A 118,368-nucleotide genomic window follows, 5' to 3' on the forward strand; every position below is an offset into this window, starting at 1 on the left:
TGTACAGAGACCATTTATCCAAAACTCCGAGCACAAACCCCACATCGAGAAATCTTCCGCAGCAGAACTTAACTTCTAGCCAGTCAAACAATTTACAGGCAATGTATTAAAATTTACTGAAACTTAAGAGATACAGAATCATCTTAGATGGAGAATTTCTGATTGTCATTTTCCTCAACTACAATACGACATTATTTTATGACTTCAGCTTTAAACATGCAGCTGACAAGAATTTGTCAGTCTGTCCAAGAATTCAGCCATTAGGCCATGATGGAAATCTATGAGAAAATCGGGAAATTGTGTTCAGTCCAAAGTAAACAATGTCAGTAGAACTATGCTACATATCCAGAAGATAAATGCTTCTTGGGGAAAACTAAACTTTATCAGAATTTAGATAAGGCAGAAATTGAGGGAATCTTGGCAGTAAGTCAAGGATCTACCACTGAGTCGTCCATATTACACCGATGATATAAAACCAATAAGCTGACAGTGATGGCATTCTAAAATAGACATATTTTGTTTGTATGTTATAGCGAATTTCTTTAAAACCACTTTTCGTACCTTTAAGGAAGCACAACTCCACTAACCAATATTAAAACAAGATGTAACGGTGGTGTTTCAGATAGGCTACTTACAGGCAAGGGGTTAGTGAGGAACCGAAATAGTAGCATTTGGGCTAAAAAACCACTTTGTGGTTGGCTTTGGAAGCCCTTAGTCATAAGAATTGCCAGAATCAACTCATCTAACCCCTTTGTCACTGCAGCCCAATTAAGGCTTCTGGATTTAGCGGTCTACAACCCTAGACCCAGAATATTTCAGGCGCTTCCCCTCCCCAGCACCACTCCAGAGACTTTACAGAGACCACTGCTAGCATGACTCAAACGGAAGTGGTGGGAAACTGACAAGGTCAAATGTACTTCTCACAAAAGTGATGCAGGCAGCGTCCGTTTACAAGCATAGCAAAAATGAAAACGACACAATACACTTACCAATTTATTAGAAACATAGCAAAAATGAAAACGACACAATACACTTCCCAATTCTTTATATTTATACCAACAGCCCTCCCCCATGAGGGTGTCTTTCAAATATATTTGAATTTATCTTTATTCAGATAAAAAAAAAAAAAGCCCGTAGCTTCATATACTTGTTTAAGACGGTTCTGATTTGTTGAATTCAATGACCTCAGGTATGATCTTATTTTTTTTAAATACTAACGGTGACTGAAAATAAAAAACGGGACAGCGTTAGCCTGGCCCGCTCTCCCCCATCTGCCAGTGTACGGTCAAACATCCTTTAACTTTCAGGGTCTGAGCCACACTTCCCTAATCCTCTCTTCCTGCGTGGTCGGGAAGAACAGGGGGGCATTACTACCAGTTTTGGGGGGACAAGGGAGCAGGACGCGCCCCAGGGACTTCACTGCAGGGACACCCGCCCCAGCGCGGACACCTGCCCTGCGAAGACGGGGACCGACAGGCCGAGTCCGCGGGAGCCCACGGACCGGGCGGCAGGCTGCGGGGCGCCTCCCCGCGTCCCAGAGCCGTTATCTATGAGTGGGGTGCGGGCGGAAGGAGCCACGCCGAGATCCCAGACCGCAGCGCCGGACGCGGAGGGAGACGAGGCGGCGCGCCCCAAGGGTCGCTCTCGCTCGACCCCGCAGTCCCGCGCGACTTCTCGCGAGGCTTCGGCGGCCCCTCCCCCGCCCCGCGCGCCCGGCGCCCGCGGCTCCCGCTATGGCTGCGCTGCGGAGGCTCCTGTGGCCGCCGCCCCGGCTCCCGCCTCCGCTGTCCCCTCAGCGGCCCCTTCCCGGGCCTTGGGGGTGGCCTGCGGGGGTGGCCTCGAGCCCCGCGGGCCGGCCCTTCTCCTGCCGGGAGGAGGGCGAGGGCGCCGTGGCGGCGGCGGCGTGGAGGCGGCGGCGGCGCTGGGGCGAGCTGAGCATCGCGGCGGCGGCCGGCGGGGGGCTGGTGGGCCTCGTGTGCTACCAGCTCTACGGGGACCCCCGGGCCGCGCCCCCGCCGGCGCCCGGACGCCCCTCCGACAGCCCGACGGGAGAGCCCGAGGCCGCGCCCCGCGCCCGGGGGCTGCTCCCCATCCCGGTCGCCGCTGCCAAGGAGACGGTATGTGCGTGAGCGCGCCGGCCGGCCGCAGGGGCCGCCGAGGGGCCGGCGCCAGGTGCCCCGCTCCAGGTGCCCCACCTGCGCGGGGAGGGGTGGCGGACGTGTGACCCCCGCGCGGGCTCACCGTGCCACCCGGGCTCACCGTGCCACCCGCGCGGGCTCCCCGTGCCACCCGCGCGGGCTCCCCGTGCCACCCGCGCGGGCTCCCCGTGCCACCCGGGCTCCCCGTCCACCCGCGCGGGCTCCCAGTGCCACCCGGGGTCACCGTGCCGCCCGGGGTCACCGTCCACCCGGGGTCACCGTGCCACCCGCGCGGGCTCCCCGTGCCACCGGACGTTGTCGCAGTGTGCGCTCTGTGGCTGCGGGCGGGGAGCCCCTGTGAGCGAGCGGGACCTTGTCGGCCTGGCAGCTCAGGGTTCGTGTACCCAGGTGCTGGGGAGGCTGTGGGTGATGTTGCTGCCATGGATGCGTCAGGACGTTGAAGGTCGTTGCAGGCATCACCTTTAAACCAAACCCCCAGCAACAAAAACCTAAACCAACAAAAATCTGACTCTCAAAAGAATGTCCAGGGCTTGGTGAGCAGAAAGTGGAAGAGGGCTGCAGAAGCCAGAGAAAGAAACCCCCAGGCCGAGCCCATACTAGTAGAGTTGATTCCTACTCATAGCGACCCTACAGGACAGAGTAGAACTGTCCCATAAAGTTTCCAAGGAGCGCCTAGTGGATTTGAATTGCTGACCTTTGGTTAGCAGTGCAGCCCTTAACCGCTGTGCCACCAGGGTTTCCCCAGGCTGAGTAGGGGGCAGCGAGTAGTCTAGGCGGCCCAGTGCAGAAGAATGAGTTTGGAAACGGTGATTTTAGGTTGCAAAAGCCACTACACTGTGTCCCAAGACAGGAAATGCCAAAACTCTGTCGCCTCCTTGTCATAGGTCAGAAGAATTGAAGATGTCACTTGGAAAAGAGAAAGAAAATTTGCTGAAAACAGATCTCTGCTTCCTGCTCCTTTGAGAGACTAGACGACTGTGAAAAATTGAGATGACAGTAATTTATAAAAGAGAGACAGCTATTCTGTTTTGAAATGTTAATGAAGCTTATTTAGCCTGTGTTCTTTGCCCGGAGACATAGTGGTGATCTGATCTAAGTGCCTAAGTTCTTCAGGTTGAGGTCGTCAATGCATTTAGGTCAGAGAATCTGCATTATGGACCTTCTAGCTGCAAATCACAAGCACAGAGCATAAAGCACTTTTACACCAAACCAAACCTGTTGCTGACAGGTCAGTTTCAACTCATAGTTGCCCTACTGGACAGAGTGGAACTGCCCCATGGGGTTTCCAAGGAGCAGCTGTTGAATTCAAACTGCCAGCATTGTGGTTAGCAGCCTGAGCTCTTAACCACTGTGCCCCCAGGGCTCCACTTTTTTTACAGTGAATACTTCAAATACTTCCTAGCGCCCCTAACCTTTATCCTCTCCACCCTACCTTCCCCCCATACACACACACTTTGTGGCTTAAAACCCATTGCTGTCAAGTGGATTTTGTTTCATGGCAACCCCATGTGTGTCAGAGTAGAACTGTGTGCTCCGTAGGGTTTTTAGTGGCTAGTTTTTCAGAAGTAGATCTCCAGACCTTCTTCCCTAGGTGCCCCTGGGTGGACTTGAAGTCCAGCGTGTTAACCATTTGCACGGCTTTGGGAGAAGAATAGCATTAAACACGGGTCCAGATCAACTATAGTTGTTGCAGCGTGCGCTCTGTGGCGGCCGCTGGGAAGCCCCTGTGAGCGGGACCTTGTAGGCCTGGCAGCTCCGGGTTCGTGTACCCAGGTGATGGGGAAGCTGTGGGTGACGCTGCTGCCATTGGTGCATCAGGACTTCAAAGGTCGCTGCAGGCATCACCTTTAAACCAAACCCGAGCAACAAAATCCTGAACCAACGAACAAACAAAAACCTGAGTCTCAGAAGAATGTCCAGGGCTTGGTGAGCAGAAAGTGGAGGAGGGCTGCAGAAGCCAGAGAAAGAACCCCCGGCTGAGCCCGTACCTGTCCAGTTGATTCCGACCGAGCCACCCTGTTGGACAGAGTAGAACTGCCCCGTAAAGTTTCCAAGGAGCGCCTTTCAACTGTAGTTGATCTGGGTGCAGATGAGCAAGATAGGAAACATTAAAGGAGTATTTTATTTTCTTCTTTAAAATTAATTTTATTTTTACAGATGAGAGACAGCATCTTGAGCATTTCATGCACCCTCTCAATGCCTGTTTCCTCATCTGTAAAGTGGGCCCGTGATGCCTTCCTCATAGGGCGTTCTGAAATTTAAGGGAGTTAGTTAATGCATTTAAAACAGAATAGCAGCCGGATTAACTTCTTAGGGCTGGCGTAACAAAATGCCACAAAGTGGGTGGCTTTAAACAATATAAATTTATTGGCTAGTAGTCAAAATTCAGGGTGTTGGCAGGGCCACTTCCTCTCCGAAAGGTCTAGGGGGAATCCCTTCCTTCCTTACCTCTTCCAGCTTCTGGTATCCCCATGTGCTCCTTGGCTTGGAGCCGCAACCTAAGTCTTTTCTCTCATGGCCTTTTTTCTCCTTTGTGTGTCTCTTCTCTTTTATAGGGACATCGCTCAGATTAGATTAGGACCCATTCTACTTCAGTATGACCTCATGTTAACTGCTCACATCTCCAGAGACCCTGTTTCAGCAAGGTCATGTTCACAGGGGTTAGGACTTCAACATATGTTTTTTTGGGAACACAGTTCAGGACATTACTCCTGAAATGTAGTTAGCATTCAGTAAATTGTAGGTTTCTTTTATGCCTTTATTTTACTTATTTATCACCTATTATTTAAACCTGTTGTTGTTGAGTCGATTGTGACACTATGGTACAGAGTAGAACCGCCCCACGGGGTTTCCAAGGCTGTAAGTCCTAAATGTGAAGCAGACTGCCACATCTTTCTCCCAGGGAGCGGCTTGTGGGTTCACGCCACCAGCCTCTCAGTTAGCAGCTGATGACTTAACCACTGTGCCACCAGAGCTCCTTAGTAAATTATTTATTTGCTTAGATTATTATTGCTTTTTTTTTTTTATAAAAATCATTGTCATCTGACTAAAGTCTCTGTCTCATCCTTCCAGAGTCTCAGTTTTACATTCTGATTGTTACTCCTTTTGTGTACAATCTTTTTTTCCCCTTCTGAAAGCTTTTATGAGCTCTTTATCCTTGGTGGTTGAAAATTTCACAATAATGAGCCTTGGTGTCAGCATTTTTTCATTTCTCATATTAGGCACTTGTGGGCCCTTTCAATACGGAAATTCACATCAAAACGTGCTGTGTAATTTTTTATATTGTTCCTTCGAAGATTTCCTCATCTCCATTTTCTCTCTTCTCTTTTTCTGGAACTTACCAGTTTGAAATTAAACCTCTTGGCAGATCCTGTCATATTCTAATCTTTCTGATACTCCAGTTCTTTTGTCTTTTGTTCCTTCCTTTGTTTTTATGGGCAATAATCTCTTTATTTTGCAGCTCTCCTGATTTTTAATTTCAGCTATCTTGGTGCTTTGAACAACTGTCTTTCATCCTCTGACATGCATGTGTTTTAAACATTCTGTTTTGTTTCATGGCTGCTGTGTATACGGGGCAATTCTAGTCTGTCCTATGGGGTTGCTATAAGTTGGAATTGGCTTGACGGCAGTGGTTTTTTTTTTTTTTTTTAATGTATTCTTTTGGAGTTGCTGAGTTTGGATTTAGTTTATCCATATTTGAGAGAAGAGCCCTGGTGGCCCAATGGTTAAGTGCTTAGCTGCTAACTGAAATTACAGCCTGAGAGGCCCTAGGGGCAGGCCTCCTCTGTCCTGTAGGGTAGCTGTGAGTCAGCATCGACTGTGTGGCACACACACTACCATATTTGAGAGCCACTGAGAAGCTCTTTGTACGTGAGCATGGCTTAATGTTCATTTGGTGATTGGGCTTTTCATCGGAATGGCATCTGAAGGTCAGTATTTTATAGTCTTTTTCTCTGGTGCCATTGGGCTTCTCCCAAGAATGGGAGAGGTGGAAGGAACAGTAATCTTTTGGATGCAGGTGCCCAAGTATGACAGCTTGTGTGCTGGGGGGCAGCTGATGACGTACATACATATGGCTGACTAATCCTCTCTTCAGCGCCAGCCTCTGCTCTGCCTCCATAGCACCTGCCTTTTCAAGTTCTTAGCCTTTCTGGGGTTCCGTTCAGCAAATTAGCTTACTTTTGTAGGGTCTCCTCCCCCGCCACAGTGCCCAGGTAGTGCCTCTGCTTCCCTAACTCAGTTACTACTCTTCCGTCTCTTCAATTTTGTAAAAATTTGATAAATTCTCTTGTGTGTTTTTGTCTCTCCTCCTTTTCTTTTTCTTAAGCCTTGTGTGTTTATACCTTTTTTATTTTTTTACCGGGATTTTAATGTAGTTAGGGGAGGAAGGAAGGAGCCCTGGTGCACAGTGGTTAAGGGCTCGGCTGCTAACTGAAAGGTCAGTGGTTTGAACCCACTGGCAACTCCTGGGGAGAAAGATGTGGCAGTCTGCTTCCGTAAACATTACAGCTAGGAAACCCTGTGGGGCAGTTCTGCTCTGTCTCATAGGGTTGCTGTGAGTTGGAATCGATGGGTTTTGTTTTTTTGTTTTTTTTTTTTGGTTAGAGGAGGAAGAGGTTGAGAGACACTCCCGGGGTCGGTCTGCCATATTTCAGAGGTACGGTTTCAAACCCATGCTACTGCTGCATTTATCATGGTTACTGGTTTCCCAGAAGTCGTGTCAGTGATTACTTCTGACGTTTAAAATTACAGCTGAGTTTTTGATTTATAAAGTCTCTCTAGATAGCATATTATCCTGAACATAAGCCTGGCATATAAATTAGCCTATAGGTGCTGTAAGAATAATTTGGGAGTGATAAGCAATACCCTAGATAAATATATTTCTGTTATCATAGCCTTGAAGTTTCTTGTTCTTGTAAAGATGTTGGCTCTCAATTTTCTCCAGAAGGCCATCCCACCTCCATAGGTTTGTTAAAATGCCTCTGCTTACGCTGTACCCCGAGATAATGGCTTTTTTTTAAATAAATATTTGTTAGCTGTCTTCTCTGCTTGTGTTAGCCCTTTAAGGAGAGGCAATGTGTTGGTTAGTTTTGGTCACTTTTGCATCTTCATTGCATGGTATAGGGCCTAGCCCTCGTAAAAAAACAAAACCTTGCCATCAAGTCGATTCTGACTCATAGTGCCCCTGTAGGACAGAGTAGGACTGCCCCATAGGGTTTCCAAGGTGCAGTTGGTAGATGTGAACTGCTGACCTTTTTGGTTAGCAGCTGAACTCCTCACCATTACACCACCAGGACTGCAGACACCCATTGCCATCGAGTTGGTTCCGACTCATAGTAGCAATCCTATAGGACAGAGTAGAGTATTTGTTTAATGAGTAAGCCTGTCCTTATTGCATGGGGTATACACATTGAAATGGCACAGCCACATTCTGTGAGAATTTGTGGTGTAATATTTTGTTCAGTTAAAGTAGTTATTTATAGCATTAGAATTGGGAAAATTTCAGTCAGGGTCAAAATTCCAGGGAGGCCAAGTCGTGTGACACTGCATTTATTTTAATTGTGCAAATTTGCTTGCCAAAATTTTCAGTAAATCATTGCCTTGAACTTTATGGGTATTATAAGGAGATGTTGACAGGGTTCTCTTTAGAACCTTACAGTTTTGGCTTTAAAGCAGTATTTTAATTTCTGGAAAAACTTTTTGTTCTAGAAATGCCTTTCTGTTTCAGGTCCAGAAAAAAAAAAAATTAGATTGCTTAACAAACTTTAACCCAGAATATTATTTATTATTTAGAACATGTCATCTAATTATGAGTTACTCATTTTAAGAAGCTTCAAGCAAGTTAAAGCAACTTAGTTCAGAGTAGAAAATAAATTAGAACAATATTTGTATCTGTTTTGTATCTTCATAGACATTTTTAAGTTTCTTTTACTCTGTCTTTTTCCAACCTTATTTTCCTACACCCCTTTTTAAGGCAGCCTGTCTTGAGATGTGAGGTTAGACTTAACTCTTTTCCAGAATATTGAAGAATTTGCCAGATCTGTAAATGGGTAAAGTCCTACTTTTTTAAATGGTGAGGGAAGTCACGTAGATGTGAAATAGAAGATAGCTTAATTCTTTGTACATAAAATTGGTAGTAAGTTAACCTAGGCAGTACCCTCTTTTGGGCTCTTGCATTACGCTGTGACAGATATGTCTACCAGATTTTATCCACATGGCCTGACCCTCTTTAGAAATAGAGTCACATAAAACAATTTGAGTGTATAGTTTTTTTTCCTAAGTAAATCAGAGTAAAATCTGGGTGAATTTGGAAAACAAGTATTTCCTTTTTTTGGTTACATCAAACCTGGGGTTGTGAAAATGCGTGCACCTTTTGTTGGGGTTGAAATGAAAGCTAGTTACAACACTTTGTGGATGTCCTTTTATTCAAATTCACACTGGGCATCAGGACATGAAACTGTCACAATCTTGAACTTGAAAAGAAATCTTTGTCTGTAATTCTCTTCCACGACTTGGAAATTGTCAAACACTGCACAGCAGCCAATTTGAGTACATGTGTATAACGTTTTTATTCTGTTTTATTTTCTTGGTCTATGTAATCTCACCTTAAAAAATAACATAAAAGACATCGAGTTGTATTTTGAATTGGAATTCAGGTGGATAGTCTTTGGGTTTAATGTGACTTCCTAATTGGTTCTCACATGTAAATTTGTTCATACATTTTGATGTAAACTGTTTATGAGTACTAAGTACAATGTAGCTGCCTTCTTATATATTGAATATATAATTTATCCGTAATAGTTTCTGAGAAATGGTTGCAGTATTCTACCCAAAGGTTTAAAGAGATATTTGAGGTCATTTACATGGTTATATTAACTTTAGACTTTTTAAGCTTCTTTGAAGGTTTTTTCACCCTGCACATTATAGCACATAAAACTTTGTATCTCATGAGATTTTTATAAATTCTTACCGAATGACCAATGAATGAATTCTAAATCTAGAAATAAATTACAATTATTTTTAATATTGTATGCCTTCAGAAATCTTGCTTTCACAAAATTATCCACACAAATTTTACATGACTTTATAGAGATCAGCCCATTGGCTTCTCTTTTCTGTGAAACAGGAAGTGACATCATGATCTAAGAGCAAGATGATAAAAATTTATGGATTCTCTCTGAAAGATTTGTGGAGAATGGAGGATTGAAATAGCTGCTATAAAAAACTAGAAAACCGTGAGATTTTTGAAGTCAGCAATGTTTTATGTTTGCAAGGTTAAATATGAGTTTTTGAATGATAAAATGAATTTTTAACTTGCACATGAAATGCAGTTTTTCAACAAATATTTTTACATGGGTACAACTTTTGCCATTCGAATATTTAAATTATTTACGGATTCCTTTTTTTAGAGATGTATAAACCTTAGCAATCTGATCTAATTAGTACTTTTTTACTCATGATGTAATATTTAACTTAAAAAGGAAATATGCCAAACTCATAATAAAAAAAAAAAGACACATATTTTACTCTCTTTATTTAAACTTGATGAGCAAGTTAAAGTGGAGAATATCATTTCTCACTCATCTTCTGTTACTGTTGTGCCAAACAGAATTGGGGTAACTTTATTTTGTGCAATTCAAACACTCTTGTGATGGACAAAATGTGTTTTAAAAAATCAGACACGCTCTATTTATAGCATTATCTATTTAACATCAAAGAAAACAGCCATTTGTGTAGTACACAGGATTTCTTAGATATATTATTTTCTTCCCCTTTTTTAAGTAAACCATTACCCCTTTATTTTCTTATGTATTGACATGTAAGTTAAGTAGAACGTGAAACTAGTGCTATGTCATTTAATTGGGTAGCATAGAAAATATTTGCTCATTAAAGGGTTATTTTTCCAAATTAAAAAATTGTCTTCTGCTTTTTTCCTCATTTACTAAATTGCCTTTTAACCATTTTATTATTCAACTCTATGTACAATTTAGGATAAAGAAGTATATATAAAAGGAATTTCAAATTCTTCCATTTTTCTTGTGTTCCATTAAGGATGATATCTATCAAGTTGATACTTTTAGGGATTGACTAAGTGAGGTATTTGGACCAGCCCTCCCCCTGGAAGAAATATATTTGATGGTTCAAACTATTTGCAACAATTCAAAGTGAATTTGTTGTAACTGGCTTCTCTTCAGGTCAGAAAACTGCAGAGAGCTACAACTGGTCCTTGTAGATTATGTCCAATTTAAGCTAATTTCCAGGCTGTTGTGTTCAAATAGGATTGTCTGAACTTCTTCCAACCACTTTAAACTTACTCATCTGAGATGGGATGTGATTTGTAATTCTCCACACGCATGTGTGTGCATTCATTCATTGCCCCAGGAGATTCAGAAAGATTCTGAGATACGAACACCAAGCTTAATGACAGGTCATAAGGACAGTAATAGGCAGATTCTGGACTAGGGTTTGTGGTAAATGGAGATCCATGTGAGCTGAAATTTTCCTGCTTTCCTGATTCACTGTTGTTACATGGGTGCCTACAGACTGCTTTCTATTCAAATAGGGGTCACACTGGGACTGTATGTTCTCATTGCAAAAAATACAGCCTTAGTGAACTTTTGGTCCAGTCCTGAGTAGATACACAATCACATATTCTGCCATGTTCTCCTCTGATCTTCCAGCCCTGGTGACTAAAACCAGAACCCACTGCTGTCAAGTCAATTCCGAGTCATACTGAGTGACCCTATAGGGTTTCCAAGGCTGTAAATCTTTGTGGAAGCAGACTGCCACGTCTTTATCCTGTGGAGTGGCTAGTGGATTCAAAGTGCTGACCTTCTGGTTAGCAGCTGAGTTCTTTAACCACTGCGCCACCAGGGCTCCCAACCATTTAAGTCTTTTGTAACACAGACTTACCCAGTGCCATTGAGTCGATTCCGACTCATAGCGACCCTATAGGGCAGAGTAGAACTGCCCGATAGAGTTTCCATGGAGCGCCTGGCAGATTCGAACTGCCAACCCTTTGGTTAGCAGTCGTAGCACTTAACTACTACGCCACCAGGGTTTCCAACACAGACTTAAAAAATAAAAATCAAAACATCCTATTTGGGAAGTAAGTTTAAAATCTATACTGCATACTTTGTGAGTCAAAGGTACAAATACTGGATGCTCCTGTAAACTAAACAGAATACTATCAAAAAGAGTATAAATCACCAAATAATTTAAAACTAGAGTTTTATTCGGAAGTATTATAGTAGTCATTTTAAAATTTTTATATAACCTTAGGCAAATAGGGGCATTTGTCAAGATTCCTGCCATTTGCTAGCAGATTACAGAAGGGCAGCACTTTGTGTCTTTGTCTTCTGCCCACACCCTCACCTAGCAGAATTTTGAACACTGATCTTCAGTAGAATGGTGAAACTTGGAAGATCACCCAGCAGAATTTTGAACACTGATCTTCAGTAGAATGGTGAAACTTGGAAGATCACCCAGCAGAGTTTTGAACACTGATCTTCAGTAGAATGGTGAAAGTTGGAAGAACATGAAGAAGTGAACGCTAGCGAGGGATTATCTAAATACCAGGCATCATCTGATTAAAGAAAAGTAGAAGTTACTCAAGTGGTAGGGGTGTGTTGTTCGACTCTAGGCTGGTAGAGGGGCTCTAGAAATATGTCTCCACCATATTTTGGTAATATGTCTTATTTAAGAACAATTATCTTTGCATCTATAGGAAAAAAGCTGTTCTTTAACAGTACTGTGTAATTTAAGTAGGACTCCCTGGGTAGCCCAAACGGTTTAGCAGTGGACTGCTAGCTGAAAGGTTGGTGGCTCAAACCCACCCAGAGGCACCTTGGAGGACAGCCCTGGCAATCGGCTTCCTGAAGGTCACAGCCTGCAAACACGTGGAATGGACTAGACAGCAACTAACAACACAATTCAAGTATCAACAGCTGTGTTTTCTTAACTGTAGGCCAGTAGAGTGGCTCCCTTGAGAGTTTTTTTTCTTTGAAAGAACAAGGCACCAGGGGACAGAAAGAGAGGTCATGGGTATCTAACCTAGAAAAATTGAAGCGACTATGGTATAACCACTGAGCCACTCACAACACTGCATCCTAGTCCCAAAGTGATCTTGTTCTTCACATAATTGTTTAGTTTATACTTGGGAAAATGAGAGCCTTCCTCGCTTCCCTTTCTCTGATCTACTGCCTCTGCAGCAGCTCCTTGTCCATTTCTGTTTATGACTACCCTCTGCCACAGCTTTAATCTCAGAAATTAAAGAGATTATGGAAATAGTGTGGGTTGAAATAAGTGAAAGCCAGGTGCAGTTGACTTGGAGCCAGGAAATCCAAGTCAAGATAATGATACTGCCTTTATTTACCAGTGCTCATTTTGTTGAGCATTTATGATATATTGGACACCAAAATAAGTGTTGAGCCTACGTAGTTGAAATGAGACATGATCCCTGTCCTCAGGGAGTTTGCATTCTATGATCTTGGACACATTATTTTATCTCTGGACCTCAGAAAAAGTTGAACTAGATGACTCCCAAAATCATCTCAGCTAAATTAAAAATGACTTAAACATGAGACATTTGAGGGGTTGGTTCTTTCACTGGTGTGGTGATGAACTCTAGGAACCGGACGCTTTCCATCTTTCTGCTCTGCCTTGTCAGCAGGGTCTGCCCCTGTGTTTATGAGGTGCTTGCAGCAGTTCCAGATGTCACCTACAAATACAGTGATATTCAGCAAAAAAGAAGGGCGTTTTATCCCAGATGGCACCTTTTATTTGGCTGGTAAACCTTTCCCATAACTTCCACACCAGTGGGGTGCTCTTTGATACCACTGGCCAGTATTGGGTCATATGCCTGTTCGTGAACGGTTTATTTCAGGGGGAATGAGACCACCATGATTGGCCTACTCCCTAGAACTTGGATGGAGGTAACTGAGCACATGGGAGGGCAAAGTCATAAAGAAAATAGGGGAGAAACATCATAACATGGATGAATCTGGAAGGCATTATGCTGAGTGAAATTAGTCACAAAATGACAAATATTGTAGGAAACCACTATTACAAGAACTCAAGAAAAGGTTTAAACATGGAAGAAAAACATTGTTTGATGGTTACGAGGGTGAGGAGGGAGGGAGAGGGGAATTCACTAACTAGATAGTAGACAAGAATTATTTTAGGGGAAGCAAAGGACAACACATAGTACAGGGAAAGTCAGCACAGCTGGACTAAAGCAATAGCTAAGAAGTTTCCTGAACACGGCCAAACACTTTGAGGGACAGTGTAGCAGAGACAGGGGTCTAGGGACCATGGTTTCAAGGGACATCTAGGTCAACTGGCATAACAGTTTATTAAGAAAATGTTCTGCATCCCACTTTGGTGAGTGGTGTCTGGGGTCTTAAAAGGTAGTGAGCGGCTATCTGAGATGCATCAATTGGTCCCATTCCACCTGGGGCAAAGGAGAATTGAAGAACACCAGACGCACAAGGAAAATATTAGTCCAAGAGACAAAAAGAGCCACATAAACCAGAGACTCCATCAGCCTGAGACCAGAAGAACTAGATGGTGCCCAGCTACCACCAATGACCGCCCTGACAGGGAACACAACAGAGAGTTCCTGATGGAGCAGCAGAAAAGTGGGGTGCAGAACTCAAATTCTAGTAAAAAGACCAGACTTAATGGTCTAAGTGAGACTGTAGGAACCCCAGAAGACATGGCCCCCAGACTGTTAACCCAGAACTAAAACCATTCCTAAAGCCATCTCTTCAGACAAAGAAAAGACTAGACTATAAGACAAAATGACACTGGTGAAGCATGTGCTTCTTAGTTCAAGTGGACACACGAGACTAAATGGTCAGCTCCTGTCCAGAGGCGAGATAAGAAGGCAGAAAGGGGCGGGAGCTGGTAAAGTGGACGCGGGAAATCCAGGGTGGAAAGGAGGAATGTGCAGTCACATTATAGGGAGAGCAACTAGGGTCACATAACCACGTTGGTGTAAATTTTTGTATGAGAAACTAACTTGAGCTGTAAACTTTCACCTAAAGTACAATTAAAAAAAAAAACTGGGGCTCTGCTGCTAAGAAAGGAAAAGCAGGTGTAATAACAGCTTGGGTGAGTTGTCTGATCTCTTCCAGCCCCACAATAGTGGAGGAGAACCAAGATCAACAGCCCAAGGCTGATTCCTATGAGGTGGAGGTCTGACACGCCTCCTCTCTCACCATCTCTACTGGTTTTGACACCAGCTGCCCCTCCCACACTACTGGGTTCAATAATTCATTGCAGTGGCCACACAGAACTCAGACCATACTCACAATTATGGGGTTTATTAGGGAAGTAAGAGTTACGATTCAGGCTCAAGAACACTCAGGATACAATTCTTCCATTAGGATAGCCCCTCCTCAGCTGTGCTCACAGGCAGGCCTCTCACTGGCCCTCAGTCTCTGCCCAAAGGCACTCAGCTTTCTCTCTCCATGGGCCAGGAAGCCCAATGAGCTGTCTCCTGCTGCCAGGTCTCCTTCCTTGGTGGTGGTAGGCTCCTCCTCTCTGCTCTGGGATTGGCTCTCTTACAAAGCAAAACCGACCAATCCCCTTGGTAGGCCACAATTACCCTATCACACAATCACCTGGGCAGGAGTTACAAGCCCAAGGCTAGAAAGGCCACACACAAAAGTAATTTGTGGCATTGCAGCAGGGAAGGTCACTGGATAGCAACCAAAAGTGAATCACACCCTCTCCCCCCAAATTTTGTAGATTCCCTTCTTACAGTAAATATACTTTGAGCATCTGCCGATTGTGACAGTACATATTAGAAAAAGCATTGTATAAATGAATTGTTTTTATGCTTAGGCTGATTAGAAAGCCACATATAAAAATCTCTTCCACTGGGACTCACTTGTGCTGTTTCTCCCTCAGTTCGTTCCAGATAGAGTCGTATCAAATCAGTGAGATGAAACATCTTTTTCCGCATAGAGAGCCCCATCACTTCTCCTGAGCAAAGAGTGACTGTTTACCAGGTTCAAATATAGTTGATCTGATAATGATGTATTCAATAGGTAAGTCAGACAGGGTTTTATGAGCAGAGTGGACAGAACTTTTTTTTTTCTTGATATAATACTGTGTTTTTAGTGAAGGTTTACACAGCAGTTTAGGTTCCCATTCACCAATTTCTACACAAGTTGTTCAGTGATGTTAGTTACATGCTTCACAATGAGTACTATTTTATGTTTTATTAATAAAGAAATGAAAAAATACAAACCTAAAGAGTAGGGTATAAAAAGTAATATTCAGCTGCAGCTAGTAAAGGCCTGGGATACGCTAGGGTTTAAACGTAAAAGAAGTCTCAAGATAGAACATCTAGAACTGGATCATCAAATTAGGGATTCAGACGCCGTTTATCTCACTGCTCCACCGTTCTCGTGCCTGGCTTCCTTCTCAGGAACGTTTTATGGTCCATCCATTAGAACTTAAGCCATTACATCTTCCTTACGGGGTGGAAGAGATACGATGGCGAAAAGGCTGTCCCTTATAGCTGAGTCAGCAGCTCTTACATCGTCTCCCAGGAAGTCTCATAAAAGATTTCTGTTTACATTTCACCACTCAAAACTAGTCAAAAATGGCCCCAATCTAACTACAGGGAAGCCTGAGAAATGTCATCTTTATTTTGTGTGGCAAGGTGCCTAGCTAAAAATCAGGATTTTGTTTCTAAGGTAAATGGTGAATGAATAATAAGAGCCATTGATCAGTCTCTGTTAGGTGAAGTATATTGTTTGGGAAAATGGTTTTTAATTGAAAATACTGTACTCAAATTATGGGATAGCCATTCAGTAAGATAAATAGCTTAGACTTCAGGCTGTAATAGTGCAGCATACTACATTATATGTTATAAAAATCTTTTTAAAGTTCTTTTAAATATCACACTTAACAAGAAATTGTTAGCAGGCAAGAATAAAGAAGGAACTAATGGCCAGACCAGTGTGAGAGTTGCAGCTTACTTGGGGAAGGGGCAGGGTTATTATTCGTGGAATTCTAGGGTCTTGGATTTTAATGCTCATGTGGGAACAGGAAACAAAACCTTGAGAAGTTGAAACTGAGGCACCACCTGTCTTAAGCTGGAATCCTCATCAAAAAAATGCATTAGAAAAAAATCCCCCATCGTCACAGGGTTGATGACAAGGATACTTGAAGATCTCTTCTTGGGCTCTAGGTGGAAAAATGACTCTACTGCGAGTGAATAAACATGGTCTCACACCACCTCATGTGGATTCAGAGTTAGACTTCATATTACCCAAGCAGAGAAATAGCCTGAGGTACCCGACAGGAAGAAATGTAAAATTTCCCTAGAGGGAAATGCCGATAACATTGACCATTTGTGATTCTTATAGGTAAGATCTAGCTGAGGATGCCAAAATTTAAAGAAAATACATGAAATTCTATGAACAAGAGTCAGCAAACTAAATGATTAGACTCCTAACAAGTTTGATAATAGGACAGTATAATGGTGACACAGTGGTTAAGAACTTGGCTGCTAACCAAAAGGTTGGCAGTTTGAATCCACAAGCCGCTCCTTGGAAATCCTGTGGGGCAGTTCTACTCTGTCCTGTAGAGTCACTATGAGTTGGAATCAACTCTATGGAAGTGGATTTATAAATTGAGTATATTCAAAATTATTAAAGACATAATGGAAACTCAGTATGAAAAACAGGCACATTTCAATAAAGAATCAAATAGAACTTCTAGAAGTATAAAATAGTTGGGGGAAAAACTTAGTGGATAGATTAAATAGTATATGTGTGATACAGTAAATTACCTAATATGGCCCTTCTAGCTGTAGTCTTTGTAACTCACACCAAATGACTGGATGGGACTATGCAAGTGAGGTGATTGTGGCCCACCAAGGCGATTTGATAGCTTGCTAATAATGTAAGTGAGGTCCATGGCACTCGTGCAGGTGGGACCATGGAAATAAGATGTATGGCACCCTAACGAGGGGATTGGATAGATTTACTATCTTGCTAGGCTTAAAGGGAGACACGGAGAGAAAAAGGGAGGAGCTGTAACACGGAAGACAGTGAGAGACGGCGGTGCAGTAGTAACAAGAGTGACAGCACAAGATGGCAGGAACCAGGAGATTGGCACGAGGTGGCAGCAAGGCTGCAGCAGGGCCCAGTGGCAGAGGGCAAGAAGAAGTTGTCCTGATGAGTAACTGTGTCCTGAGTTGTTCCTGTTACTTCCAAGTTGATACCAATTCCGAGTTGTACCCTTTTACTTCCCTAATAAACTACTTAACTGTAGGTACAATTCATGAGCTCTATGAGATGTTGCTGTGGATTACCAAACCCAAAGAGGAGAGGAAGTACTTGATGATGAAATGGTAAAGCAGTTTGGAAAAGTTGGACATTTGGGACATCTCTAACCTCCTCCTCATAGGAATCAGCTTTGTGCTGATCCTTGTAAAAGAAATTATTCATTTAGTTGGTGTAAGAATTGTGGGGTTTTCTGCAACAGCCCAGACTCATTGGAATATATGGTTTTGGAAAAAGGGATAAACGGGAGAATGAAAAACCTTTGATTTCTGGATGGGATAAAAAACACCCGTGGATTGAAGCAGCTGTTGTGTTGCAATCAGTTACCCAAGGCAAGAGCTATTCGTGGGAAGTAGGAGTGATGGATCTAACTCCTGAGGAATTGGCTAGTTGGATGCACAAGGAAATACAGAGTGATAAGGAAAGGGCGAGACCTACAATTCCTTGGTGGCTGTTTCAGTAATAGCGCAGTGGTGGAGGAAAAAGAATGTAGGGGCGGAATATAGCACTGAACCAAGCCCAGATCAGTCCAGTCAGAGGTATGACTGCTAGTCTCAGAGCTGACCTGGAAGGGAAAAGTCATGTCGGAACAACAGGAAGTACCCCTGTGACCACTGACACCAAGAAGGTAGTCCTGGAGGGGAACGAGCAAAATCAAGAAACTATTGAAACCAGGGGATATAGTGTGAAGAAGTCGCTTCAGTTTGGAAATCGGTATCGTCAGCTTCCTGAGGAACTGTTACTAAAATGGATTGTGAGAGTAACTAATTTAGGGCCTGTGTCTTTAGTTTTGAATGCTGCAGAATGGAAGAGTATGTTTGGGTTGATGCAAGACCCATAACTCACCATGGAACAGTCCCAAATGATGATAGAAGACCCAGTTAAACAGCAGGTTAGCCTGGAGGGGACCGCCAGCCTGGTGGACTGGATAAAATCTGCAGTGAGATTTGTTTGCCCTGAGAGGGGAAACTGCCCCTCACTCCTTCTGAATACCCAATGGAACACTCCAGAGGAAGCAGCTGATGTGCTGCTGCTTATGGAGGGCTTGCTGGGATGGCTTTATGGTGATGAGGATATTGATCCAGTGAGCATGCTCCTTGACACAGGTCACAGTAATCAAAGGAGCCCCTTCTACATGGACGGCTCGTGTAACCTCGCTGCTGTGAAACAGTGACAATCCAAGAAGCCTCGCTGGGGCCTTGCATGGGTCTTAGAGATGCAAGAAACATCAGGGTGGTTCATAGGAGAATGGGAAGAGGCAGTAGAAAAAGAACTTATCCCAGCAGAACGGAGACTTTTAAATGGTTACTAAGAATGGGATGAATATAGCGGACGTTGATGGAATTGAGACAAAGGTTCTAATGCAGAACTACAGGAGGCTGGGTGGACCAACAGCAACTCCTGCTGGTCTCCTGACGTTAAAGAGGCCTAAACAAGTTTGTTCTGTTCAGCCAAGCCAGGAGGAATTTAATGATGGAAAGTCTCACCTGGGACCATTTGAAGCAGAGGCTCAGCTACTTGATCAAGATAAGGATTGGGGAGGGTGCCAGGGTCTTCTGATCCAGCCCCCAGCAGGGGACTCAAGGCCATATGCACATGTGTGGGTGAAATGGCCTGGGGAGGTGCAGAAATCAGTGTACTGTAGTCCTAAAACCTGTCAAAATCTTGAAGGGGCCTAAGCTTAGACTGGAAGGATATGGGTATGCACCAGTTGTTGGGACAAAGGTGAAAGCTTGGATGAGAACTGGAAGATTTAAACATCTTGTATGAAGTGGTTGCATCTCCCTTACCTGAATGTATTGTTAGTATGAATATTATGTCTAATTAGGGAACAGTTCCTTCACATGAGATTGGAAACTGAAGGCTTGTAAGTCTGCCTTTAGGCCAATGTTGGTTGGGCATGCTAAACGGGAACCATTAGAATTGCCTGAACCCATTCAGGATGTTAATTTGAAACAGCATGGGACATCTGGGGACAAAAAGAGATGATTGCTTTGATTAAAGACATGCCAAAGGCTGGAGCATTGGTGCCAACAACTTCTCTGTATAACAGCCTTTTATGGCCTGTGAAAAAGTCAGATAGCTCATGGAGGCCGACAGTAGACTGTTGAGGTCCAAATAAAGTAGTGCCACCCCTGGCTTCACTTGTTGCATACGTAGTATCAGCAATGCAGAAAATACAGCAGGCCGTAGGAAACTGGTACTCAGTAATTGACCTTGCAAATGCCTTTTTCTCAATCCCAGTCTTGAAAAAGAACCAGCCTGTTTGATTTCATGTGGGAATGATCCCAGTTTACTTTCACTGTATTGCCACAGAGTTACTGGAATGCACCAGCTTCCTGTCATAGTTTGGTTAGAAGAGACTTGGACTTGGTGCAGCTCTCGAGTGTAATGATATATTGCATTGATGATATTATATTAATATCAAACACTGAACAGGCTAGGGCTGATTTGAATATAGTGGTGGCCCATGTGACCGGGAGAGGCTAGTTAATAAATCAAGCAAAAATCCAGGACCCTATCTAAGCAGTTAAATTCTTGGGAATAACTTGAGCAGGAGCCATCCGTGACATTCCGCAGGCAACCATGAATAAGTTGCTGTTGCTACCTACCCCAAAGACTAAGCAGGAGCCTCCACATTTGGTTGGTCTGTTTGGATTTTGGAGAACACATATTCCACATCTGGGAATATTGCTGGCTCCCATCCATAAAACCACTTGGAAGAAAATTACATTTGAATGGGTGCCAGAGCAACAGCAGACTATGTTTGATTTACAGAAAGCGGCCTTACTCTCCCTGCCTTTAGGCCCTTAATGATCCACATCCAGATATGATTTTGGAGGCATCTGCCACATGTGCTTATGCAGACTGAAGTTTATGGCAGACACCTGAGAATGCCAACCTAGAACGACCATGGGATTCTGGACTAGAAGATTTCCAGATGCTGCAGCATGATACATACATGTCACCTGCTACTGGGCATTGATGGAGACAGCCTCAATGATAAAAAAGGACCTAAAATACCCATAATGTCTTGGATGATGTCAGAGAAACAGCCTAATAAGGAAGGCAGTGCCCAAATTAGTTCCATAATAAAATGGAAATGGTTCATACAAGAACAAGCTACTGGAAGAACACGGGGAGACACCCACCATATCCACAAGCAGGAAGCCTCTTCTCATAAGCTATACCCTGGAACCACTTGAGAATTTGCCAAAGCCCATTGCTACGTGGACAGTGCCCTACGAACAACTTCCTCTGACCAGCAGAAGGCTGCTTGGTTCACGAATGGCAGTTCCAGGGTACATGGACAGCATTTGATGTGGAAAGCTGCTGTATTAAGACCAGAAGATGGAAATAACCCTGATTGAAGTAGGTAAGAACAGGTCACTTCAAATGGGCTGAACTGCTTGTTATCTTCCTAGCCATGATGGAAGAATTGGGCAAGGCGAGAGCCCATATGTTTCAATTTTTACTGATTCATGGGCAGTGGCCAGTGGCCTGGCTATATGGTCAGGCAAATGGGCAGTGGCAAATTGGACTATTAAAGGGATACCCGTGTAGGGCATGGATGTATGGAAAGCACTCTGGGAGTTTAGAGGGTGTATTAGAGTAGGACATATCAATGCCTGTCAGAAGAACCGCCTTCCTGCATTGGAAGGCAGTTGGAATCAGCAAGTGGACCTGTTGGTAGACTCACTTGAAGTAGCCAGTTAGGTCCATGAAGTGAGCAGACATGAGGGTGCTGAGGCACAAAATGCCAATGAGGACTGCTCTGTCTGCCAGCAAGAAAGACAGAGGCTGCAGATGGCTGAGGGGCAAATTCCCCAGGGGGAAGGCCCTGCACATAGTTGGCAACTTAATTATATTGGACTAATGATGGCAGTGACCCCAGGTGGCTACAGATGGTCTTCACAGGAGTAGATCCTCACTCTGGACTGGGCTTTGATTATCCCATGACAGATGCCAATGCCAAAAACACCATTAAGGGATTAAAACAAAAGATACTATACCAGTTTGGGCCACCAAGTTATATTTCATCAGACCAACGAACACACGTTACAGACCATAGAGCGCAGCACTGGGCCAGGAAAAAAAAAAAAAACATCATATTAAATGGACATACCATGGTACATACCACCCTCAGATTAATGGTTTGATACAGAATTGGAATGGGCAGTTGAAACATTTGGTATCTAAAACAGGTGGAGGGGAGAGATAAAGGCATGAAGGGCTGTCTCACATGCCTTCATGAGTGTGTGCTCACACTCAACATGAGCAGGACAAAGGGAGGATCACCACTGGACTGATTCCTGTGCTCCTCTGGGGGATCTTGGGAAGAGGCATTGAGGAGGACACTGGTACAACACTGTACAGTTCTTCCCCACATCACCTAAAATTACTTTTTTCCTATTGGATGCTGTGATCCAAGGACTAGAGGTGCAGCCGTGGGTGCCAGAAGCAGGGGTGACCCCCAAGCAAGAGACTGTTAACTATACCCCTGAACTCATATGCCAGAATTCTCAGGGGCCTGATGGGATGGGTTATACTTTTTCCCCATCTTGTAAAATTGGGGTTCACGGTGAATACTGCCATATTGCCTAGTGGTCGAGGTAGTCTACTAGTACCTGTGTAACCCTACCCAACATGAATGTACTAGCACCTGTATAAACCTTCCCAACGTGAGTGGGAGTGAACTGAAGGGGGAAGCATTTGCTAGACTGGTCTTGCCACCAGCAACCTGGACTGGCACAGCGGCTGAATCTGATGTCCCTTCCCAAGGTTGAAAAGTTTGGGTAAAAATAAATCACAGATGGAAGGAAGGAGAAATAATAGCTGAAGGTAAAGAAATGAATAAATGGGTTATGCAGTGGGGGGAATCTAACATTATGCTGATACCTTGAGAGAGACTCAGAGCAAGAGAATAATCTTCTATCAGTTAAATTTTATCAGAGGCCATAGAGGGTGAAGCTGAGACAACTTTTGGAGAACTTGACCAGATCAGATGGACACCTGCAGCAGACCTGAATGGCTGGTACCTGAGTAACCTCACCGTTGAGGACTCTGCCCTACTGAGGGACTAATTGTTAATGACTGTTTTGGACTGGTAAATTGATTAGGAGGGGGAAGTTAATCCTTCAGGTAAGAATGGGCCAGTGGCTAGAAGAGCCAAGGGGTGGCCTGTGGTGCAGTGAATTACTTAGTAGTTTTTCTTCTACAAAATTACCTGTTAATATCCTTTGCTATTTTTCTGTTTATTTATTTGTTTTTAGAATAAAATACTAAGTCTTACTTTATAAGTCTTACTTTATAGGTCATAAATATTTTCTCTCACTTCACACTTTTTTAAGAAAAAGTCATAAACCTATAAACAGACTCTTTCATCATATGTATATAATTTTTACCTTTTTACTTTACTAATATTTTTATGAAGACAAGTAAGTAGACAGTTGACATAGCCTATGCTTGCTAAGAACAAAGTAATAAGTATCTTATGTTATTCAGATTCTGTTTTTCTTACTAGTTTCTCCACTTCATATGTCAATTTCTAATTAAATCATCATCACCTATGATTGTGAATTGATCAAATTCTCATTGTGTTTGTAACAGTTTTTCTGTCATAATTTTAAATTACTTTGTTCATGTGTGTAATATCTTCTTGATGAATTTTTCTTTGTCCTGTTTAATGCTTTTGACTCTTAATTCCATCTGTTTATTTTCAAACATTCTGAGTAATGTTTAACTGACTCTTGTAAAGAACATTTATATGGCTTTAAACACACACAAATATTATGCTCATTCTCTTTTAATGGGGAGTTTAATCCAACCATATTTATTGTGATAATTGACATGTTCGCATTTATTTTTGCTCTATTAATGTATGTTGTTTCTCTTAATGGCCTTATATTAGGTTGTCCTGTTTTCTTACCATTTTTCCCCCTCTTGACAGCATTGAGTTTATTTTTTTTGAAGTGGCTTGAAGTTATATATCCTATTTCTAGTCTTCACATGGTTACACACACATTTAAAAAAGTTTTTAATATTATATACATCTAAAAGGAGGATAAATAAGTACCAGAAAATTTCCCGTTCCAAAAGAGACAGGTCATGAAATCGGTTTTACTATTGTCCTTCCCCACCCCACATTTTTTAAATCAACTGCAGTGTCGATACTGGATTGGTATTGATTTTTTTAATATATATTATGCTTTAAATTTTGAAACTTTCCAACCATCTTCATTCATTCATTCATTTATTCAGCTAGTATTTGAGAGCCTACTGTAAGCCAGGCACTGTGGAAATTGAAGTACATGTATATATCAAGCAGATAAAAATTCCTGCCTTCATGTAATTTATATTACTGAGCAGAGCTGGAGATACAAATTTTGGATTTGTCAGTGTAATATTTAAAGGCTAGATGAGATTATGGGAGAGTAATTATAGATAAAAAAAATAAAAAGAGAAGGCCCAAGGACTGGCTCTGGGATACTCTGCAGATGAAAAGTGCCAGCAACAGCACCAAGAAGGAATTGTTGAGAGGGTTAGTTGTTGTTAGGTGCCATCAAGTCGGTTCTGACTTGTAGCGACCTTATGCACAACAGAATGAAACACTGCCCAGTCCTGCGCCATCCTTACAATCGTTGTTATGCCTGAGCTCATTGTTGCAGCCACTGTGTCAATCCATCTCGTTGAGGGTCTTCCTCTTTTCCGCTGACCCTCTACTCTGCCAAGCATGGTGTCCTTCTCCAGGGACCGATCCCTCCTGACAACATGTCCAAAGTATGTAAGATGCAGTCTCGCCATCCTTGCATGTAAGGAGTATTCTGGCCTCACTTCTTCCAAGACAGATTTGTTCGTCTTTTGGCAGTCCATGGTATATTCAATATTCTTCGCCAACACCATAATTCAAAGGCATCAACTCTTCTTCGGTCTTCTTTATTGACTGTCCAGCTTTCACATGCATATGATGTGATTGAAAATACCATGGCCTGGGTCAGGGGCACCTTAGTCTTCAGGGTGACATCTTTGCTCTTCAACACTTCGAAGAGGTCCTTTGTAGCAGATTTGCCCAATGCAATGCGTCTTTTGATTTCTTGACTGCTGCTTCCATGGCTGTTGATTGTGGATCCAAGTAAAATGAAATCCTTGACAACTGCAATCTTTTCTCCATTTATCATGATGTTGCTCATTGGTCCAGTTGTGAGGATTTTTGTTTTCTTTATGTTGAGGTGTAGTCCATACTGAAGGCTGTGGTCTTTGATCTTCATTAGTAAGTGCTTCAAGTCCTCTTCACTTTCAGCAAGCAAGGTTGTGTCATCTGCATAAAGCAGGTTGTTAATGAGACTTCATCCAATCCTGATGCCCCGTTCTTCTTCATATAGTCCAGCTTCTCGGATTATTTGTTCAGCATACAGATTAAATAGGTATGGTGAAAGAATACAGCCCTGACGCACACCTTTCCTGACTTTAAACCAATCAGTATCCCCTTGTTCTGTTCAAACAACTGCCTATTGATCTATGTAAAGGTTCCTCATGAGCACAATTAAGTGTTCTGAAATTCCCATTCTTCGCAGGGTTATCCATAGTTTGTTATGATCCACACAGTCGAATGCCTTTGCATAGTCAATAGAACACAGGTAAACATCCAGTTTGTCGTACTGTGGGGGCTTGTGTGTTGCTGTGATGCTGGAAGCTATGCCATCGGTATTCAGATACCAGCAGGGTCACCCAAGGAGAACAGGTTTCAGCTGAGCTTCCAGACGAAGACAGACCAGGAAGAAGGACCAGCAGTCCACTTCTGAAAAGCATCAGCCAGTGAAAACCTTATGAAGAGCAGCGGAGCATTGTAAAAATTGAGAGGGGTAGGATGAAAATCAGGAGTGTGAGACCTTGGGAAAGAAGTAAAGAAATTAAGGAAAAGAGAGTCATCAACTAGGTCAAAGGCTGTAAAATGAAAATTGAGAATCTATCAATAAGGAGATCACTGATGACCTTGACGAGCAGCTTTAATGGCATAGCGAAGAGGAGAGCCTGCTTGGAGTAGCTTCAAAGGAGTGCGTGGAAATTGGAGACGGAGAATACAGACAGCTCTCTCCAGTACCCTTGGTGTAAAGGAGGATTGGAATTGACAGGGAGTTTTCTGATATAAGAGAAATAGCAATACGTTAAGATGCTGAAGATAAATAATCAAAAAAATAAAGAACCAAACCCATTGCCATTGAGTTGATTCCAACTCACGGCAGCCCCACGTGTTACAGGATAAAACCGCTCCATCAGGGTTTTCTTGGCTGTAATCTTTACAGAAGCAAATCGCCAGGACTTTTCTTTCCTGGCACCACTGGGTGGATTCTGACTGTAACCTTTAGGTTAGTAGTTGAGCTCAAACTGCTCATGCCACCCGTAAATATTCAACAGAGGAGGAAGAATTAATAAGGTGTGCGTGGCGAGGGAGGGATTGCTGGAGCCAAGCCTGTGAGTAGGTGAGAAAATGAAAATCTCCACTCTGAATCACAGTACTGCATGGCCTCCTTAAATGTTTTCACATGTCAGCCCTCTGTCAACTAATGAGATGATGTATGGGAAAGTACTTTGTAAACTTGTAAAGAACTGTATAATCTAAGCTACTATGGCCATACGAGTAGAGGCTTTATAGTCATAAATTGAAGTTGCTCTATCTAGCAACTTCTTTTTTATTTATTTGATCTCAACCAGGGAAATGCTACTGGTTTGTCTTTAAAAAAAAAATTAGCTGTGTGTATTTCTGCAAAGATACATTTACCAAGCATCAAAACATTTCACCTAGAGTACTTTGGGATTTTCCCACACTGGGAATTTGGTGTTTAACCTTTCGACCACCCAAAAAGGAAAGAATATGTTACCTCTTTTATCTTCTTAAAAAACGTTTAAATGAGCCTGAAGCCATATGAGAAAGCCAAGTATAATACTTCCATGAATATCTTTTTAGCTACTTAAATAGAATGCGTATCCCATAAGATTCTTATGAAATATAAGAAAAAGTATAAAATAAAAATGTAAATTTGTAAGATATTCTTTCTTTAATATTTTATTAAAATGTTGGCACAGTTACCCACATCAGGTAGACCCTGGTATTAAATGCTACACTTCCTAATGAAATCAAGTGAATATTCAAATCATTCTTTATAAAAAAAGTTAGTATTGATCTGATTTAATATAAAACAAATGGTGTTTGAAGAAACTAATAAGGATAAGTAATCTAAATAATTTAATACAAATGGTTTTCTATATTTTCTTCTTCCAATCTGCATTCTCATTTCTCAGCTAGTAAAAGGTAATTAATGCATTATACAGTGTTTAGGTAATTGATATAATTATTTCGGATTACCCCATTAGGGTATTATCAGCTTGTAGGCATCAGTTTCTCCAATCGTCACGTAGTTAATCCTCTATCTGGCATTTAATCTTGCCTCCCTGGGAAAACCAGACCTTACCATAGAGTAAATTTTCGAATTGCTGACCCGAAGTAACATGAGACTGTGCCTTGGCAGTGAACCTTTGCTTTCTGTTCTTCGTAGGAAGGGTAATGGTGTACTCTGTTGCCTGAAGGCCCCAGGTTCACAGCCCTAAGAAGTAACATCTAAGTACTAAGTTGGAAGGGTGTGAGTTTGGAAATTCCAAAGAAGATAATTGCACTGACACAATAGTTTTATTTCTTTTGGAAAGATGAGGTAATTAAAAAATGCAAACTTTATTATTTCTACCACTTCTTAAGCCTCTCATCTTTCTTCTGACAGCATGACTTAGAAGATCCCCAAAGTTACCTGGAAATGGTTTTTGCTTATTTTTATGAATAAATTATGTATGCTGTTTTACAGGTGTGTTTGAAATTTTTGTTTCCACATAAATTCTCCATTTTTATAATCAGGAAAAACAAGATTAAAGACCTGGAATGTAGCTCACAATTTCTCAGAAAAACAGAGACAACAAGATTGAGCTATAGAATTCTGGAGCTAGGAAGAAGATTTCTTAAACACTTTCAGCAAACATGAATAGAATTTCATCCGATTTCCTAGAAGAAGTAAATTATAATTTCTTAGAAGAAATAAAATGAAAAGACAAATTTAAATTGTCATGTACCTCTAGATTCCTGTCGTTTCATCTTTCTGCTGGCTAGCCTTGCACCTACCAGTAAGATCACTCATGTTCCAACTCTGAAGTCTGTGCTTGGGTAGCTTTGAACAGGAGCTTTGCAGCAGCTTTTTTGATGTGAAAAATTCCATTTCCTCAACAAAATGTGTGACACCCAAAAATACTGCAGTGATGCCTTACCTTATACTTAAAATGTCTGTATTTTCGTATTCTATGAAAAACAACACTGTAGAAACTTTAACATATCTAATTAGAATATGTCCATTGAAGCCTGGATATTGTAGTTTTATTACATTTAAAAAAAATTTTTTAGTAGGTAATATTTTTTGAAATCACACATATTGTTGTTTCATCATGTTAATTTCAACATGATGGAATTTCAGAGTGAGTTTTGCCGTGTTAACAAAACAAATAAAATTGTTACAATCTGAAACAGAAATCTATACATACGATTTGCAGGTAATTAGTAACTGTATTTCATTTGTTTCTGTTACTTGTTAGATTTAGAGTTTTTAGGTATTGTAGTTGGAATTTTGACTCTAGCAATTCCTTATCAAATTTAGCAGTAACTAAGTTCTGTAATTGTAGAGCAGAGGTTTCCAGACCATGATCATTTTATCTGCAGGTGGTTCAGTTCCATTTTTCCAAATGAAACTGCAGAGCAGTGATAACTGGTCGACCTCCCTTAGCTAACATGGGCAGGTCTGTGGAGGTGGAGCAGAAAGCCTCTGTTTGCGCACCACCTCTTTAACCACCAAGGACGGAGGACCAGATCTAGCAATGTTTTCTTAATCTCACCGCAGTGTTTTGGGAAAAGGTCAGAATTACTGAAGCGTTTTGCCAAATTCAGAAAAACAAAGCTGGGGAGAGTGCGTGTGCAAACAATGTTAAATTTCAAGCCAGTTGTGACTGTTTGTAAGACTTTGGAAAGAAAGAGATACAATCTGCAAAGGGTAAAATGCGTGGAACTGTCAACCTAAGTGAATCGCAGCAGTTTGAGATACGGAGGAGGTGCTTTAGAAGTGTTATCTGTAGGTTTTAAATGTACAGGTGTGATTTGTTTTGGAAGTGCATTTCTTGAAATTTTTATCTTATATATTTATATAAAATAAACATATTATATATATAATTTTAATGTTCATTTTATCATCCTTTGTATTCCATGAATCCTTGATGTCACTCAAACTTGTGATAGAGACTGCTACCTGTTGACCATATCTTTTCTCTCCATAGTAGTGGAGTGGTTAAGAGCTTTGCTGCTAACCAAAAGGTCAGCAGTTCGAATCCACAAGCTGCTTCTTGGAAACCCTACGGGACAGGTCTGCTCTGTCTTATAGGGTCACTATGAGTTGGAATGGACTGGACGGCAGTGTGTTTTTTGTTTTTATAATAGTTAGGGTCGTGGCTCTCCAGCTCTTCATTTACCAGCAACCCTTGCACTTAAAGTGTGGCCATGTGGCTAAACTCCCTTCAGCTGAATGTGAGCAGAAGTCGTGTCAGCCACTTTTAGGCCTAGGCTACAAAAGCTTCTCATGTGAAGTTCTGTCCTGCCTTTTTCCCTTCCCTTAGCAGAGTCGTCATCAATCACCCTGGGGCTCTGAATGGCTGTAGGAAGCCGGGCTCCCTCATCCCGCCCACCTCAACACCAAGGCCTTCCTAGGATGACCTGTGGGTGCTCCTGTGAGAGAGAAGTGAGCACATTGCTGTTGAGTCTGAGCCATTAAAAAATTTGAGGAATTTGGCTACCCTAATTAGTATGATAGAAAAGGGGTTACTTAGGAAAGGACCTGATCATCAGGAAGGGAGATGATTGTTTTTTGATGAAAGGGTATTAACTTTGTCTACTGGACTGGTCTTGTATCTTCTGTTATATAAGCTCACTGAACTGCCCACTTGTAGGTTCAGTCTCACCACGGACACAAAGACCAACAGGAGAATGTAAGGTGCTTCAGGTTAATGGCTAATTGGCCACTTTAGACATTGTTAATGCAACTGATTTCTGTGATTTAGCCCCAGTGTTATCTCCCAGTCCTCTGTTCCTGGATTCCTGCCTTATACCTCCAATGACTGTATGCCAGTTCCCCAGGCAGTTCAGTGGTAGACTTCTCACTTTCCACCCAGGAAATGCCAATTTGATTCCAGCACTTGTCAGTGGAGGCTGCATGTTGCTGAACAGGCTTCAGCAGAGCTTCCAGACTTAGACTAGGCAGAAACGCCAGGCAATCTGAGAATCAGCCAGTGAAAACCCTGTGGATCACAGTGGTCCATTCTGCAACCAACTGTGGAAATGGCACAAGACCCAGGCAACGTTTTGTTCCGTTCTGCATGGATCCCCATGAGTCTGGGGCCGACTTGACAGCAGTTAACAACAATAACGGAAACCCTGGTGGCATAGTGGTTAAGTGCTATGGCTGCTAACCGAAGGGTCGGCAGTTCGAATCCCCCAGGCGCGCCTTGGAAACTCTCTGGGGCAGTTCTACCCTGTCCTACACGGTCGCTATGAGTCGGAATCAACTTGACGGCACTGGGATTCGTTTTTGGTTGGTTAACAACAATAAGAAATTTCCTCTTGAGTCCAGGTTCCTCCTGACTTGGTCTACTCATCTCCCCCTTGAATAGTGGACTCCAGCCAGTTTGACTGCTGCTTGAGTCTCTGTGCCTCTTCCTATTCCTGGCTGGTATCCACAGTCTGGGTCTTACACTTTCTTCAGGATTTTGGCAAATAAATCCTATATACATCTGCCATACTTTTCCTGTTCTGGTATCTTATCCCTTCCACTGGTGTCCCCTCCTGCGATCCCTCATGTAGCCACAAGGGTAATAACCAAATATGACCCTCCTTCAAGTAATGTTCATGTTTGTCATTTTCTCCAACAACAACCAAGGACTTTTCCTATGTTGTAACTCCCAGTATCCACTCATATTTGAAATACTGTATTTCTTTATTTTATTTATCAATTCATATACTGATAAAATTCTTAACAGATATACTCTACATTTTTTCTATAGTTAAAATTTAGATGAATTTATAAATTCCATTAATTCTTTCTGGAAAGGTATTGTTGTTGTTAGGTGCCCTCAAGTCGGGAAAGGTATTGTTGTTAGGTGCCTTCGAGTTGATTCCAACTCATAGCGACCCTATGCACAACAGAACAAAACACTGCCCAGTCCTGCACCATTCTTACAATTGTTGTTAAACTTGAGCTCGTTGTTGCAGCCACTGTGTCAATCCACCTTGTTGAGGGTCTTCCTCTTTTCCAGTGACCCTGTACTCTGCCAAGCATGATGTCCTTCTCCAGGGACTGATCCCTCCTGACAACATGTCCAAAGTATGTAAGATGCAGTCTTGCCATCCTTGCCTCTAAGGAGCATTCTGGCCGCACTTCTTCCAAGAAGATTTGTTTGTTCTTTTGGCAGTCCATGGTATATTCAATATTCTTTGCCAACACCACAATTCAAAGGCATCATCAGCTCTTCTTCGGTCTTCCTTAATCATTGTCCAGCTTTCACATGCATATGATGTGATTGAAAATACCATGTTTACACAGGTAAACACCCTTCTGGTATTCTCTGCTTTCAGCCAGGATCCATCTGACATCAGCAATGATATCCCTGGTTCCACGTCCCCTTCTGAAACCGGCCTGAATTTCTGGCAATTCCCTGTCAATATACGGCCACAGCCGTTTTTGAATGATCTTCAGCAAAATTTTGCTTGCGTGTCATATTAATGATATTGTTCTATAATTTCCACATTCGGTTGGATCACCTTTCTTGGGAATAGGCATAAATATGGATCTCTTCCAGGCAGTTGGCCAGGAAGCTGTCTTCCATATTTCTTGGCATATATGATTGAGCACCTCCAGCGCTGCATTTGTTTGTTGAAACATCTCAATTGATATTCCATCAATTCCTGGAGCCTTGTTTTTCGCCAATGCCTTCAGAGCAGCTTGGACTTCTTCCTTCAGCTGCTGCAGTCTGAAATTGATAGAACATGCAATCAAGATGCATTGATAATTACTGGCGATTGGAATGCGAAAGTTGGAAACACAGAAGAGGGATCAGTAGTTGGAAAATATGGACTTGGTGATAGAAACAATGCCGGAGATCGAGTGATAGAATTTTGCAAGACCAACGACTTCTTCATTGCAAATACGTTCTTTCTCCAGTATAAATGGTGACTATACACATGGACCTCGCCAGATGGAACATACAGAAATCAAATTGACTACATCTGTGGAAAGAGACAATGGAAAAGCTCAATATCATCAGTCAGAACAAGGGCAGGGGCCGACTGTGGAACAGACCATCAATTACTCATATCCAAGTTCAAGCTGAAACTGAAGAAGATCAGAGCAAGTCCACGAGAGCCAAAATATGACCTTGAGTATATCCCACCTGAATTTAGAGACCATCTGAAGAATAGATTTGATGCATTGAACACTAGTGACCGAAGACCAGACGAGTTGTGGACTGACATCAAGGACATCATCCGTGAAGAAAGCAAGAGGTCACTGAAAAGACAGGAAAGACAGAAAAGACCAAGATGGATGTTAGAGGAGACTCTGAAACTTGCTTTTGAGTGTTGAGCAGCTAAAGCAAAAGGAAGAATTGATGAAGTAAAAGAACTGAACAGAAGATTTCAAAGGGCCTCTCAAGAAGACAAAGTAAAGTATTATAATGACATGTGCAAAGAGCTGGAGATGGAAAACCAAAAGGGAAGAACACACTCGGCATTTCTCAAGCTGAAAGAACTGAAAGAAAAAACTCAAGCCTTGAGTTGCAATAGTGAAGGATTCCATGGGGAAAATATTAAACGACGCAGGAAGCATCAAAAGAAGATGGAAGGAATACACAGAGTCATTATACCAAAAAGAATTAGTCGATCTTCAACCATTTCAAGAGGTGGCATATGGTCAGGGACCAGTGGTACTGAAGGAAGAGGTCCTAGCTGCTCTGAAGACATTGGAAATGTGTTATAGAAGCAAAAACTACTCTGCACTGTAGAAAAGAATTGACAATGTATAACTGAAAGAAACCAATTGAAGTATTATATAGTTGGTAACATTGTAATTACTGTAAAAGTTTAAGTACATGGAAACTTCTTTTAAATCTAAATGCACCCACTCCTCACTTACCGACATGGTTAGGTTCCAAAGACCAGGTTGTTATGTGAAAATCAATGTTATAGAAAAACGGAGGATGGCACATCAGATCACAAAATGGAGGATGACACATCAGATCACAAAATGGAGGATGACTACATCATGACATAACTGCGAAACCACTGAGAATCATGGCCATCCAAGGTGACACATAACCTTAACCGTCAGAGCCAGAGTTACCCTCACCTCGCACCTCAGTGTTCATTACTGCCAGACATACGTTGTTAACACACAAAATAGTAGATTTTTTACTGGTGTCGTGAATATAAAATGTCGGATAAGATAGTAAATAAGTGAGGGGTATAGGTGTTTTGTTTGTTTGTTTGTTTTTTATATAGGTGTACACACTTTGCATATGTTGTCGTCAGTTAGGAGGTGCCTGAGAATTGAATGTTCCAAACATCAAGATTTAAGCTATAGGTGCTTTTGTAGGCATTCCTGCGCAAGGAATTTATTTTAACCATCGTTTTTACTGTATTAAAAAAAAAACAGTCAAAATGAAAAATAAACCCTATAAACCTTCTTATTATAACAGCTGTAACTTAAAGAATTAACATCATTAGTTTTAACAATATGTTGGAACAACTTTTTAAAGAAAGACAGACGTAATTTATAATACCATTCTCATTGAAACCTTAGGTTTTCTTTTATTAACTCAGCCTAAATAACTGCTATCTGACCAACGCTCTGTCCCTTTGGTGACTTATTACCCAGTTGCCAAAAATCATTCACAAACATTCATTTATTCACGCTGGAAACATGTACCTAGCCTCTTACATGCTCTGGATCCCTGGTGGCACAGTGGTTAAGAGTTTGGCTGCCAACCAAAAGGTTGGCAGTTCGAACCCACCAACTGCTCCTTGGAAACTCTGTGGGACAGTTCTACTCTGTCCTGTAGTGTCGCTATGAGTTGGAATTGACTCGATAGCAGTGGGTGGTTTTCATATGTTCTAGGCACTATGCTAATCACTGGGACTATAAAAGAGAGAATTTACTGCTCCTCTCAAGGAATTCATGGTTTTAGTGGGAGTCACAGATATGTAAACAGATAACTGCAAATCCAGTGTGAATCGGGACGGTGCAAGTGATACAATAAGAAGATGTAAAAAGAAACAAGCAGAGTGTACATAAGGTGCAATATTGAGTCTTGGGGAAAATGTTTTGTCAGCAGTCTAATATATGTGATTGCAAGGAACATGATTACCTTAGGATTGAGTCGGGGCAGTGTCTTATACGGTAGAGAGGGCATGGCAGCAGAAGTTTTCAGGCAGGTCGCCTTCCTGAGAGCCTAGGTAGAAGAATCACATAGACCATTTGATACAGAGCAAGGATTCATCTCCTTGGCAATTCGCAGAAAGGAGTCAGAGCCCACCTTCAGAGGAGTTGCAAAGCTAAGCAGCAAACTGAAAAACAAACCCATTGCCATTGAATCGATTCTAACTCATAGCGACCCTAGAGGACAAAGTAGTACTGTCTCATAGGGTTTCCAAGAAGCGGCTGGTGGATTTGAGCTGGCCACTGTACCGCCAGGGCTCCAAGCAGCAAACTGAAGTAGATCCAGAATACTGCTGGAGCTGACTGTAGCTCAGATACCACTGCAGTTCCTATAACGCTCCCTAGGCACAGACTGAAATTAGTCTCTTGTTTTTATTAACAGGTTAGGCCTAGACTTCGGTCAGTAGTAGCTTAGTTGGTTTCAGAAAGTTTTAGAAACAGACAACCATTGAATGTGTGGATAACTAGCAGCACTTGATAGCAGGCTAGGTCTAGAAAGAAGCATCAAGGAGACCTGCGAGTAGCATCCTAACCCAGGCACTGGGATGGGGAGATTCCAGGGAACTACCGAAGTAGCAGAAAAAGACCTCAGGCACAGGTTGTAGTTAGAACCCAGGTACTAGAGCTGGGAAATTAAGAGGTGGTTTAGGTAGCAAGTCCCTGGGTGGTGCAAATGGTTAAGTGCTTGGTTGCTAACTGAAAGGTTGGTGGTTCGAATCTACCCAGAGGCACCTTGGAAGAAAGACCTGGTGAACTGAAAAGTCAGCCTCTGAAAACCCTGTGCAGCACAGTTCTGCTCCGACGCACACAGGGTCACCGTGGGTCACGATCAACTTGACGGCAGCTGGCTTGGTTGTGGTTTAGGTGACAAGGAGCGAGTCACAAGTCCATCTCCTTGCCCCAGGACAGGACAGACAGCACCCAGATCTCTGGCTGGCACTCCTTGGTTCTACCCAAGGAGTTACACCCAGCTCGGAGCAGGACTGATTCCAAAGACTGATGGGAACTAGCACTACAAACAGTGTCTTCAGCCCAGGTACGGGGAGTCCCAGTCACCGTTTCAGCATCAAGTTCTCACTTTGAAAACATGAACTCATGCGTTGAAGGCACAAACAGTATTACTGACATTCAGCGTATAAGAATTTTTAATTGGAGAAAATTTTTTAAAAGCTGATTAGCTGCAGATTTGGACGGGCGGCTCATTGCCGAATGAAGCACTTGTGTTTCAGCTTTCCTGCGTTTTTTTTTCAGTGGGCCTGCTGATAATACCAAAAAAAAAAAACTAAAGAGACCAAGGCAGGAGTGGATGCAGAGAAAGAATTCACCTTATAATAGGCCGTTTAAAGTGGCATCTCCCAGAATGTATGATGCTTAAACCTGGAAACTTCAGGTACTGTTTACTTTGGAGAGATCATTCCTTAGAAGCAGACCTAGCCAGCCTTCAGTTCCGTCCATGCCTCCCTCTCCTACCCTCCAGCTTTTCAGAGAGGCTCTTGTTTCTCTCTGTCGCCATTATAAGCTTAAGGTTCTTCTCTTGTAATATTTCTTAATAGGTTAGAGGCTAGCATCAGCTTCCCAGATACGTGTTTCGGTTTGTATGGCAGCATCTAGAAATGGAGAATTTTTTTTAAATGGCTGTGATATCTCTAGCTCCTCTAACTCCTGATCTTCTCTTCCCTGTCTTTCACAAGCCACCTCATAGGTGTTCTTTACCACTTTGAAAGGTTTCTTTTCTAATCTTGAGCACGTAATATTGAATTGATGATAATAGATTTCCATTTTAGCAATGATGTCTTAACAGCTAAATGAATGTAACTCAGGTGTTTTGGCTTTCAGGTCAGCTGTCCCCATTGGCCCTTAGGTACATCATGCCTATTGATGAGTTTTTACCAGGTTGGCAATTTATGTATCATTTACCCAAATAATTACCCAGTTTACCCAAACAGTAGATATTAATGAAAGACATTTAGGTTAATCTAGGTTTCAGAAATTAACTTTTAAAAATATATTGGGTTTAAGTAAGCAAAAAAGGTGTTAGATAAAATAGACCAGCCAATGAATACTGGTGTACTTATATTAATCTGCTCATTGTAATAAAAGGATTATACCCCTAAAGCTCCGTGCCAGTGTGCTCGAGGGAAATGGCGGTGTTTGTTTTTGAAAAGGTCCAGAACATTAACGTAATACAAGATCATTGTCATTTGTAGGCAAGCAAGACTGCCAAGAGGATTAGAAAACTGGTTTAAATATCATTTTCCACCTTTATTATTGGTGGTGGTTTCTGAACATTCATAATAGTAATATTAAACCTTCTAAAGGTTTAGGTGGTTTTTTTTTTTTTAACTTTGCAAAGTTCAAAAGTAAAGCTGAATCTTCTAAAGGCCTGAGTTCCTTCTGACCCTTTGGTAGTCTGCTGCCCTGAAGCTGCCCCTTTCCTCGGAGGTGCTAGTAAGTCAAGTGTCCGCTTCACAGACTGCTCCGTGTCAACCTGCTTTAGACACTGTGAGGGTTAACTTGGTCAGAACTGTACCACAGTAAAACTCTACGTTTGCTGCCGGTAGATCTTTTATTAAGATGGTAGTCTGTGGACAGATTACAGAGGGAGAGCCATGTGGACGGACTATTGAAAGTGTTTGAAACAAACTTATTACTTAGGTATATGTAGGCAGAACATGATTAAACCAAGCTTGTTCATCCATATCTGTCCCTAAAGGAGTTTTAAATAAAGTAATCTTCCAATTGAGTTATTATATTATAATGCATTTATCTGTATGTAATAGGCACATGGAACCCTGGTGGCACAGTGGTTAAGAACTTGGCTGCTAACCAAAAGGTCAGCAGTTCAAATCCACCAGCCGCTCCTTGGAAACCCTATGGGGCAGTTCTACCCTGTCCTACAGGGTCCTATGAGTCGGAATCGACTCCACGGCAGTGGGTTTAATGTGTTTTATTATTCTATGTGATTTATTCCTCTGGATTGAGTGGTACAAATGGAGGAAACAGTAAGTCAGCAGCATCAGGAAGCCCTTGTAAACATTAGGTTCTAGTTATCTCTTTTATACAGAAATAATATTTTTTCCCTTTTGGGACATAATTTTTTGCTTTTGACACAGACCATTCCCAGACTCCTACCCAGACCTTGTTTCAAGGTGTTGCTTACTAGACCTGTGGGCTCTATCTATCTAATGCATTATCAAAAATGATGGGTGGTATTGCTGGGGCAACAAGGGGTGGGATTCATACAGCAGAGCTTTAGTGGAAACCTTTAACTATTTGGCCTGATTTCTTTTGATATCCTCACCCAAGTGGTTAAAAGAATGCGATCTGGTCTACAATTCTGTTTGTTCTCTCACTTCGGTACAGTATTGACTGGACACAAAAATCACAGCTAGGCAGTTACTGTACAGTTTTAGGGAAACAGAAATGAGGGCTTGAACAACGGTAGTGGCAGGAGGTGGGTGTGAGAACTTAAAGGGCAACAGCAGGCTTTATTCGTTGATTGTTAGCAGAGATTAAAGAGAAGGAGGTGTTGTCAGGGTTGACTTATAGGAGGGTCATCAGATTCCCGCTGCGGTGGTCAAGCAGGTTTGACATTGTAGGGCAAATGATAAGTGCTGCTTAAGGGAGGTAAGATTGTATGAGAAAGTACAGGCACCTCCTGAGCAGTAATGGCAGAACGAGGGGCAGAAAGTCACAGATCGAGTCCATGTGAAGTCATAGCAAATACCAACCAATCAGGCAGAAGCTATGGTTCAGGATGTTAGACTGTGGCACGGCTTCAGACTGTGGGGCAAAACCAGTGGGAGCTTTGCCAGAGTTGTCATCCAGGAGCCTCACTGGAGATGAGCCATGGATGATTGGGGCCTGTAGGCCCAAGAAAATGACCTAACAAGAAGACAAAAGTAAACTGTGGTGACAGACAAGATTGGTCTCTCTGCCCTGGGATAAAGAAGAAATCCCTGAGACTTCTGTGCAGAAAGGTACTGGCCCCAAGGAGTATTGGGGAAGATTATCCCCCGTTATTGCCATTGAGTTCCTCATTGTCTCATCTCTCGCCCATGATGGAGCCAAAAATATTTCCCAGTACCTGAGGACCATCTGAGCAATTGTCAAGATCCTGCGGGGGCTAGCTTGTCTGTGGTACCAGGCTGCTTTGTCTTTCTAAAGCACCATTTCCTTTGTGTAGTTGCTCCACTAAAGAATCTCCTAAGGCGCTTTGTTTCCTGTCATTAAATTCGTGTGCTTCCGACTGGCATTCAGCAGGCCATATCCTACCTACATTTTCCATAGATGCAAATCCTCTGCTCCCGGAAGATGGTTACCATCCTTCAGATATGCTGCGTAGACCTGACTCCCCTCTTCCTGACGTTAAAATTTATACTTTCTTCTTGAAGCCTTTCTGTTAACCTCAACCTGTAGTGCTTTTCTTCTGTTTATTCTAACTTGACTCAGTGCCTTTTTCCATGTTTGGACCTTTCATCTCTCAAACTAGTATTTTATCCCTCCCTATAGCTTTTTTTTTATATATATAGCTTATATGAGGAGCCCCAGTGGCGCAGTGGTTAAATGCTCGACTGCCAACCAAAGGGTTGGCAGTGTGAGCCACCAGCCGCTCCCGGCAGAAAGATGTGGCAGTCTGCTCCCATAAAGACTACAGCCTTGGAAACCCTATGGGGCAGTTCTACTCTGTCCTATAGGGTCACTATGAGTCGGAATCGACTCAACCACAACAGGTTTGGTTTTGATAGATTGTATGCCAGAGACCATATATTCCATCTCTTATACATGCCATTAGACAGCTCTTTGAGTTTTGTTAAAGACTTGTGTCATGTCTGGGAAAGTTCTTAGTCTTCAGATTACTGGAAAAAGATGAATCATTTCCTTGGCTTGTCATTTAATAAAACATATACAAAATACAATCTTCTTGTTGAAAGTTCTTATGAATTTTGATATGACTTCCCAAGATAATATTTAAATAGGTTAAACAATTATACAGTAACCTGCATTATGACTTAATAGACACATAAGGGAAAATGGAGATAATAAAGATAATAATATGCTTGTCATCCTAAATAATTTTTTTATGCTAATATAAAATAATTTTATATGAAATATGTGAAAGTGTAATTTATATATTGTTGATAGGTAAATTGACATAAGCTCCCGAGAGGTCAGTTTGATAACGTGGACCAAAAGGCTTTGTTTGACCAGTCAGTTCTGAGGAATTTATCCTAAGGAACTGTTTGTGGATCTAGCTAAATACTTTCTGGGCTGGTCATTATATCTTTGTTCTATAGTAGTGAAAGACTAGAAATCACCTGAGTATCCAACCACGTGGGACTGATTAAATACTTGGGCAGCAAACACTTCCTGTGAAATATTACAGCGTCGCTCTAACAAACAGCCTTCCACTAGAATATTTGGTGACACGGGAAAATGTGCCTGAGGTATTAGTAAGTAAAAAACACTAGGTCATTGTGCATGCGTAGTGAAATCCCATTATTTATTTTTGCCAAAAATAAAACAAAAAATATGTAAAATTTTTAAATTCTTTGTATTTTTTAAATTTTGTACAATAACTGTGCATTACTTTGGTAATTAGGAAAAAATCATTTTATTAAAAAATATACATTCCGTAGTTAGAGAGAAAATAGTGATAGAAAAATCATTATCTACAAGGAAAGGTTTTGCAGTGTAGGAAAACAAAAGAGAAAGCTCCTCTCACTCCATGCATACACACCCCTTCTAACTCTATCAGACTTAACTTTAGATAAAATTTAAAGTGACCATTGATGGTAAAACTACTATAGTGACTGACAGTTAGCGACTTTAGTTCTAATCTAAGCATTACCGTTAAAATGGCTTTATTACTGGCAGCCACGGAACAGCCTATCAGAGTTCAACTTTCTTCTTTTAAAAAAATAATGACCTCTGATCAAATAAATAAGCTTATATAGAGAGTGCATAGTAGGCTTTTGGCAAGCGTTGGTGTTCCTTCTAAAGATACCACTAAAAAAAAAAAAAAAAAAATTTTTTTTTTTTTTTTAAAGATACCACTAGCTCAGAAATTTTGTGTTCTCTAATGCTGAAACTTTCAAAATAGAAAAGAAAATTGCAAATCTTCAAAGCCCCTGTTTAAAACTGAAAGAATCTTCAAGCCCTTAATGATTCATTGGGCTTTAATTCATTTTACTCAGGTAAATACGTTGTAAAATTATTAAGGTTCTCCAAAAGATAGGATTCTTTCACACCTTTTCATTTACCCGACTTAATTAGAAGTATTTATCTTCTAAAAGAAAGTGTCCTACAGACCAAGGTTAGACTGGACTATAAAACATAAAATATACTCGTGAAGAGTGTGCTTCTTAGCTCAAGTCGATACAGGAAACTAAATGGGCAGCTCCTGTCTGGAGGCGGGTTAAGAAGGCAGAAGGGGACAGGGGCTGGTTGAATGGACACTGGAAACAGGTGGAAAGGGAGAGTGTGCTGTCATATAGGGAGAGCAACTAGGGTCACATAACAATATGTGTATAAATTGTTGTATCAGAAATTAACTTGAGCTATAAACTTTGACCTAAAGCACAATAAAAAAAGAAAGAAAGAGTTATTTCACACAATCCAAATTTATTTGCTTTCTTTATTTTAGGTCGCTATGGGCAAAACAGACACGGAAGACTTAGACCTCTATGCAACCTCGCGGGAGCGGAGGTTTCGTTTATTTGCCTCTATAGAATGTGACGGACAGTTGTTCATGACTCCATATGATTTTATTTTGGCTGTTACAACAGATGAGCCCAAATGTAAGTATAATTTTTATAGTCATCTTAATAATTTTATAAGGTTTTTTTCTTCTCATCTCTAGTTTGTAAAAATGCAGGGGCGTATAAATTTCAGAATACCTAACCAAGTAATGTGGTATTTCAAAAATATTATGCTATATGATGTTACTAGAGTAATATTTTATATAAACTGTCTTTTCAGAAACTTTGAGTTGCTTACACTTTCTCAGTGTATCCGACTTAAACACCTTACTTTCAATACTCCTTACAGTAGACTCACCTTCCGCCTGTTCGTTCTTGTAGCCAACCTAACAGACTAATGCAGAGGATTAGCTTTGAAGTCAGACCTGGGCAAGAGTTCTGCCTTCTACCTCTCCTGTATTTGTCATAGCTCCTGCACTGTAAATACAGACTAATTGTTTTTCACCTTTCCACGTGTTAGGGCAGTGGCTGTCAAACCGGCTGACAAATCTCTTTAAAATCTAACCTAAAGACAGCTGGATTCTCATATCCACTTTCATATTCGGTCTGTTGCAATATATTGTTTTGCGTGAAGTATATGAAGAACAGCAAACTGTGGTGGCGTAGTGGGTTAGTGCTGTTGCTGCTAATCAAAAGGTCAGCAGTTGGAATCCATCAGGCGCTCCTTGGAAACTCTGTGGGGCAGTTCTACTTTGTGTTATAGGGTCTCTATGTGTCGGAATCAACTCGACGGCAGTGGGTTTGTTTTTTTGGTTATATGAAGAACATTTGCCTCACAGAAATAGGTGGTAGAAAAAAGGAAGACTTTTAATCGCCCTTTTCAAATAATTGTGTGTAGTCTTTGACGTTATATCAAAATTTGGGTAGTGGTAGTTTCTTGAAGGTTAGTTGTAATATAGAATCTGAAACCTCACGATGAACTTTTTGTTCTCTGTTACGTTAAAAGTCCATTGGTCTGTCTTATACTTTTAGGGAATCTTTAACCTTGCATAACCTTGTAGCATCAGTTGGAAAATATTGGTTTACTAAGTTATGCGGATCTTCCAAAAGTTAACACCTTTCATTATACAATATTTAAAGAGTCACATTCAGTAGTATTATCACTAATCTCATCAAAAAAAGTCAGTAATTATTGGAATAATTATTAGCGGTATATACAGGTTTTCCAGAATTGTTATTTTCAGTTGCAAGCTCAAATTTATCATTGACAACAAGTATTATCAGTTGTTTTCCCTAAGGAATAGGCTCATTTTCTTCCATTTTAAGAGAATGTCTGCCAAATACCTAGGTCTGAATAACAGTAATTTGTCTGTAAGTTGTTCTTTCAAGTAAAAATTCTGTTCCGTGAAAAAAGCGGCTAGTTCACAACTCAAGTAATCAAAAAGTGCTTTTCCTAGACAGCCACAGTACTTAGGTATGCAGCTGCAGGGCTTTATGCCCACTTCCCTCTTCACCTCACAGAATGTTAAATGACATGTACTCAGCTATGCTGATCTAGTGCCAGGCACTGCACCAGGAAGGCACTGGAGATACTGTGGGTGAGGGGAAAAAGAAATACGCCCCACTCTCATGATGCTGTCTGGTGGTGAAGTCGACACCGATCAATGAAATATATAAATAAACAATAAATTATAACTCTGATAAATGCCATGAAAGAAAAATACTTGGTTCTATGAGAGTGCATATTTTGGGGGAAGTGACCTAGTCAGAGAGCTCGGGTAATCTTCCCTGGGAAAATAAAAATCAACCTGAAATCTGAATCCTGAATAAGAGGTAACTGGGTATAAGGGACCTTGCGAGTGGAGAGTTTGAGTAGAAGAAACAGTATGGGCTGAGACCCCATGACAAGAAGGAACATGATACATCTGAGGAGTGACAGGATGACCTGGGTGTGACTGTAGTGTGAAGAGCAAGGAAGAATGTGCTGTGAGATGAGGCTGGGGAAGTGGGATGCAGCCATATCATTTAGAGTCTGTAGCGTATAGTAATCTATTTTTTGTTTTTACCCTAAAAGTGGTAGGAAATCATACTGGTGGTTTAAACTGAGAAGGGGGAGCGCAAGGGGGTGGGTAACATTACATGATTAGATTATGTTTTGAAAAAGTCTCTGGGTAGAAAATACAGGGCCAGACTGGTATGAGGAGATCATAGGGTTCAAAAACTTCAGGCTACAGAAGCCGCCAGTGATGGTGGTCATGATGGTGAGAGAGAAATGGAAAAATTTCACACATACCGTTGTTGGTGTTTTTAGGCTCCACTGAATCAATTTTGACTCACAGTGACCCCATGTGATAGAGTAGAACTGCCCCACAGAGTTTTCTAGGCTGTAATCGCTACAGGAGCAGATCACCAGGTCTTTCTTCACTGCTAGGTGGATTCAAACCTCCAACCTTTCAGTTAGCAGCCAAGCAGTGAATCATTGTGCCACCAGGGCTCCTTTCAGAGCTGTTAGGAGGTAGATTAAAGGGGAGAGGGCATAAGAGTCTGCCTGACTGAACTAGATGGGTGACAGTGGGGAATACTGAAGGAGGACCAAAGTTGAGGAGGAGGGTCACAACTTTAATTTTGGACCTGATGTATTTGAGATGCCTTAGAGATGTACATAGGAGCCCTGGTGGTGCAAGGAGTCTCCAGAGACACAGGAAGAAAACTAGAAGAGTGTGGATTAGTAGAAGCCAAGGGGAGAATGGTCACCTGAGTGGACTGCTACTGAGAAGTTGTTAGATGAGGACAGACAAATGCCCATTAGAGTTAGAAAGGAGTTCCCAGGTGGTGCAAACTGTGAGAACAGTCAGCTGCTAACTGAAAGGCTGGAGGTTTGAGTTCACCCGGAAGTAGCTCGGAAGAAAGGCCTAGTGACCTATTCCCCAAAACTCAGTTGTTGAAACCCTTACGGAGCACAGTGCTACCCTGACACACAGGGGGTCAGGATGAGGCAGAGCTGACCTGGCGACAGCGGGCCGGAACTAGTAATACGAAGGTAACGAATGATCCTAAAAGTGATGCTTCAGTGAAGTGATCAGAGCAGAGTCCAGATTGCAAGACTGAGTAGCAGGTGAAGAAATGGAGACAGTGAGTTTGGGTGTGAAAGAGAAGGGAAGGGTAGTAGCTGGAGAGGAATCTGAAGGACAGGTTTGGTCATGCAGGTTTTTGACAAGAGACTGGGAGGATGCCATCTAAAAGAGAGGGAGTTCCATGAGCAAAAACATGGAATCAAGGGGTAAAGGGTGTGTTCATAGTAGTCCACTTTGGGGGTACATAGGAAGGTAGTGAAAGAAGAGGCTAGATGAGTAGGGCTCTTTTTTGAGGAATTCAAGGGCTGCGATAAGACGTATATCCCTCAGTGCTCCTATGATCTTCCTTGCCTTCCTCCATCCTTCCCTTCAAGAGATGTTTGCTGAGCACTTACCACAGGCCGGAGAAGTCTATACTGCTTTGCAGTCGGTTGTGTCTGTGTTTTACGGCCTCCTAATACTGTAAGTTTCCTGGGTGTAGGGCCTTTGTATCACCCTTAGCTGATAGAAAAGATGCTTACACAATAGGTATCCTACACACTTTTGTTTATTTCATTTGGTACAATGTGGAGCTTTTATATTTATTACTTAATTAGTATAGATTTGATAAAACTATTAATATATTTTATACTATTAAATGTTATTTTGCATCAAATGCTATGATTTTTATCAAACCTGTATTTGAAAAGTTGTTCCTTAAGTAATGTTTAATGATTTATAATTTCATATTTTGAAAACAATAATAGTTCATTATTGACTTTAATTTTTTTCTTCATAATACACATTCTGGAAGCCCACAGTTGGATTTCTACTTTTTAGAAAGAACTTTTGTGGTGATTTTTCTGAATTGCTTGCAGGAAAAAAACGAGTTTCCGTTATAAATAATTTGCACAAGATATTTAACAGCCACAACAATAGTTAATTTCTAACCAGCACTTTAAAAACAGTCACAAAAGATCAAGATATTTGTAAAGACTTTTTTGAAAGTGAGGGGTTTTAAAAAGAAATATTTGCCTCAGAACAGAAAATATGCTACATAGACTGAATATTAAATCAGATACATATCGACGGCACTGGGTTTTTTTGGGTTTACATATCACAGTCCAGTATTGAAATTAAAAAAAATTGCCATCAAGTCAATTCTGACTCATAGCCACCCTATAGGACAGAGCAGAACTTGCCCCATAGGGTTTCCAAGGAGTGCCTGGTGGATTTGAACCACCCACCTTTTGGTTAGCAGTCATAGCTCTTAACCACTACACTGCTAGGGTTTCCATATTGAAATTAAAAAAAAAAAAACAACAAATTAGACATATTTAAATTTTGGCCTCCTTTACAAGCTTTGAAAGCTTAATTAAGTTATTTAACCTTTTGATTTCTCATTTATAAAAAAAAATAACAGCCTCATGAGGTTTTTTGACAATTGAGTGAGATCAAGTGTGCTTAATACAAGAGCCGACACACAGTAAGCACTTAATAAATGTTGGTAACTGTTATCATGGTAACCAATATCACTGTCACCGTAATTCATAACCATAATTTTTTTTTAATCTTTTATCGTTTTATGGTGCTATTCAGTAAGAAAAAATGGTGTACTGAATAAATATTTGCTTAATTATAGTTCAAGTAAATGTTAACCGAGACATGCATGCGATTGTTGGTTATACCTTTGTTTAGAAATCTAAAATATTTCTTGCTTTACCTCTTTAAATAGCACCTAGAGGGTGAAATCAATAATTCATTATTTTCTTCTAGCTTCAAGTATTATTTTAGTTTTTAAAAATATATTGTGAAATATTCCCAACATACGAGAAAGTATAAAAAAGTATAACAACCTAGAGCTTAAAAAATAAAACATTTCCAACAGCAGACCTTCTCTATGCAAGTTATATTTTTATGTACAATAACTTCATGTGAAATAAGGAATTTAGAAAGTGAGAAAATGCTTTGAAGAACAATCTTAATGGCTCTTTACTCTCTATTTTGAAAAAGCTAATAATATTGAACATGGTGACATTTCCGGCAGAATGAATGTCTTTTGTGAATAATCTGCCCTGGAAGTCTTGTAAACCCTACAGAACTCAAGAGTACGTCTGACTTCCTCTTTTGATAAATAGCCTTTCGAGTATTGCATAAGAACACGTGCAGTGTACTTTTTAATCACTTTATTTTCTTCTTTTCTTGCTGCTATATTTTAAAAGCAACCAAATGATAAATATTATTTACATTGTTCTGTTATTTGCTAAAAGGAGAGTATCTTTATGAAACGTGTCTCCGGTATCGTGCTGTTGTTACTTGCCATCCAGTCGATTCTGATGCGCGGTGACCCCATGTGTGCAGACTGGAACTGTTCCATAGGATTATACGGTATCACAGTTAAGGTTTAGTCTGAGTTCTAATGTACAGACCTGAGATTTTAATCACTTGATTATGTGTTTATATAGTTTTATAGATTTTCTTGGGTAAAGTAAGGGATATATGAGTGTGTTGTTTTTGAGCAATGAAGAAATCTATCTACACGAAAATCAGTTTCTCAGTTTTTAGAAACACATTTCTTTCCTTTTGGTCTTAAAATGAATTATTATTTTATCTAAAAAAAAGAAAAGTTAATAGTTATAGTTAATTAAAAGAAAAGTTAATAATATGCTTATCTTGTAATGTTGACCTTAATATATTGTTACATTAACAATGGTCAATTATACAGAAATAGACACGTTGTCACGTAGAAAAAATTATTGGTTGTCATTATCATAATGTAGCTGAAATAATACGTAGCAGTTTCCTAATGCAGGTGTATTATAGGACTTAATCATATGTAAACCTGGAGACAACTCTTGAGCAGACATCAGATACTCAGCGTTCAAATCTGAGCAAAGGAAACAGCAGTATTGACTGAGCATTTAGCCCAACATTCTATGATTTATTGTGTTTGAGATCTTGGGGTGCCAGGATGGAGGGAATCAGTAAAAGAAAGTAATTCCCTTTGTTTTATTGAAATATAACACTCTTGTTCTAGAGATGCCTTTGAACAATTAAAAGGGAAGAAGAATGGAAAACAGGGCAAGTGTTTCCCTCCACTTTACTGCTGTCCCTTTCATCTCTTTGCCTTCTTTCTTCCCCCTTTACCTTAGAGAAACCTGACCTGTAAATCGCAGTGCTTCAGTGGTAGAATTCTCACCTTCCTCCGTGCAGGAGAATCAGGTTCAATTCCCAGCCAGCGCACCTCAGGTGCAGCCTCCGCTCATCTGTCCTCCATGCGGGAGACTCAGGTTCAATTCCCAGCCAGCGCACCTCAGGTGCAGCCTCCACTCATCTGTCCTCCGTGCAGGAGACTCAGGTTCAATTCCCAGCCAGCGCACCTCAGGTGCAGCCTCTGCTCATCTGTCACTGGAGGCCTCCACCTCAGGTGCAGCCTCCACTCATCTGTCCTCCATGCAGGAGACTCAGGTTCAATTCCCAGCCAGCGCACCTCAGGTACAGCCTCCGCTCATCTGTCCTCCGTGCAGGAGACTCAGGTTCAATTCCCAGCCAGCGCACCTCAGGTGCAGCCTCTGCTCATCTGTCACTGGAGGCCTCCACCTCAGGTGCAGCCTCCGCTTATCTGTCACTGGAGACCTCCATGTTGTTGTGATGCTGAACAGGTTTCAGCAGAGCTTCTTGACTAAGACAGACTAGGAAGAAAGGCCTGGCAATCTTCTTCCAAAAATCAGCCAGTGAAAGCCCCGTGGATCACAACAGTCCAGTCCCATTGTGCGTCGGGTCGCCGTGAGTCAGGGGCAGATTCAATGGCAGCTAACAACAGCAACATTAATACAGCAAACATCATGGGTTAAAAAAAAAAAAAAAACCATTGCCGTTGAGTCGATTCCAACTCAGCAACCTCATAGGACAGAGTAGAGCTGCCCCAAGGGTTGCCAGGAGACGCCTGGTGGATTCAAACTGCTGACTTTTGGTTAGCACCTGGACTCTTAACCACGACGCCACCAGGGTTTCAGTACCTTAAAATTATAATGTCTCTGTGTTAATAAATATCTTTTATATTTGAATATTTAATAAACATCATTATGTTTTTATGTCCATAGATGTTTAAAATGGAATAATGTAACTTACTTTATAAATCCAGAAAGCCTCAAATTAAGAATTATGGTTATGGAAAAACATGTTTCCCATTCCTCTGATGTCATTAATTGTAGTTTATGATAAATAAAACAAATAGATAACATGTATAAGATGATACCATCTAGCCTAATCTTGAATTTAAAAGAAATTTTCCCTTTAAACATAAAAGCTTGGTTATGAGTTATAATCATAGATGTAGAATTTGGATATGCATTACATGAAGTATTCACCTTGTAATTAATTTATATTTGTTTATTTTAGATGCTAAAACATGGAAATCATTTTCCAAACAGGTGAGTTAAAGCCCTTGATATAGATTGTACATGTACGTGCATATACACAATAAATGTATAATATGTGATACATGAATAGATTTGCAAATTAAATCACACCAAGATACAATTTTTTGCCCTCCAGCTTGCCAGAAAATTAAAAAGTTGGATAATTCCAAGTGTTAGTGAATATATGGATCAGTGGTTACTCTTGTGTGTGAATGTAGATTGGCATACCCATTTTGTAAATTAGTTCAGCATTATCTAATGAAATTGAAAGTACACATAATCTATACCTAGTAATTCCACTCCTGGATTTAAATCTTACAGCAGTGCATATACATGTACCCAGTAAGGGTACACTGGAGTATACCCTGTGAGCCAGTAATTTCATAGCTGTATGTAAGTGACTCTTGTTGTGTGCAGGAGAAGTATACAAGAATATCTACAGATTGTTCATGATGGCCAAAAACAAACTCAGCACAGCATCAGTAGTCAGATGGATAAATAAGCTGTGATACGTTCACACAATGAATACTGCCTAGCCCAGTGCCATCAAGAAACAATGAATACTATGCAGCAGCAAAAACAAATGAATTATAGCAATGCTTTGACTAGATGAATCTCAGAAATACAATAGTAAACAAATAAAGCAATTTACAAAGAATATAAAGTATAATTTCATTTGTATAAAGTTTAGAACGGGAAAATGAAAAATATTGTTTATGGATGCATTTATAGCTGGGAAAACTAAAACTCAAGGTAGTCTTTACTTTTAGCGGAGGTGGAGGGGTATACAAGAGAGGGGGCTCGAAGAGGCTTGTAAGGTACTGGTCATTTTCTGTTTCTTAACTGGGTGGTAAGGTGGGTTTTCGAGGCTCTGACCTTTTGGAAGCAGATTGCCAGGCCTGTCTTCCAAAGTATTTCTAGGTGAGTTTGAACCACCAACTTTTTGACTAGTAGTCAAGTGCTTAACCATTGACGCCAGCCAGAGACTCCCGTAAAACTAAACCAACACCAAGCCCATTGCCATTGAGTTGATTCTGACTCATAGCGACCCTATAGGATGCAGTAGAACTGCCCCAAGGGGTTTCCAAGGCTGTGATCTTTATGGAAGCGGAATGCCACATCCTTCTCCCATGTAGCCACTGGTGGGTTCAAACTGCTGACCTTGGGGTTAGCAGCCGATTGTTTACTGCACCACCGGGGCTCCTTAGAGACTCTATAAAACCAAAACCAAACCTTTTGCCGTAGAGTGGATTCCAGCTCATGTCAACCCTATAGGACAGAGTAGAACTGCCTCATAGGGTTCCCAAGGCTGTAAATCTTAATGGAAGCAGACTGCCATATCTTTCTCCTGCGTAGCCGCTGGAAGGTTTGAACCGCCGACCTCTCAGTTAGCAGTCGATCACTTTAACCAGTGCACCACTACGTCTTATATATGCACCTCAAATTACTGAATTTATATGAAAATATCAATAGCTCTAACTGAATATAACGTAACGTCTTTGTTCACGCTACGTTTGGACCGTGGACAGATACTGGCTTTTAAAGCAGAATGAACCACAGGTTTAGAGTAGGATACACGCTGCCATGTTTCAGATCTTCTAAGTGGAGAATTATTTTGCATGGTTATTTAAATTTTATTTATTTATTTTTTAATTTTTATTGTGCTTTAAGTGAAAGTTTACAAGTCAAGTCAATCTCTCATACAAAAATTTATATACACCTTGCTATTTATATACTCCTAATTGCTCTCCCCCTAGTGAAACAGCCTACTCCATCCTTCCACTCTCTGTTTTCGTGTCCATTCTGCCAGCTCCTCACCCCCTCTGCCCTCTTATTTCCCCTTCAGACAGGAGATGGCAACATAGTCTCAAGTGTCTACTTGATCCAAGAAGCTCATTCTTCACCAGCATCTTTTTCTATCCATTGTCCAGTCCAGTCCCCGTCTGAAGAGTTGGCTTTGGGAATGGTTCCTGTCTTGGGCCAACAGAAGGTCTGGGGGCTGTGACCACTGGGGTCCTTCTAGTCTCAGTCAGACCATTAAGTCTGGTCTTTTTATGAGAATTTGGGGTCTGCATCCCACCGCTCTCCTGCTCCCTCAGGGGTTCTCTGTTGTGTTCCCCATCAGGGCAGTCATCAATTGTAGCCGGCCACCATCTAGTTCTGGTCTCAGGCTGATGTAGTCTCTGCTTTATGTGGCCCTATTTAAATATATTTTTTATCTATTTTATAAATAAGTGGTTTATCCATTGATTAGTATTTATGATACCTTATGTCATAGGAATTAAATCAAATGCTTTCAGAAACACCACCAGTTTGGAAAGGATCATCAAAGCTATTTCGAAATCTTAAAGACAAAGGTAAGCTAATTTTAGCATTTACTTTTTAGTGTTAACACTGTACTGTATGTATTGTTTATGCATCCATATTTTTCTCATACTTAAAAGCATTTAAAAATTTATATGTAAATATTCATATAGTATATGCATAGAGAAAAGACTGAAAAGGAAAATATCAAAATATTAATAATAATTGTTTTTTAGGTAGTATGATTAATGTTCCAAGTTTTTTACCATAAAATGAACTCTTATAGTTAAACATGATTTTTTAACCATATTGAAAGGTATAGATTATATTTACCTACAGAAAACGTTTTTCAAAAATACTAGCTCTCTGAAGGTCTGTTTTTCTTCCTTCCATTTCCCAGGGAATTACAGATGATCTTAAATTTAATCAGAGTGGAAATCTTCTTGAATATGTCCTTTGGAAGCCCAGTTTAGACGTGTTTCTTTTTTAAAAATAACTTTCATTTAGTCCCATAACTAATGTGACTGATGTTAAAATGGTAAAGGACCTGTTACATATATATTTACCACAATAAACAAAAAGCAGTCATTGAAAAATCCACCAGTTTCAACTTACCCTATTATCCATATCCATACATCCAAGTTGATTCTTTAGTTCCTATATTGCCTGGCAATTAAATAGATATGGCTTTTATTCCACTTGTGATACATATTTATAGCAATAAATGAGGAGTAAAATCTCTGTAACCTTAAAATTTAACCTGTGACTTCTCAGAAATCATGCTTTTTTATATTCTAAGTATAAGAATACATAAAATAAAAATATTAAGCAAGTGATAAAACACTTACATTTTTCTGCTTTCTCAGTTCTAAACCATATTAGTTTGAAATACATCAACACTAGCTTGAAACAAACACTAGAAAGTAGTAGTTATATATAATTCATATATTTTATCTAATAATTAGAAATTCAAATTATTTCCACTTGGTTCACATGGAATCTGAAAAAAACAGGCACCTTATCTTTTATCGTAGGCTTTTTATGGCTAAGGTTTTAAAATCTTTCAGAAATCGCAGCCAAGGTATCTTAAAAAGCTCATAGAAATTTTCTCCCGGAAGTTGGCTTAAAGAATGTCAGTTAAATCTTAGAGTGAAATGATGTCGTTAGGTGCCCTTGAGTCAGTTCCAACTCACAGCAGCCCTGTGTACAGCAGAATGAAGCCCTGCCCAGTCCTGTGCCGTCCTCACCGTCATTGCTGTGTTTGAACCCATCGTTGTAGCCACTGCGTCAATTCATTTCATTGAGGGTCTTCCTCTTTTTCGTTGACTCCGAGCATGATGTCCTTCTCTGGGGACTGGTCCCACCTGATTACATGCCCAAAGTACATGAGACAAACTCTGGCCATCGTCAGTTCTAAGGAGCACTCTGGCTGTATTTCTTCCAAGACAGATTTGTTTATTCAGTCCATAGTATATTCAGTATTCTTCAACAACACCATAATTCAAAGACATTAATTCTTCATCAGTCTTCCTTATTCACTGGAAGCTTTCAGATGCATATGAGTTATGCATATGAGAGTGGGTTGGTAGGACCAGGAAAATTCAAAGCTACAAATGATCAGGAAAATTTGGTGAATTTTAAAAATATTTCCTTACTGCCTTTCATGGGAAAGTACAAATTGGATCAAATATAGTCTGAGAAAAATAAATGCATGCAATAGGCAAAGTCTTTTTAGTTAACCAAAAAACCCATTGTTGTTGAGTCAATTTCAACTCATAGTGACCCTATAGGACAGAGTAGAACTGCCCCATAGGGTTTCCAAGCAGTGGCTGGTGGATTCGAACTGCCAGCCTTTTAGGCAGCAGCCATAGCTCACTGTAGCTGTTAACCATTGCTCCACCAGGGCTCTCTTTAGTTAAGGGAGGACTTTAATCTGAAAGCCCTAGATTTAGATGTTTCCTGATCCTTTTGATGTTATATGCATATTTGCATCCCCTTGGCCCCACCCCTGGGGAGAAAACCCATTCAGCAATGTCCAGTAGAACTGTCTGCAGTGATAGAAATGTTCTATTTCTGTGTTGTCCAGTATGGTAGCCACTAGCCAAATGTAGCTGTTAAGCCCTTGGAATGTGGCTAGTGTAACTGAGGAACTGAATTGTAATTTAGTTTTTTTGTTTTTTTAATTTAGTTATTTAATATTAAATACTTATATGTGGCTACCCTATAGGACAGTACAAATCTATATCACACTGATCAGGTTATCAAGGTAATCCATGATCCCAGAAAGTTTTAAAACCATTAAATATGGCGAGGTGAAGAAGTACAGAAAAACTTGTTTTATTAATCAAGAAATTAGGTGGCAGAGAAATTTGAAAACGAAATTTTTAGAGCTCTTGAAAAATTAATTTTTAAATGAAGTTTATGTGATTTACAAAAAATTATTTGTTATGCAACTTTTATGAAAATGTATATTATATAGTTATAACAGCCGACTACACTGTATCATGATATAGCAACTAAATCGCTTATTGTTTTTAAGGAACTCTGCTTAAGATTTTTTTTAGTGCCTTTTCAAAAGAAATTAGTTGGCATCTTTCTAATCGTCTGGTTCTAAACATCCAGCATTATTATATGTGAACGTTTATTTTTATTCTTTGGTTCTAAATCAAAAAAACCAAATCCGTTGCCACTGAGTGGGTTTAGAACTGCCCCATAAAGTTTCCAAGGAGTGGCTGGTGGATTCAAACTGCTGACCTTTCACTTAGCAGCCTGAGCTCTTAACTGCTGTGCCATCAGGGCCCCTCTTTGATCCTGTGTAGTCTCAAAATAAATTGAAGGGTTAGTCTTAGAGTTTTCCATTTTTGTAATTGAAAGGCATTTCAATTGATCATTTTTTTAAATTATATCATGGTTTTCACTTTATTCTCCTTCCCTTTGAATTATGGCACCTCAAAAACCATCTAGTTCTTAAGATAAATTTATCTTTCTCATAAAAATAGTTTTAATAGAGGATTATGTTCCCAATTCAAAAAAAAAAAATTGTTTTATAGATGAGTGCCTACTGTGACGGTCATGGCCGGTACTGTAGATGAGTGCCTACTGTGACGGTCATGGCCGGTACTGTAGATGAGTGCCTTCTGTGATGGTCATGACCGGTACTCTCTCTGCTAAATAGTCTCTTTTCTTTGGGGGAAATCTTGAGTTAACTAACAGGTGAAAGGTATATAGAGGTATTGGACTTCTTTATACCAACCAACATCTGTATGTATTCCACTAGGTCATTTAGAACACCAGTCAGAGAGAGGGGATTGCGGAGACAGGGATCCCATTTCCGATCTCATTTCCCTTTCTTCTTTCTGCATTTACGCTTTTTTCTTTTAAGAGATCCCTATGGAATCTAAGTATTCTATCTTTATATACAGTGACCATTCCAGAATCTTTCTCCCATAACATTCATGGCAATCAGCCAGAACTATCTGTCTATAGGTCACAGTATTCTAGTGTAAATACAAGAAGGGAATGCTTTCAAGGCCTCCTTGCTAGTTCCTGTCATGTCTTCTGACAAACGCCTGACAGTGGCTCCTCTTCTCTTTGTTCTATAACAAAGAGGTAGCCTCACAGAACATCAGCTAAAATGGAGTTTTAAGGTTCACAATCTATTTAAGGGTTTTTATATTCTTTTACCAAACATCAGGACTATCTGATATCTAGATAAGTGGTACAGGCTTATTCTTTATTTTGATTTTCTTATGATCCACTCGGAAAGTCAGTTAAGCCATAAATTCTAATTTTTGTTGTTATAGTCCACAAGCAAGAATTATAGTAACAGAGTGTGTGTATTTTTATTTACTACAAACTCCTTTTAAAGTTTGTAATTATGGGGTTACAGTGCCATCTAATTAAAATAAAAATTTCTTAGATGAGTACATTTAATAAAAGCATTAAGATTATCAAGGGTAATAAATGATAACTTGAAAGGAGAAAAGTGTTAACTATGGAACACTTTATAATATTATTTCCAACTTTTTTATTTTATGATAAATTTATATATTAAAAACTAGCAACAAATTTCTCTAAGTAAACATAATTTTCCTTTTTTGCAAATATATTTGAGCAATAATAGGATGTTGTATAGATTTCTACAGAGACATGATGGATGATCAGTTTTGTTATACTTTTATAATAGTAATTTAATATTTAAAACAATATTTAGCATCTGCTTTAAAACTGTTATTCATATTCTTCATCACTGTTGTGAGAAGAATGTTTTACTTTGATACATATGAAGATGAAGTAGTATTTTACGTATAGCATAACTGATATTTTTCTTCTAGGTGTGATTTCATACACAGAATATCTTTTTCTTTTATGCATTTTAACAAGTAAGTATACTCATTAAATTTATTTGTATATGTAGTTTTCATATTTACTCAGCATCTTGGAAACCAAATCTTTCCTTGATTCTCTGTTGAAAATTACTTTAGGCATATCCATGCTGTTTTGCAGATTCAAGTCCAAGTGCCACAGAAAAATGCTAAGCATAGCACTATCAAGAGTCAAAACCATAAATAACATTATGGCTTGTGGTGTAAAATGCTCATAAATTGCAAATTTTATGTCATATATCAATCTTTGTTTTAATGTAAAATAAACCCCAAGGGGTGAGTTTCAAGAAGTATACAAATACTAATAATGTGCAGTTAGTTACTGGGTTACTTCAAGTTGTTGTAGACTAGAAAGCGCTAACGACGATGCAGGTCCAGTCAATGACGGACACATCTGTAGGAATTAGAGGAGCGGGTGCCAAAGACTGTCAGAGACTTGTTGAAAAGCCACCTGGTTAACCAGAACGATTTTGGATGCCAATGTAGTAGATGTAAGTGAGTGTCTGAAAAAGCACAGTGGTAGGCAAAATAAGAACATGGCTGTTGAGGAAAGGCAGTTGTTGAGATGGGAGAGGATGGGAGTTAAGGGTATACGAAAAACATACAGTGGTTTTTGCTTGCTGTGGAAAGGTTGAAATCTTTGGGTTCTTTGGAACTTCTTCTGGAGTTGAGGACCCATATATGGATACCTGTCGGGAATTTAACTGAAAAATTATGGGATGTTGTTTAGGTTGGAACCAAGAAATATGTGGGAAGAGGGCTGATAGGAAGTGGACTGCATAACCATTGATGAATCTGTTACCCGTCTATAGGTATCCCATCTTCACCTTTTATCATTTTAACTTTGAAACTGCTAGCAAGGACTTCCTTTCTGTTTGTATTTTCAGGATCTTTTTAAAGTTTAAAACTTGGTTATCAGAGATGGTGTAGCTGTTTCTATTCCTTCCCTTAGTGAGTAGTAATCAAAATAAGTTTAGATTCCTAGAATACATGCAAGAAATGAGCTTTCTTAAAGGACTCTTTTCCATTTCCATTCTTTTCAGAGGCAGCTATTACTGGTTAGAAACCTAGGGCTACATGCCTCTCCTTTGCCAGACTCAAGATTTCACAACAGGTAGTGGCAGGTGTATCTGTGGGAGGTCCCTTTTTAAACTTATTGCCAGTCAAAAGAAAAGGTCAAATGTTTTGAGAAAGGCATACACGCTGAGAAGCTCTTTGAAGGACGCTTTCAAGTTTTCTTCTACCCAAGTTTTCTCCTTTAAGCTTTAGAAGTAGAAAGGGGAAAGGGTTGAACCTTATAAGGTTCATAAAGTTGAAGCAGTTCATAGTATGTGAAAGTCTGTCTTTCTCAGAAAAGCAATTGTCCCTTATATTTTGGAGAGCTGGGAATTACTTATTCAAGCCTCTTATTTTATATTTCTCCTTTTGAAGCCTCTAAAGTTTAAGCCCCAAAATAGGAACTATTTTTTGAAAATGTCAAAGATTTTCCTTTCACTTCCTGTTTCTTGATGTTAGGATTTATACATGAAATAGTTGTCTTAAAATTGGCTATCTTACTTCATCTCAGCTTCTCTGACCCTTAATTTATTACTTTAAAACAATTTGTACACTATGACCACAGTGTCTTTGCAAAAAAGTTCACTGCTGTGGTCTCTCATATCACTGGGGATTTATTTTCATAGGTCATTTTGTTATAATATTTCCTAGAATTGGGACTGGTCCTTGGACGTGCTTTTTGTTTTTTTCCTGGTGCTCTAAGTAGTTGAACATACTGAAATATTTCACATGTGATCAATTGATATTTTCCTTGGAAACAAACTGACAGAGTTTGGATAAGAAAGAAAAAAAACTTATTTTTAGAAGGAAGGTACTCAAGTTTTTCTGTTGGTATCATTCAAGGTATCTCACACAAGCACCTTTAAAGTTTACTATCGATCCTATTTCTAAGTGTTCTAACATATGAAGCAAAGGTATGTATACTTCTATACAATTTATTATATTTAACTAATTATGACATATTACTTTTAATATTCTTGGATGAAGAAAGTATTTCTGTACAGAATAGGAGTAACAGTTTACAACTACTATTGACTTTTTGCTTGAAAGTACTTTTTTCCATTTCCTAAATACTTTCCGTATTTTTTTCTGGTAGAGCCACACGCAGGTTTTAGAATAGCTTTCAACATGTTTGACACTGATGGCAATGAGATGGTGGATAAAAAGGAATTTCTGGTGGTATGTATATGATATTCTGCATTTTATCAATAATTATTACTTATATTTTATTTTTTATTATTGGGAATACTACACTAAAGGGAAAATAGTGAAAATTTTATGCTTTCACTTTAAATTTGTAAAGAATACATACTTTGAGTAATATTTACATTACTACAATATGAATCATATTGAATGCGTAAAGGCGATTATAATTGTTTACATGCTATCTGGAAGTTTGAAGTGTGTCACATATTTTCTATTATGGGAATAACAAGGACTCATGAGGTTATAAATGCCCAGTTAATATTTAATGCCCATCAGATCAGGCACCCAATCACAGGTCTTTGCCACACTTTTCTTCCTTCCCAAAATAGGATTTATAATTTTTCTTCTCCTTTTGTCTTTCAGTCTGCCTTATATGCCCGTCTTGTCCCCATTTTCCTATTCCCTTCTGTCTTTGACTGAGGGCTATTGTAAGGCGGGAAGAAGAAGACCGATCTTAGGTGTTAATCCTTCCATCTTTTTCCCCAACCACTCCAGCTTTAGTGCTACTGGTGATGCGGGTCTAACTTCTGAGGCTCACTCATCTTATCACCACCCCCCTCTCGCCACTTCCAGAATCTTCATGTGTCTCTCTCTAGGTACCTTGCACCTGCTTCTGCAGCAAAATCCCTGTTCTGTATCTCCTCTGAAATAGAGATGTATATTAATTCATTCCTTAGCAAACAAGGCCACTCTCAGCATTTATGTTAACTCTGCCTTTACTTGTACTCTGCTAGTAAAAAGAATGGAGACTATTGGGACACACTTTATTCTGCAGTTAAGCTGCTCACATTTGGATAGGAGTGGCGGGGGGGGGGGGGGAGAGGGGAAGAGAGTGCATGAACCAGCCACTTTATTTTCTGTCTTTCCTTTTTAACAAGCCATAAAAAAAATCTCTCAGAAAACCTCTTAAAGAGCCTTGTGTTTATTTCAGAGGCTGAAACACAGAAGAGGAACTATGAAATCATTTTTTTCCTGTGGTAGGAAAGAGAAAAGATGAAAGTCCTCATTAAAAGCTAATTGGTAGCCATTTGAAGGGAAGCAAGCAGACTAATTACTGGGATCTATCAAAAAGCTTAACCTAGCACCCCGTCAGCACTTGGCCGCATGCAGCCAGGGCCGAGCTGCTGGAGCCTGAGCTGCTGAGGCGCCCTCATTCCAGGGCCCAGCAGGCGGGAGTTCTCAGTTCCATTGCAGTGGGTAAAGATACTTTTCTAATATCCTGGAACCAACATGTTTAGTTTAATATAATTTTGTTATAAAAGTGCACAGCTATATTTTAGGAGCCTCCAGAATGGGTTTAGTAATCTAAATGACTTGAATGCTGTTGTTCTGGCCACGCTGCCAAGTCCTACCCCACTGACTTACAGATGAGGTTTTGGAGCTCCGTCCATTGAAAGGATGCCGGCGTAGCCGTCTTTCGGGATGTTGGCGTTTGTGGAGACGGGGGTTAAAAACGCTCGCGTAGAGCTCCTGTTCATCTTCACTCTGCGGGCTGGCAAAAGCTACCCTTGCTTTAAAGCTCTGGTTTGTTCTCCTCTGTAGCTCAACTGCTGCTTCCTATGTGATTTTTGTTTTGTTTTCTGGCAGTCGTTGAATACAGGAGGAGGCGTTAGGCTAGGGCTAGGTTTTTAATAGGATATCTAAAATCTATGAATCTCCAGCCTATTTATAAAATAACTATGAGCAACCTTTGCTAAAATCTCTTTTCACTAAAAAAAAAAGTGTGAAATAAATTTTTGTGTTAATAAAATCATTTGTATTTTGTATTATATTCTTAAATATTGTCATATATCTGGGGAGGCAGTGCATTTTATTTGACTTTCAACTCTTGCTGTAGAAAATGAAGAGTTGAGATAGCTGTCGGCATTATACAGACAATAACAACAAACCCCCCAAGAAACTGACATAAGGTAGGATTAGGCTTATGTGTGTCAGATCATAGGATTTTTTTTGAAAACTTGCAAATCAGGTAGACACTTAGTACTTTAATAGCTTTCAGGTTTTTTTTTTTTTTAGTTTGTTGTCATTATTTTCTTTTATTGTGCTTTAGGTGAAAGTTTACAGTTCAACTTAGTTTCTCATTCAGAAATTTATACACATATTGTTCTGGGACATTGGTTGCAACCCCCACAATGTGACAGCACTCTCCCCCTTTCCACACTGGAGTCCTAGCGTCCATTCATCCAGTTCCTGTCCCTTCTTGTCTCGTTTTTGGGCAGGAATTGTCCATTGTTTTCGTATATTTGATTGAACTAAGAAGCATACGCCTCATACAGGATTTTTTTTTTTTTAGTAACACTTTATTGTGATTTAGGTGAAAGTTTACAGAGCAAATTAGTGTGCCATTCAACTGTTCATACACAGCTCCTCGTGACATTGGTTGCAATCCCCTCAGTGTGCCAGCACTCTCCCCCTTCCTCTCTGGGTTCCCTATTTCCATTCGCCCATCTTTCCTGCCCCTACCTGCCTTCTGAACTTGGCTTTTGGGCACATGGTGCCCTTTTGGTCTCGTATAGTTGATTGTTCCGAGGTACATGTTCCTCTCAGGTGTTACAGGCCTGTCTGTTGTTTGGCTATAATGTGACCTCTGGGAGTGGGTTCAGTTCCAAGTTTGAAGGGTGTCTAAGGGCCATAGTTTTGGGGACCAGGCTCTATCAGACTGGTAAATTAGGTCTTATTGATGAATTTGAATTTTGTTCTACATTTTTCTCCTACTTTGTCCAGGACCTGCTATTGTGATCCCGGTCAGAGCAGCCGGTAGTGATAGCTAGGCACCATCTAGTTCTTATGGTCTCAGGCTAGTGGAGGCTGTGGTTCATGTATTACATTAGACCTTTGGACTGATTGTTTCCTTGAGTCTTTGGTTTTCTTCACTCTTCTATGTTCTGGACGGGAAGAGACTAGTTGTATTTTAGATGACTGCTCCGAAGCTTTTAAGACCCTAGTCGCTATTTACCAAGGTAGGATGTAGAATGTTGTCTGTATGGTCTATGTTATGCCAGTTGTCCTGGATGATGCCCGAGGCAATGGTCTTAAGCCCTCAAGCCCAGTGATTCATTCTTGTGAAGTGTTTGGTTATGGCTGAGAAGTTTTCATGACCGTGCCTCCGTGTGCTCTGTTGTATACATAAATATGTTTGCAGTACCTCTAGATATGTATGTAGATATGTCTATTGACAAACTTATCTGTGTTTGTGGGTGTACTCCCTAAAAATCATAGGATTTTAGAGATTTACAATAATAATAGCTAACATTTATTGAGAGCTTACTATGTGACAGGCAGTGTGCTAAGTAACTACTTGTAACATTTACCCTACACACGCTACTGTTAGGTCAGGCAATTACCTCCATCTTCCAGATATGGAAAATGAGTTTTAATAATTAGAGTAACCTTCCCAAGGGATTACACGTGCAGAGAGTATGTTTCCACCACCGTGCTCAGTTACCCAAAAGAGATCTTAGACATCATCTAGTCCTTCCTCATTTCATATATGAGCAAACTGGAGCCCAGCGAGGGTCAGGTGACCTGTCCACAGTCATAAAACTAGTGTGTGACAGAAGCTGGATTCAGACCCAGAGTCCCTGAGTCCTAGTCCCAGTAGGCTTCAGCTCTTTATATGTGTGTGCCACAGACTCCATGTCTTTATATTTTAGTCAAAAGGCTATAATTTTATACATTTAACTTAACCATGCTTGCCAGTAACAAAGGTTGTATTTTCTTTTCCTTAGGGGGGAAAAAATTGCAATCAGAAAATGTATCTACAGAAGTTTTAATTTTCTTAGTGGTTGAAGCTAACTATTTTCTTTGTTTATAGAATGTACTTCACACAGGGTCAGTAATTAAGTGTCCAGAAACTTCTGTTGGATATTTGACCCTTGATTGGCTTCCTTTTTAGCTTCAAGAGATATTCAGGAAAAAAAATGAGAAGAGAGAAACTAAAGGAGATGAAGAAAAACGTGCACTGCTGGTAAGGATAATATATAGTAGTTTCAGGTGGGTTTTCTAGGTAAGATTTCTTCCATTTATGTTGAGAAACAGTAATTATAGTTTGTAACTTTGGTGCTTTCCCTTTATTAAAGACTTTCTAATGTTCTTATATAGAGAAAATTGCTTCAGCATTTATATGCATTGATATCAATATTTATATCAAATATTGATATTAAACATCTGTATCCATAATCATTCATTAAATTATTTTCATCCCTATTTTTGTTATCTGTGAGATTTGAAGGGTGTATCGTATAACAGATTAATGCAGATCATTATGCATGAAAAATTTAAAGGTGAATTGCAAAGATTTAATTATAAATGCGAGTGAATTTAACTGTAATGTAACAATATGAATCTTAAAGCAAACACAAGGAACATGTTTCCTTACATTCTTAGAAATGTATATTATAGGTTCTTCTGGGATGAGTTACATTTGTCTTACTCTGAAGTTAGCTCAGTAACACTTCCCTTTACCTTCCTACCAGTTTTCTTTTTGCTTGTCCCACGTATTTCAGCCTGATGACAGGCCACGTTCACATGGTATCAGACACTGTCGGACACTACACTAGGTGCTTTGCATGCATGTTCTCAATTAATTTACCCCACAGTTCTCTTCTTATCTGTCATAGATAAGGAAACTGAGAATCGAAGTGGTTGAGTATGAAGTTACATAGGTATGACATGGCAAAGTCAGGATTTGAACCCATGTCTGGCCGGCTCCAAAACCTGCTTTTTTACCCGCTATCACACATTTCTTCATCTGGTACTTGGATGGCAGAAACACGGTAAATTTTGTTGCCATGCAAATGTTAATTGTTTCATTTGCACATCGGTGTTTCTGTGCAGCAAGTTCAATTGTTGTACCTGGAATTCAAGTCATTAACTTCAGAAAATTGCGACTTTTTTACTAGCCTCGTTCTTATAAGAATATGCATTAGGTTTCTGAAAACACGGATTATCTGTAGCAGGTGGGGCCATATTCAAACCCAATATATTTATGAAATGTATGTATTTAGTTTAATAAAAGCAGATTATCGGAATTACAGAATACACATTGGCTCACAGGATATTTGACTCTGATACAACTAGCGGTGTTTGTTGACCCTCCTCTGAGTGTATTAACTGATAGAGCTTCTAGAAGACACTCTTAAACATCAAAGAACTCATCACCGTGTTAGCCAAGTATTAAAAAGCCATTATTAATTCTCTACTTAATTCAGGTTCTTGTGGTTTTCACATTGTAATTAATAAATCCTCTATGAATAGCCTCATAAATGCAGTTTTTCTTAAAATATTAGGAAATAAGACTTAAATTTTATCTCATGTAGATAATATATCAAAAGAATAAGCAGATATTTTAATTTTGGTAGATTGCCTCCAATTATAATTGATAGGGTAGGCAAATTCTTATAAAATGTCATTTAAAGAGGTTGAATTATATTAATGTATCTATTAATAGACCTCAGTGATAAAGCAGATAGTATTTCAATAGATAGAAATGTAATTGTTTTATTTACTTAAACTACTCCCAGAAATGACTTATGGGTCTTCCAGTAAAAAACACAGTAATATTCTGATCATGAACATTTACTAAAACACTCAAGTAACAAAAGCAGAGAGAAAAGGGGGATATCATAGCAGACAGCCCACACTGGCGAAAGCTGCAGCATCGGTGTAAAACTTGGCTCCAAGCTTCACTGCAGCCAAGGCCAAGGAACCTAATACTGAGTTCATGCAGCTACTTCATAATGGTGACATAGGGAAACCTCATTAATTTGCATTAATTATGGAAGGTCCATCTGAAAGGTGAAATCTGAATTATACCAGCATCAGGGATGGATTGGCCCAAAAGCATGATATGCAGGGGCTTACTTGTGCTTACTCACTAATCTGTAGTGTACAGTTTCCCTGGTTTTGAACAAGTGCACTACAGATTAGTAGGTAGGTCAGTGTAAGCCAGTGCGTACCTTGCTTAGTGGTTAATCCACCCCTACCAAGCTGAATATTTAAACCAAAACCAAACCAAAAAAAAAAAACCAAACCCATTGCTATGGAGTTGATCCTGAATCATAGAGACTGTATAGGACAGAGTAGAACCGGCTCATGGGGTTTCCAAGGAGCAGCTGGTGGTTTCCAACTGCTGACCTTTTGGTTAGCAGCCCAGCTCTTAACCACTGAGCCCTGACCAGCATACCCTAAATTGTATTATTTTTATATGTGTATGGATCATTGTAACATTCCCTAGCAAATATAGGGAAGAAGGAAGCTTATTTTAAAGAATAGATAAAAATAACTTATGAGTACTATATAGCTTGTTTATAAGTAAAGGAGTGCTTAGTAGTCATTGACCTTCACAGATAACTTAGAGGTATTTATCTTAGTCTAAATTGTCCTTCTGAAATCTCATATGTAATTTAGCTATCAGAACTATTCCTTAAAACAGTTTGTGAATAATCCTTAGTACAGCCTCTGAACTAACCAGCAGCCTATGGCAATATAAAACCCATTGCCATGGAGTCGATTCTGACTCCCAAGCAACCCTACAGGATATAGTAGAACTGGCGCGTCGGGTTTCCAAGGCTGCGATCCCTACAGAAGCAAACCACCACGTCTGTCTTTTCTGCAGCAGCGGCTGGTGGATTCCAGTGCTGACCTTTCTGTTAGCAGCTGAATTCTTAACCAGCGCACCACCAGGGCTCCTTACAACTGCAAATATTAGTGGTCACTGATTGTTAATAGTCATATTTTAAATACGACTTTAGTTATAGAGGATTATGTAGAATTTAGGGTGCTGTTGTGCATACCCTTAGAAGATTTTTGAAGCAATTGAATTTAGCTTATACTAAAAATACACAGGTGACATTAGAGAGACAGTGTAGCAGAGGCTCAGGAACAGGACTCTGGGTTCACACCCTATCCTGCCTCTCATTGCCAGATCCTTACCTCTCTGTCCCTCAGTGTCTTCATTCATAAATGGGGTAGTGGTAGTAATGACCACACGTGACTGTTATGAGGTGTAAATGAGCTAAAAGCACATAACTGCATGAAATATAATGAGCACTGAAAAAGGCTAGCTCATAGTAAAACTGAAGGTTCTACTTTAAGCTGAATATTTAAATCAAAACTCAATAAAATATTTACATAAATGAAAAGTGACTATGCTTCAGAAGGAAAGAGGGAAAGAAACTAAACACTCCTTGAGTTGCTTACTCTGTGCTACTCTCTGAGCTAGATCTATTATACGTGTTTTTCCCATTTAATCCTCATTACGGTTCTCTCAGGTAAGTATCATACCTGCCTCACAGATGAGAGAACATTCTTCGAGAGCTGATTGACCTGCCTGAGGTCACAGCACCATTAGGAGCAGAACCAGGATCCCAATGCAGGTCTCTTACCACTTCCACGAGGCCACGCTGTTGCATCTAGATTTTCCCTCTTCCGCGGAGAACCGCTGAATCAAAACTAAATAAAACCGTGTGTAGGTCTACCAGAAGGTTATGATGAAAGTGTTTGAAATGAGCACAGATTCATTTAATGTCTAATTACATGAGATTTTAAAACCTTTGCTCCTCATCTTTAAGATTTATACCACTTGTATTTCGTGTGCGCTCTGTATAGAAGGTAGCATAATGATTTGCCCTTCCTAATTGATTATTTTGTCGTCTTTTTCTTTTTTTCTTTTGCTATACTTGGGTTCATTCTGAAATGTGACACTTCATTTGGCCCTTTGTGCTCTATGTCAGCGTCTTCAACTTTATGGATACCATTCTTCTACTAATAGTGTATGTACAACACTTTAAATGTTCTTTATGTATATAGCCCTCACCTGTTATACTTGATAATGTTATTTATGTGAAGTTATAGCTGCTATTTATAATGTTTAGAAATTTACTGAATACAGTAAAATACAATGAAACCGAATCTTACTTTTTCTTCTCAGATTATCAGAAGACTAAAACGTGTAGTACAATCGTATCTCTTTAGACTGAAACAAGGGAAAAGTCAGTAAACAACAACAACCGAAAACTCTGGTAGAATAATTGAAATTTTATATTTTTCAGCTGTGTTTGAAGAGGTATATACAAAGTGTGGAGCAGATTCTCAGGCTGTGAGCCTGCAGAACACGGGTGTTTTAAGAACTAGATCTATCCATCTGATACACAGTCATTTCTCAGTTCTCAGAAAGAAGTATATTAATGGATAGACTTTCCCCTAGTTTTTGGTATTTCTCCCAAATGTGTTCTTAAACTTTTGTTGCCTATTTACTGCTTATAATCGATACAAGAATCTGCTATAAGTTGACACGTTATCAATTATACATTAAATATATCAATATGTCATAGTATATCTTCAAGGGGATTATGATTTTCAGACTCTCCTTGTCTCTGAAAAAGTTAGGAGTTCCCATAAATGAACTTGCAAATCTCCTTTTCTTCTTATGCTGAACTTTCTTTTTTCCTGTCCTCCTGAGAATATCAGAACTTGTTGGTTAGCCAGCTACTAAATAACTAAGAATAGACCGTGGCCTCTGTTGAACATAAACACACACAGTTCATTAAATTTCCCCAAGGGGCCATAACTCATTTGGAAAGATCCCTCAAATTATAAAAAATTCTACCAGAGAAGCCCTTGAATCGATGGTGGCTGGCCAAAAGTGTCCCAGGTGTAGTGCACAATTCTGAAAGCAGGTGTGTTACTTCCTGTATTGGATAAAAAAAAGTATTGGATAGTTCATCAAAATTCCAAACAGTAAAGCCTAGCTCTTACCTAGAAGAAAACATATGTACTGGAGGCCGAATCACTATAACGTAAACCCAGTATATCTCACCTATGGAGGCTGAATCTGTATAAAGTAAACCCAGTATATCTCACCCAGTCAAAAGGAATAGACCTAGACAAATGTCTTGCATTGGGAAACAAGCCAAGTCCGTAGGACCATTATCACGAATTTTTTTTGATTCCTTACAAGATGCTTTAAAAATATTTCTATAGAATTCACTACTGTTTTCCATTAAATAGTCTATCATTTTCTTAAAGTTTTTAAAGGATTCCTCTGTTAGTAATTTCAAAAAATTTGGAATATATAAATGAAAATCTCATGTGTTTTAAGGCAGTATGTCCCGTGAAACTTCATAAATATTAATAATACTGAAGACTTTATGGTTTATTTTTCTAAGCTTACGTGTCATTGCATGAACCATTTTCCAATTATGGCAATATTTACTTTTCCTTTAAGCTCTTGGAAGTCCTGGTGGTTCAGTGGTTAAGTGCTATGGCTGCTACCCAAAGGGTCGGCAGTTCAAATCTACCAGGTGCTCCTTGGAAACTCATTGGGGTGGTTCTGCTCTGTCCTGTAGGGTCACTATGAGTCAGAATCGACTCGACGGCACTGGGTTTGGTTTGGTTTTGGTTTTAAGCTCGTAGTTTTTATGTAGGACAATTATATAGTTTCTAAAAAGTATATCTCAGGGTGATGTTGTTAAGAGGAAATGGATCCTAATAAGCTTTAGTTAAAGCTAGATATAGAAACACATTGCAGTCGCTCAGACATGAAGAGAATAATATTGAAAAGCAGACATAAATTGCATGTTTATTTATGCTAGCTTACTTAATGGGAAAGTGATTTTAGAGTTTTGCATTTTATTGTAGTAATTATCATTTATTTTACTGAGGACAGCTTTTTGTCCAGCCAAGAGTGTGAAATGCATATTTTAAAGTGATCTTATTTGATGTCATTTTTGTCTTCATAGTCTAAATGGATTATTTGAGTTTAGTTGGTTATATAATCTGACTTTTTTCCTATAATAAAAAATTTTTTTTTATTCAGAAAGGAAAGATTATTTTCAGAACATATAAAAAAGCAATGAAAATTCACTTAAAATTAGGGGAAAAAAAATTCAGACAGCCTGAAAATTTAAATGAGATATCATTGATGTAAGTACTGAATACATAGATTAGTACAATTTTGTGAATTAACTGGCAATTATCTGCTAGCTTCTGGGATTGTAGATCAACTGGAGGGATAAACTGTCTCATTTGAGTGCTAATCATGGAGCTAAATGAAGCCTAAGAGATTTATAATAGCAAGTTTCTATCTTTAGGATGAGTTCCTTCAGGAAAGGCAGTCAGCCCTCCTGGCTTGTACTATAGAAATGGAGATTCTGTGGCCACTCTAGTGGCCTGTCCAGAATTTAATCACTCTTAAGTAGATTCTGCCTATATATATTCAATCAATTTGAACTCTGGTGGCCTACCGGTTAAGAGTTACGGCTGCTAACCGAAAGGTCGGCAGTTGGAACCCACCAGCTGCTCCTTGGAAACTCTGTGGGCCAGTTCTACTCGGTTATATTGGGTCGCTATGAGTCGGAATCGACTCGACAGCAACGGATGTGGGTTTTTTTTGGTTTATAGGGTAACCTTTCTTCGAAGATTCAGCATACTCCTTTGTATCCATGAAGATAGATGTTATCTTTATAACCTACTTTGTTTCCCGTAACCCTGATCTTTTCCATATTCCACATACAGCCAACTCCTATTATCTGCCCACAGTAATGAAAAGAAATATAAAAGCTAAAAACAGGAATACAAAAGTCAATTATACATAACTTTGGCCTGCCTTGTATTATTATTATTTTTTTTAATTTTAAAATATTCTTAATGACATTAATACCATTGTACTCAGAAAACATATCAATTTTTATACGAATTGTTTGAAATGTGTCGAGACTTGTTTTATGGGCTGAAAACAATATCAGTATTCGTAAATGATCTGTGTTTGAAAAGAATGTGTATTCTCTAATCTGTGATACAGGGTTCTGTTTTATATATGTATTAGACCAAGCTTGTTAATCATGTATTCTAAATCTTATCTATCATTACTAATGGTTTTTGATTGGCTTCATCTATCAATTAGTATTTTAAATTACACATTCTGATGGTAGATTTGTTCATTTCTACTTGTAGCTGTCAGTTTTTGCTTTATGCATTTTGAAGCATTATTATTGCCTATATAAGAATAATAGATTAGTTGTATCCCCAGACCTCTAGAAATATTTTGCCTTAGAATCTATTTTAGTTGTTAACAGCATAATTATACTACTTTTATTTGTGTTTTTTATTGCTTCTGTTTTTTGTTTAGGAGTTCGTGGGTGGGCGCAAATGGTTTAAGCACTCAAACCACTAGCCAAAAGGTTGGCTGTTCAAACCCACCCAGAGGGGCCTTGGAAGACAGGCCTGGCAGTCTGTTCCCAAAAGGTCACAGCCTTGAAAACCCTATGGAGCCGTTCTACTCTGAACACATTGGGTCGCAATGAGTCAGAATTGATTCCATGGGCGCTAACAACAACAAATTTTTTGTTTATTTTCTGGATTTTCCTCTAGTGATTTTGCTTTCCTTGATTTTTTTAATTGAGAAATTTACTGCAAATAAAATGTAAATATAAAATGAAAAATAGTAAAAATTTAACCACTATATAAACCAGAAATACAACATTGCCATGCCCCAAGAGACCCCTTCATAGGTCCCCCCAGTGGTGGCCCCTTTCTTTACCTTAAAAGATAACCCCAATCATGACTTTTATGTAAATCAGTTCCTTGCTTTGCTTTGCGGTTTTACCACCTACTTAGGCGTCCTAAACAATATAGTTTCACCAATTTTATACTTCATGTAAATGGAATCGTGTAGAATTTTTCTGTGTCTTGCTTCTTTGGCTAAACGTCGTGATTGTCAGTTTCATCTGCATCGTTGTATGTAGTGCTTGGTTCATTTACTAGCATTGCTATAAGCAGCAGCTCTCAAACTTTTTCGTCTTTGGACCCCTTTGTGTAATTAAAAAACTGAGAACTCCAAAGAGCTTGTGTTTGTGTGGCTTACATATGTCTATATTTAGCACATTAGAAATTAAAACTTAGAAAATTTAAAATATTTATTAATCCATGTTAAAATAGTAAGAATAAGCTCATTACATGTTAACATAAACACTTTATTTTCAATAATGTAGTGAGAAGAACAGTGGTGTTTAAAATTCTTTGTAAATTACCTTAATGTCTAGCATAACAGCTGCGTTCTTGTATCTGCTTCTACAGTCAAGCTGTTGAAATCCGTTATTTTGGCGACAGATGCTGTGGGTTGTTTCCCTTGAAGTGACGAACTCATCGGTCCATTTGCAGTAATCTGTCTGCGGATAACGAGGTCTGACTAGCCACAGCTTGTCTGCCAGTTGTCCTTTAATGTAAAAACAGTGGTTCACGAAAATCGCGCATGGCTAGTTGAGCTTGCAGCACAAACCATCACACATTTTTTTTTCCTCAACACAACCATAGCACTTTGGTATGCAGCAGAAGCGATTTACGCGTCCTTCTCATTACATAACACCAAATCTTAAAGATGCGTACATGCCCCAGAAATGTGGACCGACAACGGAAGAACGTGGTGACTTTTTGGCCTTTGGTGTCACTGCGTTGGTTTCTGCAAAGGCTACGGCCGCACTCGTTTTACCTGCTGTTGCTTTTTCCATCAGTGGGAACGTCAACACAAGGCCCAAGGCAAATAGTGCTTTAAGGCACTTTTAAGAAGATATATCAATTTCCTATTTTGTCCAGCTTTTTTAGTTGAAAGGTTGGTGCTAACTGCTAGCCTATCATTACAGAAACCTGGTATATCTTTTTCAACCTGTCTCTTTCCTTGTACCTTAGGTATCTTTCTAAAAAGCGTATTTTGTTTGTTTCTTTTCATCCAGGCTGAAAAGCTGTATGTTTTAACTGGACAAGTCAGTCAATTTACATTATTGTGACTACTAATTTATTGGATTTATTGTAATCATCTCATTCTATGCACTGTTCTTTTTTCTTACTTTCTATTGAATTAACTGAAATTTCTTTTTCCTCTGTTTATTTTTCCCCATATTAGTTCAAAGACATTCTCTATATTTCTATTCTTTGTGCAGTTATTTTTAAAATTTTAATAAGCACACTTAAAGTAATAGAGTTCTTAAGTTATTATTCTCTTCCTCAAACATAAACAATCTTGAAATGCTTCAGTCTTTCACTGTTTGTTGCAGAATTTTTTTCTCTGTCTCCCTTTTAATCCCATAAATTAGCCCTTTTAAATGTATACCATCACTGTTTAGAATTGCCTACTATTTGCCATTCTTTGCTTTTTCCTTACTAATCTTTACCATTCTTTACTCATTCAGTCTGTAATTTTATCCCTTCCTAGACTTCATATCCACAAAGTGTATACTTGAGTGAGAATTTTTTGGTGAATTGAAAAAAAAAAAACTCTCTGAAAATGTCTTTATTTTTCCCTTGGTTTTGAAAGAATTTTACTGAGTGTATAAGTTTAGACTGACATTTATTCTTAACGTACCGTTCCACTGGCTTCTGTTACTGAAATTGGTGGAAAGTCAGGTCTAATTATCATTTATTTGTAGGTGATCAGGTGATCTGTTTTCTTCCTGGCTATTCTAAGATCTTCTTTTCCTTTGGTATACTACAGTTTTACTACAGTGTGTCTCTTCATTCTGCTTTCTATTATAGGACTTCCTGGGCTTCTCAAATATAAAGATTGTTTTCTTCCATTAATTCTTGAAAATTCATTGCCATTATCTCACTGAATATTATCTCTTTACCATTTTACCTATTATTACTTTTTGGACCTTTCATTAGATATTATTGCTTTCTTCTTAACCTCTCTTCAGAAATAATTTGCCATATTTTAATTAATAATTAGTATTATACTGATCAAATACCTTCTTTTACCAACATAAACAGTGACTATTTTTATACACATGGACCTCGCCAGGTGGAGCACACAGACATCAAATTGACTACATCTGTGGAAAGAGATGATGGAAAAGCTGAATATCATGAGTCAGAACAAGGCCAGGGGCCGACTCTGGAACAGACCATCCATTGCTCATATGCAAGTTCAAGCTGAAACTGAAGAAAATCAGAGCAAGTCCACGAGAGCCAAAACATGACCTTGAGTATATCCCACCTGAATTTAGAGACCATCTGCAGAATAGATTTGACGTGTTGAACACTAGTGACCGAAGACCAGACGAGTTGTGGACTGACATCAAGGACATCATCTGTGAAGAAAGCAAGAGGTCACTGAAAAGACAGGAGAGAAAGAAAAGGCCAAGATGGATGTCAGAGGGACCCTGAAACTTGCTCTTGAGTGTTGAGCAGCTAAAGCAAAAGGAAGAATTGATGAAGTAAAAGAACTGAACAGAAGATTTCAAAGGGCCTCTCAAGAAGACTAAGTAAAGTATTATAATGACATGCGCAAAGAGCTAGAGATGGAAAACCGAAAGGGAAGAACACGCTCGGCATTTCTCAAGCTGAAAGAACTGAAGAAAAAAATTCAAGCCTCAAGTTGCAATAGTGAAGGATTCCATGGAGAAAATATTAAACGACGCAGGAAGCATCAAAAGAAGATGGAAGGAATACCCAGAGACATTATACCAAAAAGAATTAGTCGATATTCAACCATTTCAAGAGGTGGCATATGATCAGGAGCCGATGATACTGAAGGAAGAAGTCCAAGCTGCTCTGAAGGCATTGGTGAAAAACAAGGCTCCAGGAATTGATGGAATATCAGTTGAGGTGTTTCAACAAACAGATGCAATGCTGGAGGTGCTCACTCGTCTATGCCAAGAAATATGGAAGACAGCTTCCTGGCCAACTGACTAGAAGAGATCCATATTTATGCCTATTCCCAAGAAAGGCGATCCAACCGAATGTGGAAATTATAGAACAATTTTTTTTTTATCATTAATATCAAACGCAAGCAAAATTCTGCTGAAGATCATTCAAAATGGGTTTCAGTGGAGCTTCCAGACCAAAACAGATCATGAAGAAAGGCCTGACAATTTACTTCCAAAAATAACCCAGTGAAAAACCTGTGGATTACAACAGTCTGATCTGCAGCCAATCGTTTGGGATGGTCCGGGACTGGGCAGTGTTTCTTTCCATTGTACATGGGGTCATCGTGAGTCAGGAGCCAGTTCAGTGGCAGCTCACAACAGCAACAATAGTAAAGACCATTTACTTTGCTCACTGGTTACTTTATCTTTCCCCCCAGTAAGCCTGATCTCTGACCCCAGCTTCGCACAGGATGTTTGCCTTTCTGGGCATGGACCTCTTTAGGGAGCCATTATTCTGCCACCACAGTGATATGTTCTCTTCTTCAGTCAGTCTTCTTTCTTCTTTTTTTTTGTTCCTTCCCTTTTCCTTCCTTCCTTTGTCTTTCTTTCCCCCATTCTTCTGTTCCTCCATCCCTTCTTTCCTTCTTTCTGATTTTCATGGCTTCTTCAGGCTTATTTTAAATACTCTATTATATTTTTGGAAACCCTGGTGGCATAGTGGTTAAGTGCTACAGGTGCTAACCAAGAGGTCAGCAGTTCAAATCCTCCAGGCGCTCCTTGGAAACTATGGGGCAGTTCTACTCTGTCCTATAGGGTTGCTAGGAGTCAGACTCCACGGCAGTGTGTTTTTGTTTGTTTTTATTATATTTTTCTGGTGTCAAAGCTTCCCGTTAGTTTTGCATGTTTTTAAAATTTGTTCTTAATTTCATCATCCAAGTCATTGATTAAAAAATTAAATACCGGTGCCAGAATAGACGTATATATGGGAATCAATGAGTGTGCCAGGCAAATCTCTGATATAATTAGCTTTTTTTCTGTATTGGTATGTATCATATATGTCATATATTTACTTGGTACAGGCATGGCAGTAATTACTGTGGAGATATTTTCCCTGCCCTCAAAAACTTTGTAATTTAAAAGGTGCTATATGATAAAAGCAAATATAGCCAGTTGCAGTAATTCAGTAATACATTCCCACTGGGTGTTTTTTGGGGGATTCCCTCATAATTTATTCTTTGTCACTAAATTATGAGAAGAAAAAGTTTTCTGCACCAGGGACTATTGAGCTGTTTTTTTCTAAGTAAGATTTTATTATTATTATTATTTAAAAAGTTACTTCTTATATCAAGATAAATCAATTGTAATATAAAGGAAAAGCAAAAGGAAGAAAATTAAAAACCCTAATCTAACTATTCAGAAATAATCAGTATATTTTAGTATTTTTACTTCATTTTTTTCTATGTTCAGAATATATATCTTTTCTGTATAGGTATCCATGTCAATATAGCTTGTTAAACTAATTTTATCAAACTACATTGACTTAATGTGGTATGAATATTTTTCTAGTTTCAGCAGTGTGTGTGTGTGTGAGATGGTGACCAGTGTTTGGAAGTAGAGAAAAGGCCAGACTTCACAAAGGGAATCATCCCTGTTACCTTCCTAGTAATAAAACCCACTGCTGTCGAGTTGATTCCAACTCATAGCGACCCTATAGGACAGAGCAGAACTGCCCCATAGAGTTTCCAAGGAGCGCTTGGCGGATTCGAACTGCTGACCTCTTGGTTAGCAGCGATAGCACTTAACCACTATGCCGCCAGGGTTCCCTTCCTAGTAATAGCGGGCATTAAACCTTATTTTCCTGTTGGATAAGTTTAGCCATCCCTCTCTTGATCATATATTATTAACCTTCTAAGTTACAATAGAAAATGCATCTAGTTCAAACTATTTAGATAATATTTTCAGAACAAGCATTCAGTCCCTCTAGTATTTATTGAGGTATACTATACCTATTTTTTTTTTTTACATGAGCTTTGTCAGTTCTATATTCAGCTGATTTTACTTATTTAGCTTCTAACCTAGTTAAAGCTTATTTAGTTACTAAAGGGGGTGATGAGCAGATTTTCATTCATGTTGTTACACAGATGTTTATGGTCACACTTATATCTGTGTTATCGTAGTAGTTCCTGCTAAAGAATCTTTTATTATTAACATTTTCAAAGATTTTATTAAAATATGAGCAGTTGATAACAGTGGATTATAATTTAGAAGCTCTTTGAAATAATTCCTAGATGAACCATAATTTTGTTAGTGGCACCAGACTTTTAAAGATCAAGACAAAAGAAAAATGTTCTTATCCCCAGACACTGACTCCTGGGCACACTGTGTAGCGTTTCCTTCTCACACTAACCCACATGCCACCAAACCTGAGAGCCCGTGAAATCTTACTCTTTCAGAAACTCATTTCATTATTTTTGTCTATAGGAGCCCAAATTAGGCTTGCATTTCTACATTGTCGGCTGAAATTTAGACTACGCTTCTTAATGTTGGTATCTCCTTCTTCAGATTAGCCAAGACCGAAGTAGAAGCTAGCGTTCTATCCTTGTAGTAAAGACGAGAAAGTATCTTACCCATTTAAAATAGACACACCTACCAGATCCCTGAGTAGCTTTGAGTGGTTTGACTTAACCAGGTATATTTCTTTTTGACAAGTTTTGAATTAATTTAAACTTTGTTTTTCTAAAGTATGGTTATAGCCATTTTGATCCTTTGATACACAGACTAACAAGCTGTATAATACCCAACAGTAATTCAGTTGTAAATGAGGCATGATTTTTATAGTTCACGTACCTAAATCTTTTTCAAATAGATTTACTTTGCAGAAGGTGTGAATAAAATTTTTGCTTTACACTTTCTTAGAAGTTATGCACCATTTAGTATAAGGACATGAGGGGGAGAATTTGATTCTTTTTGACAAAGCCTGGTTGTACTTAGAAACAGTGGTTGTATATGTACCATTACACCTTTGAAAGTACCAGGGGTATACCGGCAGTGTAATACAGTACTGTGTGCAGCAGAACACAAAAAAGGTAAGCTAATGTGTTTTCTTCTCTTTTCAAGGTTGGTTAGAAGAGGTTTAAAGTTATCATTCTTCGTGACTCTTCTTTAGATTTCAGTTGTGCCCCTTAAAATTTCTACAGGTACTGAAAACAGATGGAGAGGAAATTGTCTCCAGAAGCTACTGGGATACGCTGAGACGTAACACAAGCCAGGCCCTCTTTTCAGACCTTGCAGAGGTATGATCAAACTCCAACCAGGTCGTGGTGCTCTTTTCCCTTGTGTTAATCTCGTCTTCATTTCCTTTTAGAATCACAGGGATAAAACTGGAAATGTATTTTGGATCATATATCCCCCCAGTAAAGCAATAAAGACTACATATAAGCTCTATATTTGGATATGTCGGCTGTGCTGTAGAGGGCGGTGAAGTTACATAAAATCATTTATTTTAAATTAACCTGTTTGTCATATGAAATATGGCTGTCCACCTTAACTAAGAGAAGATACTGTGATTTTTTGATTGAGGATCACTTTCTAGAAACTGGAAAACAGTATTTTATAGCTTCACTGAGTCTTTTAGCCCTGCCGTTTACCATGTCACATGAAATGCCGAATGGTTAACTTGGTGAAACGTAGTTGACTCTTCGCAGTTATGATAAAGACTTTAGCAATTCCGTTTCCTAGTAGTAATAGTGAGCGGCTCACCCAGGCGGTGGTGGCAGGTGCGACACGCAGTAGGAACAGCCCATCCAGGAGGGCGAGCATTTTACCCTGACGTTGTGGGAGATCGTCGAGGCAGGGCGAGCATTTTACCCTGACGTTGTGGGAGATCGTCGAGGCAGGGCGAGCATTTCACCCTGACGTTGTGGGAGATCGTCGAGGCATGGTGAAAACAAGAAGCAGACTGGCCGTTATTCCGTTTTATTACCGTTTTGAGCTCTGTGCGGACACGTGCCTTATCGCTGCACCTGGGGGGACTGCCGCGCCAGCCTTCTCTCTTGACGTCTCTGTTCATACGGATTCTTAATTTTTAAACCTCCTTAGAGACGGCTGTCGGTCCTACTGCCAAGGCCATTTCAGTGAATTCCAAGAGAGAGATTCTTCATTGTCTTTTTCTCTTTAAAAATTAGCTTCCATTCCTTTTCCTGAACTTTAAGTTTGACTTGGTAAAAAATCACACCTGACACTATGTAGAGAAGCAATGTGGAGTCCAGTATGACTTCTGTTATCCATAGTGAGAGCGTTGCTTAGTTTATGTCTCTGGGCTTGACAAAACACCTGGAAATGTTCATTTTTGTTGCTTATGCTTAATTTTAAAATTCCCGAACAGATAAAACATTTTGCCCTATGTCTTATTTGTTCATAATATATAAATATCATTATGACCAGCAATTACTTTTTAAATTTAAGCTATTTTAAGGATGAAACAGCAGTGTGTGTTCCCTTTATAGATATTTTAGAATTGCTTCATTTTTTAACCTTTTATTTAGGCACATAAGAGTAGCTGGGAACATCACCCCTACAGTCTCTCCAAACACACCGTAACCGAGTTTTCAGGTGTCAGATGAGCAGTCGTGTCACTGGTGTCTCTGTCCATACTGGAATATCCAGCCCTCTGTCTCCAACCTGGAAACCCTGGTGGCATAGTGATTAAGCGCTATGGCTGCTAACCAAAAGGTCGGCAGTTCAGATGCACCAGACGCTCCTTGGAAACCCTACGGGGCAGTTCTACTCTGTCCTGATAGGGTCACTATGAGTCGGAATCAACTCGATGACAATGGGTTTGGTTTTTTGTTTTTATCTCCAGCCTATCTTTAAATCCATCTAACTCTGCTGGAAGTTCTCACAGACAGAGCCTGCTCTTAGATGCTAAATTGAATTTAAGTCTGGGGAGGTTTAATACCAAATGACCGGTCAGCTCTTATGTACTCGGAAGATTACATGATTTGTATAAAATCTTCTGAAAATGTTTGTGGCTCTATCAGCGGTGTGGTGGAGCAGGCTTTTACCAGCTTCCGAGATACCACCTACCGCTACACATCTCTTCCCAGCTCAGCATTCTGTAACCTCCGTTTGTTTGCTTGAAAGTGGCCATGATGGGAGTGTTAATACTGCAGAAACTGGCAAACACTACAAAACAGGCTTTTTTTCCTTCAGAGATCCAATTTACCAGCGTACCTTTAGCTACATCAATCCACGCTAGGGTCATGAGCTTTTAGATTAATGAATTGACTCAAACGTAATTATGAAAGTAAATCTAATGGAGTGGAAGAAGAGGAAAAGAAAACAAAACTTACATTATGTTCCAACTAAAATAATTACTTGGGGATTGTCTCTGTTATTGCCCTCCCGCATTAGAGAAGATGATAAATGAGAATTAACTATAGTTAAATTACAACCAATTGTAATTCCTTGCAATTTACCACTCATACCAATATAATATTGAATTGTTTATAGTATCAGTATTTCAGAATTCAAATTGGCTCTGAAAGAAGGCCTGGAAATCAATTTGTATGTGTAGTTCTTTGTTACCTATTTAAAATGTCAGTATTGAAATCAAGTAGTTTAAATATTGTAGGTAAATAGAACATTGGCCTCTCAGATTCTTACTCCAGAGCTGTTCCTAACCGTAGACTTTTTTCCTAGTAAAACTGTGTTGTGATGAAAATTTGAATATACCACAGCTGAAATTACTTTCTAATCAAAATCATATATAATAAATCCTTGGTATAGAATGTGACATGCTTTTAATACAGCTGTTGCATGTAGCCTGTCAGCACCAGAATTATAAAAACTTTTAAGTTCTACAGATGAAATTTAGAAATTTTTCTTACGTACTTTAAATTCTACTATCCTTTATAAATTTCAATAGAGTATTCTAGAACTGTGTGGACAGGTTTGAAGATTTCCCCCAGACCTGGATAGAGCTTGCTGAGATTATTACATTTTAATCAATAAAAATGTTAAAAGGATATCTTAAAACTATTTAATAGTTTGACATACTTGTATTCCGTGCAAATTTATTGTTTTGCTCCATTTTTATGACATCATTCTAAGTAAATGTTAATCAAAACAAGTTAGATAATGACCTTTCGTGTATGTGGCCCATGGGGTTCTCTTGTGGCTTTGTTTTCTCGCTTTGTTATAAAAACACCTGAATTCATTTTATCTTAACAAAGAGCACAAGAATCAAAGGGATAAAGTCTCCCTTTTTGTCTCACCCCTTACGTGATTTAAGTTATGTAACACTGTGAGGATACCAGCGACACTGGTATGGTTTTCAATGACTCTGAGCAGGACTCTTTCACTGAATGGGAAAAAAAAAAATGTTTTCACCATTTCCATTTTCTAATTTTTTTTTCCCCCGAATGTCACACTGTCTCTTACGCCTCCGTGGGTCTGCGTTATCCGGATCAATGCAACCTAAATCTAATAAGATTTTGATGATGAAAGACTGTAAGTGAAGCTCTGCCGTGCTCAGTGGGCATGAGAAAAACTGCCTGAATGAGGCCATTATTTAAAAGCTGTGTAAAACAAAGCCATCTACATTTCAGTGTTTTATGTCTTCAGGTAAAGGCCATCACAGCCCCGGAGAAAAACATCCAGTCATTGGGTCGCCTGAGCTCACTGCCTTTCGCTGTTCCCGGACTCTCTCATTTTAAGGCATTTTTTTCCAGATCTGTATACTCTGTATGTGTAGTTTCACCTATGAAAAAGAAATAAGAATGCACCACATAAAAATGTTTTTTCTTCCTCAAAGACTCCACATTATTATATTTTCTGTCCAGTTCTTTTTCAACTCCTTGAAATACATTTAGCAAAACTAAATAATAGCTGAACTTCATGGAGCATTGACAGCATGCCTGCCATGGTGCAGAGTGGTTTACCTCTGGTATTTAATCCTTACAACAGCCCTTTAGGGTATCATGTGCTTTTATTATTCCTGAGGATAACAACGAGATCCTCAGAAAGGTTAACGTCCCCACGGTCACACAGCTAGCTACTAAGGAGAAGAGTCAGGAATCGAAGCCAGCCATCTGACGCCTGAGCTCACCATCTTATCTGTTCACCACACTACTGCTTATTTACGAAGGAAGCGAACAGCTCTTCCTAAAACACCATTCCCCCGCCTCCTTTTCTTCCCCCCTCTTTGTCCCTTCTTTTCTTCCCTATTCCTCTAACTTCCAGACAGATGCCCTGGTTCTTCCTGCTGACTTTTGATCACCTGGAGCCTCCGCTCTAATGCTGCACTTATTCTAATAGTATTCTAATGCTTTCTCAAATATTTTCTCGCCTGCTGACTTAGCTGTCTCATGATAATAAACCAATTAAATGTGATGGAACTAAATCACAAAAAGGTGTCAGTAAACATCAGATTTCATCGTTTTTTAAAAAGTATTATTGTTATAAATATGACTATTTCCATTTTACAAATAAGGAAACTGAAGTCCCAGAAAAGTTAGCCCATTCTTCTGATTTTAAACCCTATCCTCTTCCCATTGGAGCAGTCTGCCTCCTCAACCGAAAACGGTTTACTGGTGAGATTGGTGCCGTTCTGCACTGCTCAGATGACACTGCTCGGCTTTCACACATGACGCCCTGAAGGGCTGGCTCCACCTCAGTATTTCAGCATCCATAATAAGCTATTTGGAGAAAATATGTCCAAAAGATGATGTATGACACCTGGCTGCATTATTCCTCCCCGTTTTTTAGCAGTCAGATCAAACCGCTGTCCTATCTGCAAAGAAGTTAGTGGTATTCAGGGAACTTCTCGGGTATTCCATCCCCTGAGAGGGCTTGGGACTTGTTAGCAAGCTAAATTGAGAAGAAGTGGTGCGATCTTCTACACCATTTATAAGGAGGTTATAGGCTGGAGATTGCTTAGGGAAATCCAAACTCAATTCCTTTAATAGAATATATAGATGATTACTAAAGGATTTCAACTATTTTAGATAATTTAAGATATAGATGCCTACATTCTGGGGTTTTGAGTTGTTGTTCTTAGGTGCCATCAAGTTGGTTCCGACTCATAGCGACCCTGTGTTCAACAGAATGAAACGCTGCCCGGTCCTGCGCCATCCTCACAATCGTTATGCTTGAGCCCACTGTTGTAGCCACCACGTCAGTCCATCTCATTGAGCGTGTTGCTCTTTTCTCCTGACTTTTTTTTCTCTACCAAGCCTGATGTCCTTCTCCAGGGACTGATCCCTCCTGATAACATGTCCAAAGTATGTGAGATGAAGTCTTGCCATCCTCACTTATAAGGAGCATTCTGGTTGTATTTCTTCCTAGATGGATTTGTTTGTTCTTCTGGCAGTCCGTGGTGTATTCGACATTCTTCACCCACACCATAGTAATTAAAGTAGCAGACTGATAACTGTTCAGAAGAACAGTGTAATGGATTAAAGGAGGGCAAATTGGAGACAAAAATGACCCATCAGAAGATGTAGTCTCTATTCCATACTAATCGTTAGAAGAGAAGAAAAATATTTAGTCTAGGGAGGAAGGAAATAAAGACTTGAGAAATGTTATGAAGGAGGAAATAGCTACCTTTGTGAAAGCTTGGGAAGAGGGCCTTTCAGAATCAAAGGAATATCCAAGGTTAGTTTGTGGAAGGTGTATGAGATGAGTCTTTGGTCAGGAAATGGAGGAAAAGCCTGATCCTTTGTGGAGAAGTATTTGTTTTCTGTTTCTTATGTTTGCTATGGACTCCCACCAGGATCCTGGCCAAGAACTAATACATTCTGACTATGCACCTTTATGTGGTCGTTTGCAGCTATTTTTTGATACAGAAAATGATAGTGTTATTTAGCCTTTTATTTTTCGTAACATTTCTGAGGACGATATGTAAATCATATGTAAAATCAGCTGAATATCTGACTCTTGTACCTGAGTTTATAAAAGGGCTATGAGTTAATGGCCAAGTGAAAAGGAAGGAAGGAAGGAAGGAAGAGGCAGAGGGGGAGAGGAGGAGAGGGTGAGGAAGGAAGAAAAGAAAGGGGAAAAACCTATAAAATTACTTTAGAGGAAGGAAAGACTTTCTGAGGCCATTGAAACTTTATAAGGACTATAATCAGGCTATTTCAGAAACACTTGTTGAAACTTAGCTGATAATTTGAGTAGGGAAGGCGACATCTTCTAGAATTAATTTCTTATCCATTCAAGAAATTACATAAGAGTTTTGTTTGAAAAAATATAGATGATGTATATTCTAAGGTAATAATATTAGTATAGTTTCTTCTTCCAAATAGACGATGTTCTATTTAAAGTATCATGATTACGGAATTCAGTAGGAAAGAGACGGTGAAAGGAAGCTGCTTTGTGAAGCTTGACGGTGTCCTGTTGTCAGCCGCACAGCATTCGACACATCTGAAGAATTTACCGCTTTTGGACATTCTTTAAAAAATGGCTTTTCAGGTTGATTAGGAAAATCCAAACTAAATTGCTTAAATAAAAATTGAATATTTAGATGATTACTAGAGAATTTCAACTACTTTAAGTAACTTAAAGTATACTTATCCTACATGTATAATTTGAGGATAAAAACTTTTTAGAATATAGTCATTTTTAATTCTACTGTATCTTTTATTCAAATTTCTATTTTCAAAATTTGAGCTTAATTTTAACTACAATTGCATGTCTTTATATAGCCATGTAGAGGAGCCCTGGTGGCACAGCTGTTAAGCTCTTGGCTGCTAACTGAAAGATCAAAGGTTTGACCCCACAAGCCGCTCCATGGGAGAAAGATGTGGCAGCCTGCTGCCATAAAGATTACGGCCCTGGAAGCCCCACAGGGCAGTTTTACTCTGTCCTGTAGGGTCGCTCTAAGTCGGAATCGACTCGACAGCAAAGGGTTTTGTCGTTTTGTTTTTTTGGTTATGTAGCTTGTGCCTTTCATTCTAATGTCAGTGTATTTATGGTCTTTATATATAAAAAATATACATATATATATATGGATACTAAAATTCTTTGAGGGGTATTATCACTATTATTTATTGCAGCTAACTTGCAATGTGTGATTTTTTTTAAAGCGGGCTGATGACATCTCGTGTTTAGTAGCAGATACTACACTTCTTGTACACTTTTTTGGAAGGAAAGGAAAAGCTGAGCTCAACTTTGAAGACTTTTATAGGTGAGCCTTCATTTTTACACTTGTGTTGAAAACTTTTAGCATGCTACAGTGGGAAGGGGCTTTAGAGATCATCTAGGGCGACGATGCTTTACTGCTTTCGTCTTAACTACGGACACTCCCACTCCCTCAGCAGTGAACGCTCACGTCTGTCAGTGCCTCCATGCCAGTGCTTATACTGGTAATCATGGCAGGAAGTTACTGAACAGTAAAACAGGCCCGGGTCTCTGGCTTGATTGTTACCTCCTAGACAGTCAGAAGAAAGTGTATTGCCAATTTCTTAGTCTTAATAAGCCACAGTAACAGTGACAAGCACGTGTGTGGTGTTTACTGTGTGACTGACACAATGCATTAAAACTCTTAACATCTCTTTGCTGCCCTCTGAGGTACTTTTTGTTATCCAGTTTAGGAAACCAAAATCCAGAGAAGCTAAGTAACTTGCCTCAGGTGCCACAGTCATTAGGTGGTAAAGCCTCTCCGAACTTGGGCTCTTCCCATTTACAAAGAACTTCACGAAGCTTTGTGTCATCATATAATTAAATTATTCCCATGTAACCTTTATAATCATTTTATGTTGATCCTGTTCGTTCTTTATGGGATTTTTGTCACAGATTCATGGATAACCTCCAAACAGAAGTCCTAGAAATAGAATTCCTTTCCTACTCTAATGGAATGAATACCATCAGTGAAGAAGATTTTGCTCACATTCTTTTGAGATATACTAATGTGGAAAATACGTCAGTATTTTTGGAAAATGTGCGTTACAGCATACCTGAAGAAAAGGTATCTAATCCCCTATATTTATTTTGCTAGGTATATTATTGCCTTGTAATTCTGTGTTACAAGGAAATACAGAAATATAAAATATTTTGCCCTTTTGTTAATTCTTTTACACCTCTATGGATTTATAGATACTTTGGATATATTCTTTTTTCCCTGTATCCTAAGTGCTCTGGCTAATTTTTTTTTTATTATTATTAATTTAAAACTCTGGATAGAGATCTGTATTTTTCCGAAGTATGTCGAAAACCCTTAAGGCTATTCAAAATTGATTTATTCAAATTAACATCATTTTCCAAAAGAATTCTGCTGAGCTCTATACTTTGACTACTACATAAACATTACCTCTTAATAAACAGTTTATATTGACATCAATCCAGTCACACCTTATTCATTTCTAGAATACCCTTAATAAAGGGTCATTTGAAGATAGCCATTGCTGAGTGAGTGATCTTATCAGCAGGTGAAGTGAGGTATTTCAGAGAGTTTTGATGGCATGAATGGTTAAGGACCTGGAACAACCGATTGTCTATTTGTGTAGTAACGAATCTGTTGTCAGCAATTCTGAGCAGTCGCATTATCTAGTGGCTCTTTGACTGCATCACTGCAACCAAATAGAACTGGTGTTACAAGTAACCCTTCAAGCGTGAGGTGTTTTGAATATACTGCCCTCTGTTTGTGTTTATAGAAGGATCGGGTTAGCCTATCCTAGAAAAACTTGCAAATAGTTTGACTTTGTTTAGAACAGACACACTGTGACGGTGCTCGCAATTCTCCAGGACCTCTAAGGAAGGAGAAGAAAGGATTTGATGCATTTGGCCATTAGTTTGCATTATCTGTTCATCAGAGGCTTTTATCTGTTTTCCATGTTGAACTGAATTTTCCCAATTCATAGATACTTCCCTAAAAAATAAGTATTGGAAAGTGTACTACCTCGTCAAGTTATTAAGGTGTTACTTAGGACCTTAAAGAATCTGCTTTTTTTTCCCCCTCCTTTTCTTTTATTAAATACAAACATAAAAGTCAGTGCTCAAAAAGTTAGATTCCAGGCTGGAAGCTTTACAGGAGCACTTCGTACTGTTTCCGCAACTAGTTTTTACATTTAAAATTATTTCAAAATAAAAAACTTTAAAAAGTTAGATTCAGCTTCTGAAAATTCATTGATACAAGTATCTTAAGCACTATAATTTATTACAGTAGAAAAAGATTTGGCAAGTGAGCCAGCATTGATTGAATGTTTATACCATGCTTTTTTTTTTTTCCGTGTATTACCTCATGAAATCCCCAGAACACCCTTCCAGTTATTGACACCTTTGTTTTAGAAAGAGGGAAGCTAAAGCTCTCAAGTACTTGAACACTTGCCCAAGGATGCAAACCCAGGACTCTCTAAGCCGGTGGTATTCCTACCACACCTACTTAGTCTTTACTCTCACCACTCATCCCCTCCCTCCAAAAGAATACAGCTAGTCCCTGACTTACGATGGATTCCTTTCTGACGACTCCGTCGTAAGTCGGTTCTGACGTAGTCGAATACCTCTTTTTTTTTTTGGTAGTTTTCATTATTATTGCCTTTATCACCGATATCTTTATAAATTCCATCTTTGTCTTTGGGGTTTGGAAACATCATGTATAAACATCTATGCTTTAGAGCATAGGAGTGATGTTCATTAATTCAACAAGTATTTATCCACTGAGTGTTTACTGGGTGTCTACTTTGACACTCAGATATGATCTGATTTACTGTTTCAGAAAGAACACTTTTGCTGCCATATACAGACCAGATTTTAGTTGGCCCAGCTTTGAAACAAGGTGACAGGTTAAGGCACTGTTATAGGAGTCTAGGCAAGAGATGAGCATGGCTTATACCAGAGTGAGAGTAGAAAAAATGGTCAGGTGCTGGATCACCTAAAAAGTAAATCCAGGAGACCTTGTTGGTGAAGGTAAAAGAGGACTCAGGAAGAACTCTTGGGGTTTTGGCCTGCACCACCAGGTGAAATAATGGTGCCATTTACTGAGCTAAGCAAGAATATGGGTTTAGGGTTAGGAGGGAATCAAGAGTTTTATTTTGGACAAGTTAATTTGAGATTTGTACTAGATAACCTAAGTGAAGATAGTAAGCAGGCAGATAGATGTGTGAATCTAGCGTTCAGGGGAGCAGTCAGGACTCTGTTGATAGCTGCTAGTATACTGATTTCCGAATTGTGTCTTCAGCTTAAACTTCTCTCCTCAATTCCAGACTTTTTCATCCCACCTGGTAGCCAGTAGACATTTCGGGCTTAATGGTTCCAAATGAAACTCCTGATCATCCCCCACAAAACTTGTTCCACACACCATCTTCCCTGCTTTAGTTAATAGAAACTCCTTTCTTCTAGTTGCTCTGGCCAAAATGTTGGACACCTTACTATCATGCTCTATGCAATCTATCAGCAAACCCTATCGAATCTACTCTAACAAACAGAGTGTGGCCATTCCACGGCTACCACCCATGTCACCATTCTCTCTGGCCAGGATTATTGCAGTTGCCTCCTAGATCATCTCTCTGCTTCCCACTTTGCCTCCTTACAGTGTGTTCTCAGTCTAGCGATTAAGGAGATGCTTTACACCAACATTTAGAACTTAACATGGTAAAAACCCCCCATTTTTCTCCAAGTAAAAGCTGTAGTCCTTACAGTGGCCCACAGGGCATACCCAGCCTGCTTCCTCATCACCTCTCTGACCTCACTCCTACCACCTCTCTGCTTGCTTGCTCTGCTCCAGCCACACTGGCCTCTTTTCTGTTTCTCAAATACCAGGCAAGCATCTGTCTCTTAACACATGTTCTTTTCTCTCCCAGAATGTTCTTCTCTAGGTATCCACCTGGCTCTCTCTGTTATTTTTCAGTGAGGCCTACCATATCCAATATAATATATAAATAATAGTTTGTGAGTAGCATATGACCTGTTTTATAAATTGTAGCCTATTATGTGAATTATAACTCCCTCCCATGACATTCCCTGCCCCTTCTTACCTTAAACTGTGGTTTTTTTCCAAAGCATTATCACCTTCTAACATACTATATAATTTGCTTGTTTTGATTTTTTATTGTTTATCTGGATAAACTAAATCATTTACTTATTTTTATTGTTTACTCTCTGTCTCCCCCATCTACAATGTAAGCTCCAAGGGGGCTGGTATTCGTGTCTGTTTTGTTCACTCATATATCCACAGCATCTCGAACATCTGTTGAATGAATGGATAGATGGCATTTAAGGTGAGGAACTTAGTTTATGAATTTTACCGAAAGATATTCCCTCATGTGTGAAATGACGGTGTACTAGGTTATTCATTACAGTGTTGTTTGTAATAGCAAAAGATTGGAAACTACTTAAATGTTTTTCAGTAAGCCACTGGTTAAATTAATTGATGTATCTATCTGTACAATGGAATCTCACATTGGCCATTTTGAATCAGACAGTCATATAGTGTACTATGCCGGAAATGACAAACTGAAGAGAAATGGTGTAGCATTCATCGTCCAAAAGAACATTCAAGATCTATCTGTCCTAAAGTACAACACTGTCAGTGATGGGATAATATCCATATGCCTACAAAAAAGTTAATACGACTGTTATTCAAATCTACGCACCAACCACTAATGCCAAAAATGAAGAAATTGAAGATTTTTACCAAATGCTGCAGTCCAAAATTGATAAAACATGCAATCAGGATGCATTAATAATTGTGAGTAATTGGAATATGGAAGTTGGAAACAAAAAAGAAGAATCAGTAGTTGAAAAATATGGCCTTGGTGATAGAAATGATGCCAGAGATCGCATGATAGAATTTTGCAAGACCAACTCCCTATTCATTGCAAATACCTTTTTTCAACAAAATAAATGGCAGCTATATACACATGGACCTCACCAGGTAGAATGCACAGGAATCAAATCGACTACATCTGTAGAAAGAGACAATGGAGAAGCTCAATATCATCAGTCAGAATAAGACCAGGGGCCAATTGCGAAACAGGCCATAAATTGCTCATATGCAAGTTCAAGTTGAAGCTGAAGAAAATTAAAACAAGTCCACAAGAGCCAAAGTATGACCTTGAGCATACCCCACCTAAATTTAGAAACCATCTCAAGAATAGATTGAACGCATTGAACACTAATGACCAAAGACCAGACAAGTTGTGGGGTGACATCAAGGACATCATCCCTGAAGAAAGCAAAAGGTCATGAAAAAGACAGGAAAGAAGTAAAAGGCCAAAGTGGATGTCAGAAGAGACTCTGAAAGTTGCTTTTGAACATACTGTAGTGAAAGTTAAGGAAAAAATGATGACATAAAAGAGCTGAACAGAAGATTTCAGAGGGCAACACGAGAAGACAAAGTATTATGAAGTGTGTGAAGACCTGGATTAAGAAAACAAAAAGGGAAGAACACACTCAGCATTTCTCAAGCGGAAAGAACTGAAGAAAAAATTCAAACCTTGAGTGGCAATACTGAAGGACTCTAGGAGCAAATACTGAACTATGAGGGAAGCATCAAAAGAAGATGGAAGAAATACACGTACTCACTATACAAAAAGAATTGGTCGATGTTCAGCCATTTAAAGAGGTAGCATATGATCAAGAACTGATGGTACTGAAGGAAGAAGTCTAAGCTGCACTGAAGCCTTTAGCAAAAAAACAAGGCTCCAGGAGTTGACGGAATACCAGTTGAGATGTTTCAGCAAACTGATACAACACTGGAAGTGCTCACTCGTCTATTCCAAGAAATTTGGAAGACAGCTACCTGGCCGACCAACTGGAAGAGAAAAATATTTGCGCCCGTTCCAAAGAAAAGTGATCCAAGGGAATGTGAAATTATCGAGCACTAGTTTTTTTTTCTTTTTATCATTAATATCACATGTAATTCAAATTTTGCTGAAGATAATTCAAACATAGTTGCAGCAGTGCATTCACAGGGAATGCCATAAATTCAAGCTAGATTCAGCAGAGGGCATGGCGTGAGGGGTATCATGCTGATGTCAGATGGATCTTGGTTGAAAGCAGAGAATGCCAGAAGTGTGTTTTACAGACTATGCAAAGGCATTCGACTGTGTGGATCATGACAAATTATGGATAACATTGCAAAGAATGGGAATTCCAGAACACTTAATTGTGCTTATGAGGAACCTGTACATAGACCAAGAGGCAGTCGTTTGAATAGAACAAGAGATTACTGCGTGGTTTAAAGTCAAGAAAAGTATGCATCAGGGTTGTATCCTTTCACTGTACTTATTCAATTTGTATGCTGAGCAAATAATTCAAGAAGCTGGACTATTTGAAGACGAATGTGACATCAGAATTGGAGGAAGATTAATTAACAACTTTTTTATATGCAGATGACACAACCTTGCTTGCTGACAGCAAAGAGGACTTGAGTACTTACTGAAGATTGAAGACTACAGCCATCATTATGGATTACACCTCAACATAAAGAAAACAAAAACCCTCCCAACTGGACCAATAAGCAAAATTGTGCTAAACGGAGAAAATATTGAAGTTGCCAAGGATTTCATTTTACTTGGATACTCAATCAACACCCATGGAAGCAGAAGTCAGGAAATCAAAAGTCGCGTTGCGTTGGGCAAATCTGCTGCAAAGGACCTCTTTAAAGTATTGAAAAGCAAAGGTGTCGCTTTGAGTAATAAGGTGCGCCTGACCCAAGCCATGGTATTTTCAGTTGTCTCATGTGCATATGAAAGCTGAACAATGAATAAGGAAGACCAAAGAAGAATTGATGCCTTTGAATTATGGCGTTGTTGAAGAATATTGAATATACCATGGACTTCCAGAGGAACAAACAAATCTGTCTTGGAACTACAGCCAGAGTGCTCCTTAGAAGCAAGGATGGAGAGACTTTGTCTCACATACTTTGGACATGTTATCAGGAGGGACCAGTCCCTGGAGAAGGACATCATGCTTGGTAAAGTAGAGGGTCAGTGAAAAAGAGGAAGATCCTCAATGAGATGGATTGATACAGTGGCTGCAGCAATGGACTCAAACATAAAAACGATCATGAGGGTGGTGGAGGATCGGGCAGTGTTTCGTTCTGTTGTACACAGGATCGCTATGAGTTAGAACCTCCTCAACAACACCTAAAAACAACAGCTGAAAAAAGACCAAAAAGGTTCTTCATGTCCTAATATAGAATGATCTTTAAGACATGTTAAGTAAAAAGATCATGGTTGAGAACAATGTGTAGAGCATAATACCATTTGTGTAAGAAGAAAGACTATGCTAATTCTAGAAGGATCCACATTGTTTCCTCCAAAGGGAGGAACTGCATGGCCAAAGGACAGAGGCGGGAAGGTCTGTGCTGTACATCCTTTTGTGTCCTTTATATTTTGGTGAACATGGAGAATGTTGCTACATAAATAATTTTAATGTTTTTTTTTTTAAATGTCAGGAGGTTAGGTGAGCTTACCTAGGAGAGAAAATAGAGACAGGAAGGAAAGGGAAGATTGTGTCTCATGATAACCACATGATGTAAATATTAACAAGAAAGAAGTATAATTATTGTGATTAAACTCTGAGGAAACAGACATTCAGGAAGACTTAAATGACTTAGGTCATGCAGCCAGTGGGCTTGGATTTTCTTCTTATTTCAAAATAGTACATTTCCCTCCACCTTTGAAAAGTGTTTATATTTCTTAAAGTTACTATATAGTTACCTTTTAGATCAGTTACCTATGTGACTTGAACCGTGTAAGTAGTAGTATATTTAATTTACAGGATCAGCGTGAATTTTGTGCTGAGAACAAAGTTAGTTTGTAAACTTGAGGCCCTCATAAGACCATGTTTTCCAAATGATTATTTTTGTTTGGATGATAGCATGTTGTGAGATTTATTCACTGGATTTTTCCAGGCAGCGTCTTCCTCCTTTTAGCCTTTTAGCAGTTATTTCAGGCTCGCGTTCCTCACCCGCGCCAGAGATAGCAAATGCACACATCAGCAATCACATCCTTGTATTTGGCAGCTACGGTCATAGCTACGGGCCAAGCGCATTATTGGCCAGTGCAAACATTGTAATTAGATTATAGCTTCATGTCCACAGCATTTTCTGGTTTTTCTTTTAATTGAATTATGCCTTATAAACGATCTCAGTTTGGCCCACTTCGGACTGGCCACAATTCAAACCAAAAGCAACCATATTTGCATGTTCACATCCTGAATGACATATTCCAATGATAATATATGTATTTTTATTTTACCCAAATACACCTAAAATTTACCATTTAAACTTTTTAAAGTGTATAAATTGGTGGCATTAGGTACATTCACAGTGTTGTGGAACCATCACCGCTGTCAAGTTCCCGAACTTCTTCATCACTGGATTAATTTCCTGTGGTAACATTACCACAAATTGGGCAGCTTATAGAAACACAAATTTATTGTCTAAATGTGTGTCCAAATCAGGGTATCGGCCATGTTGATTACCTCTGAGAGCTCTGAGAGAGAAGCTGTTCCATTCCTCTTTGCTAGCTTCTGATGGTTCCTGGCCATCCTGGCATGCCTTGGTTTCCATCTGCCTCTCTTGTCCCATAGCCATCCGTCCTCTGTCCCCTGTCTTTGTGTATCGTCTCCTCTTTCATAAGGATATCAGTCTAGGTCTTGGACCCACCTTACTCCAGTGAGATCTCATGTTATCTAACTGATAAAAACTTTAAAGACCCTTTGAGCAAACAAAGTCACATTTACATGATACAGGGGTTAAGACTTCAGTGTATCTTTTAGGGGACACAATTCAATCCATAACAGTCATCCTAAATGCAAACCCATTAAGCAGTCACTCCCTGTTCCTTCCCTTCCCCCAAGTCCCTGACAACCACTAATCCATTTCCCTCCTCTGTGGATTTACCTAGTCTGGGTATTTTATATAAATGGAATTACACAATACGTGGCTGCTATGTCCGACTTCTTTTACTTCACGTGATGTTTTTACAGCTCATCCATGCCGTACCACGTGTCAGGCACCAGCACTTCATTCCTTTTTATGGCTGCATAATATTGCAGCGAATGGATATACCACATTTTGTTTATCAGTTTGTTCATGGGCATTTGAGTTGTTTCTGTCTTTTCGAATAGAGCTGCTATAAACATTCATGTACAAGGTTTTTTGTTGTTTTTTTTTAAACTGTTGTTTTTAATTCTTTTGGGTGTCTACCTAGGAGTAGAATTAGTGGTAACTCGGTGTTTAACTTTTTGAGGAACAACCAAACTGTTTTCTCCGGCGTCTGCACCATTTTACATTCCCACCAGCAGTGCACAATGGTTCCAATTTCTCCATATCCTCACCAGCACTTGTTTTTGTCCTTTTTTTTTTTTTTTAACCATGCTAGTGACTGTGAGGTGATGTCTCCTTGTGGTTTTGATGTACATTTCCCTAAAGACTAATGACATTGAGCATCTTTTCATGTGCTTGTTGGTCATTTGTATATCATCCTTGGAGAAATGTCTACTGTAAAGTCCTTTGCCCTTTTTTTCGTTGGGTTATTTGTCTTTTTGTGTTGAACAGTAAGAATCCTTTATATATTTTGAATGCTAGACTTTTATCGGATACATGATTTGCAAATACCTTCTCCCATTCTGTGGGTCATCTTTTTACTCTCTTGATAGTGTCCTTTGATGCACCCAAGTTTTTAATTTTGAAGAAGTTCTGTTTATCTATTTTTTGTTGTTGTTCCTTGTGCTTTTGGTGGCATATTTAAGAAACTATTGCCAAATTAAAAGCCCTGAAGATTTGCCCCTATGTTTTCTTCTAAGAGTTTTGTAGTTCTAACTCTTGAATTTAGGTTTTTGACCCATTTTGAGTTTAGTTTTACATATGGTGTGAGGTAATTCACTCATTGTTTTCCATGTGGTCATCCAGTTGTCCCAGCACCATTTCTTGAAGAGACTCTTCTTTCCCCAGTGAATGCTGTTGGCACCCTTGTCAAAAATCAGCTGACCATACATGTATGGTTTTATTTATTTCTGGATTTTCAGTACGTGTATTTTGGATGCTTTAAATTTTTGCTTATTACCATCATATTCTTGTTGTTAGCATGTAAGCAACTAAGCAACTTCTTTTCACCGGATGCCTAACAGTAAAGACACATGCCACTTAAATACCAGTGGTTCGTTACAGTAATGATTCTGGGGTGATGGTGGGGAGGGAGGAGAAATGGCTGTGCCCCTCCCCTTTACCTCTCTCCCAGACTGCCCCTCCCTTGGAGCTGTTGAGAATGATTGCTTTAAATTATCTCCACCAAAATGAATGACTTATTTCTTATTCTACCATTTCATATTTCCAAATACAGAAAGTTTAATTTATACAAAGGAATAATTGTATGGTTTTGAATTTGACCTGCTTTCCATACACGAGAACCCTATTTTAAAAAAGCTAAAAGTTTATTTGTTAAATGTTGGTGACGCAGTGGTTAAGAGCTCGGCTGCTAACCAAAAGGTCGGCAGTTCAAATCCACCAGGCGCTCCTTGGAAACTCTGTGGGGCGGTCCTACTCTGTCCCATAGGATCGATACGAGTCGGAATTGGCAGCAGCGGGTAACGGGTCATTCTTTGATTTGCTTTTTAATGTCACCCTCCCTAAAAGTATCAACATTTACCTTTTGCTTAAAAATCTCCTACCCTCCTGTTTTTAACTTTTGCCAGCAGTAACCTTTCACCCTGAGACAGAAACTTGCTGTGGCAGCTGATCACCGTGTAAGCTCGTACTGAACCAGAGCAGTGGCCAGATGCCCTGACAACAAGCTCTCCACACCAAGACAGGCAACACCCTCCTGGCTCAGTCTCCTAACTCATTCACACATCCCTTTCTGGAAAGCAGAACCGCTGGGGTTGGGTCACAAAGCAGGATCCAGGGTTGGAGTGGCCATGAATGAACAGAAGGAAAGGGGAGGAGAAAAATGGAAAGAGAAGAGGAAGGGCAGTGAAGAGTCTCGTTCTGTAAATAAAAGAAGGATTGTGTTGGAGTGGAAAGTATGTGTAGCAAAAATTGGGTGTTTTGAGGATAAATTATTTAATCTGTACTTGGTTTATATGAGAAGAGTCCTCTGGTCCTTCCCCTAGTGTTCTGACCCTGCCTGTTAGCTTCCCTTCCTCGTTTACCACCATATTAAGGTCAGAATTTGTCAAGCATAAGCTTTTGGCCCTCTCCTCTTTCCCCTGTGTACTTTCTCTCTCAACCATGTTAATTTTGCCAAGAACATGTTAATTACATGCAGCTCTTGGTGTGCAAATTTGTATTATCTGAGATACATTGGGCTCCTTTCAAATAGGTGCCCTGTTTAATCGAAGTAATAACAGTGGTAATAACTGCAATTTGTGTGCATGGCATTCCAAAAGGGGCCACCGTAATGACTAGGTCTTTCTATGGTTGCACACCCAGCCCCACATTGGTCCTCTCAGAGCTGTAGACAGATACCATCCTCCCTTCTGCCCTGGCTGTGTTACCATGGCAGGAACAAGTAAAAATACACCATAGTTGAGACTTATTCAGCGTTTTCATTTTGCATCATCATTATGCAGACCGAAACCAAATCAAACCCATTGCCGTCGAGTCAATTCCCACTCATGGCGACCCTATAGAACAGAGTAGAACTGCATCGTAAGGTTTCTAGGGAGCGCCTGGTGGATTCGAACTGCCAGCCTTTTGATGAGCAGCCAAAATCTTAACCACCGCGCCACCACGGCTCCATAATGCAGGCATTAATGATCTAATGGTGAATCACATTGAAGAAAGTACATGTGCGGGGGAAACTTGTTTTACTTTTTTTTCTCAGGGTTTTTGTTTTCTTAATCATTATATTTACTTTTAGGGTTAAAAAATTCAGGTCTGAAATAGAGCATTTTCAGAAATTAAACTTTTTTTAATTCATTTCTTATTGTAACCTTTTTTGCACCTTTGTGTTCTTATAACAGTGTTTTAAAAAATATTTCCATCTCTTATTGCTAATGGTGGCAACACTACCCGGTGGAAAGAAATCTGATAGAATTTTAACATAAATAGATTTTATATTCCCTGGAAATGCTTACTTGATGATACGTTGCAGACGTTTAATCTCTTTACTTCTATTAAATGTAGATAGTTATATTAATAAAGTTGACAAGACTATGTGTATATTTTCCCAATACAGGGCATCACATTTGATGAGTTCAGATCATTTTTCCAGTTTTTGAATAACCTAGAAGACTTCGCAATAGCCTTGAATATGTATAACTTTGCGAGTCGCTCTATAGGGCAAGGTAAGTAATCATCTTTTGAAAACTATCAGCCAAAAAGAATCCTGCATTGTTTTTAGGAATGCTGGCAACAAATTAATTAAATATGCCGTATTAGCCATCAGCTTGCCTAAAAGTCTAGTGTCGTCTTTCAGTAGGAAGTTCTGACACTTAAAGAAAACCAAGCAGAGGTTAGAGAAATATGTTAAATTTTAGTATTAAATGTATTACTGCCCTTCGTTTCCTATTATAGGGAAAAGCTAATGATGTGTGTAAAAGTTAAGGAGGAAGAAATCTCATGGCCACTCGGTAACACTGAGGAATGCATGGCTACCTAGAGAAGAGCCAGGTAGCCATGCCCAAACGTCCCCACACGATGGTATTTGTCACCTTGCTGATTTTACTCACAATCCCTGCTGACTCAGAAACCTGACTCGTCAGTACAGCCTCTTCTCAGCAAAGGACTTAGATTAACCGAATTTTGAGAGTAAGGTATAAAACTGAATATCGATTTTGTTTAATTTACCAAGAGAAACACAACTCTCATAGAAATCAGAACCAGCAGTCTTTCTGGGTAGGTGGACGAACAAGCCAAATGGTAATCAGAACAGTGTTGGTGAACAGGAACTCGAACCAAGAGAGTCGGGGGACCTGTCGTCTTTGTGATCGGGGGTGTCGTCTTTGTGATCGCGCGGTCCTAGAAAACTTGGTCACGTGAGCCACCACCCCCACATGGGGGTCGGCCTTATCTGTGGGCTTGGAATACCAGCTTTCTGTCAGTAAACACTCTTCACTGTTTCCCAGACAGCTCACAGAATAATCTTCCCAAAACACAGATTAACCTTTCTACAACATGCCTGCTATGGAAAACTTTTCAGTTTCCAAATTGCTATTGAAGAATGTACAGGTCCCCCTCCTCGTGGCCTCCTGTGAGGACTTGTCCAGCTCCTGTGTGTTTCCCTGCGCTGCGCCCAGCCCGACCGCTGACTCTTCTCTGAGTGTGCCTTACGCTGTCATGGCTCCTCATGCCTGGGTTCACTCAGGCCACTTCACCTGCCTTCTCTCGTCCCTACAAGCCGAAATCCCTCTATCCTTCAGGGCTCAGCTCCAATCTAAGAAGCCACAGCCTTTCCTTATCACTCCCCTTCTCTCCCTTCTCCCTACTCCAGGCTTCAGACAAAAAGAGTCACCATCTCCAAATTCTCTTAGCAGTCTCTTGGTGCCTTTCCTGTGATGGTTATTTGGGCAGCCGTCTCATCTCCCATTTGAGAATTTATACATCTGAATGACCACTGAAGCATCTGTCGCTGATAGTAGGTGCGCGTTAAACAGTCAGTGAATAAGAACGCATCATTAAGCTACCGCTTCTTGGATCGTTTAATTAAAACCACAGAAATTTTTGTTCCCTAAAGGCAGTGTGATTAATGAAAACATCATGAGGTATATAATAAGTTCATGACTCATGCTTAGAAACCAGCTTCTTTGACAACCTTTCTAGTAATTAACATATATTATTAAGACAATGTTAATGGTTTGCTCTTTTTCTTTTTATGTGACATCCATCTAGATGAATTTAAGCGTGCCGTGTATGTAGCCACCGGCCTCAAATTTTCACCACATTTAGTGAACACTGTCTTCAAGATTTTTGATGTTGACAAAGATGATCAATTAAGTTACAAAGAATTTATTGGAATTATGAAAGACAGACTCCATAGAGGATTCCGGGTAAACCTATAAATTTTATGCCTATTGATATCCTTTTTAAAATCTGAAAGAAAAAAAAATCCGTCTAAGTTTCAGAAACAGTTTTTATAAATTTTTAAGGGCATAAACATGAAATTTTTATTTTAAAAGAAAAAACGTATCTGCTACCTGCTTTCAAAGAGGATTCGAGGTAATAAAAGATGATGCATTTTAAAGAAATATAAAATCATTTTAACCTTCAGCGGTTTATTTTCACATTCAGTTAGCTTAATGTCTTCATCCCGGTCTGGGAGTGGGTGGGTGGTGCCAAGTATTTTTTAAAAATTCAGTCTGCACGTTGGCTTTTCAGACTTGTGAATACACAAAGCAATATCATGCTTCTCATTTTATATAACACAGATTTCTAAGGGGCAACCTGAGGCTCAGCCATCACTGTATATTCCATACTTTATATGGGAAATAAAAAATATTTTTTGTCAGTTGAACTACTTTTCTGTTGACATACTACAGAGTAATTACTAGAAATTCAATAATTTTTCTTCTAAGAAGTATGTTTTAAGGAATGAAATTATAGCAGGAGTCAGTGAATGTTCACCCATCTAACATTGGTGGGTGTGCCATAAATGGAAAAAGAATTTTTTTTTTTTTTTTAATTAACAGCTAGAATATTCAGCCTGTCCTCATTGGCAAGAATATCCCTAAGTATTATACATCGAGAGCCCTGGTGGCACAGTGGTTAAGAGCCTGGCTGCTAATCAAAAAGCCAGCAGTCCAAACCCACCAGCCGCTCCTGGGGAATATGGGGCAGTTCTACTCTGTCCTGTAGGGTCCCCCGAGTCGGAATCGACTCGACAGCAGACGACAGCAACATGCATTTAAAAAGAGAAACATTTATATACACAAAAAAAATCAACCTTCATCTTAGACAATGTTTTTAAAGATTTAAAAAAAATTTTTTTTTAATTTTTAAATATTTTAAAGTCCAAGCTGTATCGATAAAGCTGCTGTGTAGTAACTGCCACCTAGTGGTTACTTGTTAGCGTTTTAGATGGTGCCACAAATCACAAGGATATACATTAAAATCGTTTGTTTTTCCTCAGAAACTTGAGAGTGGCAAGATCAAGGTAAAATATAAACTGGGCTGTAAACCTCTGTCATTTTGTTGCTGTCTTAGGTGTGACGTATTTTTTTAATGTATTTGCTGCATACTTACGGCTTTCATAACATTTTATTTACATTTACACACTTTGATTCTCTTCCGCAGGGTTATAAAACAGTTCAGAAGTATCCTACTTTCAAATCCTGTCTGAAGAAGGAACTTCACAGCAGATAAGTACGTTAGCTTCTGGGAGTTTTCTTTAAATATCATAGCTCCGTAAGAAAGGGTCACAGCTTGTCTGTTATAATATTCAGAAAATAGCTGAAAGGAATGTAATTATAATTTATTTTTAATTTTTAAGAAGGCGTGATTTCATTTTTATCTGCTAATTTAACTGAAGAATTTGTCTTCATGACAGAACAGTAGCTTGCCACCGTTGAGGTGTGATCTAAAACTGGACGGGAACACACACTTGTCTGACTGGAATTCTTGCTGGAGTGTCTCGATTGAAAATGTTTCTGTGTAATCGAGCAGATACGATATAATGAATCCATGTGGGGTTTTTGTAACCTAGGATGGTTGCAACCTAAGGAACACTTGTTACTATTGTTTTTTAAAATCATGACTCTGAGCATGTGCTACAACCATAAAAAAAAAAAAATTTAGCAGATTTTTTGAAGTTATTACAAGGTGCCTGGCACTATACTAAGTGTCTGTCCCCATGTCGTGTCTTATTTAATCCTCACAGACATCCCAGTTAACCACAAAAAAAAAAAAAACATTGCCGTTGAGTCGATTCCGACTCATAGTGACCACATAAGGCAGAGTAGAACTGCCCCGTACAGTTTCCAAGGAGCGCCTGGTGGATTTGGACTGCCGACCTTTTGGATAGCAGCCATAGCACTTAACCACTGCACCGCTAGTGTTTCCTCCCAATTAACAGCAGAGAGAAATCAGGGCTTAGAGAGTAAGTAACTTGCCTGAGGTCACAGGGCTAGTAAGTGGCAGACCAGGCTTTGAACCTCGTCCTGTCTGATGGAAAAGCCTGTGCTATTTATTATTTACTACACTATCACCAAACCAAAACACCCAAACCCATTGCTGTTGAGTCGATTCCAGCTCATAGCGACCCTGCAGAACAGAGTAGAACTGCCCGCATGGGTTTCCAAGGAGCAGCTGGTGGATTCAAACTGCCAACCTTTGGGTTAGCAGCCCTGAGCTCTAAACCACTGCACTACCAGGGGTCCACACTGTTACAATAGATTGCAACAGTTGAGAAAAATACATGAGGTTTGTTAGATTTATATTGACCCAAATAAATACTCAAACTTGTTGCTAATCTTGAAAATGAGGGGTTTGCTTTTCATTTTTTCCTTTATAAGTTGACTGTAGCTGGATAATTTTGGTCAGTTATGAGTGCTAATTAGTTGGGTTTCTACTATAAGAGTTTGTTGTTTATTTATAAATCCTTTAAAAAATATCCACGTATGTATTTTTTGCTGTATTTCTCAAGCTGGAAACATTATATATTGTCTATCTATAGAAGTGTTTGGGGTCCCTGGGTGGTATACACAGTTAATGCGCTCGGCTGCTGACCAAAAGATTGGCAGTTCCAGTCTCCTCAGGGGCACCTCGGAAGAGAAGAGCCTACTTCAGAAAAATCAGCCGTTGACAACCCTGTGGAGCACAGTTCTATGGGGTCACCGTAACTTGGAATCAACTCCATGGCAAGTGTTCCCCAAAGTAATTCAATAGGATATTAATGCGCATTACTCTAAAAAAAAAACAAAAAAGTGTTGCTTAGTCAAATAATTTTGAGAAATATCATAATAAAGCACAGTTAAATAGATTCCTTCCCACATAGAACTTATGGGTCTTTTATATGTCTCTCTACAAGGAGACCGCGGTACCCAGCATTCTGCCAAGTAGCTCTGAGGCTTGGTGTTTTAGGAACCCACTTTGGGAAATGCTGATCTAAAACGTTTAGAGGCAAGCAGGCTCATTTACTTATCTATGGTGGTAACTGTTGTCATGGAGCTAAGAAGAGAAGTTAGGTCTTTGTACTCTCCGGCACTGGTAGTTCAGTGGTAGAATTCTCGCCTTCCGTGCAGGAGACCCCGGTTTGACTCCCAGCCGGTGCACCTCACGTGCGGCCACCACCCATCTGTCAGTGGGGCCTTGCATGTAGCTATGATGCTGAACACGTTTCAGCAGAGCTTCTAGATTAAGGTGGAGCAGGAAGAAAGCCTGGTGATCTCCTTCCAACAATCAGCCAGCGAGCACCCTATGGATCACAACCATCCAGTCTGCAGTCAGTCATGGTGATGGCGTGGGACCCGTGCTGCATTTCATTCAGTTACGTGTGGGGTCACCATGAGTTGGGGGTGACTTGACAGCACCTAACCACAATAACATACTGTCCTGTGAGAACTTAAAATGAGAAATAAATTAGGGCGCCATTTACGTGTCCATGGAGTGTTCCCAACCAAGTAGTAACAGGGCCACACTGAGTTGACTGCCTCCGTGCAGCAGGGCATAGAACCGTCGACAGAAATAACTCCGTTTGTTCTAGACTGAGGATCAGACAAGTTCCTGAGCAAGACGTTGAACTTGCGATTAGAGGAAATGTTTTACTGTTAAGTGTTTTATTTCTTAGATTGTTTATTGTGTGCCTTACTGTTTCATATTATTATCACAATAATTTTTTAATTTATGTCTTCAACTCTGAATAACATCTTAAATAAACGTTGCTTTTGTATTATTGTTTTCCTTATTCTAATCAGGCACTCCTAAAACAAAGTTTAAAGCATTACTGTCTACGTGGCAAATGCAACAAGCAAAGCTCTCCGAGACTTGTGGAAGCAGGTCTGAGATCACAGCATGTAGAAATGAAGCAAAAGGGGAAACACTATGAAAATTACATTTTTCTTGAGCTGAGTCCTCCGGTGTAGCACGTAGACAGTGTATCTTCTAACTAACTACAAACGTTACGTTATCAAGTTGCACTTTTGCCTTGATTTAGTGAACTCTGCACTTTTTCATTCCTTTCAGGAGTATATATATACTTCTAATAACCATGTAAGAATGTATTTAAGTATTTTTTACTTATTTATTAGAAATTTGCCTCATTTCAAAATAATACATTACTCATGGAATGTAGATCACCTAAAAATGAAAAGCACTTTTATTTTTCTTGGTTTTAGACTGTGAACTTATTTTCAGAAAATACGTGTTGCTTGAAATTAACCTTAATGCCCTTAGAATTGTTAGTAAATCCCTTTTGTTTTCCAGGTTTTTAATCACATTGGAATAATTTTTTTTTTTTAATAATAGAAAGTAAGCTACTATGTAATACAATGGTTTACATTGTACTTTTAAAAGTACTTGACATACATTGTTTGAATTGTGTAAAGTTTTTTTTTTTAATTTTTCATTTTCCAGAGTCAACAGAATGATATTCTTTTATGTGCACAGTAAAGAAATTTAAAACTGGTTTTTTTTTTGTGTTTAAAAAGATTGATGGTAGAAGCACTGGTAGTTGTAACAGCGTTCACTGTCACTATCTTAGACACAGTGTTGCTCTTGATTGCAGGTGGCATATGTTAATAACACTAGTAAAGATAATATCTTACAGCCCTGTAGCTTATTGCATGTTGTTGATATATGCCTGTAGTGTCAAAATGTGTATTTTAAAAGACTAATATAAAATGGTTAAAAAGACTGATGTATATATTAGGTAAAAGTTAATATTTTGTGTCTTGCAAAAGGACCACATGCAAAAGTGATGCCAGTGTTCAGAGTTGTTATAAATAATTTAGATATTATTAACAATTTCAAAATAATATGTCTTAAAGGGGAAAAAGAAAAACTTTCAATAGAAAAACAACACAAAGATTTTCAAATGGAGAAAATAATTTGATGGTACTTAACAGAACCTGTTCAATTTGAAAAGTATAGTTTATACAAGGGTATGATACAAAAATAGAGCAAAAAAAGTATGAAAATAAGCTAACATATCGATGTATTATATGTGGAAGATAATGTTTATCTTCCTTTCTAAGACATTGAATTTAAGGTTACACACACTCCAACTGTTACATCGCTTTTGCGTATGAAAATAAAAACGCCAACTTTTTTATAAGTTATTGAATGTGAAATTGATAGTTATCAGACTGTTTATAAAGGTAATGTTATTTCCAAGAAAATGTTATTATTACCATTGACTGTGTATTTAATAGACTTTTTACCTCTTTTATCTGGTATTGTTTATTACACTGACACAGAAGTATGGATCCCACATAGTATAATAATTTAATTTTACGTCTTTTGAGGGTTGAGTTAGTGAGCATCTTGTGAGATTGACTAAATGAAAATCCTGTCCACTCGTTTAAGGTGTTTTACTTTACACTGAATGTTCTCAGTGTTGATCATTTGCTATCTAAAATAACTGAAAAACTGCAGTTTATTCTGGCCTTTGACTATAAGTTATAATATCTTGCATACATAGAAAAATTGCTATTTAAAAAATCCTGTAAATATATTTAAAAACTGAATTGGCTCATTAAAATCCTTTAAAACTCTGCCACTCCCCTAAGAAAGAACACCTTGCTGTAACTTCTGTAATCTTTATTCTTATTCCCTATCAGAGTGAGCGGATGAATATCTGTTTGTAATGCTGCAGTCTGATATTAAAATGTGAATAAATAAAATATTCCAAGCAATTAAAATAGAAATAAAAGAGTAGTAAATTACAGTGGTTCCCATCATACTACTGTTCTTGAACTTTATCCTCTATAAAATGGGAGGTAAAATTATCTCGCTGGATTAATGTTTAAAAACATTATAAAATACTTAGAAAACAATAATGTACTAAAACACGCATGCTTTTAGTCTTTCCTTCTACAAACCATTCTTTGGAAAGACAGAGATGTACATCAAAGTCTGGTATCATACTTTTTACAGAATCTGTGTGGTAAAGTTTTATGGTACTTCTTACAGCCATTTCATAATAAGAAATTTGTTTAACTTAAGTTCCAATTTATTGTTCTTATTACAATATGTAATTGTGAAGCAACCTGACTTACGATCTTACATTATCTTAAAATAAACATACCTGCCCTTGAATCAAGAAACTTAGTGTTTTGCACTTACGTATATCTGTGAACCATTGTCCTTCTGAAATGTCGCCTCCAGAATTTGGAAATCTTGTGGATCACCAAACATCCATTTGTTTTTCACCCTCTGCTATGACAGGCCAGGCCCATGAAGTTGACCTTCCCAACCTTTCTAAGTGAATAAATCACAGAGCCATAAAACCTCTCCAGGTGTATCATGGGAATTCCTACCTTACAGAGCTTCTGGTCACTGGTATGGGAAAGCTTTTCTGAAAGTTTACATAATGGAGTGTCAGATTTGTCTTTGTGGGGGAAAGGATGCTGTTTAAAAGGAAAACAATTTATTATTTGCATTTTGTCTCTACAAACCCTGTATATCCTAATTTATTTCAAAGTATAGCTAAAGATGAAATAAAGCTAGCCTGCAAGTTCCAAAACCATAGCCTATTATCCGAAATGGTGAAAGCAAACACATAGTCAACAAATGGCTGGCTTTGGAGACGATACCGTGGTGGACGAAAGAACTAGTGAAGAGCTGAGTTAACACAGAGTCCAGAGGATGATACTTGTTTATAGTATAGACTAAAATCACTTTCTAGGAAAGATATTCTTACCAAATTAAGAGTTCTTTTAAAAAAGCGTAATGTGGTATTTTATCAAAAGCCTATAAAATAAAGCAAACATATCTTCGAAAGGAAAAAATCTCTTTACTCTCATTTTAGTATGGGTTCAAGAGGGATTGGAAAAAAAATGTGTCAAAAACAATGTATTTAATCTCCATGAGTAGAATATATGTGGAAGGACCACAATTTAATAATGGTTATCTTTGTTGATGGGGACCATAGGTATATTTAATGAATGATTATTGAACTGTTTGAGGGTTTTACCATGTCTGTGTTTACTTTTTTCAAAAAAAAAATTTTTTAAATATAGGGTCTCAAGTCTAGAAAAAGTGGGAATAAATCATGAAGGTCATGGATTGGGTGGACTTATTCACCAAATTCAGAGCAAAGGTTGCTTCTTGAAGCAGAAAAAGATGGTTAAAAAAAAAAAATACAGTATAATAGCAATTGTGAATTTATGAAACTACCATGTGAATACCATTTGAATCCACCATCAACGCCCATGGAAGCAGCAGTCGAGAAATCAAATGACATTGCGTTGGACAAACATGCTGCAAAAGATGTCTTTAAAGTGTTGAAAAGCAAAGATGTCACTTTGAGGAGTAAAGTACACCTGACCCAAGCCATAATATTTTCCAGTCATTTCATATGCATTCGAGAGTTGGACAATGAATAAGGAAGACTGAGGAAGAACTGACACCTTTGAATTATGATCTTGGTGAAGAATATCGAATCTACCATGGAATGCCAGAAGAATGAACAAATCTGCCTGGAAGAAGTACAGCCAGAATGCTCCTTAGAAGCAAGGATGGCGAGACTTGGTCTCATGTAATCTGGACATGTTATCAGAAGGGACAAGTCCCTGGAGAAGGAGTAAAGAAGAGGGTCATCAGAAAAGAGGAAAGACCCTCAACGAGATGGATTGACGCAGTGGCTGCAACAATGGGCTTAAGCATAATGACTGTGAGCGTGGCACAGGACCTGGCAGTGTTTCCGTCTGTTGCACACAGGGTCGCTATGAGCCAGAACCAACTCAACGGCACCTCACAACAACAACAATGATGCGGTTTAAGCTTGGATAGTGGAGGTTGGAAAGGGATTAACCGGTAAAGGAAATTCAGTGGAACTCAGCTACTGGATTAAAAAATTAAATTTAGCTGTCATACTCTGTGACAAAACTTATTTTGATGACATTTACAGAATTGGACCTGGTTATTAATCTAACTCAATATGGCATTGCCTACGTATATTTTGGGGAATGAAGGCAAGTACCCTGAAGGTCAGCAGATTAGTCAGCTAGCAGATTTTGTACTGAAGTAAAACGAGAGTTGAGGACAGAATGAAAGACAATTAATAGATTTCCAGCCTATTCTGTATGTTACTTGGCTCCTTACAAGCTCTAGGTGCTATAAGAGTTAAAAGTTCAAGCTGGAAAACCTACAGAAAAGACCTCTGAAAATCTATCCTTTTTTATGTCATTGCTCTTTGGTGCTAAGAGGTTCTCAAGAAAGTGAGTATCTTATGTGCCATTTGTGCTGTAATATTTAATTACAGTGAGTGTACAGATTAGCTGTCTCAAAGATTCTTTTGAAATCAGATTGCACATCAGAACTGCATTGTACCCTGCTAAGTAAGCAAATTTAAGAAAGAGGAGAAGGTGATGTCAAGATTTATTGCAAACTGAACAAATAAAGGAATTGGATTTGCATGGTGTTCAGCCTATTAAACCACAGCCAAACGTCAGCCCTCATTTGTCAACTTAAATGTATTTCTAAAATTTACAAAGATTCAGCCGATGGGAAGTATCCTTTATCTAGTATTCAGACTTGAAAAATAGACAATAGGAAAATGATAAATAGACCATACCAATAACTTAATTTCTCATAAATATGCACATTAGTAATTCAGATAAAGATCTTTTTCACCTTTTTTTCTGATTATAAAATTACTACAGGTTTTTTGCTCCCAGTTCCTTGAGGTTTTAGAAACTCTGATTAATTTTTGCTTTAGAGTAGCCGGATCCCAAATACCACACACACTGAAGCATCTCTAGTCTTCAGGGACTTACTCCCTTCAAAATTAAAAAAATGAAAATACATTTTAAAAAATCTAAGCTGAACCCCAAGTAGCCAAGGGTAAGGACTGGGGGACTTTGGAGCCTACTGTGTTGGGCTTACAGAGAATACCCAGGAACGAGGCAGCACAGGTGAGGAGCCGGAGCCAGAAGGATAGAGTTCAGTGGAGCTTGGAACCAGGATGGTAGGGAGCCTGCGGGGTTCATGGAGGGGTAGGATTGCCCTGAGGGCAGACTTCTGTACCAACCAGTAAGTGAGCATATTGAGCCCTGAAATAGCAATGAAGAAGAGAACCTGAATTTCAGGCCCCCTCCTAGGAGATAAAACCCTCGAAGGGAACCTGAAGGGTCTTGGGACAAGTGTATGTACATACATCACACACACACACAACTGGCTAAAGCAAGAAACCATCCCACAAGACTCACAGGTCACATCAAACGTAACCACTTAAACTAAGAAATTCAGATTCAGTCAGTCACTGTGAGTAAGAATGAATGCAGACAATAAATTTAGACCCCAAAAACATAGTTGTTGGAGCTGAATATAGAGTACAGAAGAGCTGCATATGAAGTGAATTGCGGAATATAAAATACGGGACCTCAAAAAAAAAAAAAAAAAAACTTCAGAGATTAAGCAGATACACTTACCAAATATAGAATTTCTAGGGAAAAAAATTAATTGCTGAAACCAAGAAAATGGAGATTTGGTTCCAGCTCTGACTGAGAAACCAGTATTGGACTTTTCCTACCATAAATAACTGCAACGTCATACAACAAACAATGCAGGGCTTTGATCCTTGAGAGAAGGGAAGCTGAGGTGTTAAGTGACCTCTACTGTTCACTCTGGCTTCTTGCCTGGGGGCACTTTCCAGACTGCAACACAGAGAGACCTGTTGCCTTCAAGTCAATTCCCGAACTTATAGCAACGCTTTAGGTAGAACTGCCCTGTAGGGTTTCCTACGCCGTAAATCTTTGCAGAAGCTGACTGCCACATCTTTCTTCTGCAGAACAGATGGTGGATTCAAACCACCTATGTTTCAGTTAGCAGCTGAGCGCTTAACCACCGTACCACCAGGGTTCTTTGCAACACAAGGAAGTGGAGCCCAGAGAACAGAAGTTTCGTGACTCATGTTGGAGAGGGGCTGAGAGTGCCAGAAAGGCTCACTGTGTTAGAAAGTGGCATCAGACTTGTGGTATCAACCTCGTGATAATGACCAAACTCAAGGTAGGGGGTCTGAAGTTTGAATTACATAATAAGACCCCCATTAAAAGCTCTGGACACTGAAGCTCCAAGAGCTTCCTGGTTGGTGAAAGACATGCATGCAAACGGGAGGACAGTGAGTCCCTTTTATGGACATTGAAACTCTACATTGGGAGCCCCTCAAGACCTTGCCCTATGTGTCTCTTCATTTGTATCATTTTTGCTAAAAGAAAACTGTGATAAGTGTAGAACTGTCCTGATTTCTGCAAGGTGTTCTAACAAATTTTTGAAGCTGAGAGTGTAGTGGGAGCCAGCAGGTCAGGGTGAGGGGAATCCTGAAGACTCCCAAGCTTGTGCTGGTGTCTAACGTCTTGGGCAGACTTGGCAGTCTGTAGAACTGTGCCCCTCAACTGGTGAGGTCTGACCTAGCTGTGGTGACTAGGGTCAGAGGAAGAAGGGCTGCATGTACACCTTGTACCAGAACAGGAGGGCAACAGAATTTATAATAGTCTATTTGGTTTTGTCAACACTTGGTGTCAGAGAAGCAAGGGATTTTAATTTGCACAGAATTATAAAATGAAGGCTTAATTACACTTCTCCCCACAAATATCCAGCCAACTAATTCAGCAGTATTTATAGAATAACATCTTTCTTGACACCTAATGTAATGCAAATCATATTTTAAGTATTTTTATATACCTGATACTGTTTTAAGATGCTATTTTCTTCCTTTGGACTATCTGACTATCCTTGTAACCACATTGTTTTAATTATTTTAGCCTTATAATATGATTTTATATTCCATAGGGATTAAGTCTCTCTCCCCTCAGTACCCTCACCTACTTTCTCTTCTTCTACATTAAAAAAAATTTTTTTTTCTTAACTGCACTCACTGGTTTATCCTCTCAGATGAACTTTAGAATTGTTTTATCAGATCTCTTCCAAAAGCGATTCTTATTGATTTGAACTTTAAAATTACTGTTGTATAATATCACATCATCACCACAGGGCCCACAGACCAGCCCCCACACCACAGGCCCCAACAACCAGCTCCCTCACTGTCGTGGCCATGTGGCCACCACAGCCACACAAAGCCCCCCAAACAGAAGGGCCTAATGCTCTGCAGTCATCGTCTTGGAATTATTAATAATGGTATGTATGAATACCAAGCGAAGCCCATGGGACAGTGGAGCACATGCCAGGGACTCGGAGCCTTTTTCACACCGGCTCCCCGCCTCCTGGGATGGGTTCTCGGCCACCCCTGCCCTGACTTCTGTGCCTGAGGCTCCCCCAGCCACAGCCATAACGTGGTGGGGGTGAGCCTCTCACCCGCCCCCTAGTCTGGTATCTAGCCTCCTGACCCAGAGACTGCAGTACCTCTGGGGTTGCCCTTGTAGGTTGGCAGAGCCAGCTGGTAGAAAAGGGAGAGGCCTGACTCGACTTCCCCAGGGTGCCCCCTGCTGGAGCATGAGGCATCAACCCAGTAGCTGGCAGGAGGGGAACCTGGCAGCCTTCAGACCTGAACAAATGAGGGTGCACCCAGCATCATGGGATGGGGTCTCCAAGCACCTGCAAGAGCCGTCACTCACCTTGCAAATATCCCGGCGTCAAGGGAGTTTATTGCTGAGTGAATCCTGTCTTCTTCCTTCCAACCTTCCTTAGCCTGCCTCTTCTGGCCAATTCAGGGCACCCTCTGGAATCATGCCCTGAAACTGGGATTACGTAATTTAGTTCATTCCACATACTCTCTAAATGCTCTGATATTTGCATTTAAAACTAGCCATTGCGTAATATAAAGATGAACGGTAAAAGTCATGCCAATAATTTAAATTTTTAATTTTTATTTCTTTAGAAAGACATTAAATAGAAAACAAGAACACCACAAGTTGAGAGAAAGATCAGGGAAGAAAGGAAAAAACTTGATACTATAGTACCTTAAGCTGCCCCTCTTCCGGCCTTTTAAACCTAACCACGGACCCCCAAAAATTATGTAGTGGGTCCTGTTCCTGGGATGTGGAAACTTGGGTCAGTGTACAAACACGTGCGTGAATTTAGTGAGATATACGATGGTAAGAAATAGATAAATGAAAGAGTAGTGCATCTGCTACTGGGAAGTGGACCTTGATTTTCTTGAAACTACAATGGAGAAGACAGTTTTTGTATTAGAAAAGACAGATACGAGAAAAAATGCTAGGACAGTAAGCGTGCTGCTCAGGACACCGGAATTGTGAGGTACCGAATGAAGCATCAAGGCCTAGGAGGATTCGAGGCCTGTAGAGCAGTTATGATGACCTGTCTGAACTGAGACCTTGAGTTTCGTCAGTGTGACTTAACCAAATTCCAAGTACAAAAAAAGCAAACCAAGCCGATTTCCGTAGAGTCAATTCCAACTCATAGCAAGCCTACGAGACAGAGTAGAATTGCCCCATAGGGTGTCCAAGGAGCACCTGGTGAATTCGAACTGTCAACCTTTTGGTTAACAACTGAGCTCTTAACCACTGTGCCACCAGGGCTCCAAATTCCTAATAAGTTCACTTAAAAAAAGATATCAATCTAGGCTTATAACTCCTGCAGAATGTAAATGTATAAAGAATAAATAAAAGCAAGATACTGTAACATGAATGAGTTTACATGAGGGGCAGGATGCACTAAAGAGGAAATGAGGGTGTGTAGAACACAGCTGTGGTGGCTGGACTGTGGGTTATGGACAAACAACTCTAAGAGCTCACTTAGTCATGGGGCAAATAAGCGACTGAAATGATGAGTGACAACTGCAAGGAGACACTGCAAGGACTAACTATACAACGATGTCAGCGTTGTTCATCTTTAACTTACCCAACCGAGAATGGCATACTGGTCTCCCCACCTTTCAGTGCTAAGTATACACATCACCAGAGACCCTGGGTGGCACAAACAGGCACTCGACTACTAGCCAAAAGGTTGGTGTTTCAAAGCCAACCAGAGGCACCTGAAATGACAGGCCTGGAGACCTGCTTCTGAAAGATCTCAGCCTTGAAAACCCGACGGAACAGTTCTACTCTGCACACATGGGGTCCCCATGAGTCGGGATGGACTCCACAGAGACAAACAATAACATAGACATCACCATCTCCAAACACAGAGAAATGAGGAACAATTCTTTAAAAGCCACTGAAATGGCTCTCACATCCTGTGCGTCAATGGTTTTACCCTTTTTCACACAACGTCTTACCAAAGAAGCATTTTCGTTCAAAATGGGTACATAGTTAAATAACATTTTTCAAAAAGCAAATGGTTTGAGGTTCTCTGTACTTTGTTTCCTGGTACCAGATTCTCTTTTAGGTGATTCGTGAAGTTTTTCAATTAGGTTCATGTGGTATTTTAAAAAATCGATTTGGCTTCTACCTTTCAACTGAACGAATGAGTCAGTTTATCAGACAGGTGAGGACTTGCATAATTACGACATTAAATGATCCTTGGGTAGAGTTGAGAAAATAGGCAAGAACTAAAAGCAGAATCCAAGCAGATGTAACTATTTCAAAAGGCTAATTAAGAAAATATGAACAAATTGGTGCGGTATACCTAAGTCTCTCTCTCACACACATGCGCACACATATACCGGTTGCCATGACTCATGGCGGCCCCATGTGTGTCACAGGAGAACTTTGCTCCATAGGGTTTTCAGAAGTAGGTCGCCAGCTAGATGTTTGTTCTGAGATGCCTCTGGGTGGACTCGAACCTCCACACTTTTGGTTAGCAACCAAATGCATTACCCATTTCACCACCCAGGGACTTAACATCTAGATCATACATTTGTAATAGCATAGTGGTTAAGCATGAGTCAGACTTTGCGAGTTCAAATCCTGACTCTGTCACTAACTACATTTGTAGTTAAACAAGGTTCTTCCACTTTTCAGACCTCAGATTTTTCATGTGTAAGATGATATCATGAGAGCTGCTATGTCATAGGGCTTCTCATGGATTTTACTGTGTCCCCCCAAAATCTCTGTGCACTTGGATAGGCCGTGATTCCCAGTATTGTGGGATTGTCCACCATTTTGTCATCTGATGTGATCTTCCTATGTGCTGTAAATCCTACCTCTATGATGCTGATAAGGCAGGATTAGAGGCAGTTATGTTAATAAGGCAGGATTGATTCTACAGGATTAGGTGGTGTCTTAAATCAACCTCCTTTGAGATATAAAAGAGGGAAGCGAGCAGAGAGACGGGGGGACCTCATAACACCAAGAAATCAGAGCTAGGAGAATATGTGGCCTTCGGACCCAGCATACCTGCACTGAGAAGTTCCTCAAACATGGAAGATTGATGACAAGGACCTTCCGCCACAGCTGACAGACATAGAAAGACTTTCCTGGAGCTGACGCCCTGAATTTGGACGTCTAGCCTCCTAGATTGTGAGAGAATAAGTTTCTGTTTATTAAAGGCATCCGTTAGTGGTATTTCTGCAACAGCAGCTCTAGATGACTAAGACAGGGCTGTTGTGAGAATAAAAAGGGAAATTGCTTACAAAGCACAGAGCTTAGCACGTAGTAACAATACCACCAAAAACCTGTTGCCGTCGAGTCGATTCCGACTCATATAGTAACAAGTTTTAGCTATTGTTATTCCTAAAATAATAACACTATTCATTTATAGTCAGTTTATTCGTAATTATTATTTGTAAACTTGACCTTGAAGATTAATACAAAGTTAAAAATTCATGGACTATTGAAAAATATAAAGGGGTGCTCATTATTAAAGTTGAAAAAAATTAAAATATATTTTTTAATTTCATTTGATTAATATTACCAAATCCTGTACCTGTACTGTTCTATTGGGGGGCAAGGAGGATATATTTTAATTGTTGTTACTGCTGTCATCTATTAAATTCTCTACGGTTCCAGGCACCTGCTGAGTTTCATTGAATGGAATATTTTATGCTGTGCATGAGAAATATGTAGTCCATGTAACCAGGACTATTTCTGTCCACTAGTTTTCCCTGTTCTTAAAAACAGAAACGAAGAACGCCTACGGCTGAAAAAAAAAATTCTGTCTTCTTGTCAGCTACTTCTGTTGATATCTCAAGAATTCCCCATTACATATTCACATAATTTCCATTTTCCCGTTCTTGGTTTAAAAAAAAAAGTCATCAAAACCTAAAATACATTCTTTTTATACCTAAAAATTGCTTCTATTGCTCAAAGCTAATTTAAAATAAAGTCTAATCACCCTGAAACAATATACATATAAGAATATTTTTTTAATTTGGCTTCAGATCCCTGGTCACTCAGCACTCCCATTAACAACCTTGTTTGCTTTTTAAATGTAACTTTCTTTTTTGAAGTGGGGCTTAAAGTTTTATTCTATTGGAAAAGCATTGCTCAGTCCTGTGCTTAGCATAATGTCTGTAGGGTTTCCAAGGAGTGGCTGATGGATTCAAACTGCTGACCAACGGTTCAGTTAGCTGCCCAGCTCTTAACCACTGCACCACCAGGGCTCCTGGTGTCTGGTAGATATCAAATATAATTGTTGAAAGAATAAATAGACGGATGGATGAATGAATGAATGAACAAACAAAAAACAAAGTAAGGAATATTAAGCCTGAATGGCAAAAATAAGTCTTTACTTTTACTTTACTCCTTAACACATTTCCTAAAATATTCCTCTGCCTTCTGACACTAAGACTAATAAATGCAATTACTCACATACTTGAGAATTTCCTAACAAAACGCATATCCCAGCAACTAAGGTGTTCATGCCTCAATGAGATGAGTTTGCCATATGTGCCACGCACTGCACTGAACACTGTATACTCATAGTCTCATTAATCCTCAACAACCTTATAAAATCAAAAACTTGTTTTCACCGAGTTGAATTCTGACTCATAGTGACCCTATACAACAACCCTCGTGAGGTAGTGATATTGTGCTTCCCAGCTTATATCTGAGGCTTAAACCCAGTGCCGTGGAGTCGAGAGAAGTTAAATAATTCCCCTAAGGCAACACACCAAACCTGTTGACAATGAGTCAGTTTTGACCCATAGTGACCCTACAGGACAGAGTAGAACTGCCCCATGGGGTTTCCAAGGAGTGGCTGGTGGATTTGAGCTGCCGACCTTTTGGTTAACAGCCAAGCTCTTACCCAGGTTTGTCTAGTTTCTGAGCCAAGCTCTTAACCGCTATGATCTATTGCTTGCCCTGATGTGGGAACACTAGGAAGCGGACAGAGGTGACTTTTAAGTCCTGGAAGAGATGCTAGTGAGAAGTTACGGTTTGGTGAGAAATTCAGGCTTCTGAGCAAGCGCTCTGGAGCCTAAGCAGGCAGAAGGGAGGCTATGATCCACTAGGTATGGGGAAAAGGTGGGGTATTAAGGCAGAAATTTGGGTGGGAGAAGGCCACGGTACTGGTTTATTTAAAAAAATTTATTTAAAAAAATTGCCATCAAGTCACCTCCCACTCGTGGTGACCTCATGTGTGTTACAGTCGAATTGCACTTCATAGGGTTTTCAATGGCTGATTGCTGAGGCACTGCTGAGTGAACTCAAACTGTCAACTTGTCAGTTAGCAGGCAAGTGCAATAACTGTTTACACCACCCAGGGACTCCCTGGCCTCTACCTGTTGTTGTTGTATGCTATCAAGTCAATTCTGACTCAGAGCAAACCTTTAGGACAGAGGTGGGGTTTCCTAGGTCATAAGCTTTACAGGAGCAGATGGCCAGGTCTTTTCTCCCATGGAGCCCCTCGGGGGTTCAAACCATCGATCTTTTGGTTAGCAGGTGAGTGCTTAACCATTGTGTCACCAGGTCTCCTTGGACTATATCTAGAGTCACATAATTTATCATCCAAACCAAGATACTTTTAAAAATGAAAGAGGACTTTGTTCATAATTGCATCAGGATTTACCGCAAACTGCCACAGTCCAGGGTCAGCATGTCTTAGTTACCTAGTACTGCAGCTGTAACAGAAATACTGCAAGTGTGTGGCTTTAAAGGGCAGATTTTTCTCTTCTCACAGCTCGGGAGGCTGGAAGTCAGAGTTCAGGGCCTGACCCTTGGGGAGGTCCTTCCTCATCTATTTCAGCTTCTGGCAACTGCCAGCAATATTTGTTCATAGATAGGCCTGTCTTCCCCCGTGTGAGGCTGTGTGTCTGTTTCATTCTTTTTATAACTTAGAGGTGTTTAGGTTTAGGATCCACCTTACTCTGGTGTCTTAGTTATCTAGTGCTACCATAAGAGAAATACCACAAGCGAATGGCTCTAACAAAGAGAAATTTATTCTCTCACAGCCTGAGAGGGTAGCATTCCGAATCCAGCATGCCAGCTCCAGAGGAAGGCTTTCTTTCAGTGTCAGCTCTGGAGTAAGGTCCTTGTCATCGATCTTCGCTGATGGAGGAGCTTCTCAGCACAGGAACCCCGTGTTCAAAGGATGCACTGTTTCCTGGCTCTCTTTTCTTGGTGGTATGAGGTCTGCATGTCTCTCTGCTCACTTCTCTCTTTCATATCTCAAAAGATATTGGCTTAAAACACAACCTAATCTTGTGGACTGAGTCCTGCTTCTTTAGCATAACTGCCGATAATCCTGCCTCATTAGCATCATAAAGGTAGGATTTACAATGTAGGAAAATCACATCAGATGACAAAATGGTGGACAATCACACAATACTGGGAATCATGGCTTAGCCAAACTGATACAGATATTTTTGGGGGACACAATTCAGTCCACAACATCTGGTATGATCTCATTAACATATACAACAAAACCTCCATCTCCAAACAGGGTCATATTGATGGGCACAGGGGTTAGGGTTTCAACAACACATATTTTTGGTGGACATAATTTAATCCATAGCAATTACCTTTCCCATATCCATTTCTTGCTAATTTTTTCCTTGTTTTTTAACTCTCTCATATTTTCTCCCTTCTTTTCTTTCCCTGTTTGTTCTCCCCATGTCTCTCAATGACTCTTACCATGTACCTTAAGTGGCAATAATATGCTATGATTACCTAGAGCTGGGAAGCTCACTAAGTGCCTCATATGCCAACCTAGTTAGACAAATGCTACAAAACAATAAGTCTTTTGCTGCGGTATTAGTTATCTATTGCTGTATAATAAATTAACCCAAAATGCCATGGCTTAAGAAGACAAATATTTATTCTCTCATACAATTTTGGAAAGTCGGTAATCCAGGAAAAATTAGAGAATACCTAGATATCTAGCAATAGGGGAATGGTTTATTGTGTCATAGAGTACGACACATACTTTGTTAAAACAAATTCCAGAGAAATTTAGTGGAAGCAGAGGTAGCTGGAGCCAGGCATATACTAGATTTCACAGGAGAAAACCAGCTCTCCAAAATGGTGAAGCTGCAGAGACATATTTATAGGGTGAGGACAGTGAACTAAAGATAGTCTATTTTGATTGGAAGTTGCAAACTTAAATCAGCATAAAGTGGGATTACTTGAAGTGCGGGCTTGAAAGGGATTGGTTTAAAGAACATATGTGTATTTCTCAGGTTGGTTACAACGTAACTATTTCAAGAGTACGTGACAAAAGGGGGATTACTGGGTGGTTACAAGTTAATTACAGGACATTCTTTCCTTAGAAACAGCTTGCTCAAGTGAGAACTTTCCTGTGGGTGTACATGTAGGAATATGCAGGTAGGAGATGTAGATAAGGGTCAGTGCCAAGGTCTTCTCCCGAGACATTGTTTCTACATCTTTAATTTAGGAAATTATTTCCTTACTTGCATGGTTAAGTCTGGACAAAGGTTAACTGTTGCAAAGGCAAAAGAAGTTACAAAATGGGGTTGGGCTCAAGCCTTTTCAGATATACCAGGCACCTCAATTTTAAAACCCTTCCACAAACGAATTATAGAGCTTCCACAAAGTGAAATGTTGTACAACTATTTAGAATTATTCTAAAGCCTGTGTAGTAATGTGAAAAGCATTTGCAATGAAATATTTATAAAAGAGCACAAAATTATATGTACACTATCATTTCAACTCTGAAAAAAATATGCACAGGAGAGAGAACCAAGTAGAAGCATACTGAAATAACAGCAATGGTTAGGCTGATATTTGAGATCATGGAGGTTGTTGTCTTTCTCTGTTTCTAAATTTTCTGTTATGTAGCTATATAATTTTTTTTTTAATTTTAAAAAAGATAACTGAAGATAATCCTGGCTTTCTTAATAAAGATTCAGTAGGCATTTTTCCCTGTGTAGGAAAAAACCAGAGTATACTGGATTTATAGATAGTTTTGGGGGGGCTGGGGTGGGGGAGAGGATTATATTGGTGATAGAAAAGACAGGGAATATGACTCTTTCAAAAGAATTCACTAAAGGAAACTGCTATGGATTGACTTGTTCCCTCCCCCACCCCAAATATGTGACGGAATCCTAATCCCTGCAGCTGTGGGTGGAAACCCTGCTGGCACAGTGGTTAAGAGCTACGGCTGCAAACCAAAGGGCCTGCAGTTCGAATCCACCAGGCGCTCCTTGGGAACCCTATGGGGCAGCTCTACTCTGTCCTACAGGGTCGCTAAGAATCAGAATTGACTCAGCGGGCAATGGTTTGTTATTTTTGTTTTGTTTGTTTTTAGCCGTGGATGTCAACCTGCTTGGAAATGGGGTTTTCTTTTACGTTAAGGAGATTGCACCAGTGTAGGGCGTTTCCTAAACTTAACCACTTTTGAGCTCTAAGAGGTGCAGAGCAGACACGAATGTCCCCACAAATTACGAAGACGATGTCACGTGAGGACTGTCTACAAGCCAAGGAGCCAAGGAACGCCGGGGACTATCTACAAGGACGGAACAGACAAGCCTGAGACCCTGATTTGGATCCTTAACTTCCAGAACTATGAGGAAATAAATTTGTGTTCTTTAAAGCTATCTACTTGTGGTGTTTCTGTTACGGCAGCACGAAGAAACTAGGACGGGAACTGCAGGGCGTGGTGAAGCACCCTGGGTCAGCAGTAGAGGGAAGTCGGGTACTTACCCCCAAAGGCTTAAAGCGGAAAAGGGAGGGAGTAGCTGTAGTTGGCAGGAGCTGGGATCATCCATGTTCAGGCTGGGGGGGGGGGGGTGGAACAAACACCCCCATCTCATTCTCTGCATCACTTGCCTTGCGTCTCATTGATTGGACCAACCAGAAGCCAGAGGACAAGGGAGGCCTTAAACACGAGCCTCCCATAATAGAAAGAAAGGTAGAGAACAGATCCAGAGGAACAAATGGAAATACCCAGCACAGGAATTTATTTAAAACAGCTAGGTGATATTCTCCTTTGGTAAAAGGATTCCAAAGATGTTGCAAAACATTTGTATCTTTATATTAAAAAGTTTGACATTGACAATAGTTGAGGAATATACATTTCAGGGTCAAAAAGTTCATACAAACATGCCCAGATATCACACTAGTTATTGACATTTTCCCTTCTGGACACAGACTGCTGGCATTTTATTTACGTTGTGGCAATTCAAACAGATTCCTAAATTTTGATGTACGTGTCTTATACCAGGTTTTCTGTAAGTGCAGACAGTAGACAAACCAGCAGGGTCATTTCCATGGACCTCTTGATAAGGATGGTGGTGGTGTGGTTGTAGTCACGAGTCGGCTCCAACTCATGAAGACCTTATGTTTTTATCTTCATTCAGGTAGAAGGTGTAGAAATGGACATTTTCTTTAGCTGTTCTGTGAGCTTCACTATGGCAAACTCCTTGCTTTGTTTTAATTTTTTCCACAACATATAGCCCTCACCTCACATAATACCTTGAACAGCGGAAGTGTGTTATCAACGTTTGTTAAATGGACACATGAATTGGTTTACTAAAAGCTTTTCACATGTTAATGTCCCCAGTTTTTTTTTTATTGGAGAAATGGAAGCCCAGAGATTTTAAGTAACTTTCTTAAGATCACATAGCTAGTAGGTAACAGAACTAAACTTCAAATCCATCATTTTCAGTTTCGGCCCCTTGGGGAGACCAGCCCCTAACACTGGCACTTCTGTTACATTTCCAAATATATAGCCTGAGAAATGGCCATGTTCTTACCGTGCAAACTGCACAAAACTTCACCATCTTCTCTTCAACCTCTCTGGAAGGAAATTTAATGTTATTCCAAATGAAAATGTTTTATCATATCAGACAAACCAAAAACCCATTGCCCCTTGAGTCAATTCTGACTCATGGAGGCCCTATAGGATAGAGTAGAACTGCCCTATAGGGTTTCCTACGCTATAAATCTTTACAGGAGCAGATCACCAGGTCTATTCTCCCTAGGAGAGGCTGGTGGGTTTGAACCATCCACCTTTTGGTTAGTAGCCAAGCACTCAACCATTGCACCACCAAAACTCTTCAACAGCATGCAGCAAGAAGAGGGCTCAGATGGAGTCCCTGGTGGTGCAAACAGTTAACATGCATGGCACTAACCACAAGGTTGTAGGTTTAAATCCACCCAGAGGAACTTAGGAAGAAAAGCCTGGTAACCTACATCCAACAAAATCATCCATTGAAAACCCTGTGGAGCCAGAAGCAACTGAAAGGCAACTTGGAGTAGTACACAGAAGGCAATCAATAAAATTCGTTAAATGATACACTACAGAAATTTTAAAAAGTTCCTCATGATGTTTGAGCAGCTTCAGTATGCTCATGATTTCTGTATTTTGTAAACTTTTAACCGCTTTCTAATGATGGTATTTATAACTGACCTTTTCATAACAAAAATTAATTAGCACTTTTAGCTAAACTTGACAGTTTATCCCAGCACTAAAGACACTGTAATTCATTGCCCTGCTTACTACATTTAACAAAAGAATGGAGCACTGATATTTTTAACATTCATTTCAGTCACTTGAATGTAATGCTTTGTGATTGTATGTGTATTCCAAGATGCTTATAATTAGAGAGTAATTATAAATTCCTACAGGACACTGTTTTTACCCCTGGAAAATTCAGTATCACATCATGTATGAATAAAGTTCAACTTGCTTTTCTGATTGATCAAAAAGATTTCAAAACTGCATAACGTGTATATTATGACACTTTTTGACGTATTTTTTCCAACATTTTGCAAAGCGACTATGTTGTCATCAGTTCCTTCTTACTTCCTGGAAATGAAAAAGTGCTATCTTTAATATTGTGTTAAATCCAAGGGAAACCATAAAAGAATGAAAATTTGTTACTGAAGGCTGATATTTTGTAATGTTTAAAACATAAAATTAAAAAACTCTAATCATTTGGGCTGAGTCCCCACCACTATATTACATGCTTGAATATTTCTATATCTCGTAGTCCACATACACAGATTATTGATATTCCACCACCAACTTAGCGTTTCATAGCAGGACCCACTGTCAAAGAGACTGAAATATAAGCAAACAGACAAGGTGTCATCAGCCAGTGAAATAATCCAAAGGAATTCAGTACCTTGAGTGTCCAAGTCTGTCTTGAGAATAACGCCAGACTCAAAGACTCTGTGCTACAGGACGTAATTAACACTGGACAAAGATAAAGTCCAACTGACAGAAGAATCCCTGATAATCAAGTTTCTTACTACAACTCAGGAGCCAATATGCC

At 39.6% G+C, this 118,368-nt stretch overlaps 1 protein-coding gene across 2 annotated transcripts; it reads left to right on the forward strand.

Annotated features, from left to right (window-relative positions):
* The first annotated feature begins 1,700 nt into the window (after positions 1–1,700).
* MICU3 (mitochondrial calcium uptake family member 3) lies at positions 1,701–104,335 on the forward strand. 2 transcript variants are annotated; one of them, XM_049865266.1, is made up of 15 exons: positions 1,701–2,117; positions 40,676–40,829; positions 48,185–48,216; positions 50,483–50,561; positions 54,843–54,890; positions 57,046–57,128; positions 61,051–61,122; positions 64,889–64,927; positions 74,992–75,087; positions 81,880–81,980; positions 82,589–82,760; positions 93,919–94,027; positions 95,571–95,728; positions 96,972–97,040; positions 99,590–104,335. In XM_049865266.1, the coding sequence occupies exons 1-14, from the start codon at positions 1,734–1,736 to the stop codon at positions 97,038–97,040; spliced, it is 1,596 nt and encodes a 531-aa protein (XP_049721223.1). In that variant the 5' UTR covers positions 1,701–1,733; the 3' UTR covers positions 99,590–104,335. The 2 variants fall into 2 exon arrangements, with proteins under 2 accessions (XP_049721223.1, XP_049721224.1); XM_049865267.1 differs by lacking the exon at positions 64,889–64,927.
* The last annotated feature ends 14,033 nt before the right edge of the window (positions 104,336–118,368 follow it).

Source organism: Elephas maximus, chromosome 22 (genome assembly GCF_024166365.1).
Source record: "Elephas maximus indicus isolate mEleMax1 chromosome 22, mEleMax1 primary haplotype, whole genome shotgun sequence".
Taxonomy (NCBI): domain Eukaryota; kingdom Metazoa; phylum Chordata; class Mammalia; order Proboscidea; family Elephantidae; genus Elephas; species Elephas maximus.

Bases quoted from the DNA above. Each gene is read 5' to 3' on its own strand.
- MICU3 (XM_049865266.1), top strand. From the start codon at position 1,734: ATGGCTGCGCTGCGGAGGCTCCTGTGGCCGCCGCCCCGGCTCCCGCCT. The intron at 64,928-74,991 runs GTATGTACAACA...AAATTTCTACAG, and splicing joins ACCATTCTTCTACTAATAGT to GTACTGAAAACAGATGGAGA. The intron at 75,088-81,879 runs GTATGATCAAAC...TTTTTTTTAAAG, and splicing joins TCTTTTCAGACCTTGCAGAG to CGGGCTGATGACATCTCGTG.